Source organism: Motacilla alba, chromosome 26 (genome assembly GCF_015832195.1).
Source record: "Motacilla alba alba isolate MOTALB_02 chromosome 26, Motacilla_alba_V1.0_pri, whole genome shotgun sequence".
Lineage (NCBI taxonomy): Eukaryota > Metazoa > Chordata > Aves > Passeriformes > Motacillidae > Motacilla > Motacilla alba.
The window spans coordinates 4,297,848-4,404,020 of record NC_052041.1 but is presented as its reverse complement, the minus strand read 5'-3'; the positions used below and the strand labels follow the sequence as shown (position 1 = coordinate 4,404,020).

General features: G+C 57.4%; 6 protein-coding genes across 7 annotated transcripts; 5 read left to right on the top strand and 1 right to left on the bottom strand.

Moving 5' to 3' along the window:
- Positions 1-903: 903 nt before the first annotated feature.
- On the top strand, positions 904-4,505 carry LOC119711946 (promotilin-like). Its single transcript, XM_038162689.1, has 4 exons — positions 904-1,020; positions 2,261-2,383; positions 3,525-3,627; positions 4,372-4,505. Exons 1-4 carry the CDS (start codon positions 904-906, stop codon positions 4,377-4,379), a joined length of 351 nt encoding a protein of 116 aa, XP_038018617.1. The 3' UTR covers positions 4,380-4,505.
- Positions 4,506-9,195: 4,690 nt separating this feature from the next.
- On the top strand, positions 9,196-21,333 carry LEMD2 (LEM domain nuclear envelope protein 2). Its single transcript, XM_038162548.1, is given in 10 exon segments — positions 9,196-9,480; positions 9,482-10,662; positions 11,794-11,834; positions 12,910-12,985; positions 14,207-14,283; positions 14,929-15,008; positions 16,853-16,998; positions 18,032-18,133; positions 18,215-18,317; positions 19,377-21,333. Coding segments are annotated over 10 exon segments (2,190 nt in total). The 5' UTR covers positions 9,196-9,247; the 3' UTR covers positions 19,528-21,333.
- A 1,495-nt stretch (positions 21,334-22,828) lies between these two features.
- On the top strand, positions 22,829-36,671 carry IP6K3 (inositol hexakisphosphate kinase 3). Its single transcript, XM_038162444.1, has 6 exons — positions 22,829-23,281; positions 26,746-27,105; positions 30,823-31,003; positions 32,098-32,270; positions 32,874-33,049; positions 34,716-36,671. Exons 1-6 carry the CDS (start codon positions 23,185-23,187, stop codon positions 35,166-35,168), a joined length of 1,440 nt encoding a protein of 479 aa, XP_038018372.1. The 5' UTR covers positions 22,829-23,184; the 3' UTR covers positions 35,169-36,671.
- Positions 36,672-37,588: 917 nt separating this feature from the next.
- LOC119711840 (ubiquinol-cytochrome-c reductase complex assembly factor 2) lies at positions 37,589-41,243 on the top strand. Of its 2 annotated transcripts, XM_038162445.1 has the most exons (4): positions 37,629-37,801; positions 39,943-40,017; positions 40,311-40,380; positions 41,061-41,243. In XM_038162445.1, the coding sequence occupies exons 1-4, from the start codon at positions 37,664-37,666 to the stop codon at positions 41,153-41,155; spliced, it is 378 nt and encodes a 125-aa protein (XP_038018373.1). In that variant the 5' UTR covers positions 37,629-37,663; the 3' UTR covers positions 41,156-41,243. The 2 variants fall into 2 exon arrangements, 1 of the variants encoding a protein (XP_038018373.1); XR_005259761.1 differs by having other exon boundaries at positions 37,589-37,801; positions 39,943-40,380.
- A 130-nt stretch (positions 41,244-41,373) lies between these two features.
- On the bottom strand, positions 41,374-79,069 carry ITPR3 (inositol 1,4,5-trisphosphate receptor type 3). The gene is made up of 58 exons (XM_038162443.1): positions 78,981-79,069; positions 73,188-73,258; positions 70,140-70,261; positions 67,360-67,446; positions 66,652-66,810; positions 66,450-66,548; positions 66,278-66,361; positions 65,087-65,233; positions 64,906-65,001; positions 63,846-63,896; positions 63,249-63,391; positions 63,013-63,112; positions 62,577-62,737; positions 61,774-61,915; positions 61,405-61,566; positions 61,148-61,320; positions 60,942-61,061; positions 60,375-60,557; positions 60,039-60,290; positions 59,648-59,792; positions 59,371-59,518; positions 58,877-59,073; positions 58,619-58,748; positions 58,309-58,366; positions 57,971-58,136; positions 57,665-57,829; positions 57,413-57,481; positions 56,938-57,063; positions 56,686-56,808; positions 56,323-56,523; positions 55,684-55,935; positions 55,472-55,597; positions 55,057-55,182; positions 54,838-54,958; positions 54,000-54,184; positions 53,745-53,893; positions 53,458-53,566; positions 53,224-53,314; positions 52,846-53,015; positions 52,227-52,401; positions 51,955-52,139; positions 51,467-51,667; positions 51,006-51,116; positions 50,602-50,697; positions 50,331-50,432; positions 49,965-50,051; positions 49,262-49,372; positions 48,655-48,847; positions 47,781-47,906; positions 47,177-47,349; positions 46,920-47,084; positions 46,240-46,432; positions 45,811-45,906; positions 45,343-45,467; positions 44,972-45,137; positions 43,977-44,137; positions 43,372-43,533; positions 41,374-43,087 (listed from the first exon to the last, which is right to left on the bottom strand). The coding sequence occupies exons 1-58, from the start codon at positions 79,067-79,069 to the stop codon at positions 43,019-43,021; spliced, it is 7,995 nt and encodes a 2,664-aa protein (XP_038018371.1). The 3' UTR covers positions 41,374-43,018.
- Positions 79,070-91,715: 12,646 nt separating this feature from the next.
- On the top strand, positions 91,716-100,819 carry BAK1 (BCL2 antagonist/killer 1). The gene is made up of 6 exons (XM_038162775.1): positions 91,716-91,871; positions 95,363-95,459; positions 97,684-97,819; positions 97,897-98,040; positions 99,596-99,776; positions 100,504-100,819. The coding sequence occupies exons 2-6, from the start codon at positions 95,393-95,395 to the stop codon at positions 100,606-100,608; spliced, it is 633 nt and encodes a 210-aa protein (XP_038018703.1). The 5' UTR covers positions 91,716-91,871; positions 95,363-95,392; the 3' UTR covers positions 100,609-100,819.
- The last annotated feature ends 5,354 nt before the right edge of the window (positions 100,820-106,173 follow it).

The window sequence follows — 106,173 nt, the reverse complement described above, 5'->3', positions numbered from 1 at the left end:
AAGGGAGAGGAGAGGATGTGAGTGACAGGTGCTATGGAAAGGGAATATTTATTAACTTCCACTGGCCTTTGGTTCAATACCAGCTGATATTTATGGGAAATCTAATTCAGGAGTCAAATCTAACTTAACAATGTCTTCTCAATAATGTCCAAACCAAGAGGTTGCTGAAACTAATTAAGGATCAGGCTCCAATCAGGTGGAGAAGTTAAGCTGTAGGACCAGACTTCATTAAGTCTGTCCAGAGAGAATATTTTAATATTTAAAGAGAACATTCAGTGTTTACATAAGTCCTTTCCTGACGTGAAGTCCCAGTTAGATCACTTCAGAGGTGGTTTTTAAAGCCCTTTATTCCAGGCTCAGACAGCTAGGCTGGAAAACGCCTTTCCCATTTCCCTTGGACTCAATGAGACTTCTTAAGAGATCCAGTCCACCCAGGAAGGTTTCCAGTGGTGAGGAAAATCAAAACAAAAATTTAAAAACCAGCTGTTGGAAGGATTTTCTCTTTGCAGCATCTCTGTTTGCCGTGCTGATGCTGGGATTGATGGGTTTGCTCTGGATGTGTTCAGGTCTTAAACCAACACAGCTGCAGGGCTGAGGCTCGAGAACTCGGGGAGGCTCGAGCAGTCCTGAAGGGCTGGGCTTGAAATCCCTGGAGACGTCGCTCAAGAACAAATCTGTTTACACAAACAGCTTTGAGAAGAGAATTGTCAGTCAAGGCACTTCTATTCTCAGTCAAGGCACTTCCAGTTGCTCCTGAGCTGAGAATAGAAGAGTAAACATCCCTCAGGTGGGCTGGGGCTGAGCTGGGCTGCAGCTGGTGCAGAGCCAAAGGCGTTTCTTGTCACACGTCCCTCTCCACTCCTGCCCTGGTGTCTCCTTTCCTGTGTTGTCCAGGCTCTCAGGATGGTTTCGAGGAAGGTGGTGGCCAGTTTGCTGCTGGTGTCCCTGCTGTCCGTGCTGGCTGAGCAGACCCAAGGCTTCATGCCCTTTTTCACCCAGAGTGACTTCCAGAAAATGCAGGTAACCCCTCTGGAAGGAATAAACCAGGAAAGGTTTCTCCCACCCTCATCCCCCACACCATCAACAGGAGACACTGATATCCTCCTCCCAAAACCCACGGCGCTGGGGGGAGGCAGAGGGAATTTTTACGGTGTAAGATAGAAAGGAAGAGCCTGGACCCCCCTGCCAAAGGTGTGCCACACCTGTGGGGGTGTCACCTGCAGTCCCTGCGGGTCCTTTCCCTTTCCTGGTGCTGGAATTCTTCCAGAGCAGCAGCAGCCTCCCATCAGCTCAGTGATGGCTCTTTTGTTGTAACAAATAATTAACCATCCCCCGGCTGGTTGTCACCTCTGGGACGTGCCGAGAGAACGTTTTTCCTTTTGAAGTGAAACAAATACCGTTGAAAGGTGTCAGGCAGGCTCAGAGACGGCAGCTTCTGAAACACAGCCCCAGCGAGCTTCCCCCGCACTGCCGAGCCCAGGGACACCGGGAGAAATCCCGTTCCCAACACCTACCCCTGGATAACAACTGCATTTTGTGGGGAGCAGAGGCGTTCTTCCAAGTTCTTGAGGAGGTGGGGACCCACATGGGCTGTCTGTACCCCACAGCCATCGTAGCTCCGTGTCTGCCAGGGATTGGGGGTTTTCTGGATGAACATAGGGGAAATCTGTCCCCCAAAGGCCGTCCCTGCTCCTCACATGCTGGACACTAAGCACGGCCTGTGCCACGTTTGATGTGTCCCGCTGTGTCTGTCATATTCCAACGCACCTCTGGATTTTTCCTGAAGGCAATTGAATAAATGGGGATGGGCTGACATTACAAACCTGCAGAAAGGCTGGGAAAACACGACCTCTGCACACGCAGGACCCTGCACACGCAGGGCTGGCTTCAATTTCCTTGCAGTGCTCCAGCACAGACCCAGGCCAGGTTCCGTGGGACAGCTGGGGAAGGTCCCAGTGCTGTCAGCTCCCAATGCTGTCACCTCCCGTGTCCTGCTGACAGGGTTCCCCCACCACACGTGGCTCCTGTTTACTGCAGACCTTCACACCCTGCCCCGTAACCTGACCTCGCCCCCAGCGCTGCTGGATTTCAGTCCCCAAAGGTCACTCAGGCCACAGCTGATGGGCCCTTCCCAGGAGGGTTCCACCATCCCGCTGGTTCTGTGCCCAGCACGTGCATTCCTGGCTGTTGGGACAGCACAGAGTGGGTTTGTTGCTGATCCCAGCATCACCACCTGCCCCCTCTGCTCTCTGCCCCGAAGCTGCAGGAAAAGGAGAGGAACAAGGCAGGGCAGAAGAAATCCCTGAGCTCGCTGCAGCAGCTGGAGGAGGAAGGTTTCTCTGAGCAATCTGGTGTGGATGTCAACGCAGCCAAGGGCCTCCAGGTATGTGGAGCCATTTGACTCTGAGAAGCCCATGAGGACACGCAGGGGACAAGGAGTCCAAGAGATGTCCTCTGCCAGCCTGCCTGCTTACATAAGGGAGCACTTTTAGCTCCACCCCAAATTATCTTGGTCGTTCAGCAGCCAGGTCACCCCTGAGACCCAAGAGCTTCTCCCTGAGGAAGATGGAACAGCTCGAGGTCTCTTTGCCAGGCGGTGAAGCCCAGCCAGGTGCAAGGCAGGAACTCCCAGTTCTGCTTCAGCTCCTGCTCGGTGTCACCTCTGACCCCACAGTTCTCTGCACTGGAGAGGCCTTACTTAAAAACTTGGGCTCAAAGTCTGTACCCAGAGCAGAAAATGGGCAATTTTAGGGATTGAAGTGCCAGGCTAAGCCCTCAAAGGCAGACTTACCTGGTGAGCCAAGTCTGCAAATTGTACTTTGCCATTTGAGCACAGGGAACTTTTTTTCCTGTGTGGGCAGCCACTCCTGCAGGGAGCTCGGCCATGCTCTGCCAGCAAAAAGAGGGTGCAGGTCCCTCCAAACAGGGACAGACCCAGTGGGACAGACAGCAGGACCAACCAGGCTGGAATTTGGCCAAGGCACAGCTTCATGTGCAACTCCTCCCGCACTGGCGATGCACCAGCAGTCAGTAACAGGATTTAAACAGCAAAATGCCCAGTTCAAAGTGTGAAATCCCCAGCACATCCTCACGGCTGGCCAGCACCAGAACAGAGCTCTTTGCTTCAGGCACAGCTGGCTCCAAGTCCAGCAGGCTGGAGCAGGACCACAGCTCGTCCTCAGCTGTTGCTAGGGGCAGGAGCTCTGCAGGCTCAGGCTGCAAGGGTCGATGTGCCACACAGTGGAGGATTAGAAGGTTCAGAAATTATTTTCTTTGCATCCCTGCTGCCAGGAGGTGCCTTTATCTGGATTTCTGAGCCAGCCCACGGGTTATGCAACAGCACTCTGAACAACTCGAGAGTGTGCTGCCTTCAAAATGTTGCTTTTCCCCATATGAGGCTCATCCTCTTCCCTCCAAATCCTAAACCCTCGACTAACTCGGTCCAAGTGGGGTCAAAGCACCCCAACCTCCCTCCCTCTGCTCCCCTCACCTTTTTGTTCTGACTTCTCTGGTTTCCTCCACAGCAAGCCCTTCCTGTCAGAGCTTGGCTCACCCCAAGGCAGCTGGAAAAATACCAAGATGTCCTGGAGAAACTGCTGGCAGAGCTGTTACAGGACACCCCAGATGGTACTGTCAGAGGGTTGATTTCTGCCTTGGGAATTCTGCCTTTCCTTCTTCTCACCAGCTCATCAGCACGGAGATATTTATATTCCCCAGAAGGGTTTTTGTGTCATGTTTGCTCACTTTGTGGAGCCCTCAGATCCCAACCGCTCCCGTGTGCACCCTTCTGGGAAGGTTATTCGCTCGTAAGGTGCTGCCCAGAGCTGATATTGACTGGAAGCAGCAGCACAACCCTTCCCAGCAGCCCCGTTTGCCACTTCCCTGCTCCTCCTCCTCCCAAAAAGTCCTCAGTCTCCAGGGAACAATTTCCAGCAGAGCTTATAACAGCAACTGTACCTGCGAGGCAGCTCAGCATGTGCAGCCGGCTTGGAACACCTCGCTGCCTGCACGGGGGCTTAACACTGACACTTAATTACACTGCAATTTGCTGCAAATCCTCCTTTTCCTTTGGGAAATCGTGTGTGGGAATTGCAGCAGCAAACATCCAGGGGCAGGCTGTTGTGCAGCTCTTCCTGCCTGCAGGTTGAGGGGTGGTGGGATGGGGCTGTCCCTGAGCCTTTGCCTTTTCTGGGGTGTTTAAGCCCAGGAAAGGGGGTCTGGCTCTCCCTGTGGGATTGCTCTGCTCTGTCTGTGCTGATCCCAGTTTGCCTTTGAGCTTTCAGCTGAGGAGGAGGAAACAACACATAAAGCTGTGGAAAGACCGAATGCCAGATTTAAGGACACTTGTGCTTTTCTCTCTTTTCTATTTAGCTGACTGATATCTGCAGGATCAGAAGAGAAAGCGCTGGAGCTGCTCAAGCTGAAAGACTCCACTTATGTAAACGAAATTTGTGAGAGAGATTAACAAAATCTGAGGTGAGATAATAAATGTGCAGCATAATTAAAAGGAGGATTTGTGTCTTCTGTCCTGCAAGCCTTTCAGACAGATGGGGAGTGCCCAGTGTGGGAAAGAAGAGAGAGGAAAGGCTGCAGGTTCTGGAGAACATCCCTGTTTTCCTGAGCACTGCTCTGAGAGTCCTGTGAGGAGCTGAGGGAGCTGGGAAAGGGGCTCAGTCTGGAGAAAAGGGGGGATTTCTGGCTCTGCACAACTCCCTGCCAGGAGGGGCAGCCAGGGGAGATTTGGGATCTTATCCCAGGGAATAGGGACAGGAGGAGAGGGAACGGCCTCAGGCTGGGCTGGGGAGGCTCAGGTTGGCGATCAGCAGGAATTTCCTCATGGAAAGGGCTGGAAGGGGCTGCCCAGGGGGGTTTGGAGTGCTCATCCCTGGAGGTGTCACCTGGATGTGGCACTCAGTACCCAGAGTGGGCACAGGTTGGACTCGATGATCCCAGAGGAATTTTCCAACCTCAAGGATTCTGGGATTCTGTGAAAGTGTGTGTCAGAGCCCGAGGAATCAATCTTTGAGGAGTATTAAGTCTTAGCCCTCCCTTCTGGCAATGAGGGAAACCGAGGCAAACCTTTACCGGATCTCCTGGCCAAACTGGTGACACAAGAGGGAGACCTGGGTGTCCCTAACTCGGTTCCCTGCTCCGGGAGGGTGCTCTGGCACATTCCCACACTGCTGGGGAATGCAGGAGCCCTGATGGGCAGCCCCTCCCTGGACCTAACCCCTGCGATCAGCCTGGTGCTGTACATCCAGCAGCACAGTGAGGAGCAGCTGTGCCAGCTGTGTGAGGGACCTGCACTCTGCCCTTTCTCTTGCCTCTGAAACACACCCCAAGGTGAAATCCTAATTCCACTTGAACATCCTGCTCTCCATTTCCATACCTTTGGCTTATCTGAGAGCTACTCCTCTCTGCTGGCAGCAGGAAATCCAACATATGTAAAGTACGGATGGATGAGATCAATGGTATGTACGTGAATATATCCAATTCCAATCCAATTTTATCCTCCCAGCCTAACAGGAGTTCTGTTCTCGTTGAGCTCATTCCAAGAGCTCTGTTTGTGCTGGAACAACACCCCTCGGAGCACTCTGCCACAAGCAGCCCTGGGGAGAGGAGAGAGCTCCCAATGGGTAATGGAACAGGCAGCGTGCAGTGGATTACAGCTCTAATGTTTGATCCAAAGGCACGCTCCTTGTCCAGGGACTGATCAGCTCCCAGTGACGCTGAGGCAGTGGGAGCTGTGGAAGCTCTGTAATGACTCTGAGTGGGAGGGAGATGGGAAATAACACATTCCATTAGGCTGGGAGCGAGAGCAGTCTGGGCTGCAGGAGCTCCATCTGCAGAGGGGTGATATCCATGGAGGAGCTGGCATGGGGCTCGCAGGAGGAGCTGTGCCACATTTACACCAGCGTGCAGCAAGGTCAGAGTCTTGTCACTTCAGAGGGCACCTCTTGCCTTTTTACTTCAGAGACACCCAAACCTTTACTCCGGGTTTGGTTTTGCCACATGGAAACAAAGGAGAAACCCCCTTGAAGGGTAAACTGCCCCCAAACCCCCTCCATAAGCTCCGCTGTGGGTCAGAGCTGTCCCTCCAGGGTGCCCTTTTCCCAGCTCCTTCACTCCCATCATTTTTCAGGCTAACGCCTCCCCTGTGCCATCCAGGAAGGAAAGTTTTCCAGCGATGGAAAGAAAGAAAGTGAACATGAGCCTCTTGGATTTGCTTCCTGGACCATTTCCCACTGGGGTGATGGTGGGGCTGACGCTGTGGAAAATTCCAGAGGGAGATCCTCCAGGAGGGCTCTGTTCTTACCCTCAGACCCAGACAAGCTGCATCAGCAAGGGCGAGCTTTGACCCTGGCCATGGATTCTGCCAGTGGCTTGTCCCAGTTGTCCCAGTTACAAATGAGCTCAGGATGTAATGGCTGGTTGTGACAGAGACCACAGGAACCCCTGTCCTGTCCTGCAGCACCAACTGTGGTGTCCAAACAGGCACCAAAGTACACCTTCAGCTTTTGGGAGTAAATTCCATCCACCCTCAGGGGCCTGAGCAGGAGAAGCAGAAAGGTTTCCACTGGAAAGAGATGGAGGGACCCCAACCAGCCCCCTCCAGGCTGTCAGGGCTCTGGCTCTGGGTAAGAAGGAAGTGTTCTCCAGGTTTCAGGACAGATCTCCATTTTCCCCTGCCCTGGAAGGTGCTTTGGCAGCCAGCAGCACCCAGGTCACACCTGCAGACAGGCAGGAAGAATCTGCTGCCCCCGGAAACCAAACAAGAATTTCATGGTGGGATGAGCAGCCCAACAGTTGGGGGAAAGAGGAGGGATGGGAATGGAGTCACCTCTGACTTCATAAGGAACTGAGCAGGCCCAGGACAAGCAGGCAGATGAGGGCTCTTGGGTCACACCTGTGCTGTGGCTGTGAGTGACAGGGTGACAAAAGGGCACAGTCAGCTCCCGAGAAAGCCCTGACACTTCCCTGGGTGCCGTGTGCAGGGCTGTCACCCAAAAGCCACGGATAAGGAGGTGGGTGGGGACGCGGGGTTTCAGCAGCCCATCAGTCAGCGGTGGAAGGGTTCGGCTGCGGGGTTTGGGGTGCAGCCGTTCCCTTTTCCAGCACGGATCCATTCCCAGGGCTCTGCTCACACCAGCCCTGTCCCCGGGCTGCCAGAACCGGAGCAGCCGGCACGGCGCGTCTGCTCCTCTGGCATCGGAGCCGCTGCCAGCAGCTCTGAGGCAGCTTCTGGGCTCGCAGGGAAGGTGGAGGCTGTCCCTCCGTGCTGTCCCAGCTTCCCACAGCCAGCTCCGGCTGCTTCCAGCCAAGAAACGCTTTTTGCCGAGCCCATCTGCAGCCTCGGCACTGCTTGGTGCTCCCAGAGCTACGAGGATGATAAAGGGGCTGCAAAAATAGAAAATCCACTGTCAAATTCAGCATTGGTGCTGTGGGCAGGGGATGCGAACAAAGACTGCCCGTGGGGATATAGGGTCTGACACGTCTGTTCCTGCTGCCTTCTCTGTGGGGGCCAAATGCCTTCCAGGCATTCCCTCCAGGGAGGAAGGGAAAGGGGTCGTGGATTTCTCTCCACGAAGAACAGGCACCTGAATCCTGCTGAGCTTTGGTGCTGCCAACCTCCTTCTGAGGAGAAATCACAGCTTTTCCCCCACCCTCCAGTTGTCCAACACCAATCTTCCCCTCCAAAGATTGTGCAGTGAGGCTGCTGGGCCTGGGGTAATTCCCATGATGGGCAGAATCACAAGTTGAAAGGATAAGTTTGGGCTTTTGTTGCTGTTTTCTCCAGAAAAAGGTGAGTTCATGTAATTCCCAGGTTTGCACCAGCTCAGCCAGCGCGCAGCTGCATGCCCAGGCAGAGCTTCTGCAAAGTGAGAGCTGTGAGCAAACAGGATCCGTGTGATAGGAGCAAATTGGAATTTTTTATTTACATTAGACCCCTCTCCACATCATGAGCTGGCAGATGAGCACTGAGGAAGCTCAGCTTAGCACGTTCACACTTCCCAGCACAGCTGAGTTTGCTCTTTTAATGGGCTCCCTGGCCTCTGCTGAGGATGGATTTGCTGTTGCCAAACCTGACGAACAAATCTCAGCATCTTGTTGCCGCTTTCTTGGATAAATTGGGAAGGGTGAGGTGGGCTTTGGGGACCAGCTAAGGAAGAGAGTTCCTGAAAGAAGGATTAGGGACAGGACAAGATGCTCATGGCAGCGCCAGGGGAGGGTCAGGTTGGACATTAGGAGGAATTTCTCCATGGAAAGGGTTGTTAGCATTGCAAGGGGCTGCTCGGAGAGGTTTGGAGGTGTCCGAGGAAGTCTGAACATGGCACTCAGGTGAGGATTGGTTGCAGCTTGGACTCGATGGTGTTGCAGGGATTTCCCAGCCTCACCGACTCTGGGATCCTGGGATTTCTGTCGGGAAGGCACAGCTCAGCTCTTTCAGCTTCGTGCTCCTCTGGAGCCTCCCTCTCCCCACAGGTGCCATTCCGGAGGGACCACGGCGTGTCCCCCACCCCAGTGTCACATATCCATCACCAAACCCATGGCACGCAGCACCTTCAGCACCGCTGCTCCATTACCTTTAATTAAATTCCGACATGACGCCACCGTATTTCAGCCGCTTTCATCGCTTTCTTTAGCGGCGGCAGCAGGAAAAAGCAATTACTGTTCATCACAGCTGTGCCAAAATAAATTTACAAGTCAACGCTTGAGTTTGCTGGTTTAGGTGTGGAGGGACCCCCCCTTCCCAGGAAATATTTCATGGATCTGGATCCTGATCCTGCCTGAGGTTCTGGCAGAGCTCAGCAACTGGGCAGTGATGATGGAAACGCGTGTGGGGGTGGCAGGTGGCTGGAAAGGGACATTTTTTGGGAGAATGGCCCTAAAAATGTCAGAACATCAGGGTGAGTGACGCGGGAGCTGCTCCAGGAGCAGCCCCACACAGGGATGGGGAACAACCCATCATCGACACCGCCTCGTGGCACAGATGAGGCAGCTTTCGCCTTTTGCTTTCCCCATTTCTCCCGCTCTTCCCCGGTGCTGAGGGATCAGCGCGGAGCGGGACCTGCTCCCTCAGGACACGGAGCCCGCACCCCGTTGACCTTCTCAACATGGCGCCCGCCCCGCGCCCTTTCCCCACACGCCCCGCGCCCTTCCCAACATGGCGGCTCCAGGGGCCCCTCCCAAGATGGCGGCGTCGCTTCCCGCCCGCGGGGCGCTTCCGGCGGGGCCTGGCGCGGCCATGGCGGAGCTGACGGACGCGGAGCTCCGCAAGGAGCTGCTGGCGCTCGGCTACCGCCCGGGGCCCATCACCGCCACCACCCGCAAGGTCTACATCAAGAAGCTGGGCTGCCTGCGGGCCGAGGTGGCGGCGGCCCGGCGCAGCGGCCGCACCGCGCCGCCCAGCCCGGGCCGCTCCTCCGCAGGGCGGCCGCAGGCCTCGCCCTCGCGCAGCGCTCCGGCTTCACCGACGGGGCCGCCGTGAGAGTGAGGAGGAGGACGAGGAGGAGGAGGAAGAGGAGGAGGAAGTGGGGCGCCCGCCCGCGTCCCGCTGGGGGACGTCGGGGGAGAGCGGCGGGCAGGCCTGGGGGGACCCCCGGGGGTCCCCGCCGGGCCGGGCCGGAGGGATCAGGGTTGAGAGCGGCCCCTCCCGGGACAGCCTCGGGAGGCTGAGCCCTTCGGAGCAGTGGGGGACGACTGTGGAGAGAGGTGGCGGTGGGCTGGGGGCATCCCTGGCCGGGCACGGGGGGTTCAGCTCCCCCTCGCAGTGGGACACGTCCATAGAGAGGAGCGGGGGCCTTGGGGGCCTCGGGGCGGACAGGGCCGGGGCGCTGAGCTCTGCGGCCCATTGGGAAACATCCAGAGATGTCGCAGAGCACGGCGGGGGGCTCAGCCAGGGCCTGGGGACCAGCCTGGATGGGTTTCGGGGCTCCTCACTGCAGTGGGGCGCCTCAGAGAGGAGTGGGGGGCTCAGCAGTGGCCTGAGACCCACCCTGGACAGGTTCCGGGGCTCAAACTCCGCATCCCAGTGGAGCCCCTCGGCAGAGAGGAGCGGGGGGCTCGGCAGCCGGGCGGGCTCGGGCTTGGATGGGGTTGGGGGGCTGAGCTCCACACCCTACTGGGGCTCCTCGGCAGGCTCCAAACCCCTTCCCAGCGAGGAGAAATCCAGGAGCCATTGGGGGACAGCGGGAGGGGGAATTGGGGCGCAGAGCTCCCGGGCTGCCTGGGACACGGCTGGGGAGAGGAGGGGGCTCTCCTCCAACAGCTGGTGGAGACGGGAGAGCGAGGTGACCCCCAGCACCCAGTGGGGCTCCTCGGCAGCCCCCGGGAGGTTCAGCAGCCTGTTCAGGAGAGGGAAGGAGGACCTGGCTTCCAGCGTTGGGAAGGAGGCAGAGCGGGATGCGGGCAGCAGGGCTGGGGGGCTGATCCGGCGCTTCCCGTGGCGGGCAGCCAGCGATGGGGGGCACGGAGTGACCCCACGCACCGCCCTGCTGCGCTCAGCGCCGAGGCAGCAGCCGGAGGGGAAGGGGAAAGGCCTGGAGTATTACCTGTCCCAGTTCCTCTGCCTCGCCAGCTTGGTGCTGCTGCTGATTTTTCTGGGCATCCTCGTGGTGAAGATGGCTGGGTCAGGCTGGCTGGACGGGAGAGAGGAGAGCTGTACGTGCACTGGTTTAATTCTCGTTTAGACTTTATTCCTCACCTGTCTTCCTGCTTTCCCTTTATTGCTTCCATCCCCATCGCATTTATCATTCTCATTGCCATAACCTGACATCTCTGTTTCTGTCCCTTTTCCCATCTCCCCTTTCCTGTGGGGAACCTTGTTAGTCATGGGAAGCAAATCAAGAGTTTGCTTTTTTCCAACGAGTTTGGCCTTCAGTCCCTCAGAGCCTTGGGGTTTATGTGGAGTGCCATTCCTGCTGGGCCAAGGATGGATTTTATGGTGTGACACGAGGTCTGAGTAGTACCTGGGGTGTGTTTTTGATGTTCCCTCTGCCAGCACGGCCCTTCCCAGCCTTTATTCTGTCCAAGGGGGAAGTGCAGCAGACCAGTGCAGCGCTTCAGGTGTGGCAGAGTTTGTCTGTCCTGTGAGAAATGAAAAGGGGTTTCACCAGCAACTGTTTTTTAAAGCAGAGTTCGCCAGTTGGAAATGGGGATATTTCAGGCTTTGAGCTGAACAAAGGAGGGTTTGGGGGCTGTTTTGGGAGGGTGCTGGTCCTGACCCTGGGCATGCTGTGCCCTTGGTGTGGGCTGGGAAAGCGGCTGCAGTCCCACAGCCAGGGTAAAGCTGCCCATTGCCACTGGATTGTCCTGGTCCAGCTGTGGCAGGAGCTCTGGAGGCAGGAATGTTGTCCAGGCTTGAGCAGTGCCACAGGTGCCAGGAGCTGTTCAAGCCCTGCAGAGCCCCGAGCTGCAATCAGCCCTCCAGGGGGGTTCATTTCCCTCCCTGGCCGTGCTGGGATATTTCAGGTGACCCTGGTGGGCAGCAAGAGGCAGCACTGGAGTGTAAAGATCAGCGTGAAGCTTCTCAAACAGGAGCTGTTGAAACATCCAGCCCCAGTTTTCACTGCCCAGCTGAACACATTCGTCAGCTCCATCACTGGTGTGTTTTTCCTCAGGGCTGCTCCCAGAGCAGCTCCTGGAGAGGCTCTTTGCATCTCCAGCTGCTGCCAGGGGGAGATGAACAATAGCAGAACCAGGCTTTAAGTTGAGCCTGCTTTTAAAATATAATTATTTCCATGATCAAAGCTCTTTTTGCAGCCAGCTAACTCACCCTCTTCTCTCTCCTAGTTAATCTCTTGCCTGTGGTTTGTGACAAAAGAACGGATGATGTAAGCATTTATTTATTTATTCTCAATCTTGTGAGCTCGCACAGAGCAGTGATTATTCCAGGTAGTCTGTTCCACCCATAGCAGTATCACTGTAAAATGATTCGTTCTGTCGTTTTTCAGAAAAATTGGGACTTGATGAGTTGAAATTAATGGGCCAGATGAAATTAGGAGCGTGTACGAGACGCTGAAAGATAAAAATTTAAATTCCCAATTATGTGAATCAATTTCTTTTTTACCAGTTGTACCAGCAGTGGTATTGGTTTGCAATAAAGCTGTGCAAGATTTAATCCAGCTAATTCCCTGAGCTCCCCTCTGAAGTGCCTGCACAGCCCTGCTCCCTCTGCCAGGATGGATTTTGGGAAAGCTGGGGCTGTCCCATCCCTGGAGGTGCCAAGGCCAGGCTGGAGAGTGGATCAAGTGGCAGCCTGGGATAGTGGCAGGTGTCCCTGCCCATGGGATTGGATCATCCTTTCCAACCCAAACCATTCCAGGATTCCATGTGCTGCTTTGGATGGGATATTGGGAATAAATCCTTCCCTGGGAGGGTGGGCAGGGGCTGGGATGGAATTCCCAGAGCAGCTGTGGCTGCCCCATCCCTGGAGGTGCCCAAGGCCAGGCTGGACAGGGCTTGGAGCAACCTGGGATCGGGGAATGTGTCAGGGGTGGAACTGGGTGGGCTTTAAAGGTCCCTTCCAACCCAAACATTCCATGATTAGGAGGGTGAAGGTTTTGTGTTGGATTCTGGGTTCTGGTGTGCTGGGAAGTTCTGGAGGTGATGGATCCATCTGTGGTGGGACTGACGTTGGTGCTGCAGGCTGGGCTGTGGGTGGGTGGCACTTCACAGAACCTCAGAATCCCAGACTGGTTTGGGCTGGAAAGGACCTTAAAACTCACCCAGTTCCTCTGAGCAGGGGCTTCCAGAAGATGCTCAGGGTCACTTGTGCCTGGAACATTCCCCTGCTGGTGGTGCAGGACTGAGCCAGGCTCCAGTGCTGTGGTTCTGTCTGGTGGCTGGAGCTGCGCTCCCACTGTCCCCACGCCGCTGCTGATGTGTGTCCCTGTGTGTGCCCTGCAGTTCTGCCAGACCAAGCACAAGGATGTGATCATGGCCATGCTGCACGAGCTCTACAATTACCTGGCCGTGCAGGCAGGTGAGTGCCAGCACACCCCAGCCCTGCTCAGCTGCCTCTCCCAGCTCCTGCTCGCTCCTGTCCCTCTCTGGAGGGGTTTATGGAACAGGCAGCTCCCTTGGAGGACTTCTGAAGCAGGCAGGGAACAGGAAAGCAGGGGAAGGAGGGTTTATTTTTGTTCTGAGTGGTGCTTGGCTGATGCACTCCTGTCACTCTGCCTGCGTGAGTGGGCCTTGTTTGTACTTGAGGTGTTGGGAGTTTCAGGTAGGATTGGTTGGGTTTGTTATTCTTTTCTACCAACAGCTTGAAACTGTCTTCAGGATAGAGACAGGAGTGTAAACTGGTGTGTTCTTACACATGAAGTGTCCTAAGAAATTGTCATTTCTGCTGAAATGTGGCGGCAGACGTGTGAGTGCCTCTCCTTTTCCTCACCACAGAGTGGGACAGGCTCTCCGAGGCGAGGAGCTGACCCAGCACAGTCCCTACTCCAGGAGTAAATCCAAACCCATCACGGGTATTTTGGGATGGAGTAGGCTGCTAGAAATCCACTGTATGAGCAGGGACTTGTTCAGGAAGATTCACTGCAGTGGTAATCAGTAAAAGGGTTTCAGTTCCACTTTGTGTGTTTCAGACCTCAAGGCTGAAACCTTTGGATACTGAAGCTGCACAGAATTCCTAAATCTTTTCAAATCTGACTTCGGATTTCCACCAGATTTACTTAGCACATTTGTTTAGTCAACTTGGTGAGGCAAGATTTAGAGGATTTAGTGCCTTGCCAGCATTTCTGTGCCTGGGTTGGAAGCAGAGCTGTGGTTTCAGCTCCTTGGAGGCATTTTGAACACTGATCATTAGCTCCACACCTGATACCTGGTGGCAGCTGTGGTTCTGTGCTCTGCGAGGGGCAGGAGCAATGCTTTCCCCCTCATTGCGTGCTCAGCAGCTCTGAAGTGTCAGCTTTGATTGCCCTTATCCAGCAGCAGCTCTGAAGTGAGAGGTTTGATTGCCCTTATCCAACCTCCGTGCAGTGGCTGAGCATTTTATTAATAGTCATCTGATCTGCCTGCAATATAAATCTCACCCTGGAATCATTTTGCTCAGGGCTGGGGCTGATTGGAAAGGAGAGCATTTCTTGGTGTGCATTCAGAGCTTGGTTCTGAGCTCTTCAAAGGCTTTTTTTACAAACATGATTTTTCTATTTGATTTTCTTACAAACATGATTTTTCTATTTGACTTTTCTTACAGGTAATTTTGAATGTGGAAACCCTGAGAACCTAAAAAGCAAGTGCATTTGGGTTAGTGAGGTGAAGGATCACGTGCTGGTGAGTGAGCTCTGAGCAGCTTTTTTACAACCCAGTGCTTAGTCTCTTATAAAGCAATAAATAATAGACACTAAAACAATCCACCATCCATTTTGCTTCCTCATCCTGCTTTGATTTTCTCCCATATCTCTCACTTCCCTTTTGGCCAGTCCTGTTCTCAGCAGTTCTTTTGAAAATCATTTTCTCCTCCATCTCTGATTTCACCCCCTGTAAATCTTAATGGTTTGTTGTTTCACTGGAGCCATCAGTCTTGTGCAACCAGAAATTTCCCTGGATCGAGGGCTGGGCAGAAGAAGGATTTTTCTCTTCTGCAGAGTGTCAGGAGACAGACTGCTCTGATCCAGCATTCCATTTCTTTCCTGGTAACCTGTCAGTAAGATTATGTTGTATTTAGTGGTTAGCCCTAACAGTCTGGGATGGTGTTATTTCACTGAGTGCTTCATGCATCATCTCCCCAGTCAGAAGACTTTAGACCAGGCAGATCTTCAGGCTTAGCTCTCCTCCCTCCAGTTTGCAGAATCCTGATAAGAATTAACCCGGGGACAGCCCCTGTGGAATGAATTCTCCCACTGCTGTAAAGAAATCATGTTGGTCAGTATTTTAAATGAATGGAGGGCTAATCTTCTCATGGCTTCCTTTGCACAGAATGTAACTGGCAGTTCCCCACAGAAGTTTGAAGCTGCCCTGCACTGGATCCTGAACAGCAACAAGGATTTGGGGATTTGGTGAGCAGAAACCCCCTGGGTCAAAGTTGGGGATGTGCTGATAGTGAACAGCAGCAGGGCTTTGGGAATTGGGTGAGCAGAAACCCCCTGTGTCAAAGTTGGGGATGTGCTGATAGTGAACAGCAGCAGGGCTTTGGGAATTGGGTGGGCAGGAGCTCACTGTGTCAAAGTTGGGGATCTGGGTGTTGGCTGGGGTGGAATTTGACAGGGTCAGTGCTGCCCTGCAGCTCCCAGAGCTCATTGGGCTGGGATTGGCTGTGGCTGAGCTTGCTGGGCAGACTTCCAAAGGAAAAGTACAGCCCTGCAGCAGGGTGGGAACTGAGCTCCCTCCAGGAGTCTCATTCCCAGCCCAGGCTGTGGGACACTGTGCCCAGGGATGTGTTGCAGGTGAGATGGAGGTGGGAGGTCAGGGCTGCTTGTGGCCATCAGTGCTTGTGGAGTGGTCCTGGTGTCCTTGCCAAGGTCCTGTGCCTACAGCTCTTCCTTAACTTGCCCACGAGGTCACTTTTCCCAGAGTCAGCAGCCATCATCACCTTCCTCTGGGAAGCGTGGGCTGCCTCCAGTCTGCTCCAGCTCTAAAGCCTTAACAGTTGTTTGCATTTTCACGTTGCTAAATGTGTCTCTGATTAAGTGAATTGCAGCAGTTGTGGTGTTGAGGTTGGTGGGCCAGCTTGTTGGAATTCCCACTGCTCCATTTGCTCTTAAATATTCCTGCAGCTGCTGCTGTGATCCAGGGATCAGACGGCATCTGCTGCTTTGATTCCCGGGCTGTGCAAATTCCCAGGACGGGGCTCGGCTTCCTTAGGGGCAGGGCTGGATTTGTAGGTGGGCTGGGATGCAGAGTTTTCAAATTTTGTATTTTTATACTCCAGCACATTTCCAGTCAGAGGCTGTGGGATACAATATCCGCCCACTTTTTATTTTGTTAATTAGCAGCTCTGCTGGCTGGTCCCCAAACAGCTCTGCTTCCCCGGAGCCGGTGTGGCAGCATCCCCAAAACCCTGCCCCTGGCATTTTTAGCTACATGAGATTATTTTTTTAGTTGCTAGTCTGAGAGGTAGGACTGAAAATGAGCTTTGCACTGGCTGACTCTGCTGCATGTTTTAAATATTTCCGTGGAATTTGGGTTGTAAATAAGACCAGGGGGTGGGAAACAGCCGTGTGTGTGCAGCTCCTGCAGAACCCAGAAGCAGCCAAGCTCTGCAGTTCATGAGCTGAGCACCTGTAAATTGAGCAAACCTTTTTGTCTAATGGGCTGTTCATGATTAGGAGCTAACAAAACGCAGTGCCCTTCCTTGCAGTTCCCCTGGATCTGCTGGCTGTCCCTCGGACCCCTCCTGTGTGCCCTGGGGATGGCTCGGTGTGCAGCGAGCCTGGGCTCGGCAGCAGCAGCGCTGCAGGGAGGGGAGCTCAGGGCTCTGCAGGGCTCTGTGCTGGTGCTCTGCCACTCTTTGAGCCGCTCCTGCTCCCAGCCTGGCTCCCCCAGCTCCCACTGCTGGGGCTGAGCAGTGGCTCTGGCTCAGGGAACGTTTCCATCTCCGTGCTGGGAGGTGGGAAGCCAATTCCGAGTTCAATCTTGTGCACGCTGAGAGGGGCTGTCAGAGAGGCAGTGCAGGGATACTCGGCGTGCCAGTGGGAGCTGCAGCCCCGCTGCCTTCCTGGAGCCACATCCATCCCTGGCTGAGCAGCCAGTCCCCAAATGTTCTGGCAGGAGGCTCTGCCTGGGTGTGGGGGCATTTCCTGCGAGCAGCTGCATCCGCAGTCTGGTTGTTCTCCTTGATTAAAGACTGCAGTTGCAGCCTGCTCTGCTCTCTTTGGTGAGATTTTCTTCCTCTTCCCATCAGGTTGAAAGGCAGGGACCTGTCAGAGCCAGTTTCCAGCGTGGAGGAAGTGTTCTGCCTGGAATCTGCCCACCCCCAGATGGGGCTGGGCTGCCGCTTCCGCCGGGCCGTGGTCACGGCCATCATGAACCTGTTCCTGTTCTTCTGGTGTAAGTGGCTCATGGGGCTCAGCTGCAGGCAAGAAGCTCTGTGATCACACATTGCTCAGCCACAGGAAACACCTAACAGAAGTGGAATAAATCTGCTGATGAGTTAATGTCTAATTAACCTTTGTTCTGGCAGCACAGGAGACCCAGAGCCCTCCTCTTGTGCTGGGAGTGCTTAAAAGTTGCTTTAAATCAGGCAGCTGATGAGCTCTCTGGGTATTCCTCAAGTGCCCATTATGATGGGCTGCAGAGTAAGTGTGTTAACTTACCTTAAGGAGTCAGTTTTTCTTTTTTTCTTGCTCTAAGCTCCCAAGTCCTCCAGCCTCTTTAATAATGACTTGTAGCATTTCAGGGTTGGAGGTTTTATTGGAATAGTCTGTCACGCCTCAGCTGAGACAGGGGTTTTACCCAGCGAGGTGATAACGAGAGCTGTGTGACTGCAGGAGTTTCTAATCCAACCTGACAGGGAGGGGGTGACAAGGGACAGTTCTGTTTATTGCAGACACCGAAGTCCTACTGGGGGCATTGTGAGTGCTAAACCTTCCATACACATCTCCTGCATCTCCTGCATTTTGGGCTGCCACTGGAGCCCCAGGCTTTCTTTCCCGATCCAGCAGCTCTCCATGGAGCAGTGAAACCTGACAGTCTTCCAGAGTGATCCTTGTAGGGGATTTGCAGACCTGGGGCCCTGTGGTTGTGCTGAGGTTTCTTTCCTGAGGGCAGCTCGGTGCTGAGGCTTTGCCACCGCCTCATCCCACATCCACAGGTGCTCCTGTGCTGCAGGGAGGCAGCACCAAGGGGGTTTTTGGGGTGCAGCTGCTCTGGGGAGCAAAAGGAATCGCTGGGATTTGCAGTTCCAGTGATTCAGTTCCAGTGATTCAGTTCTGAATCACTGGGATTCAGTTCCAATCACTGGGATTCAGTTCCAAGCACTGGGATTCCACTGTTCCGAGGTCACAGTGTGAGAGCAAAAACTGCATCCAGCAGGCACACACAGCTGCCAGTTCCTGAATCCCCTTTGGCTTTACTCTCCTAGGTCTGATAACCCTTTGGGGCATCCTGCTCTACCTCCGGTACCGCTGGCGGAAGATGGAGGAGGAGGAACAAGCCATGTATGAGATGGTGAAGAAGATCATAGGTAGGAGCTGTGGGAGCACAGGGAGCCCTGCTCTGCTCCTGCAGGGTCGAGCCCTCACTGCTGTGTCCTCCTGTCCTCCAGCTGTTGTCCAGGACCACTACAAGGAATGGGAGCGGAATTTGGAGCGTTACCCCTACGTCGGCATCTTCCACGTCCGGGACAGCCTGATCCCTCCTCAGAGCAGGTGAGCTGCTCTGGGCGCTCGGGAGGGCTGGAAGCAGCAGGATGGGATTCAGCCCAGCTCCAAAATGCATCCCTGGAGCTGCTCTGCAGGACGAGGCTGGAGCCTTTGGGTTGGGAAAGGCTTGGGCACAGCTCAGGCAGATCAGTGTGCCAGCCCCAGGGTGCAGCACTTGGTGCAGTGCCACAGGTGTTTTGTCACTCCTGCAGTGCCACAGGTGTGTTGTCCTTGTTCTGTCCAGCAGTTCGTGGGTTTGGTTTGCTCGCTCCTGCAGCATCAGGTGTCCTTGCTTCATCTGCTGGGTGTCTGGTGCCCTTTCCCAGCCATCCTGCCTGGCTCTCCAGACCAGAACAATTCCCGTGGGCTGAACAGGACATTGGGGCTCCACTGCAGTGACTGTGTGCCTGGAAAGGGGCCAGTTTGAGGTGTGCAGCTGGGAGGGGAGCTGGAGTGAGATGATTTGCTTTGGTGTTTCCTCAGGTTGGGTTTGGTGCTTTCTCAGACAGGAATTGTGGTCGAGGTCATTGCTTTCTGGGTGGTGGGGCTGCAGAGCTGCATCCTCCTGCTCTGCTCCATTTCTGCAGGGTTATTTCTTGTGTTCTGCTTAAGTGGAGCTGCTTTGCCCTCCTGTGAAGTGTTAAACATCCTCCCTCTGTGCCAGAAACGGTTCCTTTTCCTACAAGGGATGACTGCAGCTGTTTGAGCCATCCCTGGGTGTGAGAGGCTCAGGACAGCTGGATCCAAAGCTGGGGTGAACATCAGGGTGTCCCCCTGGCTGAGATCTCTGTGTGCAGGCCAGGGGAGGGTGATTTGCTCATCGAGTCCCTTTGCAGCACAAATTGAGGCAGAAATTCAGGGCACTGACAGAGCCTCTCATCTTCCCCCCAGGCAGGATTTGTGTGGCCGTGCCCTGGTCTGAAATCTCTAAACCAGGCTTTGTTTGATGCCCTTTTCTGCCTGCCCAGGGAACAGCAGGCCGCCAAATCCACAGTCCCAGTTGCTGCAGGCAAGGAAGCACAACCAGCTCGGGGTTCTCATTTATTTTCTTGCTGTTCCTTGCAGAAAAAAGATGAAGCGAGTGTGGGAGAGAGCCGTGGATTTCCTGGCCTCCAACGAGTCCCGGATCCAGACAGAATCCCACAGGGTGGCAGGGGAGGACATGCTGGTGTGGAGGTGGACTCAGCCCTCGTACCTGTCGGACTCGGAGCACTGAGGGCAGCAGGAGGAGCAGCAGGGTGGGACGTGGACCCTGTGCAGGCCTCAGGGCCCTGGTGGTGGTGGGAGGAGCAGGGCCCGGCCCAGGGTTGGGGGTTGCACGGCTCTGTTCGCTCTCACTGCTGAAACTCTCCAAACACACACGTTCAGGGCAATACTGGCTTGGGAAGAAGATGGGCTCGAGCTGGTGGGAAGCTGGGATTGCACCAAAGTGAGCCTTCCACAGAGACCTGGCTCCCGTGGCAAGCCAACAACAACCTACAAAGAATAACTGCACCCCCCTCTCGAGGGCTGGGGGGCTCTGCCAGAGCCTGGGGGTGCAAAATTTGACCTCAGTTCTGCAAAGGCCAACTGGTGGCAGAGTCCATCAGGGAATGTGCCGAAAGATAACATTTCCCATGGAAACTTTAGGGTGGCAGTTGCAGGCGTGTCTTTGCGTTTTGTTTTTATCAGTGTAAAGACAGTGAGGAAGCACTTGCTGCTTCCCGGCAAGGAAAATGTTTTGTGTTGGCTTCATCCATCCAAAACTGGGATGGGAGAGGGGGAATTGGGTACAGGTGGGCCTGGAGAGAGGGGGGAGCCTGACGTGCCTTGGTGGTTTGGGCTGGGCTGGGGGTGGTGGAGGAGAGTTTGTGACCCTGTTACACTTTTAAGTCTGCAGTCTGTGTGCTTTATGATTTTCTGGGGGGCTGGGGGGGGGAATTTGGGTGGAAAATAAAGGATATAGGAAGCTTCTAAAGGCGCTTTCCTGTGGCTGCAGCCCAGGGCTGCTCCGTGGCTGTTGCAGAGCAGCTGTGGCAGGGCTCTGAGGGCTCAGTGCTCGCGTTGGAGCTGGGCAGCTGCAGTGTCTGTGTTTGTGTCAGAGCAGGGAGGTGCCAGCTCTGGGGCTGTCGCTGTTCCTGCAGCCCCCCGTGGGTCCCAGGAGCAGCCTGGCTCTGTCCCAGCCCTGCTGCATCGTATCGTGTCTGTAATCACTTGGTTACTTCAGCTTCTCTTTCTGTCCAGTGAAGGAACGTTTGTTTCCCAGGAAATGGCACCAGTGTGTGGCAGTTCAGGCTCAGCAGAGGAGCTGCTGCTCTGCTCTTCCCCGGGCTCTGCAGCAGCTCCTGAGGCTGCAGGACCCAAATCCTTTGCTGGCCTCGGGCAGGAGGAGTCGCAGAGTGAAGCCAGCAGTGATTTGAGCCCTGTAGCCCCTGGATGTTGCTCTCCTTGAGGACATCCTGGGGCTGGCTGCTCCTGTCCCGGGCTCTGGGCTGGCTGAGGGCACAGCCCTGGGCAGGTGATGCCACTCCAGGCGTGTCCCTTGTGCCTGCTCACCTGGCACAGCCTGCGCCTCTCCCCGCATGGGCGGAGCAGAGTTCTGCAGGAGCAAAACCAGGAGATATTGCCCATTAAATGGGGAGTGTCCTGCATGGAGGGGGCTCTTACCCCAAAGTTTTGGGTGTGGGTGTTTGGGCAGGAGACTCGACAGCTCTTCTAGGCAAGGACCAGCCCCTTGCACTGCAATAAATTGGGAATAAAGGCAACCTTGATTCTTGCCACATGTATCAAGATCATCACTGCTGCCAGAGAAATTCTCTCAAACACCGGTGCCTCTGTTCTTAAACCTTTTTAAACTCTTGGTGGGGTTTGGGTGAGCTTTTTTAACCGTCCAGAAGCGCAGAGTCAGGCATTGCTGTCATCCTTTTGTATTAAACCTGGTTTTGTAGAACAAACTTCAATGGCTTGGTGCTGTTTCTATGTTCCATTTAGCTCTGTAAAAAAATCAATATCAAAAATAAATTTATTACCAAATAATTCACTACTTTTATTTGTGCTGAGACATCACGGACTGTCCCAAGTGCTTTTGCTTGGATCAGGTCGAGTTGCAGCTTCTCCCAAGCTCTGGGGTGTGGCAGGAGTGGTTCCCCACCACTGTGTGACTTCTGTGGAAGCTTCTGTGACTCACGTTTGTGTGAATTCATCTCATCCTGTGGCTCTGGGTGACACAGGGGATTTCCAGCGGCGCAGGAAGGGGGTGGCTGCAGGAGCTGCCTCCTCTCTGCCTGCAGCTGCTGAGATTTGGGAACAAAAGGGAGGGAACCCGTGCGAGGCTGATTCTCCTCAGGCCCCACATTCCTGGTGGGATGCTCCCACCCAGGTGAGGTTGCTAAGTTACAGCTGGGATCTGTTCCAGGTTAGGAGATGGTGCTGTTGGAGCCGTTCGTGTGCCAGGGGCTGGTGCTGAGGGTGGCTGTGACTCTCACCCCCACCGTGTCCCCTCTTCCATCTCCTCTCTCCAGGCTGGAGCAGCGCCATTCCATGCCAGGCTGGACTGGGAATTCTGGCAGTTTTCCTGGCAAAAGAAGGTTCTGCCCCCCGCCAAGCAGAGCTGCTGAGGGCCCTTCCCCACTTTCTTGCAAAGTAAATTTCTGTAACAAACCACATTTCTATAAATAACTCATCCACTGGAGCTGCTGCATCCCCTCCCTGGCAGGGAGGCAAACGTGGCCCAACGAGGGCTCTGAAATGAGCCCAGCTCTTCATCTTTTCCTTTCCTGCTTCCATTTAAAGCCCTTCCCACGGGATGTTTTTCCTACTGCTGACACGACAGCTGATTCTGCACCTTATTGATGGGCACGGAGTCAGGGCACGGGGCCAGTTCTCCTGGAAAGATCCAGGGGAGCTGGGAAACCAGGCCTGGGGAATCTGGGTCTTTCTTTCATCCTTGTCTTTCATCTCAGCCTCTGCCCTCACCATCAGTTCGATCCCTCTGCTCCTCCCGAGCCTGGTTTCTCCCCTCCAGTTGGGTGGAATTTCCACATCCACCAATCCTCGTCCCAGCTGTGAGGTTTTTCCTCCCCAGCATTCCCCCCCTGAGGGCCCCAGGCCTGGGCATGGCTGTGCTGAAGTCCCCAAGTTCCTGCTGGGGACTGGGGGTGAGAGTGGGCACTGTCCCCTCCTTGTCCTGGGTGCTGCCCAGGCTGGCTGCTCCTTGTGATTCCCTAAAAAACACATGGATCCCGTTTCTTCGGGGTGCAGGGGCTGGCAGGAGCCCTTGGCACTCTCTGTACAGCACAGTAAGGCCTGGGGGGACGCGCTGTCCTTGAGGAGTGGCTGAGGGGACAGTGTGGCCCTGGCAGGAAGCTCCCTGGGACTTTTCCATTCCCATCCCAGCTCCCAGCTCTGACGTGTCTCTTTTCCCGTTGGCAGGGCTGGAGCTCTGGATCCGCTCATCTCCTGCCCAGCTTTGGGCAAGCCCCGGCCTTCCCCCCCTTTCCCCACACCCTTCCTTTGCCACAAAGGGGACTTGGTGTCCCCCAGCCCCTGTCACCCCCTGTGCCTCTCCCGCATCTCCCTGGGCTGTTCTTCCCGGTGGCTTGGGAGCTCTGGGAAGCTCCATCCCTCTCCCAGCGTCAGCCCACTCTGCAGGGAGGTGACAAACCCGAGCTGAGGGGGGAGTTCCGTGGAAAACAGATGAGCAAATGCCCAGTTGTTTTCCTGGAGAGCCGATTTCCCAAGGCAGCCGGGGCACACGGCCGGCTCCTCTCGTCCTGTTCCCAGCCCTCGCACGCGGCTGTTTCCCCATCCCACCCAGGCCGTCCCTCCCTAGCACAGCCCCCTGGAATGTCAGCTGGACATTCCGGGCTCCTGCCAGCGCCGACGCACTCGGGCCATGCCCAAACGTTCCCTCATTCCTCCCTCTGGAGCTGCAGCGAGAAGCAGCGAGAAGCCCGGCCCAGGCAGCCCCCGGCGGACACCTGCAGCCCCAGGTGAGCTCCGGGTGGATCCCCGGGCAGGAGGGATGGGGCAGGATGGGCACGGCTTTGGAGCTGCCCGGGATGGCGTCAGGACGGGAGCAGCAAGGACGGGCGGCGCTTGGGGCTGGTGGGAATCTCTGCAGTGACCCTGGAGCTGGTTCTCCATCGTGCTCGTGGAGTGGCTGGGAAGCGCTGGGCTGGAGGAGGGGAGGGAGGTGCTGTGGGAGGCAGAAAGTGGGCAGGGGGGTGAGGGAGCCTGTGCCCTTTTCTGCAGAGTGTGGTGGCACCAGATCCTGTGGTGGCACCGGGTTCTGTGGTGGCACTGTGTCCTCTGGTGTTACTGTGTCTGTGGTGGCACTGGGTCCCTGGTGGCACTGTGTCTCTGGTGGCACCAGGTCCCAGCTCTGGGGCTCCATGCAGGGCTGGCTGGGCTCAGGTGAGCTCCAGCGCTGGCTTTGTGCACACACAGCTCTCAGCCCGGTGCTTTTCTCACCTTTTAATGAAGCAAAGAATCTGCAGTGCTTGGAATCCGACTCTGGAGCTCTGGGATGCTCCGGGAGCAGGGAGGTGGCCGTGAGGGGTGACACTGAGAGCACAGGCCTGGGCACGGAGCTCTTGGTTTTAGAGGGATTTTGCATTTTAATATCCCTGGGTGGTTCTGCCACAAGGACCCAGCTCGGCCTGGCTGTGCAGGGGGCACACAGTCCGGGATGGGATGGGATGGGATGGGATGGGATGGAGTAGGATGGAGCAGAATGGAGTAGGATGGAGCAGGATGGAGCAGGATGGAGCAGGATGGAGCAGGATGGAGTAGGATGGAGCAGGATGGAGCAGGATGGAGCAGGATGGAGTAGGATGGAGCAGGATGGAGTAGGATGGAATAGGATGGAGTAGGTGCCACTCAATGGTTAGAGAGCTGAACCTGCCCAGTTCCTTTTGGCTCAGTTTGGAGTTGGGATAAACAACCTGTTTCGCTGAGACTCCTTTGATATTTGGCCCTGCCTGGGAGCAGGGCGGGAGGTGACAGTGCCAGGGGAGCAGCGCTGTCCCCAACACTGGGACAGAACTCATCCAGCTCCAGCCCTCCCAGGAGCAGGGACACCTTCCGTGGTTTCTCCAAAGCCCCAGCCCTTTCCTGGAGAATGGAATTTTTCTCCTCAGTGTTCTCCATATCCTCCTTCCCTGGTATTTCCTGGCTCACCTCCACCTGCAGCACCTGAGCTGCTTTTCCTTTCGCTGGGGGAAAAACGCTGACGGATTCTGGTTTTTCTTGGAGGGTCTGGATTTATCTGTAATTCTGTGTATTTTTAGTGACGTAAATATCTCCTGGCATTTGCGATACCTTGAGCCAGTGGAAGTGATTTATTTCCAGTGTCTTGTTTCAGGGGAGCTCAGTGTTCACAGGAACATTTATCTGCTCCGAATGGATGAGCTGCTTCCCAGCAGACACTCCCAGAAAAGAACACTTCTCCTGCTGCAAATCCTGCTCCGAGTTTTGCTTGGGAGAAAACATTCGGGAGCTTTATCAAATTGTGGATGTTTTTTCCCCAACTCCCTTCTCAATGCTAAGGTTGCCAGAGCTGTCAGGGGGTTGTGGCAGCTGAGTCTGAGCCTTGGACTGTCTCGGAAGCAAGGAAGGATTTAAGTCGTGTTGTTCCCTGCTCCAAAGAGGTGTTATGACAAATCCGCTTGCTTTTGGCTTTTCTCCTTCTTTTTAAGGATGGGAGAAGGGGGGGCAAAGCCACACAAAACAAACCGCAACAAACCTGCGGCTCCCGAGGCAGAAAATCCTCTTTAAAAATTGCCACAACTTAACAAAATGCTTTTATTAACGCCCAGGAAAGCTCCGAGGAGCCGCTTTCTTCCCTGCTGGAAAGCGCTCGGCTCGGGGGCCTGGCTTTGTTCCTCTGGGAAAGGTAATTGTAGAGCAGGAATTCCTCTGCAAGGAGGAAGAATTGGAGGGGAAAAACTCCACCCTGGGGGAGATAAAGGAGCGTTCGGAGGCGGGAGTGGCTCTTCCCTGCCTTCAGCCCACTCCATCCCACCGCTGCAGGTGGGGAACAAAGCAGGCACCTCTTTTCCAGGTGCTTTTCCCTTGGGGGTTAATCCCAGCAGGGGAGATTTGAGCATCACAGAATATCCCGAGCTGGAAGGGATCCAGAGGGATCCAACTCAGCTCTGGATCGTTCCTGCAGGATGGGGAATATGGGAATCAGCTCCGGGTCAGTGCTGGCTGCAGGGAAAGCCCTTCCCGCAGAGCTGTGCCCACCATGGGAAGCTCCAGGTGCCTCCAGGAGGTGCCACCACCCCTCTGCTGCTCCCTGGCTGCTGCACAAGGAGGGGTGGCAGCGCTGCCCGGGTCACATCTGTCCAGTGGGCTGGCAGGGGTGGAGCTGCTCACCTGGCAGCACATCCTGGAGGCTTTCCTGGCAGAGCTGCGTCTCGCAAAGGCATCGTTGTCCCCTGCACTGGGGTTCTGCTGGCAAAAATGGGGTGCAAGGCTCCCCAGGTTGGGCTGAAGCTGGAGCAATCAGGAGAAAGGGCCTGTGCTGCCATGGACCCATCCTCAAATGATGATCTTAATGATTTTTTTTCCCATCCCTGTGAGTCTGGGATGTGGAGCGTCCGTCTCTGGTGTGGAGCCAACACCAACATCAGCTTCTTTTCGTCATCCTTGGTGCCTGTGGGATTCAATTCCTGATGTCCAAGAGCTGCCCGTGGGTTTCCTGTGAGGAATGGAGAAGGAGCAAGTGTTGGTGGGTTTCCTGTGAGGAATGGAGAAGGAGCAGGTGTTGGTGGGTTTCCTGTGAGGAATGGACAAGGAGCAGGTGTTGGTGGGTGCTGCTGCTGGGGATGCACCCCGGATGTGCTCCGTGCTTTTCCTACGCTGCTGCTTTAGAGCTGAGACTTGTTGCTGTCAGAATCAAGGAGGAATTCCTGGAATCATGGATTCCATGCTGGGTGCAGGGTGGAAAGCTGGGTGTGAGCCCCGTGGGTGCTGCTGTGGCACATCCACATCCCCCTGGGTGCGTGTCAGCCTGGCAAGGAACCGCTGCTGCTGCTGCTCAGGTGCTCAGGGACAGGGAATGTCCCAACCTGAGGTTTCCTGGGAAGGTGCAGGAATTGCTGCTCAGCCCTCCTGCAGTGTTGCAGAGCAAGGGAGCGCCTTGGGCACTTGCAGGGGCTTTGCAGCAAGGCTGCTGTGCAGGGAATGTCCAAGGGAAGCACTGGGGGGACAAACTGGGGCTGTTCCAGAGCATCAATGTGTGTGTTAATCCCTGATCCTGCTGCCTCAATGTGCTCACTGTTCTTCTGACTGCTCTCTCTTGTCCCCAACAGATCAAAACCGGGGCTTTCCTGGACTCTGTGTGTCAGGCTGGGGCTCCCTGCCAGCCCCTGGCCACCGGCAGATCTCATCCCACCCAGCTGCTGGGCGACCCTTCTCCTCTAATTCCTTCGTTCCCTCTGTTTTGCAGATTCCATTAGTGAAAGGCCAGCGTGGAGGAAAACCCAGCGTGGGGGGAACACCAGAGCGGGTGAAAAGCGGCCCAGCCCTGCCCGTGCCAGCCCGTGTTTCCCAGCTCCGTGTGCTGCTGCTGCTGAAGGGTTTGGAGCCCCCCGGGCTGTGCCTGGCACCATGGTGGGTCAGAGCCCTCTGGGCCCTGCCGAGCCCAGGGCCGCTGTGCTCCTGCAGCCCTTCGTGCACCAGGTTGGTGGCCACACCAGCATGCTGACCTACGACGAGCACACCGTCTGCAAGCCCCTGGTGTCGCAGGAGCTGAGCTTCTACGAGTCCCTGCCGCTGGCCATGAGGCAGTTCACGCCTCAGTACAAAGGTAAGGGGACTACAGAGCTCTCACCTTCCTAAAAAGCATCCCCGGCTGCTGCAGGTGAGGCCTTTCAGGACACAGAGGGTTTTCCTGCCTGTCCCTCTGCTTGCTGCCCCATCCCTGACCCCCCTTCCCAGCTGAATCTCTCAGCCCCTGGAAAGCAGCACTGGAGAGCAGCACCAGCATTTTTTAAAGACATCCTCCCTCCCTTCTCTTTCTTTTTCCTTCAGTATTTTCTGCTTTTACTGCCGGGCTTGTGCTGCTCATAAAGCTCCTGACCCTGGCTTTTGGGGGAGGCGAGAAGCTGGGCTGTCACGTAAAAACTTAAAATATCTCTTGGTCCTTCGGCGTTACAGCAAAGAGCTCAGCCAGCCACGGCTCCAATGTGCTTCCAGCCCAATCTCTCCCTTTCCCAGGAAGTCAGGGGCCTCTGCAGATTTATGGGACAATATTAAAAAGATGCTTAAGGGAGAGAAGTTTCCTCTGAGTGGTTTCCTCAGGAGCTGGGGTTGGGTGCTGCAGCACCGGGCCCTCGCTGATTAAGCTGTTAAACAGTTCCAGTTTAACCAGTCCAGGGGTGCCCTGGTCATTCAAACCTTTGTGTCTTTTCTTCTCCTATTTCAAATCCCAGAGAATTTTACGATGAGGGGTAATTAAAAGCCATTCTCCAATCTGGCTTTGGGCTCAGAGGTTTATTCCTCTCCTGGCTGTCCCAGCCCTGCTGCCAGGCAATTAAAGAGGTGGAACACTTTCCTGTGAGGATGATGAGGGGGATGATCCCGGTGGCTCCATCCCCCATCCACATGAATCCGTGCACCTCATCTCTATTTCTGGGCTGTGGGAACAGCCCTGGGACCATTATGTAATGGTGACATTCTGTGGAATGATGACATTCTGCACAATGGGGATCAAATATCATTCAAGCCTCACCCCGAGCCCGTGGCTTTTCCTGCTCATCTCACCCATATCAGGCACTTTGGTGACCTTGGGACCGACTTTTACCCCCTTTGAAGGCTCTGCCTTGTCCCAGTTGAGCTCGCAGGGGGATGCTGAGCTTGTTTTCCAGCCCAGTTCTGCTCAGGTTCCCAGCGCCCTCGGCCGTAGATGAATGCGCTTGTAAACACAAAAATAAACCCACGAGGGCAGAGTTACAGAGTGAAACCTCCTGAGAGCCTCTGGGATGCCACCAGCGTGGTGACAGCACCCAGAAATACCCTCTGGCTCCTGGCTGGTGCCGGCAGGAGGGGCACTGGGGTGTCAGTGACACCAAAGGCCAGCACAGACAGGCACCCAAAGGCTTTGCAGAGATGTTTGCCTGCTGCAGCAAAGGAGCAGCTCTGGGGGTTGTCTGCCACACACAGGTCATGGCAGGACACCTGCAAACCCCCGTGGAATCCCCCCAGGAGACAAAAAGCACTTTCCAGGCTAAGCTGTAGGTTTTTTGAGGACTGAATTTCCAGCTGGGAGGAGGGAGAGGATCACGTTCCCTTCCAATTTAACGCTCGGTTCTCGCCTTTGAAAATCTCCCCATTAATTTTCATATTAATGGCTGATATTTAACAACTCTTACTTTCACGCTATATATAAGTTTTTTTGGGGCCAGCCCGTCAGCACTATGCAAATGAGCACAGCCCTGCTGACTGCAGGCAGGAACTGGGACAGTTTTTAAGGTTATGGTGTTTGCAATCGAGGGCTCTGGTTGCCTCCCCGTGACTTTTTTAAATGAAAAAGGCTTTGATTTAGGCAAAAGACACGCTGGCTTTTTCCTTTTTTTTTTTTTTTTTTTTTCTCCATGCCTACATCCCCTGAAAATGTGAAGCAGTCATCCAGGCTCAGAGGAGATTTGTTTGCTCTCAGAAATATGGATTTTTTTAAAGAATAGGACTCAGAGAAAAGGTAATGCTGGAGCCTGAGCAAGATGGAACTCCCTGAGCTCACCACGGAGGGCTGGGAGGGCTAAAAATATTCCTTTTTCCCCTAGTGAAGGTTTGCAGCCCCTCAGCTCCCTTGGCAGAGCAGCCTGGGTAGGTTTCCCCCCCATTTCTGTGTAAAGTCAGCCCATTTAACCCAGCCTGTTCCCAAGAATGCTGATTGTAGAGCAGAAGGGCCCAGCAATGGCTGTGGGGAGGGAAAAGCATCCAAAGCCAAGGTTTTGGGGTGCAGGACCCGGGGAGGGATGGGCACCCCAGTCCAGCGGGGTGGCTGCAGGGACAGTTCAGGTGGGGACAGCCCTGAGGCAGCAGAGCCCTGCAGGCACAGGAGGCAAAGCCTCTGCTCGGTGTTTGCTCGCTGGAATCGCACTCGGGACGGACAGAAGGGGCTTTGCACCTTCCTTTGCTTTGGCACCTTTGCTTGCGAGAGCAGAACTGTTTGTTAGGCTGCTGAGATCATCCCCCCACAGGCCCAGCAGACCCGGTGAGGATGCCCTGGGCACAGCTGGATCCAGCCCAGCTCTGCCTGTCCCCAGCTGGGCTCTTTCCAGCGCTGCTTTCGCTGCTCCCACTGCCCTGCCCCTGGTCCCTGTCCTCTCTGGGAGCTGCCAGCTCCCCGAGCCCCAAATCACAGAATGAACCGGGTTGGAAAAGACCTTTGAGATCACCAAGTCCAACCCCTGACCTAACCTAAAACCTCCTCATCAAAGAACAGCCTTTTTAAACACATCCAGGCACGGTGACTCCACCACCTCCCTGGGGAGACGATTGCAGTGCCCAATCACTCTTTCAGTGAAAAATTATTATTATTTTTTAATATTTAACCTAAATTTCGCGTGCTGCAGCTTAAGGCCGTGCTCTAAGAGCTCCCCCGGAGCGTGGGGAGGCTCAGGGAGCCGTGGCGGAGCTGCGGGAGCGGGCTGGCGTTATCAGCCTCGCCCAGAAAGGTCAGAGCCGGCGGCAGCGCGGTCCATGGCCATTCCTGCGCTGTCACTTGAGACGCGCAGACAGCCGGCCCCGTGCCAGGGATGGGCTCGTGTTGGGCTAAATCCGTGCTGGACTGGCTGGCATTTGAGCCCTGTGATTCCTGTCAGAGGCAGGGAAAATTGCAATGTTCAAATGCAGAATGGTGTTTTAAGCACTCGGGGTGGAAAAAAATAACCTCCGGTCACAGTCTTGGTCCCTCGTAGGGCACAAACACAGGACGCGTGACGCTCCAGCCCCCCGTGGGATGTCTGGGTGCTGGTCCTTGGTGCTGGGGGAAGGACACAGCCATGACAATGTGTGGGCAGCACTGCCAGCCCATGGCCACATCCCTGCCCTGTTCCCGGGGCTCTCCAACTAAAAGAAGCCGTTGGCACGCTGGGTGTCCTTGGAAAACGCCTCGTCCCCATCCCTCCCTTTGCTTCCTGCCAGTGAAAAGTGTTCCCAGCCTTGTGCTGTCTTCAAACAGCTCCTCAATCCCTTGTGATAAATAAGCTGGGAACTCCTGTTCTGGAGTGGGGGGCTTTTCTGGGTCACCTGGGGCACAGCAGAGCTCGGAGGGGTGGGGGACAAAGGAATGTGGGGTTCAGAGGAAGAAGAGTTTCAAGCTGAGCCTTGAGAAGGGGAACACTTGAAAATCCTGATGGTATTTTCCAGGGTCTCAGCCTAATGATGCTTTATTGGGCTCGAAATCAGAGTGGGATCAGTAAAAGGCCACCAAAACATGATGTGGTGGCCCTGTGGCGGCCAGGCCTCTGTGATACCCCACGGGCTCATCTCTGTCTCCTTTGTTTTTCCCTCTGTCCAGGCATTGTGTCCGTGCACCTCAAGAAGGACAGCCTGGGCAACCTGACCCTGATTGCGAGCCCTGGCCTGGGCCAGCCGGACAGCTGCAGCCGCCTGGACAGCGCCGGCGGGGACCCCGCCGTCACCTTGTGGCACAAATGCAAGTGGAGCCACTCCCAGGTCACCAAGACCTTCAAAGACAGGTGAGGCTCTGTCACTCCTTGCAGTCCTCCCAGCTGGCACTTGCCACTTGGGTGGGGCTGGGATGGATTGGGATGGTTTGGGATGGGTTTGGGACGGGTTTGGGATGGGTTTGGGATAGGTTTAGGATGGGTTTGGGATGGGTTTGGGATAGGTTTAGGATGGGTTTGGTGGTCCAGCTGTGGGTTTAGGGCAAAAGCAGGACCCAGCCAAGGTGAAGAACAGCAGAGCCATGCCCTGTGTGTGTGGTTCTGCTCTTGCCTTGTGTGGGGTCAGAGTGAGGAGGATCTGGGATGTTGTTGCTCGAATATCTGCCTCAAATTCTGCTCTAAACCCCATTCCTTGGAGCACAGCAGGCTCCAGGAGAGGAGAGGCCACGAGAGAACAGTCACCAAGAACGGAATGTGCCTTTGCTGGCAGCAGAAGGGCTTCAGTGCCATCCCATCCCATCCCATCCCATCCCAGGGGAGGGCTCTCCCAGGGAGGCACCCAGTGCTCCCAGCACCTCTGCCTCACAGAGGTTTTCTGCAGGACATCCTTCATCCCAAAGTGGTTCAGAGCAGCCCTGAGCCACCCAGGACTGAAGGTGGATTATCCCTGCTGCCTTTGGAGTGATGGGAGTGGTGGAGTTGGGGTGAGCAAGACCAAGAAATGACCCCCCCCCCCCCCACAAAGGAGAACAGATCTTCTCATCACTCTTTCCCTCCCTCCCCTCCTTGAAGCCTGCCCTTCCAAACTGGGAATCATTGCCATTGTTGGACCATTTGCCTGTGCTGTGCCCATTAGGTGGATAAATAGAGATCCCTGGCAGCTGGGGCTGTGAATGGCTTTTCAAGGGAGCCAGCACACTTTAAATTATAATGAAAAAAAAAAAGTATTGGCAGGCAGCAATAGCTGGCTTTCTGAAAATTACTGTTATGGAGTAACAAAGGATCTCTGCAGGTTGGACATGATCAATATGGTTCCTTTGAGAGTTCCTGAAAATCCACCTTATCAAGTTTGAGGCTCTACAGGAAAAGAAAGAAAAAAGCAGGGAAGAGAATATTCTCCTCCGGAGCTCACAAACCTGACGTGTCCCTTTGTGTGCTTTGTCTAGCTGCCCTGGCAAGATGCTTTTGAGGACAGACCTTCAGTACCACACAGATTCCCTTCTGGAGGATGCAAATGGGAAGCAGCCAGAAAGGAAGAGCTACAACCCCTGGGGACTGCACTGTCACCGGCAGCACCTGAACCGCATGTCCTCCAAGCACAACGAGAACAAACTTCATCGTATCCTTTCTTCTGTCTCCCTCCAGCACAGACAGCTGGGAATCAGTGTAGGGTTTATTGCAGCGGGATGCATCCCCTCCTCTGCACAGACTCTGGGAGAATAAGGAATATTCTCTGTTATCTTCTAAAAAAAAAAAAGAGAAAGAAAAAAAAAACCATTTCCCATAAAGAGTTCTCAGCAGAAGTCAAAGATCCCCTTGGCATACATTTAAAAACACAACTATACAGGAATTAGCAGCTGCCTCGCCTTTTATTTTCCTATTACACTTCATTACCCAGCAGTCATGTGAGTAATAGAGTTTAACAACTTCCCCCACCCACCGGAGCGAGCTCAGCACCTAGGGAAGGTGGCAGAGTGACAGCCCAGGGCTACGGTGTCACTGGAGAATGGAGCTGTTGGGGCTTTAATTGGTAGGGCTGTAGTACAGTAAATTAACTGGAATTGGCAGCGAGAGGCCCATAGCAATGACACGTCAGAGAAATTGGCTGAGAAAGTCTCATTACAGTTGTGAGCTGTTATGGAGAGTGTCAGCAGTTGCTTTGATTTAAGGCCTCTTTCAATTAGAATTTTAAAGTATTGGGTTTCCCTTAACTGACGCTCAGAGTTTCTCCTGCTGGAAAACGTGGTGTCCAAGTACAGCTACCCCTGCATCCTGGACCTGAAGATGGGCACTCGGCAGCACGGGGACGACGCCTCGGAGGAGAAGAAAGCCCGGCACATCAAGAAGTGTGAGCAGAGCACCTCGGCGTCGCTGGGCGTGCGCATCTGTGGGATGCAGGTAAAGCCTCCATCCCCTCGGGGTGGTGGTTCCCTATTGCCACGTCTGGGGTCACCATTTATTACCATGGGTCTTCTGGGCAGTCAGGACTTGGTGAAAGGAAGGAGAGATCTTGACTCCATTTCAGAAGGCTGGTTTATTATATTATGATATATATTATATTAAAAAGACCACACTATAACTGTACTACAAAGAACAGAGAGAAGAGAATCATCAGAAGGCGAGACAGGAGTAGAAAGGAATGAATAACAAAGTTCTGTGACTCCCAGAGAGTCTGAGAGCTGCTGCCCCCTGGATTGGCCACCAAGCAGAAACATCCCACACTGAGCAATGGAGGAAGCACCTGCTGCATCCCACAGCAGCAGATCACAAATTGGTTACACTTGAAGCTGAGACCCTTCAGCTTCTCAGGAGAAGAAAATCCTAGCAAAGGGATCTTCACAAAATATCACAACCACAGTTGCCCCCCTTGGTTCCTCACTTGGAACCAAGCTGGAATCTCCAGGGGTTCTTGGCTGGTGGGAATTGAAGTAGTTTTATTCTCTTTTCCCCCTCAAACACGGGCTGTAAAAAGAGGGAATCCTTAAAATCAGAGGGTTTTGGGAAAGCTGCAAAAGGCAGGCCTCAGAAACAGCAGAACTGTGTTAGAGCTAAGCCTTAAGATTTGTCAGCAGGAAAGTTATATGAGAAGTAGAAAGTAAGGACAAATAGAACAATGGTCTGTGTATTAATGCTTGGATGGAATAACTCCCTAAGCTACAGAAAAGTACATCTAGCAAGATATTAGGAAGAAACCCTCTGATTTTAAGGATTCCCACGGGCACCAGGCTCTGTGTCCTCTCAGAGAGGGTGTCAAATATGGCACATTTAGGGCGACCCTTCCTCTGTGCCACTGCCAGCAGTGTGAGCAGCTGGAACCCTTCACCCCATCTGCTTTTACACACAGACTCCTGCTCAGCTCTTGGCTGCTGCACGAAAAAACCCCAAAAGCACCACATTGCCCCACTTGTGCTTCCACTGAGCTGTGAGAGCCAGGGGTTCATTTGGAACTAAATTTCTCCTGCTGGAAATCCCCATCCTTCCTCCTGGAAACCCAAACCACACATTTCCCTCACTCACTCTTCTCAAGAAGGTTTCAAAACCCTGCCTGAAGGATAATGAGAATAGAATATAAAGCAAAATACATAAAGTCAAAACCCATGTCCTTTTCTGATCTCTGAACAGAGTTAAGAGAATAAAGTGGGTATTTATTAAAATTAATAGATATACTTTGGGCAGTCAAAAGCCTCCCAGAGGCTACACCAAAGATGGAAGATGGTCACAAGCTTTTCAGACAGATAGAAGTTTGGGGGTTAATTCTCCAGTTAGAGTTTCAGGTAATGAAGTCAGATATCCCCAGTTTGCTCCTCCCCAACTCACTTTTGTTTATACTTTCCAGGGCCTGAGGCTGTAGGGTGTCCTTGGGCTCCAGGCCCAGAGGAATTGTTTTGTCTGACCAAAGTGTGTCAGTGTCAAGCGTTAACTACCAAAGTAATGATATGAAGTTTAGAGTTAGACACTAACGCAGCACGGGATTTAAGGCGAAAACTTTTATCTCTAAAGCATCATTCGTGAATCCCTCACAACTCAGGATGATTTAATGGATTATTCCTCTGCTCCCCTCCAGGTTTACCAGGCAGACACCGGCCATTTCTTGTGCAAAGACAAATACTACGGGAGGAAGCTCTCCCCGGAGGGATTCCGGCAGACCCTGCGGCAGTTCCTGTGCAACGGGAACCAGCTGAGGACCGACCTGCTGGAGCCCATCATCCTGCGGCTCAAGGCCCTGCTGGCGGTGATCAGGAAGCAAAGCTCCTACAGGTTCTACTCCAGCTCCCTCCTCATCATTTACGACGGGCAGGAGCACAAGGAGAGTGCGGATCAACACCTCCCCTTCCCAAAAACTCACGGCACGAACCCCTGCAGGGTGGATGTGAGGATGATAGACTTTGCCCACACCACCTTCAAAGGCTCCAAGAGCAACCCCAACCCCACCCCGTACGATGGGCCGGACCACGGCTACATTTTTGGCTTGGAGAACCTAATCAAAATCCTTCAGAGCCTGTTGGAAGGGAAGTGAGAATTTCTGTGAAACGGCCTGGATTTCCTAATGACTGATAGCCCTGAAAATCCCGCCTGGGGTCGGCTGCGTGGGACCCTCCGGCCGCTGGACGTGGCACGGAACGAGCGCAGATCAGTCGGGAAGTGCTGGAAATTTTCCGTGCGCCGTCACTGAACTGAAGCGTGGAAAGCAGAGAGCTGGAAGAATCTGCTCTCTCTGCCATCCGTCAGAAGATTTATTTTCCTTTCTGGTTTGACTGCTGTCCTTGATTTATTTGTGAGCCAAAGAAAGTGTTACTTGGGAAGAGTCTTAATGATGAACCAGGAGATGCTCGCCCCGCAGCCGAGCGGGAGGAGGGGGTTTGAGGCAGGGATGAACAGATGGAGCTTCCATTTGGAGCTTCCCTTCCTGCTCCTGCTCAGGTGGGAGGGAAAAACACCCTCCAACATTGCCAGTGCCCCTGGTCGGGATTCTCACAAGTTCAGACCAAGAGCTGCACCTCACCGAGCTTTAACATCCCAGGGAATTTTCCCCGGATTTTCTAGGAAAGAGGCTCCACTGGGGCTGGAGGTGTGGGAATGCGATGACTCTGTCAGGTATCAGCCACCAAAAACATTCACTCACACCAAGGGATTTTTGCTTAAAAAAAAAAAAACCAAGAAGAAGAGAAAAATACAGTGTGAGATTGAGTCAGGGACTGGACGTCAAAGGTCACCCAGAAATTCTTTGATACAAATACTGTCTGTGTGTGTGTGTGTGTATGTGTGCGTGTGTGTTTGAAGGAGACAGTAACAAAAGACTCTAAAAAGAATGTTTACAGCTTTTGTGGACAGATTTTATTCTTATGATGGAACAAACACAATTCCTTCCTGCATGGTGTGGGAAATCTGAAGGAGAAGTCCTTGCACAAGGAACAGAGCTACAGAACTCCACTACTGGGGAGAGGGGATACAAATAAAATTGTAGAAGTAACTCCCACTGTTGTCCATCTCTTTTTCCCCTCCTGCAGCATCCTTGAGGTACGTTATCCTTTGTTTAAGCCCACCATTTTTTAAGAGAGCTGTTCTTGCCACGGGTTTAAACACCAGATCCCAAGGGAGAGGCTTCACTTGGATTTACAGCAGAAGGCTGGGGAGCTGCTGAAATTTATAGCTGGAAAATTTAAGACGTCTGGCCCAGCTGTGTGTTTTGCTTGGCCTGGAGTCCACCTGGGAAGACTCTTGTTCACAGCGTTGGGTTATTGCTTGACCACAAACTGTAAAAAAAAAAAAATCCACAAGCACTCAATTTCCCCTAGGGGTTGAGCCACAGATTGTCCTGGCTCACAGCAGAAGTCTGTGATAAGACTTTGTGGCTTTGTGGCCGAGTTTGTACAGAGCCACCTGAGCAGTCTCAGGGTGCACAGCAGGATGGATGAGAAGAGTCTGGGTGTGACACCACAGCCAGAGCACCTCGCTGGGCAGCCCCTCACTCTTCATCGCTCCACAGAAAACAACCTGTTGGCTAAATAATTAGAAAATCTCCACGTGTCCTCCCTTTTCACCCTTCATACACCTGCGCAGCGTGGCTGCCCCATCCCTGGCAGTGTCCAAGGCCAGGCTGGACGGGGCTTGGAGCAACTGGGATAGTGGAAGGTGTCCCTGCTGTAGCAGGGGGTGGGATGAGGTGGGATTTAAGGTCCCTTTGAACCACTGTAAATCCTGTGAGGAGACGCTGAGGGAGCTGGGAAGGGTCTGGAGCACCAGGAGAGGCTGAGGGAACCGGGAAAGGTCTGGAGCATCAGGAGAGGCTGAGGGAACCGGGAAGGGTCTGGAGCATCAGGAGAGGCTGAGGGAGCCAGGAAAGGTCTGGAGCATCAGGAGAGGCTGAGGGAGCCGGGAAAGGTCTGGAGCATCAGGAGAGGCTGAGGGAGCCAGGAAAGGTCTGGAGCATCAGGAGAGGCTGAGGGAGCCGGGAAAGGTCTGGAGCATCAGGAGAGGCTGAGGGAGCCAGGAAAGGTCTGGAGCATCAGGAGAGGCTGAGGGAGCCAGGAAAGGTCTGGAGCATCAGGAGAGGCTGAGGGAGCTGGGAAAGGGGCTCAGCCTGGAGAAAAGGGGGATCAAGGGGGAACCTTCTGTCTCTGCACAACTCCCTGACAGGAAAGGGCAGCCGGAGGGGGTTTTACTCTGCTCCCAAGGGACATGACAAGGGAAATCGCCCTCAAGCCGAGCCAGAGGAGTTCAGGTTGGAATTTCCTCACGGAAAGGGCGGTCAGGCTTCGGAAGGGGCTGCGCGGGGCGGTGTGGGAGCCCCTATGGCCGGAGGCGCGGGGCTCACCGCTCTGGGCAGCCCCCAAGGCGGGCACTGGGCGCAGTTCGGGACCCGCTACCCCCGGCAGGGCCTTCCCCCCTCAGGCGTTCCCCCCTCAGGCGTTCCCCATATCCCCAGCAGGATTTTTCCCCCTCAGGCGTTCGCCGCGCCCGCACGTGACCCGGCGGCGGCGCCACGTGAGCGGCGCCACGTGACCCGGCGCCATGGCCGCCAGCCGCTACCGGCGCTTCCTGCGGCTCTGCGAGGAATGGCCGGTGGAGGAGACCCGGCAGCAGCGCGACCTGGGCTCGTTCCTGCGGCAGCGGGTGGCGCAGGCCTTCCGCGAGGGCGAGAACACGCCGGTGAGGGGCGGCAGGGCGGCACCCCCGCGGCGCCGGCCTGGGAGGGCGCGGGGAGCGGCTCTGAGGGCTCTGAGGGGGCTCTGAGGGTTCGGGGCGCACACGCGGTTCTGCCCCGGGGCTCGCTGGGCTGCATGCCGGCAGGAGGCTGCGCTCGGGGCTTCGTGGAGTATTAGGACATCCTGAGCTGGGAGGGAACGGGAACTACCGGGGTGATGGAGTCCTGCTGCTCCCAGCTGCTCCCTGGCCGCGCTCGGCAGCCTTTGGAACATCCCGGGAAGGGTTTGGAATACCGGCCACGGGCTTGTGCCTTCACAGGGCAAACTGTGCCCGGGACACCTGGGCTGTACCTGGCACTAATGACTGGTAGCCAGGACGCTGGGTTTGTACCCGGGACCACCTGGTTTGTACCCAGGAGAAATGGTTTGTGCCCAGGCCACCTGGTTGGTGCCCAGGACAATTCGTGCCCAGGACAATTTGTGACCAGGACAATTTGTGCCCAGGACATCTGGTTGGTGCCCAGGACAAATGGTTTGTACCCAGTACCCAGGACAGCTGTTTCATCCTCAGGATAACTGGTTTATACCCAGCTCTTGCACCCTTTACACCACGTTCTTTGGAGAACCCCGTTCCCGTGGCTGTGGGAGTGGGATGCAGAGCTTTGGGAATTTATCAGCTGTGCTGGAATCCAGTTCATTCCTGTGGTGTCCTCACCTCGAGGGTGGGATGATGGGATGCTGCAGCACTGCCTGACACTGATGGAATGCAGCGGCTGTACAATTGAATTCCGCCTCCAGCTGTAATGCTGTTGGAGTTTAGGCTTTGCTGCTGAAATAAATTAGGGAATCTGCTGCCTGGCTTGGCTGCAGACCTTCCCGGGCGCGGAGGTGTTGCTGCAGAATGCAAATGTGCCCTTTCTTAGCATAAAAACATTGTTCCAGAGATGCGTTTTCCACCTCAAGGGGCCATTAGAGGCTCCTAATCCAGTACTGGTGACCAGAATAGTCTGCAGCAGGCATTTTGGGAAAGGTTTTATTGCTTTTCCATATGCTTAGGACAGCTTAATGTGTTGCACCAGTTGGCTCCAAGATCCCAAAGCTGCCACTGATCCTGGAAATCTGAATTGATGCCTGCAGCAGTGGTGGCCATTTGTGTGTAGAGAGGCTGAATGTGCTGGCAGGAGGAGCTTCTGAGAGGGGAACTAGAGTCACAGGGCTTCCTCAGCCATCTAATGGAATGAGATTCGCTGGGTTTCCAGGGGAGGGATGCTGTTTGTGCCACCCTTTTCATGGCTGGATCTGCTGGAGCCTTGGCAGGGGGTGTTTGGGCTGCAGGGCACAGGTGGGGATCACCTGCAGGGGGACGTGGCTGTCCCTGTGTCCTCTCTCCTGCAGAGGCCTTTTCCTTGCTCTTCCTGCTTCATCCTGACACCTTTCTCTTGCTGTTATTTTTACTCTTGACCTTTTTTAACCATTCGTGGGCCAGCATTGAGTTCTGGGGTGTTGTACCACAATAAAAACCAACAGGGGAAATGTCGTAGGCTGGAAAAGCAGCTGAGCAGGGGCTGTGCCGGGCAGAGACACCGGGCTGAGCCGGATCTCCCAGCTGAAATACAAATCCAGTTACCCTTCAAGCTGTTCCAATCATTTGTGCTGATTTCCCTAATCAATTACAGGTTATTTTTAGCCCCCTACAGGGAGTCCTGGCACCTTGTCCCGGGTGATTCCCTACAAGGAGGCAGGTGACAGAAGTGGCCTCGCAGCAGGAAGGGCCACAGATTTCACAGCACCAGCCAGTGATGTTCTCCAGGGCCGTGCATTCACTGTCAGATCTTGTTGGTGCAGAGTTCCAGATCCATTCTGGAAATCCCAGGTGGTGTTATTCCTGCAGGCTGAGTTGGTGGGAGATGGAGGGGGAAAGCCTGGAGCAGGACAGCAGATGGACAGGATCCAGCAGTGCACTGGGAATTCTGAGCTGCTCCTTCATGGCCATTGTCCCTCGGAACGAGGAGGGTTTTTGCTGTGGAGGTGTAAAACCACACTTGTGTGCCACTTGTGTGCCACTTGTGTGCCACTTGTGTGCCACTTGCGTGCCACTTGTGTGCCACTTGCGTGCCACTTGTGTGCCACTTGTGTCCCCTGCAGATCCCTGACCCCGAGGCCTGTGACCAAATGTACGAGAGCTTGGTCAGGATCCACACCAACTTCTACAAAAACAAGGTGAGAGCTGAGGCACTGCCTCTGTCCCTCTCTTTTGGGGGGGAGCCACCACCTGCTGCAGCATTCCCGGGAGTGGCAGCATGCCTGGGGATGCCTGAGGGACAGCTGAGGGGTGGATGCAGCCGTGCCTGTGGTCACCCAGGGCAGCTGCTGGCCTGGTTCTTGGTGTGGGTGAACAGAATCCCAGCTGGAAACGCTCTCAGACTGTCCCAGCTGGTGACACTTGTCCCTTTCTCATGCACTACAAGTGACTTCTTTGTCTCTCTCCCTCCTTTTCCTGCTCTCCTGGGAAGTACCCACGCCTGAGAGAAACCACCTTCACCGGGGTGACAGTGGAGGATTGCAGGACGATCCTGGCCACAGGTACTGCTGCTGGGCTTGGTCTGAGAGGGCAGGGGAAAGGGACATTCTGGTTTTTGGGGTGCTCCCCTGCATCCCTCCTCAGCCCCTGGCCCTGGAGGGCACCGAGGGGCTGCCTGCAGTTCTGTGGAGGTGTTGGGTAGGAGTTGAATAATTCAGTTGAGGAGTGACTCAGTATTTTGGAGTGAAGAATCAATTGGAGTTTGCACTGCCAGGAGCCACAGAGGGTTTGCAGAGGCTCTGTGGGGTCAGACAGCAGGACCTGTGTGGAAGGAACACTTTTGCTACATCAGCCCAGCACTGAGCTCAGCTTCCCTTTCACCATCTTCCAATTCCCTTGGTATTCCTTCTGTGGCAGGCCTTGGGAAGGAGCGGGTGCCCCACACAGACACGTCCCTTATGAAGGGCAGAGCTGGGAGCCAGAGCAGTTTTGTTCTGCTCCAGTTCCTAACTTTGATTGCGGTGCGTGGAAACTGAGTATCAGTCCTTGGTGATAAGAGACTCCCTGCATTGATTGGAAGGGAAACCAACCTCGCCTCGGGCCTGGAATGAAAATTCATTAAGAAGAAAAGGCAGGAAAGGAAATTAGATGGAAGGCAGAGCTGTTTTAAGAGGGTTTCATTCCTCTGCTTGCCTGCTTATCTTCCTCTGGCCCCATCTCTGTCTCCCTTCTCCTTTTGCAGACATTCTGAAACAGATGGAAGACAGGAAAAAAGGGACGTGGAAAAGACTGCGGGAAAAGTTCTCTGCCAAGAAACCCGAGGATGACTTGAAGTGAGGGCCCAGCTCTCAGCTTCTCCACTGTACATATCCCTGAAGCTCTGTGTGTTGCCATGATGAATAAAACCACTTATTCCTCTTAGCAACAGCGTTTTTGTTCAGCCCTACCCTTTACATTCTTCATATTTAGTGCCTCCTTTTTTTTTTCTGCTGAGAATCTGGGACAGAGCTTAACACATCCATCCATGCTGGAGCAACGTAGGGAAGGGAACTTTGTGGTGTCAAAGCTGGCCCTTTGTATCTCAGAAAATGGAACAAGCAGGAGCTGCCCAGAGGGAGGAGGTGCAGCTTTAAATGTTCTTGTGAAGAGAACAGAGAGGATGTGAAAACCTCTCTGTGCTCGTGTTTGTGTGTTAGCCCAGGGAGCAGGGCAGTGCAGGGAGGGAGAACTTTAATCACCACATTTATTTTCCTTCGGAGAAGACAGAGAGGACGGAGGGTGACTTTGCCATGGTGACAGTGGAGCACTGCACAAGTTTAATTGAGATTTTAATCAGCTGCTGCTGCTGCTGCTGGAGGAGCCAGCTCTGTGCAGATTCCCCCAGCCTGAGGACAGGGATGTGTGGGTTAGTGCAGAGCTGAGGGTGAAGGCAGGATTAAATGACACGCTGCTAGATGGAGCCATAAACACATTTCAAGTGTTCTGCAACTTCACTGTTATGGGCTTTTTTATTCCTTTTTAGAGCTTTACTGCTTTCATCAGTGTCTGTTCTTGGGCTTGGAGCTGGGGCTGGCTTGGGAAGGATGAGTGTCTGGAGCAGAGCTGTGCCAGGGCTCCACAGCACCAACAGCTGCTCCTTTTTATGGGTTTCAGCACTGATTTCCTGGCAGGCAGTGAAAGAATTTGAAACTGCAGCAGGCTCTGGTCCAGAGCTCCAGGAACCAAGGCTGGTGCTGGTGGTGGCTCTTCATGGCAGCGTTTGGCAGGGGATGTGCGACACCTGGAGCTGGGAGCAGCGGGCTGGGGAGCACCCTGGGTGCCAGCCCTGCTTTGGGTTCTGTCCCAAAGCCCCATCACACAGCAGAGGGCACAGGGAGGGGACTTTCTTTACCACGTTGAAGTTTTTATTGTAACATGATTCTGTATTTAATTTAGTTAAGGCAATTTACACTTCAGTTCTTAAGTAACAATGATAACAACTAAAAAAAAACCAAAACAACAACAACAACAAAAAAAAAAGGTAAAATATGACACCAGAGATGAAACTAAAACACAGGACACCCCTTCACAGTGAACTCCTGTAAACCTGCAGGCTCCTACTACTGCTGCCCAAAGATCCTTGGTCCACAGAAGGCAAAAGACTTTTAGCTCCCACTAGGACAAGCTCAGCTCCTCATCTGGCAAGTTAATTAAGTTAAATCCACCTCCTTGAGTTCAGCTGCTCTTTACTGCAGCACAGGATGGAGAGAATTCTGTAAATGGAGAGGGGGCAGCGTGGAGCAGGCACAGCAGATAACGAGGGCTGCTCGGCAAATATCCACAGGGACGAGTGGCACTCGGAATAAGTTAAATAGTGCGGCCCTACAGCTACTTACCCCACAGCCGAGGGGCTGGAGCACATGGAGATAAAGATACAACCCTCCACAGTTGCAAAATAAAAGAGTTATTGCAATGAGGAATGAGAGTCCTGTATGGTTTATCTTCCTACGAGGGTGTTAGAAAAACACCTGGGCCCAGGTGTGGGGTGGACTGCGGCCCGTCCCTGCTCCTGGGATTGCTTACAAGCTCTAAGGGAGATGCTGCCTGGGAAGCCCTGTCCGTGTGGTCCATTGTCCCCAGGCAGTGACGATCCACGCCTGGAGCCCAGGGAGGAGCAGCCTCAGCTGCCGCAGGTGCAGTCCCTCGGTGGCTGGAGCTGTCTCAGTGGTTCATGGTGTTCTGGACATCCACAAACCCCATCCTCTGCCTGCGCTTCCGCTGCTCCGTCATCTGCAATCCCAACAAGGACACGCTGAGGCAATTCCAGGCCCTCCTGCTCTTGGATGTGCTTCCCAAGTGTCTGACTGTGCTGCTTTGAGTCTCTGCCAGCAAACTCTGAGCTGGTGAGGCACTTCCCAAACCCACGTGTCCCCAATTCCCCCAAAAAAGAGCTGCAGGAGCCCTGTGCTTGTCTTTGTGCTGCCTTGGGCAGGTCCTTTCTACCAATCCCTGCATTCAGTGGCTATTTTGGGAAGGGCAGAGGGTTCCTACAGGGGATTTCCCATTTCCCATACCTGTTCCTTCAGCTCGTTCAGCTGGGAGGTGAGGTGGGACACGAGCTTCATGGTGGTGTTGAGTTTGTCCTGCAGATTGCGGATCTCGTTCTGCTCCCCTTCCCCTTCATTGCTGACCAGAGACATGGCTCGCATCCGGGGGAACCAGTCCAGGTTCTTGTTCTGGGAATGTGACCGTGGACAAGGGCAGTTGGGGTGAGAGGTCAGGGAGGAGGAGGGAAGATAGGGTTTAACAGGCAGCCACCCTGTTCTTAAAGATTAAAGAAACTCTTTGCAAAAATCTGCCATTTTTCCATGCATGGTCCATTCCTAGGTTGGTTCATGGGCTCAAGTGCAGAAGTTTTTCTTTCCTTGCTTTCCTTTCCCTCCCTTGCCTAGAAACCCCATTGAAGCCCCACTCCCTGCTTGCTTCAACCCTTCAGCTCACGGGACAAACCCTCAAACAGACCACGCGGAAAAAACCAGCAAAGAGCGAACTCAGGCACCGCACCATTAGCCAGTATTTTCCAAAAGGACTTCCCAGAGCTGTTTTTCCTTGGCCAGCCCCTTGTTCCCGGGGCAGACAGGTTGGGATAGCCTAGGAGCTGCCCCGAGGGCACGTGTACCTTGATCATCTGTGCCACGTAGCTCTCGGGCCCGGTGTAGTCGGTCTTGTTCTTCACCCGCACCAGCACGATGAAGTACAGGTAGTTCCACATGTTGTGCTCGTATTTGATGTGCTCCTCAAAGGACACGGTCTTGTTGTCAAACTTGTCCCTCTCCAGCCCTGGGAAAGGCAGGGAAAGGTGGAGAAGGACAGGGAGAGTGAGCAGCAAACCCGTGGAAGGAAATTCAGCCCAGTGCATCCCCTCCCAAAGGTGACATTTAAGTGCTTTTAATAATTAGTTGGCATTTAGCACATAAACATCCAAACCAGGGGGCAACAACCCAGCTGGGGGTTCAGGAGACTTCTGTTTACAATCACAGAATCAGAGAATCGCAGAATGGTTTGGGTTGGAATGGATCTTCCACCCTCTTACAGTATCCCAGGCTGCTCCAAGCCCTGTCCAACCTGGCCTTCAACAATTCCAGGGACGGGGCAGCCACAGCTTCCCTGTGCCAGGGCCCCACCACCCTCCCAGGGAACAATTTCAGCCCATGTCCTGCTGGCTTTGCCTCTGCCCAGTAAAATAAACCCAGAGGATCTTTAGAGGAAAAAAGCAGAGAGATTTACTGAGGTTTTCTTTCTTTTTTTTTTTTTTATGCCTACTGCTGACTGAAAGGATTCCAGAGCATTTTCTCTATTATATTTCTCCAGTGATATGCTGCTTTTTTTTTCCCTCCACTGGCCAAGGGAAGGTCTCAGCAGTGAGATGCACAGCAACAAGAATCCCACGATGTGGTTTTAGTTTAACACCTCATTAGCAGGGTGAGGAACAACTCTGAGAATTTCCCTCCAGCTGTGTCCTTGTTTAAACCCCTCCCAGTGCAGTGACCCCTCGATGTACAGATTCAAGTTTTGCAGTGATGAATAAAAACCAGAATCCAGCTGAAATTCTCTTCCCCCAAGCTGGGAGGGGAGGAAGAGCTTTGGGGCAATTCCTGTATTCCCAGTGCTCACCACAAATAAAACAAGTGGTCTTCAGGATCTCTTCCTTCTTCTGTTTCTCGCTCCTCAGATCAGCAAAGGTGTCAATAATGACCCCAAAGATGAGGTTGAGGACAATGATGATGACAATGAAGAAGAAGAGGAGGTCGTAGACAACTCGAGCAGGGAACAGCGACTCCTGGAATGGATGAGAGGGAGAATTGGGTGTCTTGCACAGCTCTGCTCCAGCCAGCCCCGTGACACAGCTGCGGCTGAGGCACCGGGGGAGGAGGAGAACGTGAGAGATGGAGCTGGATGTGTTGCAGCTCCCAGGAAGAGGGGCCAGCAGTGATTGCAGCAGGGTTTGGCAGAAGAAAGAAGTCCCAGGCGCTGTCCCCACTCACATCCTTGGAGGGTTTCCTCAGGATGTCCCCCACGCCGCCGCCGTTGCGCAGGCCGTGGTTGAGGACGGTGACAATGCACATGAGCAGCGTGTCACAGGCACGTTCCCACTGCTCCGGGTCGGCTTCTGGGGAGGAGAGCAGGGCAAGGGCTCAGAGCACAGGCAGAGCAGCAGACCCTGGCAGTGGCGTGGCTCCAGCTGCAGTGGCAGTGACACAGGAGCAGCTGCCTGTTGTGATGTCCCAGCCAGCAGCTCCTCCAGCAGCCAAACGCTCCTGCAGCTCCCACCTCCTTTCTGATTAAATCAATCCACCCCAACATTTTTTATGCCAGGGTCAGTGCAAAATTCACAGGCCTCTTGCCCAATACGTCCCAGGAAGCAGATTGAGTTTCTACCTTGGAAAAGTCCTCAGCTGGCTGGCAAATCCCTGCTGCCACGCACAGCTGGCATTTCCACGGGGCTCTCTTACCTTCCAAGGCAGTGGGTGCAGCAGAGCAGCTGATTTTGTCACTGCTGCACGACTCCATGAAGGTCTCCACGTTCCTTTGCACCCCCAAGGGATCATCTGCAAGGAAGAGACCCCAGCGCTGTGAGAGCAGCACCTCTCCCCAGCAAACCACTGCCACGGGCTCCCAGGAAGATGCCAACCTTCCTGGGGAGAGCTTGCCACTTATTCTCCTACTTTTTCTAGGCCCTGAAGCTTTCTCTCAGAGTTGAAACCCCTTCATTGGTAGCTCTGCCACCTCTAACCCCAAACCCTGCTCTGTGCAGCACGAGCACAAAGCTGTCCTCCCTGTGACCCCAAAACCAGTGCTCCCAGTGTAAAAACCCACACAGCACACCCCGAGATGTGTGCGGAGGGTCCCACAGTGTCCCACCACCCCCAGCACTGCCCGACCTTTGGCTTTGCTGTCCGGCAGCCGGTCCACCTCGAGGATGAAGTCATCCTTGAGGAACAGGAAGCCCACGATGGAGAAGAGGTAGACGAGGATGAGGGCCAGCAGGGCTGTCAGCAGGATGGAGCGCCCGTTCCGCGTCACGCTTTTGATGACATTAAACAAGGTCTCCTCACGGTAGATCAAGTCAAACAGCTGAAAGGACCCAGGAGCAAAGAAATGCTGTGGGGTGCTTCTCTTGATAATACCTGGCCTATCTATATCCCCTTTTATCCTGAGATCTTGGATCGCTCAGCAGACCTTGACTAACTTTTCTCACAAAGCCTTGAAGTTTCCCAGCTTACTGAAGGGAAGCAGAGAAGAATGGAGTGACTTACACACAGCAGGAGAGCCAAGAATAGGCCACATGTACCCTGCCTCTGCCCTCGCCAGCTCACGTTGCCTCCCAGCTGACCCAGAAAAAGCACACAGCAGATTAGAAGGAGAGATAGAGCCCAGGAACAGGAGAGAGACGGCAATAGATACTGTCAGGAGGCAGAGAGCTCAGCCCATGCAAAGATTAGAGCACAGGGAATTGTTCTCTCTGCTATCAATCAGCCCCTGGGAGGTGTCACAAGAACCTTCCAGCTCCTAAAGCAGCAGCCAGGCTGCCTGTGCCCCCAGGCACCTGACTATATCATACCAGGATGCTGTAGAAGAGCTCGTGCACGAAGAGCCCCAGGACACTGGTCACGATGTAGCCGACATGGTACAGGAATTCCACATCCATGATCATGGCCTTGTAGCCACGGATGAAGGTGCCTCGGTTGCCCACGAAGCTCACCACGAACACGATCTTGTTGGTCAGCTGGGGACAGCCAGAAACGGGAGGGAGTGGGGTTTGCTGTGCTCGGGGAATGCGGGACAGCTTCCTGCTCCCCCAGCAGGTGCAGAACTCACATTGAGAGCGCCCAGGATGTTGAGGGTGAGCCCGATGCCCAGGTAGTAGATGGAGCGCAGGATCAGGGCCACCAGCAGCGGCCTCACCCCGTAGCGCTTGGTGAACAGGGCCATGATGGAGAAGCAGATCAGGATCCAGAAGAGCAGGGAGATCAGTGGGGAATCCAGCACTCCTGGCAGGAGGAACACACGGATGCTAAACACACTGCTGCTGCCAGGCTGTCCAGCCACACTAATGAGCTCTTTATCAGAAATGATGGTGCTGCACTGCAGGATTTGTGTGGGTTCAGATGGTTTTTGCAGATACATTTTCTAACATCTTTTATCCGAGAGCTCAGAACCTCTGTAGGTGATGGAGGCTTTGCCTGACAACAGGAATGTATCCCATCACTGCTCCCCACATTCCCCAACCAGGGGAAGGGCAGCCCAGGAGCAGAGAGGTTTCCCTGGGAAGGAAGGGGTGGGAGGGCTGGAAACTGAAATTCTGATTAATCCTTTATCCAGCAGATAGGACCTGGGGTTGTAGGAGCCCAAGGATCTGCCTTTATCCAGCCCAAGGACCTGCTCCTTCCACCCCGAGGAGCAGCAGGTGCTGGGCACTTACCCATGGAAGTGGCTTCCACGTAGGGGTAGAAGAAAGCAATGATGATGTTGATGAAGACGGCCAGGTTGAAGGAAATGCTCCCCCAGAGCGTCATTCTGCGGGAGAACCAGTACATCAGCGGCATGCCTGGGGGGAGAGGAGGCAACACACAAACCTCAGCCAGCCTCGTGCCAACCGGGTCCTCCTGGAGCCCCTGTGCCCTCCTGGAGCCCCTGTGCCCTCCCTGCCCCTCTGTGCCACCCCAGACCCCTGTGGGCTCTGCAGCTGCTGCCCCCAGACCAACCCAGCCTCCCGCCTTCTTCAAACCATTCATGAAGTGTTTTGAAAACATTCCTGCTCGTCTGCTGGAAGAGGACTGCACCTTCTAAGTGGCTCTGCTCACATTCCTTGGTTTCCCAGCCCTCTGGAAGCCTGCTCTGAGACCCTGGAATCAGCTTGGCTCCGGCCTCCCTCACAGCTCCTACACTATTCCTCTCCTCAGCTCCTGGGATTTACAGCCAGGATTTCCACCCTGGAAGCCCCTGAGCAGGCCTGCAGGGAGCAGAGAAACAGGTCTTATTTCCCATGTGCAGCTACAAGACCCTGGCTTAGGAGAAGGCAACTGAAAGGGCTTTCCAGGGAAAACACCTCAGGGATCCCAGGGAACACGAGCAAGGTGCCCCTCGGGTTGTGGAGAAACTGCCCTGAGAGCACAGAGAGCTCCAAGGGTGGGATTTCAACCCTCACTCCCTGCACTGTGCCAGGTGCTTGGTGCTCTGCAGAGCTTGGGCAGCCCAGCCATGCCACTGCCAGGTGTGCAGCCCTTTCCCTGCAGGAATGTCCCCACGTTCCCACCGGGGCAGCCCAGGGGAGGGAGGCTCTGCCAGGCTCTTACTGCGCAGCTTCTTCTGCCACTCCATCTCGTTGTGCAGGAAGGAGGACTGGTCGAAGAAGTCGCTGACTTTGCTGCCCTGCTCGTCCTGCTCCGTGGTGGTGAAGAGCCTGTACTTGGTCTCCTTGGTGAGGAACTCGCAGATCCCGGGCACGGGGAAGATGATCTGCTCCATGCTCCGGTCCAGCCGCACGATCTGCGGGATGCAGAGCCCTCAGATCCTGCCCTGCTGTGGTTTTTCCTCCTTCCCACATCCAGCTGTGCCTTCCCCTCCTCCCTCCGGCTCCACAGAATCCAAATATTGTCAGTCCCTCAATTAAAAGCTTCCAAGGTGCCCTGAGCAGAGGCAGCCCTGCCTGGGGAAAGTGGGAGTGTGGGAATGGGGATCCAGGCCAAGGATGAGGCTGCTGCATCCCACTGCTGCTGGGAGAGAAGGGAAGGGTCCAGGGGGCTGCTCATCCCTCAGTTCCTGGAGCTAATGCTCCTGCCAGCATGGGGGTGGGAAGAGGGGGCAGCTCGTGGTGCAAAATAATCAGAATGAGGCATCTGGAGCCAGGTGGGATTCACGGGCCACGGGCAGACTGGAAAGCCAGCAGCCAGGAGGTCTTGCCTCGATTTGGGACGTGTGCTTCTCGTAATAAGCCAGTGGATCCTCCTCTTCCTCCTGCACCGGGGCCGTGGACTTCAGCATCTGCGACAGCTGCTTGTTGTTAAGGCTGAGCTGGATGGGGAGAGGGAAAGGGAGAGGATGAGGATCCAGCCAGAAGCTGGATCCGACTGTTCCCACAACGTGCCTCAACATCTCCCACGGCTGATGAGGTTTTCAGGGGAAAGCAAATGAATTCAAGCTTCCGTGAGGGGTGTGAGTGCTCCCCGCGGTGACAGACAATCGATTCCCTGCAATAATTACATCCAAGTGCTGCTAATCCACAAATTACAAACCAGTGCTCACAAAACCCCCGGGGAAATCACATTCCTGCTGAATCTTGTCGGGATCTGAGGTACCTGGGCAAGGAACGGCAGCAAAGGACTCGGCCCTGCCTTTCTGAAGGGAAGGGAGAAGTGGATAAGGGCAGGACCCCCCCAGGGCCACCTGCCTGTGTCACCCCACAGCAGGGCACACACACCTTTGGGCTTCTACCTCTGGCTAAAAGGGCATTTAGGTGTCTCTCCCTCTTTAATCCCCTGGGGAACACCAAAATCCATCAAATCCTGAACAACAAAGCCCAGGTGGGCTCTGCAAGGGCTTTTTACAGCCTCGGGTCGGGGCGGATTGTGGGGGCTGTGCCTCCCTCCCCAAGGCCTCTCCATACCATGGATGAGATTCCCTCCTCCTCCTCCTCCTGGATTCGCTTCACCGGCTTCAGGAGCTGCTGCAGAGACTTGTTGTGTCGGGAGAGCTGAGAGGGGGACAGGGGTGGTGACAGTGAGCACAGGATGGCAGGCAGCCACCAGCGCACACGGGAGGGGGACATGGGGCACAGGAGGGCCAGCAAGCCATGGCTGCTCCCCACAGCCAAAGGCACATTTGGCTCCCCAGGGAGGCCAATTTGCCTGGAGGAAATGTGCAAAATTATGGAGGGAAATGTGCAAAATTATGGAGGGAAATGTGCATAATTATGGAGGGAAAAGTGCAACGCGCGAGCACGGCCTGGCAGGATGCTTTTACAGCTCCCTACCTGCAGCGCCAGGATATAAATGTTGTGTCCAACTTCCCGGGGGGAAACCTCGGCGTTCTCACACTCCTCCTCCTGCAGATAGGCCTTCTTAATCACATCCACCTGCAAGGCAGCACAGGGACACTGAGCTCCTCCCCACTCCCTGCTTTCCCCTCCAGCCAGGATTTGAGCAGGAGGAGCAGCAGTGGGGCAGGGGAGGCAGAACTGCAGCAGGACCCAGGGCAGAGGATGTCCAGCTGGGGGCTCAGTGGGACATTCCCAGTTCCCTCACCAGCTCCTGGGGACGGAGGCTGATGAGGATCCGCTCGGCGTTTTCGCTGTCGTGCCTGCTCTCCATGAGGGCCAGGAGGAGCTTGGAGGCATTGTCCTGGTGAGGAGAAGCCCTTGGTGAGGGGAGCTGTGCCCTGCCACTGCCCAGGGCTTTGGGGTGGGCAGAATTATCCTGTGCCCCGCCAACTCCCTTGTGCCAGGGGCATCTGAGTGTGGTGGGGATGCCCCAGCCCTGCCCCGCCGAGCCCGAGGGTCTGACACAGGCAGGGTCCCCTCTACAGTGGCAACCCCACCCCACAGCACACCCCGTGACCCTGCCAGTGATTCCTTGTGGTGACACACACGGTGACACATGCAGTGACACGCAGACACGTCCCCACCACCCCAGCCCAGGCCTCTGTGCACCTTCAGCTGCAGGACCAGGTCCATTCGGTACTTGCAGAGGGGGCTGATGTCGTTTAGGATCAGGGCCGTGATGATGTCGATCCCGTTGGACTCGTGGGTCACGATGCAGCTCTGGGGGAGTCGGGCAGTGTGTTATCCCACAGATCCTGCCAGTCCTCCCAGCTCCACCCTCCAGCACAGCCTTGGTCTGAAACGCCGCCCTGCCTGCAGCCCTGGGCCCCCAGACCTCCCCTCTCCCTGCAAAGGGCTCTGTTCACACCACTGAATTATTTACCCCCCCTCTGCATCACCCCATTTTGCAGCCAAGCAACAGCTGGCGACCTGTGCAGGAACCCAGTGACCTCTGCTGCCCACGTCCTGCTCCTGCTCACACTCTGAACCCAAAACCTGTCCTTGCTTCCCCCACATCCCTCCCAAAAGCTCTCCTGGTCTGTGGCGAGGTTTGGGGAATGGCCCCGGACCTGGTTCTCGTGGCAGGGCCCCTGGCAGTACTCGGTCAGGGTCTCCAGGGTCTGGGTGATGAGAGCCACGTTGTACTCGTTGATGTAGAGGCCGAGCAGCCCCAGCCCGCCCGTGGTGCTGCCACACATGATGTCCAGGAACTGCAGCGTCTCACACACCAGGTTGTAGTTGGTTTTGTTGTTCTGGCACCGCAGGAAGTTCTGTGGAGCAGAGCCCAGCAATGGGGTCCAAATCCCTCTCTCCCCACACCCCTCCAGCTGCAGTTTGGGGGACATCCGGGCTGGGACTGCCCCTGTGACCTCCAGACCTCACTCCCACAGCCACTCCTGCCATGAACTCCTCCTGCAACCCCGAGCTGGATGGTGCACTGCACACGGGGAAACTGAGGCACGGAGCTGCTGAGTGCCACAGCATTTTGGGGCCAAAGTGGGGCAGATCCCAACCTTCCCCCAGCCCAAGCCCAGAACCCCCGAGCCCCAGCACCGACCTGCAGGTCGCGGTTGTGGTTCTCGCAGAGCAGCTGCAGGAAGCGCAGGATGGGCTCCATGATCAGCACCGTCACCCCCATCTCGTTGTTCTGGCCCTGCTCCCCGGGGTCGTGGCCCTTCCGGAACCCCGCGGCCATCGGGTACCGCGTGGGGGTGCCGGGCATCAGGAAGGTGTCTCCTCGTCCTGGAGGGAATTGTTCCCTCCTCAGCTCAGGCTGTCACCAAGCCAGCGCTGGCCTTCCTGAGGGGACAAGGGGACACAGCCCCGTACCTTTGGTGCCAGGGTCTGGCTCGTCCTTGTCCTCGCGGGGTTTGTTCCCGATGTCGCTCATGTTCACCGACACCGTGGACTTGGTCTCCTGCTGCGCCTTCTTCATCCGGTCGTGCAGAACCTTGAAGAACTTCTCGGACTTCTTGTCGCTCGTCATGAGGTTGTAAAAGGATTTCTGGTGAAAGGACACTCGTTCAGGTCCCCACCACGGGGTCCAAAGTGCTCCTGCCTGTCCCTCTGGGCAGCAGCCTCAGCACTGCAGGCATTGCCCGGGATAACCTGGGTTTTGCTGGAGCCCCACTGGGTTTTTCACCATTTTTCAGCTTCCCTGTGACAAAGGGTTTGGGATGACCCTGGAGATCCCCCACAAGCACTGCAGCCCTGAGCCATTTTAGGAATTCCCGGCAGAGGGCATCAGCACAACTCCAGAAAACAACCTGGAACCACTTGCTCTTCCCACAGCCTCCAGCCCTCCATCCAGCCACAGAGCTGGGAAACTCAAATCATCAGATTTCAGCACAAACAAGAGCTGTTTTGGCCAAACCCACCGCCCGGGGCTGAGCACTGGACCCTCACACTGCCCACACCAACCCCTGGCAGCCCAAACCCCCCTCAGCACCTGGATCTCAGTGTTGCCTCCATCCAGCAGGCGGATGGCCAGCAGGATGCTCTCCTGGAAGATCTTCTCGTTCTTGGTGTTCATGATGAGGTCAGCCACCAGCTTGGTAGCCCCTTCCCGGTCCAGCCGGCACTGGACAGCGGCGATGGCCGACCAGTCCTGGTCCTGGCCTGCGTGAGGGGACAGGAGGGATGAGATGCTGTGGCAGCACAGAGCCAGCACAGCTCCACCACTGCCAGGGCAGCTCAGTGCCACCCTTCACCTCCCCAAATCCTCTGCTCCCGTGGAGCTGGGACATGGCAACCAGCCCCAGACCTGGTCCCATCGCTGTCTGGGAGCTGGGAGATTGAGGGGAAGGGGCAGGAGAGGGGCACTCACCTCCCCCAGCAGCATCCCCCATCTCCCCCTTGGAGCTGGACCTCTTGTTCTGCAGGTAATTGTTCATCAGCATTTTCCGCAGCAGGTTGCCCTGCCAAGGCAAACAAACGTCACCAGTGTCCCCATGCCAAGGCTGGGGCCAGGGCAGAACCGGCTGAGCACCCCTGGGTGCTCCAAGGGTGGGCTCTGCCAGCCTGGGAGGGGGGCTGGATGGACACAGATCATGGTGCTCACCCTCTCTCCATACTTGTTCCTCTTCACCAGCATCTGCTGCAGCGTCCTCAGCACCTTGATGCAGAGCTTCTCCTCCGTCTCCATGAGGTCCTTGGTGTGCTGCACCAGCCTGGCACAGCAAAGCCATCGTCACACAGCTGGGAGGGACCCGAGGATCCCAGGGGGAACCATCCCCAGCGCCCCTCCAGGCTGCAGGCACACAGGGATGCACAGCCCACCCAGGATGAGGGTCCCAAACCCTTGCCAGCACCCCCAGCACCCCCAGGGCAGTCCCAAACCAGCCTCACTTGGACAGGAACCCCCCGCTCTCGCAGCGCTGGAACGCCTCTGTCCCCTCCATGAAGAGCAGCTCCGGCCGGTGCAGGACATCCACCAGCACGGACAGCTCGGCCTCCACCAGCGGCTTCAGGCGATCCTCCAGGGCGTTGATGATGTCCTGCAAGCCACAGCACCCCCTTCAGAGCCAGGGGACACACGGGAGAGGGACCCTGCGAGGCCAGCACCCTCCCGCCACCCGAGCCCCGCCACGCCCTGCCCCGCACCTGCAGCTTCTCGATGATGTTCTTGTAGTCCCACTGGTTGGGGGTGGTGGACACGCGCGGGAAGGTGCGTGTGGCTGCCTTGTAGCTCGAGGTGTTCCTCTGCACCGTGCTGGTGGAGCTGCTGTTGAGCAGGGAGCTCACGTGGGCATCCAGGTCCATGGGCAGAGCAATGGAGCGGCTCTTGGCTGCGGGACACAGGGATGGGGTTGGCACAGCCATCGCCCTGTCTGGGCACCCCTTCAGCAGCGTTCACCTCGTTTGCAGCAGAGATTTGGGGTAAATACACCAGTAAACTCCTCCAGGCCAGTACGGGCTGGGGTGTTCCCACACATCCCAACACCCACAGCCCCACACAGGGTGGAAATTGGCCCCAGCCCCAGTTTTTGGTTGGGAAAGCCCAGGTGGGGAGGCTGCAAGCACCCTGCCTGGAATTCCAAAGGGAAATCCCCACCCAGAGCCCAGCCACCAGCAATCCTTTCCACGGTGACTCAGTGCTAACAGCCCTCAGCCTGAGTCAGGCAGCTGCACACGAGGGCAAAGTCCTGGCCAGGGAAAACCACTGTCAATGTTGGCTTTGTGTCCGGGCAGGGACACACCAGGGAGCTCCCAGCCAAGCCCAGGCTCTGCTTATCCTCACATTATCCTGGGAATGCTGAGATGAAGCTCAAAAAAAAGCCCATCCCCGAGCTGAATGTCCCCATCCCCAGCTGGCAGCCCCTCACCGTGGTGTCCTGCCACCCCCACAGGAGGGACAGGGTGTCCTGCTTGCTGCTGGGCACAGACAGCCCAGGGTGGCCCTGTCCCCTGTCCCCTGGGCAGGGCAGCAGTGGCTCCTTACCGACCATGGCCAGCGTGCGGATGCAGGACTCCACCGAGCTCTTGTGCTGCTGCTGCAGCCACGGACACTCCAGCAGCCTCATGGTGGACTGGAGAAGCTGCACCACAATGGTCTGGTGGGTCTGGAGGAGACAGGAGTGTCAGCACACGCATCCAAAACGTGTCTTGGGGGCCTGGCTGAGCCGCTGTCCTCCCCCTGCCACCCTGCTACCCTTGTCACCTGCAGCGAGGTGCTGTTCTCCGAGAAGGGCGAGCTGAAGAACGCGTTGATGGTGTCCAGCACCACCGTCAGCACGTACTTCTCCAGCGTGGCGTCCGGCAGGCGCTTCTCCCTCTTCTTGCACATCTGTGAGGACAGGGAGGACACGGATGGCACCGGGGCGAGCTCGTGTCTGCCCAGAGGCTGCTGGGACCACACTGAGCTCAGGGACGTGGCCGGTGACACAGTTCCTGTGGTCGGCCGCTGTCTGCCCCCAGCTGTCTGTCACTCCCCAGCTCCAAGTGTGGCAGCTGTATGAGGTCCCACATGTGTATCCGTGCCCTGCAGGAGGCTTCAAGGGAGCCTTGGTGACACCACCCTGTCCCCATCCAAGCCACCACTGCTGTGTCCCTCCCACCCGACCTCCTCCACGCACTTGGGCCATGTCCAGGGTGAAGTTCTCAAAGAGGGTCCAGATGTGGTTGCTGGTGTAGATCTCCTTCATCTCCACCTCCGTGTCCACGTAGCAGTGGTTGACAAAGTTCACGTAGGCCATCTTCACCTGTCAGGGAGGGGGAAAGGGGCAGGGACACCGTCAGGGGACAACCATTGCAGAGCCCCAGTGTCCCCCTGGCTGCCACCCCGTACCTCCGTGATGCAGTCCTCGTGCGTCACCACCCGCACCACGTCCTCCAGGGGCAGCAGGGACGTGCACTTGATCTCGGTGTAGACGTTCTTGCCCTCGGCGCAGGCGGCCAGCAGGTCCACCAGGGAGATGTGGTACATCAGGGGGCTGTTCTCCTCCACCCCATCCCTGGCTGCTGTCATCATCTCCAGCAGGGTGGCCAGAGAAGCCTTGTCGTTGTAGAAAACCACCACGTCGTCCCCGGCGTTGGTGAGCTGCAGGGAAGGGTCAGTGCTCAGTGCTCAGTGGTCACCACTCTGAAAAAGGAAGGTCAGAAGCCTCCAAGGCCAATGGTGTCCCCTGTGCAGTGGGGATGAGCAGCAGTGGCTGGGAAGGGGACAGAGATTTGTATTTACAGGGAAAACCAGGCATTGGCGGTGCAATCAAAAATTGTGGGACTCCTAAAATGACTCTTGGGCCTTGCATTGAGCCCCTGGAGATGGTTGATGGCCACTCAAGATGACCACCAGCACTGGGGCTGGCCGGTTCCAGGGAGGATCCAGCATGGCTGAAGGCTCTTCTCAAGAAGAAGCCAACGGTGCAGGTTCCAAGAGCCTTGTCCTGCTCCCCCCCAACTCCTGCCCCGCAGGAGAGGTCCTCACCTCAGTCATGATCATGTCCTGGCACTTCTTGACGTACTTGCCCTCGGCCTTGATGATGGTGTGCAGGAAGTCGAGGTACTGGACGTGGCGGCCGTGCGTGGCCACGCAGTGGATGAAGTGCTGCGGCACCGTCTCGTTGATCTCCGAGCACAGCTGGTAGTTGTTGAGGAAGATGTGCTGCATCGTCTCCGCCTCCAGCAGCTGGGGACAAGGGGCAGAGTGAGGTCAGGGGGCTGCAGGAACTGTCCCCAACTCCTGCCCTGCCTGGTGTCTCCTCCTGGCTTTTCCATCCCGTGCTCTCAGCCCCAGGAGTGGTGCCAAATTCCCTCCCTGCGCTGCTGCCCCTCTGTGTCCTCTCCTTACCCCCGGGGTCAGGAACAGGTTGAGGTGTTTGTGCAGCAGGGCCTGGTTCTCCTGGTTGCCAGCACAAAACTTCTGCAGGAACTGGTGGGTGAACTTGAGGATCTCCATCATCTTGGCATCCCCCTAAGGAGGAGACAGAGGAGAAACACGTGGAGCTGAGAGGGATGGGAGTGGCAGGAGGCCACTCAGGGGGGTCCCCATGTGCCCCTTTTGCCCTGGGCGCTCAGGACCTGTTGGTTTCTGCCCACCCACCTTCTCATAGGGGATCTGCAGCAGGTCCAGCATCACTTTGTGGGCGTCCATGTTCTTCAGCAGGCGCTGCTGCTTCTTGCGCACCTGCTCCCCCACCCCGCACATCTTGTTGAGCCGCTCCAGGATCTGGGGACAGAGGGACCACGGCGGGCAGGGGCTGAGCCTGGAGCCACTCAGGATGGCCACCAGCACTGGGGCTGGTTTGCATTCCAGGTATTCCCTCCACAATCCTGGGTGTTCCCTGCTTTGCTCACAAATCTTGGCCCCCCCCTCAGCAGAGCCCTCATAGCTGTCACCCACCCAGTCTCCTCCAGTCCCCCCAGCGCAGGGTGTGACAGCTTTTCCCTGTGCTGAGCTGGCAGGAGCAAGCCAGGCCTGGGCTTGTTTCTACTGAGGCACGGCAGAACTTGGAAATCCCCCCCAGGATTTTGCCCCTTTCCTTCCTGCCGGTGCACCGGGGTTCGGTCTCACTCACCCCCTTCACTATCTGGTAGTTCTCACTGCTCTTCTCTCCTGGATCAATGACCTCCTCGTCGGCACCGTGCTGCAGAGGACACGACAGCACTTGGGGTCACACCGTGCCCCTCCAGCCACACCCCACAGGACCCTCTGGAGCCTCCTCACTGAGCCCATCAAGAGGCATCAGGTGTTGGATTAAGGTGAGCTACTCCCCTGCCTCCCACTCCTTCCCCACCCTGGACCCCAGGACCTTGCTCAGGGCTCTCACCTCCTTCTTCTCCTTCTTGTTCCCCTCCCCTGTGCTGTCCCCTTTGGTGCTGCCCTTCTTGTCCACCCAGAGCTCCGATTTCTCCACCATCATGCGGAGTTTGTCCAGCTCCGACTTGATCACCTTGTAGTTCTCCACATCCTGGGCTGAGATCAGGAGCTGGACCTGCAGCGACATTCCCAGGGGTTTCCAGTTTGGGGCACAAATCCCACACCCAGATTTCCCTCCCAAGGAAAGGGCCAGGATCCCCGCCACGTCCCCCACCCATAGCCAGGAGTGGGATGCTCCAGGTCCCCTCAGTGTCACCTGTTTGAAGGTGTGCAGGACCTCCTGCCTCTGGCTGAAGTGCTTGAAGAGGAGCTGCAGGGAGCCGGAGATGAGTGGGGGGTAGTCGTGCATGGTCAGGTGGATCAGCACCCTCAGGAACATTCTCCCTCCCTCGTCATCCACCTCCAACATGCTGCTCGACTTCCTGGAGCGGGATGGAAGCGCTGGGCATCAACACGGAGCTCAGGGGCTGGTGGGGACAGCTTTAGAGGCTTTAGAGCCTCATCCTGCTCATCACCTGCAGCTCCCAGCGTGGGTGGGATGGACAGAAGGAGAAGGGCCCTATGGCCAGGGGAGCTATGGGGGGAGGCACTCACCCCACACCAAACATGGCCTCAGCGTGCTCCCCAATCCGGTCCAGGTTCATGGCTGCGGCTGCAGGGAGAGGAAGGGAGTGACAAGGGTGGACAATGCCAGCCCTGTGTCTTGGCAGGAGCCCACAGCAACCAACCCAGCTCCCTGATCCTGTTCCCACCAAAACACAGACTCCATCCCTCCTGCCCCCTGCCAGCAGCAGCTGCTGGAGATGTCACTTCTGCTGGAGATGTCACCTCTGCCACCCGTGTCCTCCCAGCCCCTGGGGTTTGGTGAGCTGCAGGTGTACCAGGAGCAAAGTGGGAGAGTTACTTGTGGAGTCAAAGGCTGGAGCTGTCCCATCAGCCGCGCTGTCCTGCATGGGGTAAACCTCCACAAACTCCTTCTTGAAGACGGAGAGCAGGTAGGAGATCCTGTAGTCCAGCCGCACGTTCAGGATGAACTGGAAGCAGCAGAGAAGGAGAAACCAGAAGTGACCAAGTGCCCTCTTCATGCCAACTGTGCCCCTGCTTGAGAAAATCACATTACACACCCCCATCCCACAGGTCCCACCAGTCCTTTGGCTCCAACCTGCAAGATCTCCAGGATCTTCAGCTTGGTTTCCATCACCACAATGTTCTCGTTCTCAATGCTTCTCCCTCTGTCCACTTGCTCCGGGGCAGAGCCGGCGCTGAGGCTGGGGGGGCTGAAGATGGACTGTTTCCTGCTCAGCACCATGGTGGACATCATCTGCCCCACGCCCTGGATCGACCTCCGCACGTTCTTCCCTGCAGAGGCAGCCACAGTTAGTGTGGGTGGAGAGAGAGGTGGCAGAGGACCAAGAAAGGATCCGCTTGGACAGGAAAATGCTCTAGACTTAATCAGAGAATGAGCAGAAGGCACCAAATGTTTCTTTTGGCATAGCCAAGGGCTCACCGCCCCATGTCCTACCGCACACCCAGCCACAGCAGCAAGCCAGTGTCTGGTTTTCTTGCCACCAAAACTGGAAAGCACTGGGCAGACCACGGAAAACACTGGGCAGACCATGGAAAACACCTCCCTGGCCATGAACAGGGACTACTCACCTGTCACCTCGTCATTGTAGACTGCCTGCATCATCAGCTGAGGGTTCTGGACGCAGTCGATGATGCCCAGCAGGGTCCGTGTCAGGCGCAGCAGCTCGCTGAAGCTGTAGAAGCCGAAGTAGATGAGGTTGTGGGCGAGGCTGACGACCTGGGGAAGGACAAGGCAGCTCCAGACCTCGCCCTGCTCGGGGCTGAGCAGGAGAATCCATGGTGGGGGACAGGGACACGGCAGGGGCAGTGGCACCCAGACCGTGTCACACCCTGCAAGGCGCCGCACCTCGAAGGTGAGCTTGTTCTTCTCCTCGTTGGCGAAGGGCACGGCCTCGCTCACCACGTTGTTGAGATAGTCCTCCACAAACTCCATGGTGCTGGCAAACTTGTTCTTCTTGTCATCACGCGAGACGTTGAGGTTGGAGTCGTAGCTGCAAGGGGACACATCGGGGTGAGCTGGGCACAGCAGGTGTCCTCACACCCAGCTGGCAGGAGCGCTGTCCAGGTGGCTCCTGAGCCACTGTGACCAGCAGCGATGCTGTGACAGATGGAGCCCACTTCCTTCTGAGGGCTCAAACTCACACAGGTCACTCCACAAACACTCCTCTGCCACGGCATCTGCCACCCCCTGTCCTGCCCTGTCCCTCAGAGCCATCCCGAGCCCTGGCGTGTCTCACTCTTTGATGGTGATGGCTGTGGGGATCTCCGTCCAGAGCCGTGCAAACTTCACGGGCATCACCAGCTCCTGGGGGTCCCTGTCCACGTGCACGTGCAGCATGAGGTGGCAGAAGGAGGCGCGCAGGTCGAAGGGCAGCATCTCATCTGCCATGCACAGGAAGATCAGGTCCACCCCCAGCTGCTGGGAGATCTCCTTGATGGCCAGGTACTGGCGGTCCAGGCACATGCGGGCAAAGAGCTTCAGCTGGTACCTGCCCAGGGGTGAGGGGGAGAGGGAGTGAGGCCATGCAACCCTCACAGCCTCACCTGGAGAGGAGGTGCCACAGGAGCATCACCTGTAGTAGCTGAGGACGTTCTCGTCGTGGGCATTGCCAGCCCGGGCCTCCTGTGCCAGCTGCCGGATGCTTTTCTCGTGGTGGTCGTTGTTCTTGTCCGTCCAGGTGAGCCAGACCTCCTCCTCCGAGTACTCAATACTCAGGTACTCATGGGTCTGGGACATCTCCTTCACTGGCCTCAGCCTGGGACAGGAAAGGGGAAATCTGGAGAAGCTCCCATGGATGGAGGGGCTGCACCTCAAGAGGCGATGGAGCTGCAGTGGGACCAGGCCCACCCTGTGGTGGGTTTCTTGTAGGGTGGGGAGAAGGTGTAAGGGTTTTATTTAACTTCTCATTATCCTGCTCTGATTTAGTTAAGAATAAACTTAATTCATACCCCTAACCAGAGCCTGTTTTGCCTGTGATTGTATTTGATGAGTGATTTCTCCTGGTTCTTATCCCAACCAATGGGATAAGATAAATTTTCTCTCCTCTGTTCAGCTGCAGAGTGAGAGGCTTTGGTTGGGTGCCTGACAACCAACCCACGACACACCCCTGATGTGGAAAACCCCTCCCCCATCCACTCACTCAGTTTTGATGAGGATGTCGCTGTTCTTCGAGTCCAGCACGCACTTGCAGATCAGCTCCTGCGTGACGGGGATGGCGATGTGGTTGGACACGCAGAGGTCCGAGAGATAATCCAAAAACCTGCCGGGGAGAGGCAGCTCTGCCATGAGCGGGGGGTGTCCCCGTGGCTCCCGCTCCCCTCTCACCCCGCAGAGCCCCCCACGCACCGTGGCTCGCGGTTCTTGCGCACCAGGCTGACGAAGGTCTCCACCTCGGTCTTGGTGATGTGCTTCTCCAGCAGCTTGCGGTTGTTGTGCAGCAGGGCCGTGATGGTGTCCTCGGCCAGGATGTCGTAGCCGATCTGGGACTGCATCATTCCGAACTGCTTGGCAATGTGCTCCTGCAGCGGGCACGGAGGGGCTGTGAGCGATGTCCCCCTGCCCCCCCGAGGCTCCACGGGGACGGGGAGTCACCCCCCCGGCACCTGGTTCTTGCGGTAATCCTCCTGGGAGTGCCGGAGCACGCGGTAGCACAGGCGGAACATGTATTGGTAGGGAGCGTTCTTCTGGTCCGACAGCTCTTCCAGCCTCACCAGGGGCCCTTCCCCGCCCTTGTCCTTGAAAGGGGCCTTCAGGATCCCAAAGATCTGCCCAAAAGCAGAGATCAGGGCTGTGTCCTGCCCCACACCAGCCCCCCCGTGCATGGCTGGGCACCATGGCATGAGCTGGAGGCCAGACCCTCCCCCGTGGTGTTTTCCGTCCCTCTGGCCCCCAGAGTGGCCCTGAGCAGGACAGGACACATTCACAGGACATGTCCCAGCCTTGCTGGGATGCAGGGCCCCAGGGCCACCCACCTGCTTCAGGATGTTCTGCTCCCGCATCAGCTTCTGCCGCTCCCGGTTGGGCTTGGTCACCACGATGTCCAGCACGTTCTGGCCATTGTTGGGGACATCACTGACAAAGAACACCAAGTCCTCCAGCAGCTGGATCACAAACCTGCAAAGGGACAGGGGGTGAGTGGGCTTGGGGCTGCTCACCTGCCCAGACTCAGGTCCCTGCAGCGATGCTGGTGGGTTTTGGGGACCAAAGAGCCTCAGAAACCTGCCAGGGGAGCTGCTGGATGACCCTGCACTCCCTGATGGAGGTCAGTGGCTGGATCTGCAGCCCCTATGGTTCCTATAGGTGCCAGGGTGAATGTCTGGGGGGCTTTGCTTGTGGCTTAAACCAGGGATTCTGCATTTAACGCCTCTGCCCCTGTGGTCACCGCCGTGGTCACCCCCGTGGGCCAGGCTGGCAGGGCGGAAGCCGCTCGCTCTGTCCCACAGGGATCTGTGTTTGCTCAGGAAGCACCAAGAACCCACCCACCTAAAAATAATACAGTGACTAAGGCGGCTGCCCCTATCGTGGGGCCATCTCCCAGCCCCTCGGATATTTTTCTAGGATATTTTTCTGGGATATTTTTCTAGGATATTTTTCTAGGAGGGGCCAGAGCGGGGCTGTGCCGTTATCTGGTTTCCTCGCCAGGCTTCTGGGAGAAGCAGGCGTGGATTTGGGTTGTGGGCAGGGAAGCAAGGGCAGCGCTGGCACCAGCACCAGGCAGGGGCCCCGTCCTGCTGGGGAGCCCTTGAAAGAGCCCCATCTCCCAGGGGCCTTTTACCTGCGGTCGTTCTGGCTGAGGAAACCCTCGTTCATCTTCTCCACCACGTTGGCCAGCATGGAGCTGGCGTCGTTGGCAAAGTCCAGGTCCCGGATCTCGGACACGGGCACGGAGACGATGGCAAAAGCTTCTTTGTCCTCTTTGGTGGGGCATGTGCCCAGCTGGGAAGCAAGAGAGAAGGAACATCACACAGACAGGGCCATGCCAGGCATGTCCCCACCATCTGCCACCACCCCTGCTGACATCAGCGACACAGTTTGTCCCCATCAGAGGGGCTGGGGTGGGCTCTGGGTGACTGGGGTGGGCTGGTGTCCACCCACCCCTTTGGATCATCCAGGGTGTTTCAGTCCCTGGGTGCCGGGAGGGAAGGTGCAGCCTAAGAGCTCTCGGGGAGCAGTGAACAAGCCCAGGGAGGGAGGAGGGAGCAGGGCCGTACCATGAGGCGGATGGGCCTCTCCTCATCGATGTCGATGGGCACGTTGGTGCTCTGGATCCAGGTGTTGGTGCAGAGGTGGCGCAGCCTCACGTAGGAGTTCCTGCCAACAGCACAACTCAGTCCTGCTGAGTGACCCCCACAGAGTGTCCCGCCAAGTGACCCCCACGGGGACACGCCAGCACTGCCCTTCCCCCTGCACTCAGCCCCCTCCCCTCACCCCGACCCTGCTGCCCTACCGTGGGACGAAGGAATCCGTCTTCTGCAGCGTGGTGGGGTCCAGCTCGAAGAGGGAGGCGATGTCGTTGCCGTGGGGCACGGCCACCAGCCGGTACTTGATCTTCTCCCCGGTGTTCCTGCGGCTGGCACGGCTGCTGCCCCCCTGCTCGGTGGGGAGGGGGTCTCTGAGCCCGGCTCGGGGGTCCCCTGTGCCCACGGCATCGGGGGGATGCAGCAGAAGCTTTGCTGGGGCTGAGCCTCGCACGAGCGGAGCACAAGCGGCGTGGATGCACCTGAGCTACGAGGCCCCCCCCCGATCCAAACCTCACCAACAGCACAGAAAAACCCCCCTGAACATCCATCTCTCTCCTCTACCAAGCATTTCCCCGTGGCCTGGGGAGCCAACATGCACTGGGACCCCTCTGAGAGGTTTTGGCAGGGCCCTCTCACAGGCGGGACACTGCTCTAAGTGCAGGGCAGGGGATGCTGGGCTGGCACCGTGGGACACACTCGGCTGTAGTCCCCTCAGAGGGCTCTGTTTTGGGGCATTTCCCTGCTTTCAGGCCCTGGCTGAGAGCTGGCATGGTTGGGGCAGCGGCAGCAGCGGTTCTGCTCACCGTGGGCGCTGCTTTGGGCTCAGCCACGTCTCCTTTATAACTTGGGTTTTCCTGAAAAGTTAAAGAGGGAGATGAAAAGCAGCTGTCAGTCCTCCTGCTCGGTCCCTCCAAACCCCTGGGGTTGGTGTGCGGTCCCTGATCCTGCCTTCCCTGAACACAGCACAGAGAGGAAATCTGCCCAGGTGGGGCTGGGGGATGTGAGCTGCGCCCGGTGCATGGTGTCCCAGCCCTGGGAGGAGGATGAGGGAGCCCAGGGGAGCAGACCTGGGCTCCGTGTGGCAGCAAGAGCTCCCTGGAGGCTCCAGGCTGGGCTCCCAGTGAGCAGCACCAGCCCAGGATGGGCTCAGTCTGAGATCTTTTGTCTTCAAGTGTTAACAATGCCTTTGGGTTTAAAGCAGCGCCCCAGTGTTTGCTGTTTTCCATCCCGCAGTGATGGAAGGGTCCTGGGGGCTGCCCTTGGGTGTCCTCTCCAGCTGGGGAGCATCCCCAGGATGTCCCTGCTGCCCTGGCAGCACAGCACAGCCCTCGGTGCTGGCAGTGCCAGACACACCCCAGTATCCCAGTGCAACAATTCCTTCATGCCTCTATCAGGAGGCCTTGATCTGGCCTTAAAAGGGAGCAGAAAAACCTGGCAGATGGTGCCTCCAGACCCAGATTTTGCCCCCACCCTCTGCCAGGCAAGGACAGCAGGATGAGTCACGTCCCACTTCCAACGCGCTGGGCTGTGCCAGTCGGTCCCTTGGCAAAGGGGGAGCACAGAAACGCCCCAGCCACCCCCTCCTGTCCCCCTGGGCCAGAAAAGGAGCCAAACCCAGCCATCTGAACCCCTCCAATGGGGGATTTCAGGGGGAAAAGTTTGATCCTACACCAGGTAAATGATGATGGTGGTCAGGTGTCACCATCTCCTGCCAGCAACGAGGAGTCACAGGGGCTCCCAGAGCAAACTGGAGACGACCAGAGGAAACGCTGGGCATCACCCCCTGCCAGAGGCAGGCACTGCCTTTGCAAGGGGTGCCACAGCCCCAGGGCACGTTCCTGCAGCCCTCTGCCCCCCCCTTACCTCTGCTGCCAGGTAGTTGCCCGTGGCCAGGTGCTTGAAGCGGTACAAGCCGTTCCAGTGCCCGGCTCCCCCTCGGCACGGGTCGTGGTGAACCACCTGGGAGAGGCAGGAGAGAGCTCAGCCACGGCACAGCAGGGGCTGGGACAGCTCCAAACACCCCCTCCACACCCTCCCTGCTCACCTCCACCTCCCACAGGGCGTTGGAGCTGGTGGCCGAGGTGGCAGACTGGCGCAGGGTGGTGCGGAGGAAGACGTGCAGCTTGCCCTTGTACTCATCACAGGTGAGGAACTTCTCCTGCTCGGCGTGGAACAGCCTCACCACGTCCCCCTGCACCAGGACACGGGGGTGAGGGTCAGGGTCAAAGAATCCTGGATCTTTCAGGTTGGAAAAGACCTCCAAGATCATGAAATCAAATCTTTCACCACCATGCCCACCAAACCGTATCCTGAAGTGCTTGTCTGCTCATTTTGGAGCATTCCCAGGGATGGTGACTGTCCTGGGGAGCCTGTTCCCACGTTTAACCACTCAGTCAGAGGAGAAATTTCTCCATGACTCTCCTGCCATGCATCTCCTCTTGTGACCCCCTCATGCTGCAAAGGGGACAAGATTCCTCGTGGACACAGCTCCCATCTGCATGGCAGGATGGTGGGACCCTGGGGACCACAGGGCACTGTCACCTCTTCCCATCCAACCCCCTGGAGCTCTGCTCAAACCTGCCCCAGGCAGCTCAAATGCTCCTCTGAGCCCAGGGGACAGGGCACAGGCATTGCCATCACTCCCATTATCCATGCAGTGACCCTCTGCTTCCACCCCCAGGGGATAAATGGATGGGAATCCATCACGTTCCAGCCCTGGAGCAGGCAGAGGCTCCACTCCTGGACGTGTTTAAAGCATTAACACCCCGGGAAGGAGGATGTGGGAAGCTGGGATAAGCACAGTGCCTGGGGATGAAGGGCTGTAAGATCCTAACAATCCACATCCATCCAGCTGCTTCCTGGAGGACCTCAGCCCTGAACAATAGCTCAGCAGGGAAAGTTCCTTTCCCAGGCAACAGCCACCCTGCTGCATGGCTGAGCAGCTGGAATTGTCCCCGCACAAGAAGCCACTGCTGGCACTGCGTGGGGTTGTCCCCAAAAGTCACTTTAACACCCTGAGGTCGGTAATTTGTGCCCTCAGCTCCCTGCTGCCAAATATCCTAAAATACCCCACTCCGCCTCACTGTGCTGCTCTCCAGGTGATGAATTCAAGCAGGAATTACAGCCCTCAAGGCAGGAGCTCTTTTGTGCCCTTGTCACAGAGCCAGGTGGCTGCTCACACGTCCTGTCCCCCCCAGAGCCTGTCGGGTCCATGCAGCCAAACCTCCTTCCTTACCCCCTTCAGCACTTCCTCCATGTGGTCGCAGAACTGCATGAACAGGTTGATTTTCCAGCTGGTGTTACAATTGACCGAGTTCACCTACGGAGCGAGAGAGCGCGGTCACGACCCCGGGACAAAGGAAAAAAAAAAAGGAAAAAGAAGGGAAAAAACCCAGCCCCTCCTGTACCTCCTTGCAGCCAGCGTTGTCAGCCAGCTCGTAGTTGCTGGCGTGCAGCGGCTGCCCGGCGTTCACGGGGTTCAGGATGACTTTGTCTCCCACGACTACCTGGGGAGCAAAATGGGAAAAGGGCAGCAGGGATGAGACCTCGGTGTGGAGCTGACGGAGCTCTTTGCACACCCCTTCAGGGGCTGCTGGGCCCCACGCTCACGTTATCCCCGTTGCTCCTGAGCTTCCAGAAGGGCTGGATGAAGAGCCAGGAGCCCTCGTTGCCGGTGGCATCCAGGGTCACGCGCATGGCGTTCTTCTCCAGCAGCGCCGGCAGCCGCTTGTTCACCGTCAGGTACTTGTTGCTCTTCATGTGCAGCAGCTGCAGGAGCCGAGGGTGGGAGAGATGAGCAGGGCAGCCCCCAAGGCACCACCAGCCCCTTCCCAGATGTGCTGGACCCGTGCTGGATCCATGTTGGATCCGTGCTGGATCCGTGTGGGATCCACATGTTGGACCCATTCTGGATCCATGCTGGATCCATGTTGGATCCGTGCTGGATCCATGTGGCATCCATGTTGGATCTGTACTGGATCCATGCTGGATCCATGATGGATCTGTGTTGGATCCATGTTGGATCCGTGCTGGATCCATGCTGGATCTGTGTTGGATTTGTGTTGGATCCATGTGGGATCCACATGTTGGACCCGTTCTGGATCCATGTTGGATCCATGATGGATCTGTGTTGGATCCATGTTGGATCCTTGCTGGATCCATGCTGGATTCGTGTTGGACCCGTTCTGGATCCGTGCTGGATCTCTGTTGGATCCTTGCTGGATCCATGCTGGATTCGTGTTGGACCCGTTCTGGATCCGTGCTGGATCCATCCTGGATCCATGTTGGATACACATTGGACCCGTGCTGTCCCCGTACCTGGATGACGCTCCCGTACTTCACCACGTCCCCGTGCACCTTCTTGTTCTCCGTCTCGTTCTGCTTCTGCTCCATCTGGGCCGCGTGCTGCTCCAAAAGGAGAAGAGCTGAGGGTGGAGCAGCACCCTCCTCCCTCCCCAGGAGCAAATCCCAGCAGGGTCACTCCCAGCCTTGCTTTGGGAAGGATGGGACGGGCTGGGATCAGGGTCAGACCCCCTCTGTCCCCCAGGGCCACAGCAGGGAGCATCCAAAGCTCAGCCCAGGCCCAAAGCGTGGCCTTGGCCAGCCCTAGGAAGCCCATGAGGGCTTTAAAGTGAGGACTTAAAAAACTAGGACAAGGACAAAATGGCACCAAAATTCCCCCAGGACAGCAGGCTTTGGGGTGACACTGAACAAGGATGCTGGGCTCAGGCTGGGGATGGAGGTCAAACACCCAAATCAGGGGATGTGGGCACTGGGGGCTCTCGGCAGCACCAAAGCCAAGCAGCCAAAGGCGAGGTGCCAGCGGAGCCGTGCCCAGAGACGGAGCAGGCCTGGACCTGCTGCTGCAGGATGTGTCCCCAGGAGTGAAGGCTCAGCAGCCCCTCTCCAAAACCACAGAGATTTTCCACTGGCTGGCTCTGGCAGTCGGAGCAGTGACGGGATGTTGACACATGTGGAGCGAGGCAGGAACTTGCTCCCGCAGCAAATCTGGGAATGGCAAGGGAGCGCCGACAGCCCCGGCGCCAGGCTGGGCACGGCCCGGGCAGCTCCAGCCCAGGGCTCCCCCAAAACTGAGATGGGAAGATGGGAAATAGCGAGGGATGGAGCTGGGAGAGCCTCTGCCCTTTCCCATCCTTCTCTCACCCTTTTCTCCTGAGGGCAGAGGAATTGGGAAACATCTGGCGTCACAGCTTGGCACTGGGAGGGAGGATGGGGCTGCAGGTCCTGAGTGCCCAGGGAGGTGAGGGCTCTGAATGTGCCTGGTACCTGTCCCCACAGAGCTCTGGGTGCCACCTGGAGTCACCCTCCATCCCCACAGAGCTCTGGGTGCCACCCAGGGTGACCCATCCATGCCCGCAGAGCTCTGGGTGCCACTCAGGGTGACCCCTCCGTCCCCACAGAGCTCTGGGTCACCCTGGAGTCACCCTCACCGCCCTGCAGGGGTGGCTGCTGCCATCAGGAGAACAAATCTGCTCCAAGAAATCCCGCACTGATGCTGCTCTGGGAGTCTGACAACAACCCCAGGGAGCAGCACGGCTCTGATGGGAGATCCAGCACCTCAGATATCCTAAATCTCCCTCCAGATGTGAGCCAGCAGCCAGGGGGGCTGGCAGTGGCTGCCCCAAGCACTCGAGTTCCCGGGGCTGATGTTCCACACTGTCCCTTGCATGGGGAGGGTCTGTCCCCAGGCCCACAGAGGATCGGGGAGGACTGGGGGACATCAGCAGAGGGGCTGGAAAGCCCCCCCAGCCTGTCTGAGCTGTTTTGGGTGAAGAAAATACAGAGTTTAAACCCACTGAAGCACAGCAGTGAGGGGCACGGGCTCAGAAAGGCAACCACGGGCATCGCGGGCAGGGCTCCTCCACTCCAGACCTGGCTGCTCCTGCCTCAGGAATCATCTCCGTGGGCTGGGGGATGTTCTCAGCCTGTTTCTCAGCCTCCCTGCTGAGGGCAGGCTGCAGCCTGGTGCCTGCAGAGCTCGGCCGGGCTGGGCTGAGCTCCGGCCACGAAGGGAAACACCGGGAGCAGCAGAAAAGAGCCAGGAAATGGAAGAACATCTTTAAGACAAGCCCTAACCAAGGTGCAATCAATCAGGCTCAGAAATGAGCCTCTGGGGCCACTCGTGGCCAGGACAGCTGTGACATTACAAGCCTGGCTGAGGGAAGCAGGAAAATGGGGGTTCTGTGTGCCAGTGATGGCACAGGGCTGGCCACGGAGCAGGCACTGACCCTGCCCTGGCACCTCCAGGGCAGGACACCCTGTCCTGGCACTGCTCAGCCCCCCCTGCCCGAGGCAGAGCTGGGGACGGCGGGGCTGGGGCTGGGCTGGAGGCCCGATGAGATGATTTAGTGAAATCTCTCCCCAGCCTCGGTTTTATGAATAATCGGCGGGGCCTCGCCAGCTGCCTGAGGCCGTTGTGCAATGTTTGATGTGGGCCCTGGCCAAAGCTGGGGGAAGCCAACGGGAGCCTTTCCCTTCCACAGCCCTTTGGAGCATGTCCTGGAAGCAGGGCTCCCTCCTGCATGGTGTCCCGGGGTGCTGAGGCGTGCCCTGGGGTGCTGAGGGGTGTCCTAGAGTGCTGAGGGGTGTTTTGAGGTGCTGAGGGGTGTCCTGGGGTGCTGAGGGGTGCTTTGAGGTGCTGAGGGGTGCCCTGAGGTGCTGAGAGGTGTTTTGAGGTGCTGAGGGGTGTCCTGGGATGCTAAGGGGTGCCCTGGGGTGCTTAGGGGTGTTCTGGGGTGTTGAGGGGTGCCCCAGGGTGCCCTGGGTGTCCTGAAATGCTGAAGTGTGCTCTGGGATGTTGAGGACTGTCCTGGGGTGCTGAAGGGTGCCCTGGGGTGTCCTGGAGTGCCCTGGGGTGCCCTGGGGTGCAGGGCTGTGCTCACAGAGCTCCTCTGCCCCCAGCACCTCTGCACAAGAAGCATCAGGAGGGTGACACAGCAAAGGCTGGGCAGGGGACAAGGGGGAGAACACAGCTGGAAATCCCTTCTCGTCCCAAACCAGCGTCACCAGAGGTCCGGGTGCCATCAGCCAGCCAGCTGGTGGGCACTGCCAGCTCCGGGTTCCTCGCTCCTGCTCACCTGGAGCTTCTGCAGCAGCACCACGTCGGCGATCTTGTCCTTGTCCTGCTTGGTCTGCTTGGCCTTCCAGTACTGCTTCTGGGCAGAGTAGCGGTTCATGGGACACACTTTGAAGAGGCAATCTGGGAACAGAGCAGAGCCTGGTGAGGCTGCGGCAGCCACCAGGGTGTCCCCAGCAGGGCCAGTGTCACCGAGGGGCAGGGACACTCGTGGGATGGACGATGGTGCCCCCATCAGCGAGGGAGGCACGGCGGGGACCGGAGGAGGTCACGTCACCGCGTGCTGGCTGCTGGGTCGGCTTTAAATCAGGATAAATAACGAGTCCAGGAATTACTGCACTTCTTGGACTCATGATTAGAAGTGTTCCCATCGGAAATGGCTGTGCTGCTCGGGAAGGAAAGCTTCAGGGGGGAGAAGGAGCTCTGATGGAGCCCAGCTGCACCAAAGCAGGAGAGGATCCCGGCGGGAGGGAGGCTGGGACACCATCAGCCACCTCCACGTCCCTTGTCACCCACGGGACACCCTGAGCCCGCAGAAGCCGTGGAAGGAGCCTGTGGTGGCCGTGCCATCGGGACACACGCTCCCATCCCTCCGTGACCTGGATCACCAGCACTGGATGCTGCGAGCGCCCGCTCCCGAAACCTCGGTGTCAGCAGCTCTATTTCAAGATCCTGAAGGATGCACAAGATGCATCCCAGCTCCTCCAAAGCCTCCCTGCGCTGCAGATTGCCCCGATTCGCCTGTTTTCCCCCAGGATGGTGGGCGGGAAGTGCAAACATCCAGGGCCAGGCTCCGGGAGCTGAAGCAGGAGAGCAGATGTCTGGAGACAACGAGGCCCTCACATCTCCCAGCCCCCTTCCCGAGCTGGAAGCTGCGCAGGGCGAGGGCAGGAAGGGCTCTGCAGCCTGAATCGCCCTAATTATGCCCGAAATAGCAGCCCAGAAAGTTCAGACACAAAAAAGAAAATTTAAAAAACAACAAAAACAAAGTCCCTTCCCCGGCTGGCGGCGGGCCCGAGCGCGTATTTATTTACCTGGGAGTGCCGCTGGGGCAGCGCCGAGCGCGGTTCTCACCGGCCGGGGCCGCTGGGGCAGGGCCAGGTTTCACATCTCCTTTCCCAGCCCCGTTTGCCAGCGGCACGTCCCGTGCCAAGCAGCCAGAGCTGCCCGCGGAGGCCGTGAGCCCCCCCCGAGCACCTGCACGGGGCTCCGTGAACGGGGAATTCATGGGAGCTGCTGTGAAAGGTGCTGCTGGGAAGGAGAAGCCAAGGGGAGGTAAAAAAAAAAAAACCCAGCACAGCCACTCTGAAATGGCTGCAAATCCAAGGCCTGGCTCTGAGCGTGGCTCAGCGCTGAGCCCGGCTCTGTACGGAGGGAAACTGAGGCACGGCGGGGGTTGTGTGTAGAAAATCTCCAGCGCAGCTTGTGCTGGCAGCAGGAGGTTTTGGTAACTGGGCTAAAGCACCACCAGATTTCTGAAAATGGATTGGGGTGGAAAAGAGGGGACGTGAGGGAAGCTCCTGCACCAGCAGTGCCCAGAGTGAGCAGCTGAGAGGGGGATGTGGGGCTGACCTGCCAGGACCCAGAGAGGCCTGGGGGCAAAACTTCCACCCAGAGAGGCCTGGGGGGCAAAATTTCCCATCCAGAGAGGCCTGGGGGGCAAAACTTCAACCCAGAGTGGCTTTGGGGACAAAACCTCCTAATCAGAGAGGTCTTGGGGGCAAAACATCCCACCCAGAGAGACCTGGGGGCAAAACTTCCACCCAGAGAGGTCTGGGGGGCAAAAGCTCCAGGTGACTCCTTTGGGAACTCGGGCCAGCAGTGGCACAGCTGAAGGTCCCCCCTTGCCTGGGAGGGTGGAAGCTTTTCCTGACGTGCCTGAGCTGGGCTGGGAAGAGCCTCGGCGGGGGGAGAAAACCCAAGAAATAAAAAGCAAATAACTGCGAGGTGCGGAGCGTGTCTGGGAGGCAGAGCCGGGCAGGAACGGCTCCCAGGTGGGTTCTGGCATTTCCAAAGAACCTCTGGGAGCTGAGCTCGGCGGGAGGCTCCTGTTTTCCCAGCGGGAAGCCCCGGCACGACCCGTGTGCTGCTCAGGATAGGGCAGGGTCCGGCCACAGGATGTGGGGACGGCGACAGAGCACGAAAATCCCCTGCAGCCTCTGGGCCAGGGAGCAGCCCCAGCCCGTTGTTTCCACCTCGCTGCAGGCGATGGCTATCGAGCAGGGAGAGCTCTACCTTTCCGGCCATTAAAACAAACAGCTGGATATCCTGATAGGGAGTGCAGCGAGCAGGGCTGAGCCCAAAAACCTGCGCCTGGAAAAGAGATTCGACCCACGTGCACGGCCAGGCAGGGGGATGGGGTGGCTGCTGAGCGTCCAGCTCCGGGTGGAGTCCGGGCATGGAGGTGCTGGGGGATGCTGGAGGTGCTGGATGGGTTGTTATTTAGATTAGTGGATAATTTAATGGTAATAACTCCCGTGGAGAGGCAGGCCACTGCTTGGTGGGATCCTGAGGGAGTGGAAAAATTGATGTCTTGAGACATTTTGGGGTGTGGGGAAAGGAGGGTGGTCAGGGGGGTGGGTGCTGTTAAAGCCACCCTGAGAAAAAGGTGCAGGCACAAGGCAGAGTGGGGAACTGATATTTAAAAAGCCTCATTTAAAATAAGACACAAAATGACAACAGGGGGGATGAAAGGAGCAGCTGCCCTAAACCAACCAAACACAACACCGCAGTCACAGGCTTGGGGACATTTTCCATCTCTCTGCTCCCTGGCTGTGTGATCCAAGCACTCAAATCCTGCTGGGATAGGGCCCTTCCCTGAGTGTGCAGCACCCTGAGCACTTGGGGCAGTCAGCTGTGCCCCCATCCCATCCCATCCCATCCCATCCCATCCCATCCCATCCCATCCCATCCCATCCCATCCCATCCCATCCCATCCCATCCCATCCCATCCCATCCCATGGATCCCATCCCATCCCTGGTGTGGATGCTCAGGGCCAGGACTGGCCCCAGGGCTGCTCAAGGAGTGATGGAGCTGCCCCAGGCTCACCTCGGAATTTCTTGGGGGGGTTGTCCAGGTCTCCAGCCGCCGGCTCCACCACGCACCGATCGTCCACCAGCCTGAGGGGGACAAAAAGCAGGAGCAGGGTCAGGAGCAGCAGGGTGGCAGCGGGGCTGAGGGTGCAGAGTGGTTGCGCCACCATCACCTGGCCCAGAGTGACAAATCCAAAGCTGCACCTCCTGTTTCCCACCTGTTTCCCACCCATAAATATTCCTCAGGAGACAAACCCCCTTCCCTCGGTTCCCACTGCTTCCCCGGGTGTTTTCCCTCAGTTCCCACTGCTTCCCTGGGTGTTTTCCCTCAGTTCCCACTGCTTCCCTGGGTGTTTTCCCTCAGTTCCCACTGCTTCCCCGGGTGTTTTCCCTCAGTTCCCACTGCTTCCCCGGGTGCTTTCCCTCGGTTCCCACTGCTTCCCTGGGTGTTTTCCATGCCCTGCCTCGGGCACACGGGGCTGGTACAGCAGTGAGGGACCAAGGGATGTTCATGGCAGTCACTCCAGGCCCTTTGCAGGGTGAGCTGTGCCGGAGGGGACCCTGCCCTGCCCAGCTCTCCCCCCTGCACACAGAGCTCTGTTACTGCATCCTAAATCCAGCAAGAACGGGAGGAGTCCAGCTCCATTCACCGGTTCTCCTTCCCTGGCTGGGAACTCTTCCCACGGGGACACGGAGGGCGCAGCTGCTGTGCATGGAGGTGGCAGGGCCCCCCCAAACCCAGTTATTAATTATTATCAGATCAGAGCTGCATGCTCTGCCCATCAGATCAAGGCTCCCTGTCTCCTCCCTGCCCACCTCTGTTTTCCCAGCGTTGAGCAAAACCCCTCAGGCTTGGCCTTGGGTGCTGGGGGCTGATTTTGGGGTGGGTGGGACTTTGCTTTTCAGAGTTCGGGAGAACAGCAAAGCAGAGCCCGGCAGGGGGATCGGAGGGGCGAGCATCCCCCGAGGGGCTCCCTGTGCCGGGAGGGAAGCGGGAGCTCCGTGCGAGGCTCCCGAGGGAACTGGGAGCTCCAGCAGGACAGGCTGTACCCGCTCGCCCGCTTTCCCCAGCCCCGGGGAGCCGCAGCAGCAACTCTGCTCCATCTCCAACTCGTGTCCCCATCCGCGGGAGGACGCGACAATGGCCTGCGGTGCTCCCCAGGGGGACAATCCGTGGTGGGACAGCTCTGTCCCTGGGGCAGGAGGGCAGGGGCAGCCTGGAGCAGCGAGGGGCGGCAAAGGCAGAGCGGAGCCTGCGCTGTCCCCGCCGCCCCCAAGGGACTCTCGGCGTCCCCCAAAGAACCCGAAAATGGCTGGAGATGGAGGGCTGCTCTGGCGAGGGCTAAAACCCGAGCAGATCCATCCCACCCGCCCCTCCAGCCTCCTTCCCTCAGCCCAGCCGCTCTCTGGAGGAGGGGAGAATTCCTTTCACCGAGAGGAATTTGGCCTCGGTGCTGATGGATGGGGACCCCGGGGAGCCCGGAGCTGCCGTGTCCTTGGTGAGGAGGCGTGGGCTGGCACCGGGCTCTGACACCCCTGCGCTCCTCGCGGCTCCCTGGGGCTGGGGAGAACGGCCTCACACCTCACAGAAAGGCAGAAAAGCAATTTGCCTGGCGGCAGCAGAAGCCTCAAAACCATCTGCAAAGACCTGGAAGGTTGGAAAAACCCCAAACCCACGACTTGTGGCCAGACAGGGCTGCCCGGGCATCGCAAACCGGGGGGCTTGGGGCCGTCCAAACACCTTTTCCTTAGGTGACAGCAGGGAAGTAGCCAGGGACATTCCCAGATTGTTGCAGAGCCTTGGGAGGGCAGGGAAAGAGGGAAAGAGGAAAAACCAGAGCAGCTGCAGCACCACAGGGGACATGCAAAGCCCCAGCCCAGCCCTGGTGTCACTCGGGGGCAGTTTTGGTTTCTGTTCTGTTATTTAGAAGGGGGCCAGGGCAGAACAAACCCTTGGGATGTGCCTGGGAGCAAAAAACCACCGAGGGCTGAGGACACCAACCCACGGGTGGGGTTTAGGCAGCGAAGCCCTGACCCTCAGCACGTCCCCAGCTCCCCGCAGCGCCCATGGAGGCAGAAAGGCTCGATTCATCTGGGCACGTTAAACCCCCAAATCCTCCACTCTTATTGCCGGGGGTCTCTGAGGAAGTGCCTGACCTGCCGGGTTTATTTTCAGCACTGAAGAAAACAGCACGGGAGCTTCTCCCTCCACTCAGCCCTGCTCCCCCTGCCCGGCATCCCCACCCCACCGGGCAGGATTAGAGACAGCGACCTGCCAGCCTGGAAGTCTTAATTAGTTAACGATCTCAAGGCACTTCCAGCATCTTTAATCCCAGGATTACACTCTCGGCAGGGACGTGAAGTGTTCTTTTTATTAAACTGATACTCTGGGCGAACATTCCTCAGTTAAAAAATTGCTGAAAATAAAAAAAAAGGAAAAAAAAGGGATTCTGACAGAGTGGACATGAGTCACCTGGGAGGCTGCTGGGGCCGGGACACGCTCCCGCTAATAACCGGCATTCCCGCGGTGGGATGGGCCAGGGAAGCTCCCCAAAGAGCGGCCGGGATGTTCGAGGGCACCTTTTAATGGGAAAACGGTGTCCGAGCACGGGGAGGAGGATCCTGAGCGGGGCAGGAGGCGGGATGCGCCCATGGAAGGTCATTTTGCCATTCCAAATTCCCCCCCGGGATGGGATCCAGCGCTGATGGGCCCCTCAAGGTGTGGGCCAGCATCTGGCCGGCTCTTAGCCCCGGGCTTCCAGCGGGGCTTCCAAACGCCGAGCACGAAGCGATTCCCTGGCCCGGGGCCAGCGTTTGGCCTCGTGCGAGGCAGAGCCTTCCCCGAGGTCAGGGGAGAAGGAGCTCGACCCAAATCCGGGGCAGTCGGACCCTCCCGACCCCTCCCCGGGGTCAGCCCCCAGCTGGAGCCCGCTGGGCTGGGCAGGAACCTTGCCCAGGTGTGGCACAGATGATGCCAAGGGGAGCTCGGGCACGCCGGGGTCCAGGGAGCTCCGGGAGAAGGGAAACCCCAACAGAGGCAGGAGAACCCCAATAGAAAGCCCAGCAAACCCTGAGGTGAGGAAAAGGAAGAGGAGGAGGAAGAGGAGGGTGATGAGAGCTCGTTGTTGGCCGTGGAGCCGGGTCAGCCCCTCTGGCACCCGCAGGGTGGGCACTGCCCCAGGGAGGAGAGAGTAAAGTGAGTGGGGCAGCCACAAAAATGCAGCTTTTTGGTGCTGTCCCGGTGCCAGGAGGGCTCGGGTTCTTCCTCCTCCTCCTCCTCCTCCCCCCGGCAGGGACGGGATCATCCTGACCCGGCGGAGCTGGAGTTACCCTTTAACCAACTGCATCTCCCTGAGCTGCTCCACCCCGAAATCCACCTGCAACCACAGGTACAGGTGTTATTTCACCTGAAACAGCCGCCTGGCACCAGCTGGGTTTGTCACCGACCCTCCCCCTCTGCCAGCGCCCGTTCTGAGCCCCTGAAGGGTTCCAGGAGCCTGCCAGGGACGGGGCAGCACAAAATCCTCCTGAGCAAATCCCACATCCCCAGAACCTCTTCTGGCCACTCCAATCCGCCCATCCCCTGCCCCAGCCCCACAAGGTCACTGCGAGCAGCTCTGAGCCCGGTTCGGCCTCCCCAGGGCTCTGCTTTGGGCTGAGCCCAGCGTTCGGGCTGGTTTGGGGATCTTGGCATCCCCCCGAGCCCAGCCTGAGCTCCCCGCCCGGCCCGGGATGTTTTTCCTGCTCACAAGCAAACGCCCACGGCAGAGAGGGGGTGAAAGGGAGGGTTCTCCCCGCCACAGAGATTTGGGGAGCAGAGCAGCCTCAGGTGGGGGCTGCAGGGCTCCCCCCACCTCCACCCCACACCCCGGAGACCCCCGAGGCTGCTCCGCAGCGATGTCACAGCAGCCACCTTAATGTGACACTGGTGATCAACACCTGGGGACACTCCGTGTCACCCCATAAAGAGAGGATCCCACTGCAGACCCCAGGCGATCCCACAGCCCAGAGCCGGCCCCTCCACAAGGAAGGATGTCAGGAAGGCTTCCGCGTGGGCCGGCAGAGCTGTTTGCCTTGCAAATGAGCTGAGGAAGGTCCCCGTGGCAGGAGGAGCACTCTGGGTGAGTCACCTGGTCCCTTATCGCAGGAGTGATTTAAGGTGCGGTTGGGTCTCCCATGTCGCAGGGCACCAGGGAAAAGAAATTTAGGAGGGAGGAGGGAAAGAACCTGCAGGAAGCAGAAGCCTGGGAAAGTCGGGCTGCCCAGCAGAGGATGTGCTGGCCCGGGGAGACGAGGCTCCCCAAGCAAGCCCTGCTCTTCAGCTGCTTCTGAGGAAGTCTGGGAAAACACCTGGCAAAAAGGTGGATGTGAGGGCCAGACTGCAAAGGGATCAGAGCTCTGAAAGCACACACGTTTCTAATTGAGCCACTGGGATGTGTTTGGGGACAAACGCCAGCGCTGGTCCCTGCAGAGCCTCCTGCACACCCCGTGCCCAAGGGGCTGGAGGAGTGCTCGGCATCCCCTGCCTGGGGACAGCTCTGGCACTGGGACACCTCCAAGGAGAGCTCTCCAAAAGCACCCGTGGGGGTGCAGGAAGGGCTGGCACAGACAGGCTGCATCTGCACGACCTGCTGCCCGCCACTGTGGCTGCACACGCGGGGAGCCTGGGCGCTTCTGCACCCCATTTCTGCGCAGCCAGGTGGAGGGAGCCTCGGTGGGCAGCAGCCCGGTGCCACGTGTGCCCAGTGGTGGCTGAGGGAACACGTGTGGGCGCAGGTATGTGCGGCTCTGCTTCGGCACAGGCATGTGGGAGCAAGTGCATTCAGCGCAGATTATAGAGCCGGGCAGCTCCTGCCCCAGGAATCCCATCCAAGTCAGCATTCCTGCCTGAGCTCAGCCTCTCCTACACGCAGCAGCGTGGGGCAGGAGCTGGCACGGCCCCACATGCCCCCTGCCCGGGGCTGCTGGCACGCTTTGGGGTCCTGAGTCAGGGCAAGGACAAAGCCAGGTCGGAGCCCTCCCTGTCACCCACGCGGAGGTGCCACCGGGCAAACATTCCCGCAGGGAGCAGAGGGGCATCGCTGGCCTGGCTGTGCCCAGGGGCGGCTCCGGCCGCACCCTTGGCTTGCACGGACACAGGAGTGACACAGGACAGGTCCCCAGGTTGGGCAGAGATCTCCCGGCCCGTCCTGCCACATCCAGGGAGCTGCCTGAGCCCGGAGCTGGCACTGCCCTGTCCCCCAGCCCCCTGGCAGCACTTGCTGGCCATGAGCAGCCCGGCTTGGCGACCCTGCAGGATTCCCGCTGACCGGCGGCTGTGTGCGACACCGAGGGGACAGCGGGAGCCGCCACTGCCTGTCCAGGGCCGGCAGCCTCCGGCCCACCGGGCAGGGCTGGGGGACAGGGCAGTGCCAGCTCTCCCAGAATGACCCCGTGCCCAGGAGGGGACCCGGCTGGTCGAGCTGTCACCCCCACAATGTCCCCGTCCTCACCCCACCGACCCTCGCGCTGCTCAAACCCATCTCGTCCCCCCAGCCCCTGAATGGGGGGAAGCAGCTGCTGGCCAGGGGAAGGGGGGCCGAGGGTCCCTGCAGGGCCACATCCCGCCCCTGACAGCAGCTGGAGCCGGGGGCGAGCCCGGGGACGAGCCCGGGGACAGCGTGTCCCCCTGCCCGGCTCCTGTCCCCGTCCCTGCTGAGCGCCCGGAGCTCCCCGGCTCCTTCTCCCACCGCGCTCCGGCTCCGCTCGCCCGTCCCGTCCCGTCCATCCCGGAATCACCGTGGGGCGGCCCCGGGAGCCCCTCGCTCACCCCAAGGTGCTGATGAAGCCATTGACGGAGCCCTCGGCGTACAGGGAGACGATGTCCCCGATGTGCAGGAAACTCGACATCTCATTCATGGTTACCCTGACCCGGCGCGGCGCCGCTTCCTCCTGCAGTCACCTTCCCGGGCCGGAATCCAGCATGGGCGAGCGGAGCCGGGGGGTCTCCGCTCCGGGTGGGGGGCCGAGGGGTCTCTGCTCGGCGGGGGGACGATCCCAGCCCGGCTCCTGCCGCCAGCAGCACCGGGAGCGGGACGGGAGCGGAGCCCCACGCACAAGTTTTACATGTGCCGGGCAGGAAGGGAGCCGGGCAGGGAGGGAGGAGGAAGACGAGGAGGAGGAGGAGGAGGAGGGGGCGGGGGATGAAGCTCAGCTAAGGGTCCGCATGGGCTCTGTCCGTCTGTCCGTGCCCCGTCCCGCACAGCTGCGCTACCTGCGGCCAATGCGGCGGGATCAGGAAGTCCCGCCGGCAGCAGCGTGCGGGGAGGGGACCCGGGGCCGCCCGGGACGGGGGGGGCCACCAGAGGCCCCACCCCCGCACCCGCCTCCCGCCGGGGGGGGAACGGGGGCTGCGCGCCCCGGTGCCCGCGGGCAGCCCCGGCTCCGCCGCCCCGGCTCGGCTCCGCCAGCCCCGGCCCCCGGCACCAACCCCTGGGGCCGCTCAGAGGCAGCGCGGAGCCCCCAGGCCGGGGGGGGGTCTCTGCCCCGCTCGGGGGTCGCGGTCCGCGGCCGGCGGTAACAGCGAGCGGTCACTGCCGCCGCTCCCTCCGCGCCCCGCACGGCCCCTCCCGGGCCGCCCCCTTGGGGCAGCCCCTCCTCGGGGGCACCGCGGGAGCCGCAGGTCCCTGTCCTGGTCCCTGTCCCTGTCCCGGTCCCTGTCCCGGTCCCTGTCCCGGTCCCTTCAGCCGGCGCGTTCCGGGGTCCCGCAGCACGCAGAGCTCCAGGTGAGGCCGAGGCGGCTCCCGGTGGATTTTCCTGCCCCAAGCGAGCGCTTGCGGCTTCCTGAAGCCCAGGCGGCTCCTGACGCTCCCAGCAGGGCCAGCTCGCACCTGCTCTGCCTCTCAGCAGCGCTGTCCCCTCCTGTCCCCGCAGCGCTGCCAGACCCTGCCCGCCCCCTGCGTCCCCCGCCACGGTGACACCCCGGCTCTGAGAGTGGCACAGGGCTCAGCCAGCAGCCAAAAGGTGACATCCAACCCCTCCATCACCGCCAGGAGCTGCGGGCAGGAAGGAGAGACCCCCACGCCCTCCTCCAGAGCCCACCCTGCCCCTGCAGTCCTTTCAGGAGCCTTCCCAACACCTCCGGGCTGGGCCAGCTGCTCTGGGCTCCCAAATTAACTCTGGTGGGAAAGGAGCACGTCCTCAGAGCATCTTCTGGACAGCACAAGCGACCCAGTTCTTCACTTTAATTAAAATTTGCCTGCTGTAAAAACAATATCGGGAGAGGGAAAAAAAAAAAGAAAGCAGCATGATGCTTTTCTCATTTATTTCCCTCCTGTCCTCTTTTCTCGCAAACAAACACAGGTTTCGGGAATATAAACCTTGCCCTAAATAGTGATTTTTTTTTTTTTCTTTCCACTAGGAAACGGACAGGTCCCCTGGCAGAACAAAGGGAAAAAAATTAGTGCAATTCCTCTGGGGGGGAGATGCGAATTCAGGTCCATCAGGATTAGCTGCGTTTTCAGCACAGGACAAATTTAGAAGCCTTTATCTCAGGGCAACAGAGGGGGAAAAGAGAAGATCATGAGAAAAAAAAAAATAAACCCAACAAAAACTCACTGCTTTTAGAAGCAAATGAAGGTTTCACAACAGGAGCTGAAGGAAAGCCCCAAGGAGCCAAAGTCCCAAACTTCACACCTGGATCAGCTGCTCTGAGCACAGACACCAGCAGTGCCTCAGCTGAGGGGCACCGTGGCTGTGCCACGCCAGTGCCACCGGCCTCACCGGGCACGGCTGGGCAAGAAAAACCCTCTGGGAGTGCAAAAACCCCGTGGCACTGCACAAACAGGCACCAGGGCTGGTTTGTGCCACCCAGGAGGACCGGGAACAGCAGGACAGAGCCTCTGGAAGCCTCCGTCCCACCCATGGCACCATCAGGGAGGTGACAGTGCCCAGCCAGGCACTGAATGTCCCAGCTCAGCTGAGGAACCCAAAATATTCCAGGGGTGTCACCGTGCCCACTCTCAGCCCTGGGAATGGTGACACAGCATCCCCAAATGCTCCCTGGGTGGAGCTGGGATGGATAAAACCCTCCCCATCCTCCAGGACACGGCAGCTCTGTCCTTGTGGGGGCACAAAGAGGGACCCCCAGCACCCCAGGATTGGTGACAGCTCTGTCCTTGTGGGGGGCACAAAGAGGGACCCCCAGCAGCTGGGATTGGTGACAGCTCTGTTCTTGTGGGGGGCACAAAGAGGGACCCCCAGGAGGTCACCAAGGTTTGTCCCCACACAAACAGCAGCACGGGCAGGCGGCTTCAAGGGAAAAGAAATGAATTTTCCCTGGGGCTCAGTGGATCTCAGGAGCCCTCAGCGTGGCTGTGCCCACACCGAGCCATCCCCCTGCCCACCCTGGGTGTCCCCGCTCTGCTCAGGGTCCCTCGATGCTCCCAGCCTGCAGGGACACTCCGTGCACGGGCTCAGAGCCCGTGGGGAGCTGCCAACAGCCTGCAGTGCTCAAGTGAGGGGGAGCCCGGGCCACAGGGATGTTCCTGGTGGCCACGGGGATGCTCCTGGTGGCCACCTTGCCATGCCAGCGCTGGCCCAGGCCCTGGGGAGACAGAGCAGTTAAAAATAAGAACATTTCCTTCCTTCACCCCTACTTTAAGCCGTGTGATAAATAAAAACTGGGAGTTTCTGCCTCCCGGAGAGGAAGTGGCTGCGAGGAGGCCGCCAGTGAGTCAGGCCAGCAGAAATCATCCCTATTCCTGAGCACAGCCTCCATCCCATCCCTGGCAGGGCCGGGAGCCACATTCCTTTCTCATGCTGAAATTGCTCCTCTGAAGGAGCTGCAGGGTCCCCTCCCTGCCCCAGGCCCCCGCCCTGCCCGCGGGATGCTCCCTTGGCAAAGCTCCCCTTACCTGCCCACCCTTCCCGCGCTGGCAGGGAGCGCTCCCGGCACTGGGATGGGGCTGGATTCCCAGAACAGATCACCCGGGGTTCATCCTCACCCCCCAAAGCTCCACAGGAGCCTGCTTGGAGCTCAACTTTGTCCAGATGCCCCGGGAGCCAGTTGGAGGGCATGGAGCAGCTGGGGAGGGCAGCTGGGTGCTGGTGCCCAAACAGCTTCCCAGCACCCTGCCAGGGCCCCCTCTGGCTTCTGGTCCCCTCAGGAATCCCAAACCAAGGCTGGCAACTCAAGGGTGAAACCACTTGGAAGAAGAAGAAGGAGAAAAATAACTGTGGCTGCCTTTGTTTGAGGAGGAGGGAGGGAGACACTCGGTCCCTTGTGCCGGGCAGAGCAGGCAGGGAGAGGGCTCTGCTGAGGGTCAGGCAGAGGAGGGGGGTTCTTGGGCCAGGAGGGGAATTCGTCCCCTTGTCTGGTGGCTCTGAGGGCAGCAGCGGGGTCAGGGAGCACCCAGAGGCAGCACAAAGCCTGTGAGGAGCCTTTCAGCTGCTGCCCCGTGCTCCCACCCCAGAGAGAAGCGGCGTCAGGGCTGGGATGGATGAAACCAGGCCTGACCCCAGGCCAGAATAAAGAGCTGCTTCAACCCCATTTCTCCTTCTGAGCGAGCATTTCAGAGCACCGAGCAGCTACCACTGAACAAAACCGCTCCTTTGGCACGGAACCTCCACAGGGATGAGAGCGAGACCCCAAACCTGCTCCGGGCTGCAAACCCAGACCTCCCCCTGCCGCAGCGGCTTGAAAGGCACCCCAAGGTCTGCGGGGGAAGGGCTGAGCCCCCTGGGGTGATTTCATTAACGGAGGAGACGGGAGCAGCTCCCTCCTGCCCGTCCCACCCGTGCCCGGCCGGCTCCGGCGGCGGCTGTGCCAGGGCTCCCGCGGGAGCAGCGCGCTCCCCTGAAATAGCTCTCAGACTGGATGACTTTGGCCCACATCCTCAAAGGTGGTGAGGCTCCGGGTTACCTCGGGGCACCCCAACCTCCCCCACACACCCACAGCGGGGGCAGGAGGAGGCCGGGAAGGAGGAGATGCTCGGGGCGACCTCGCGGGTCTGGGAGAGGGAGAAGCAGAGGAACTGCCGGAGGAATATGGGGGTCAATTCCTCAAAGCCCACGCTTCTCCTTGCCCACCTTGCCGTCCATGCATCCAAACCCATCCGGCTCTGAGCAGGAGGTGAGGAAAAGGGAAGAACCCCCCCCATGCACTCCTTTCCTCCCCCTCTCCCTCCTGGGAAGGGTTAAACGGCGCTGGCGTGGAAGACACTTTGTACTTGGGTTTAAAAATACAGCCAAAGCCCCGGTGGCCCAGCGCCATGCAAGGCACAGGTATATTTCCACACTCGAGCCAATAACCTTCCCCGAGGGAAATTTAGGCTTTTTATGATTAAAAGGGGAAAAAATAATAGTGGGGAATTAAATATAGCGCAGAGCGCGAGAACAATTAGCAGTTGCCGTTAGCGACACCGGGCCAAGCTTGGGACAAACGGCGCGCTTGTGTGGGAGCAGCGGGGTTGGGGACAGCCAGCGGGTGACACCTCGGCAGGGAGGGATGCTCGGGCCTTGGCAGGTGGCCCTCGGGAGCCCCCAGACCCCTGGGAGGAGCCTGCGGGGTCCGGCCACACCTCACGGGCAGGGTTTTCTCCTCCCTTGGCTTTATCGAAAGCAAATGGAAGTGTTTGCACAGGCTTGTAACTCCCCTAATAAGCAAACACGGGTTAATTGGGGGGTGGAGCAGGGGCTGGGGCTGCCAGCTGTACCCTCAGCCCGGGCCGGGGTGGGTGAGGGAAGAGCCCTGTTCCTCGTTTCCCATCCCTTCCGTCAGCTGCCCGAGAGGTTCTGCACTGCCCACCGCTGCCCTGCGCCTCACGTGTCCCCTGTGTGCAGCCACCTCCAAAATCCTCCTCAGCTGTGCCCCAAATCCGCCGCTTTTTTGCCCACTTCAGCTGTGCTCGCGTGGGAGCAGCACTGCCAGCCTCGCTGGCTCAATTTACATCCCAGGAAAAGCCCCCTTTATTCACCCGAGGCCTTCTCCTGCACATCAGGGCAGGACCCAGACCTGACTGGTCCCACCAGGGCTTGGAGCAGCCTGGAAGAGTGGAAGGTGTCAATGGCAGGAGGGGGAACGGGGTGAGCTTTGAGGTCCTTCCCACCCCAAACCAGTCTGGGATTCTATGACAAACGAGCAGATTTCCCAAGCAGCTCCAGCAGCGCTGGGATCAGATCCCACAGCGTGCCCAGCCCCTGAGGAACCCCAAAGGGCTCCACCACGGCCAGGCACGGCTTCTCCTCCCAGCAGCTCCTTCAGAGGGGTTGCCAGGCCACGCCGTGTTTCCTCTGCTCCCAAGTGGGCCACGCCGAGCCTCTCATGTGGCCTGTGGTCAGCGCACAGCCGTGAATGAAGGCACAGCTTATCAGAGCTGGCAGGAAACGTGCTCCGGGCACGCAGCCCACGGTGCCCTGCCAGCCCCAGGGCACGCTCAGCTCCATCCCAGCCTGAGCTGGGCTTTGGGGATGCTGTGCCAGGCAGGTTTGGAGCGGAGGGGACAACGGTGAAGCTCATCTTGGGGGTGGTCTGCTCTCAAAGGGCTCATGGCAATGTCACAGGGAGGAGGGACGGAGCCAGCCCTGTGCTGGCTCCATCTCTCCCAGTAAAATCCCACATGAAATGGCTGAGCTGTGGTTTCTCCCCTCCTCCCCAGAGTTTTGAGGCAAGTTAGTGCCAATCAGCCTAATTACAGCCCTCGCTGAGCAAACCACAGCCTTGCCTTGCCTTCCTTCCTGCTGAGTGACGGGCTGAAGGCCGGTGGCCCGTGGCCTGTGCCTCCCTGTTAGCCAGGCCACCGCCCCTGTCACACTGGGCATGTCCCCAAGGGGCGGGGGACAGAGTGCACACAGCCTGCCTGGGCTCCTGCAGGTGACAATGTCAGGAACGGGGGTGCCAGCTTGGGGCACGGCTGTGTTCCTGCTTGGATGGCACTGGAGATGCTCAGGGCACAGCTGGAGGGGACCCCGTGCCCTCCAGGGACAGGATCGTGCATGGGCTGGGTTGGGAGGATCTTAAATCCCATCCCATTCCACCCCTGCCATGGCAGGGACACCTTCCACCATCCCAGGCTGCTCCAGCCTGGCCCTGGGCACTGCCAGGCATCCAGGGGCAGCCACAGCTGCTCCAGGCACCCTCAGAGGCAGGAATTCCTTCCACATCATCCCTTCTGTGCACATGTTCCATCGCCTCAAAGCGGGGACTGGCTGTGGGGTAACAAAGTCTCATCAGACACGTTTCACCCTCAGGGGGGTGGCTGTCCCTCCCAGGTGAGGGAAATCCTCACTCCCAAACCGTGGGAATCCTGACTCCCAAACCCAGGTGAGGGAAAATCTTCACTCCCAAATCCAGGTGAGGGAAATCCTCACTGTCATACCCAGGGAATCCTGACTCCCAAATTCAGGTGAGAGGAATTCTCACTCCCAAACCCAGGTGAGGGAAACCCTGACTCCCAAACCCAGGTGAGGGAAACCCTGACTCCCAAACCCAGGTGAGGGAAACCCTGACTCCCAAACTCAGGTGAGGGAAATCCTCACTCCCAAACCCGCGGAATCTTGACTCCCAAGCCCAGGTGAGGGAAAATCCTGACTCCCAAGCCCAGGTGAGGAAAAATCCTGACTCCCAAGCCCAGGTGAGGGAAAATCCTGACTCCCAAGCCCACCCCATCGTGCTGGAGGGTGAGGACAGGCTGGGTGCAAACCCCCGCAGGGTGGATAAACCCTCCAAACCCCGCCGGGGAGGAAACAACCCCGTGAGGATGGGCAATATCCAGCCTGGCACCTGATTTCAAGGCACCGGCTCCATCCCGTCCCCAGCACGGGGATGCGATGGGGGGAGCGCAGGAGGGGCTGCCCCGCTCCAGCCCCGCTCCAGCCCCGTTCCAGCCCCGTTCCAGCCCCGTTCCAGCCCCGCTCAGCCCCGTTCCAGCCCCGCTCAGCCGGCCGTCGCCTCCCCGGGATGAGTCAGGCTGTGCCAGGGCGGTTCTCCGGCGCTCCCGGCGCTGGGCGCTGAACGGAGCCGCGATCCCGGTTTGCCGGAGAGGGAAGAGTTAGTCATGATGGGCTGAGTCACTGCAGCCGGGACAGGGGACCGGGGGACAGCGCGGGGTGGGAGAGACTCTTCGCGGAGTCCGCATGTGAATCAATCGGGAGCTTGTGGCGGTGCCATAAACCAGGACGGGCACGGGTGGAGGGGGAAGAGCCGGAGCTGGGCAGAATTTACAGCTGGGAAAGGAGAAAGGGAGCCACGCAAGTGCTGCGTTTTGTGGGGCTTTAAGGATTATTGGTGACATTACAGCGTATTTCACATCCCACCAGCAGACCCCAAAGCTGCTTGCTGTGCTGAGCAGGGCTGGATGTGTGGACGGAGTAGCTGGGGATGGCCCATCCCTGGACAGGTTGGACAGACCATAAAGATCCCCCAGTTCCATCCTCTGCCAGGGGCTGGGACACTTTCCACCAGCCCAGCTCGCTCCAAGCCCTGTCCAACCTCCCCTGGGACGCTTCCAGAGATGAAATAGGTGCATCTGGAGTCTGCAAAGGGGTTCGAGTCATTCCCAAATGCAAAGCAGGAATGATATCCGCCTGGAAAAGCAGCCCCAGCTCTTGCTGCAGCCCCGGCAGAGCCCATGACAGGAGAATTTCCTACCCACGGCTCCTCGGCCGCCTGCGCCAGAGCTTGAATCATTTCTGTCTTCCAGGCAGAAACTCAGAGGATTTCCTTGAAAATAGAGCCTTTGTTTGGCAAATATTTCTCCCATCTGCTCCGGGGCTGTGAGTGCCCTTTGTTGGTTGGATGCTGGTCCCTTCCTCAGCCAGGGCAGTGCCAGTGGCACAGAGGGGACCCCAGGGCAGTGACAGCAGCACAGAGGGGACCCTGTGGGCCCAGGGCAGTGAGAGGGGACCCTGTGGCCCCAGGGCAGTGCCAGCAGCACAGAGGGGACCCCAGGGCAGTGCCAGTGGCACAGAGGGGACCCTGTGGACCCCAGGGCAGTGCCAGCAGCACAAAGGGGACCCTGTGGGCCCAGGGCAGTGCCAGCAGCACAGAGGGGACCCCGTGGCCTGTCTGAGCTGCCAGGGCAGGGCGGAACTGCAGCCTGTGTCAGAGCCCAGGTTTGGTGTGTCAGAAATACCAGGCTACATCCTTAGCGGTTTGGAATTTGGGGCACAGATCGTGGAGCTGTTCTGTGCTTTTAGAGCACCTGAAAAAAAAAAACAAACCAAAATGGGATCTGAAGCTGGAGGCGACCGCCTGGAGCCTCCCGGCCCCATCATCCTACAAATGGGTCATAATAAAAAATAAATTAGTGTGAGTCCACAGAAGGCAGCAGAGCTCTATCACTTTCGCAGGCTGAGGATCCCCATGAATATTTCATTTAAAATATTCTCCTCTGCTGGCTCGGATCACTGGAATATCCGAGCGGCTCACATTTGTAATGCAACTTTACAGCAGCTTCACGAGCCCCGTGAACCTCAGCCTGGACTCTATTCCGGGCCTTTCCTTTCTTTCCCTCCGTGTTGGAGCAGCACCCTGCACGGAGGAGGCCTTTGTGGAGGTGCAGCAGGAGCAGGACGAGCCCGTGGGGCTCAGGAGGAGCAGGGTGGTGGAAAGGGGATGGAGCCATCCCACCTGGGCCAGCTCTGCAGCGCCGGATCCCGGTTTTCCATCGGCGCAGAGGTCCGTGAGCGGCTCCCCCTTGCTGTTTGTAAACAACCGCCTTAAAATACCGCCGGCAGGATGCGGCGGCGTCCCTGCAGCTGCGCCAGGGTGACAAGTGACCTCCGAGGGCACAGCAGCTCCCCGGCGCAGCCCGGCCGAGGCGTCTCCCCTTCCCACGGGGACAAGGAGCACGGTGACACTGTGGAAAGGCTCCTCGCAGCAGATGACACCAGCTGCTTCCCTCGGGGATGCCCAGAACCCCGCCAGGAGCTGCCCTGCAGTGACTCAGCCGGGTCAAAGCCTTCCTCCCGACACCTCGGTGGTGTTTGACACTTGCCCCGGCGGAGGCTGAGCGCTAATAATAGCCCACCCCCACATCTCCCACAGCCTCGGGAAATCTCGGGCGGTTTTGCACAGCCTGGAGTCTATTTGGAGCTCAAGGCTTCTAAGGATGTGTCAAGGACGGGGAGTTTTGGTACCCGGGAAGGCATCATGGGAAGGGGTTGTTGCCAGGAGAGCTCTGCTGAACCACACCGGCAGGAAAACAACGATGGCCGCGTGAATTTGCCACTGTCAGGGTCCAGATTAAACACCCTGGGGGTGACCAGGGTGTGCATCTCTCTCCCAGCCCTGTTTTCAGCTGGCCAGGGTGTGCATCTCTCTCCCAGTCCTGTTTTCAGCTGGCCAGGGTGTGCATCTCTCTCCCAGCCCTGTTTTCAGGCTGGCCAGGGTGTGCATCTCTCTCCCAGTCCTGTTTTCAGCTGGCCAGGGTGTGCATCTCTCTCGAGCCCTGTTTTCAGGCTGGCCAGGCTGTGCATCTCTCTCCCAGCCCCGTTTTCAGGCTGGCCAGGGCGTGCATCTCTCTCCCAGCCCCGTTTTCAGGCTGGCCAGGCTGTGCATCTCTCTCCCAGTCCTGTTTTCAGGCTGGCCAGGGTGTGCATCTCTCTCCCAGCCCTGTTTTCAATCTGGCCAGGGTGTGCATCTCTCTCCCAGCCCTGTTTTCAATCTGGCCAGGGTGTGCATCTCTCTCCCAGTCCTGTTTTCAGCTGGCCAGGGTGTGCATCTCTCTCCCAGCCCTGTTTTCAGGCCGGCCAGGGCAGTTCGGGTGCTGCATCCCCGTTCTGTGACGTTCCCCAGGGACGGGCAGGAACACGAGGCGGCTGGGAAAGCATCCAGCAGCTCACACGGCGTCACCAAACTCCGTCCCCACACCTGGAGCAGGTGCCCAACCCCCGGGCAGGTGCGGGGAGGGAGCAGGCGAGGCCCGGGCCGGCTCCAAAGCAGCTCTGGGGCGCTCAGGGGGAAGCCCGGAGCGCTGGAGCGTGGAGCGCAGCCTTTGTCCCGGCTGGGTGTGCCCTTCCTGGCATACAATTCCCAGATTAGCCCGGCCTCGCTGCCAGCAGCTGCTCCGGCCCCTGACCCGCGCTGGGAATGCTCGGAGGGATGGGAATGTCTGAGGGCTGGGAATGCTCTAGGGGCTGGGAATGTTCTGGGGGCTGGGAATGCTCTGGGGAATGGGAATGTTCTGGTATTTGGGAATGCTCTGGGGAATGGGAATGCTCTGGGGAATGGGAATGTCTGAGGACCGGGAATGTTCTGGGGGCTGGGAATGCTCTGGGGTCTGGGAATGCTCTGAGGGCATGGAATGTTCTGGTATTTGGGAATGTTCTGGGATATGGGAATGCTCTGGGGAATGGGAATGTTCTGGGGTCTGGGAATGCTCTGGGGAATGGGAATATTCTGAGGGCTGGGAATGTTCTGAGGGATGGGAATGTTCTGGTATTTGGGAGTGTTCTGGGTTCTGGGAATGTTCTGGTATTTGGGAATGTTCTGGGTTCTGGGATCGCTCTGGGAATGCTCTGAGGAATGGGATCCAGCGGTGTCTGCCTCTCCCAGCCGGGTTAGCCCGGCTCAGCTCGGCTCGCTGGGAAGTCGGAGAGTGCCACCTGGTGCTCCGAGGAGATTCAGAACCACCGAACCCTCGGATGGGTTGGGATGGACCTTAAAGCCCATCCAGTGCCACCCCTGGGACACCTTCCGCTGTCCCAGGCTGCTCCAGCCTGGCCCTGGACACTGCCAGGGGCAGCCACAGCAGCTCTGGGCACCCTGTGCCAGGCCTGCCCGCCCTCACAGGGAGGAACTTCTGCTAAAATCCTGTCCAGCCCTGCCCCTGGCAGTTCATTTCTCTCCTGGCTCACCTCGTGAGCAGCAGCCCATCCCAGGGGCTGCAGGAGCCTCCTCGTCCCTTCCCATGGCCCTGCCCGGGGCAGGAGCCCTCAGTGGGAACAGAACCGGGCAGAGATGGTGTCAGCACTGACTGTCTGCGTCCAGCAGCTCCGTTCTGATGGAACTGACACCGGCAGCTGAGCTGGGAAAAAACCTTTCCCTCAGCTCCCACCCTTCCCCCTCCGCGGGCCGTTTCATCACCCGGAGCTCCCGGAACGCTCCGTGGCATGGGGCAGGTGTCCCTGGCACCAAGGGGCCAAGCAGTCCCAAAAGCCAAGGGCTGCCCCCTGCTGAGCAGCACATCCAAGGTTATTCCCTCCTCAACTGGGAAGGGCCATGGAGGGATGGAAGAACCTCCAGGGCAGCCCTGGGGGGCCATGGCAGAGCTGGGATCAGTTTTGCTCGTGGTTCTCCATCCTGACACCTCTTCCCACGCCTGGGGGCACTGGGACCCTCCCCAGCAGCATCCCAAGGTTATTCCCTCCACAGCTGGGAAGGGCCGTGGAGGGATGGAAGAACCTCCAGGACACCCCTGGAGGGGCACAGCCTCTGCCAGGGCAGAGCTGGGATCAGTTTTTCCCGTGGTTCTCCATCCTTACACCTTTTCCAAGGCCTGGGAGCCCTGGGACCCCCCTCAGCAGCATCCCCCCCTCATCCTCTCACCCACCTCATCTGAAGCCCCTCGCTGTCTGCTCGTGTTCCAGAGCTTCTCCCCGGGGACACCTCTGCTTTTGGGGGTTCTGCACCTTCGCCTGCTGACCAAAACAAGCCCAAAAAAGGGGACAGTGACTCCCCCGAGCTGTCACCTCCCCTCCCTCGCGGAGGAATTGAACTTCCCTCAGGAGTGGCTGAGAGGAGATCCTCATATTCCAGATCCAGACATTCCAAAGCCAAGGGACCCATTCCAGGCAGGAATCCCCGAATCCCTGGCTCCCGCGGGGCCCTCAGAGCGCTCCGGGCAGACAGACAGACAGACAGGCAGACAGGTGATGCGATAATCAGCGCTCGGGCTCTGCCCAGCCCCAAAGCTCGGCTGCTTATCTGGCATTTTCCAGCCCCAGCAGCGGCCCTGGCAGCGGCCCAAGGAGCGAGGAGAGGAAAAGCAGCTGGGGCAGATTGCTGAACCCTCCAGGGCTGAATCTCTCCTCGAGCTGCTGGGATTTCCCCAAAATCTCCGCGCGTTTCGAATTCCCTGAGGCGCTCGCTGGGAGCCGCCTCCGCCACCGGGGACTTGTGGTTTTTTTTCCTGCCGGATCGATACAAGTTCCCTCCGAGGAAAAATAAACCCTCAAATCGTTATTTAACCGGGCTCTCGTCCGGGGAACCGGGCAGAGGGCGAATTTAGGGTGCAGCCGTAAGGAAAAGCTCCTGGAGAAGCCAGGGAGGAGCCGAGCATCTCCGGGAGAGCGCGGCAGGGAGGGTGCGGGGGTGGCTCGGGGTGTGCGGTACCGACCCCGCACCCGGCACCCCCCGAGCCGCGCAGCGACCTGGAGACGCTTCAGCTTCCCCCGAGGAGCCCCCAGAACCCCCCAAAAAGCCCCCGGTGCTCGGCGCTGCCGGGCTTGGTGCCTCTAGAGGGAGCTGAATAAATCTGAATAAAGCGCGGCTCCGCGCCCGCCTCTATCTATGGTCAGTGGGGTTGGGTTTCTACTTGATTTTTTTTTTTTTTCTCTCTTCTTCTTTTCCCTCCTCCTCCCCGGCCCCGGGCGCTTCCTTTGCCCGCGGCGCGCTCGGGGCGGGAGGCAGGAAGGGAGCGGCCGCAGGGATGGAGCGGAGCCCGGCCGGGATGCGGTAGCTCCCGGGATATCCCGACCCGCTGCTCCCCTCCGGGACGCGGTGAGTGGCGAGGGCAGCCCCGCTTCCCCCTCCCCAGGCTCTCCTGGGATGGGTTATCCCTGCTCTCCGCGCCCGGCCGGGATGGGCAGGGATGGAGCGGCAGCTGCGGGCTGCGGGAGGGGTGACAAGGACAAAAGTGCGTGGTGGCTCCTCAGGGGACGCGCTGGGTACGAGAAACCCCCGGGCCGGGGCTGGAGGTCCCGCTCCGGGCGGGTCGCTGCCCCAGAGAGGGAATTTAGCTGCCCCAAAAAGGGAATTTCCCCTCGTTTATCCGTATTTTCTCCGGGCGGGTTTTTTTACGCCGCGGTGGTGGCAGTGCCCTCGGCATCATCGGGCGCGCAGGGCCCGAAGGCTTCAGGGGAGGGGACATCGGTGAGCAGAGCTGTCCCCGCTGGGGAACGGGTGACACCCGTCCCGCCACGCCCGGGCTGTCACCTGGACACGGGCACGGCGCTGTGGCTGTGCTGGGGGGGGACCCCGGCCACGGGCGCGGCTTGGGGGGCGACCTTGGCTGGGTGGATGCTGGGGGCCCACCCTGGGGCCGTGCTGGGTGGGCAAACCCCGAAATGGGCAACCCCTAAACTGCACGACCCCCAAACTCTTCAACCACAGAACTGGGCAGCCCCCAAACTGGGCAGCCCCTAAACTGTGCAGCCCTCAAACTGGGCAGCCCCCAAACTGGGCAATCCCCAAACTGGGCAGCCCCCAAACTGGGCAACCCCCAAACTGGGCAACCCCCAAAATGGGCAGCCCCCAAACTGGGCAATCCCCAAACTGGGCAGCCCCCAAACTGTGCAGCCCCCAAACTGGGCAGCCCCCAAACTGGCCAAACTCCCCATTTTGCTGCCCTGGGGCAGGGGAAGGGGCAGGGGCAGGGGAAGGGGCCCTGGCCCCGCTGGAGGGCGGGGATGGGGTCAGGAATCCTGTGGGATCTCTGGCCCAGGAGGGATCGCTGCCAAAGGCATCCCAGGGGATGCTCCATCGATTTCCTGGCATTCATAACACGTCGGGGGGTGATTCCAGAGCCCCGTGGCTGGGTTGGGATATGGGGATTGCAGCTGCTTTTAACCCCTTGCAGCCTCCTACAGGACCCTTGTGGGGTGGATGAGATCCTGCAGCTGCCCTGACACCCTCCCTTGAGCCCTGACTCAAATCTTGGAGAGTTTTCATTTCCTGCAGCCCCAGGCTGTCTCTGGGTGTTTGGGTGTCATCTCCTCCTTCCCACCCTTCCCTGTTCTCCCTGTTCCCATAACAAAGGCGGAACAGGGAAGCTGGGAAGCAGGAGGAGCACGGGCAGCAGCTCTGGAACCTGGGGAGGATGGTCTGAGGCACTCCGAGCCCTGCAGAGACGGGCAGTGAGCTCTTTTGGGAGCCCACGGGGTCATCTGGGGCTGGCAGAGGGTGGGGACAGCAGTGACAGGGCAGCGGCGTCATGTGTGACAGTGGAAACGGCGCTGCCAGGGCCCAGAAAGAAAACGAAACAGAAGTTCCTGCATGGCTTCGAAAACGAAATTCAAGTCGAAAATCATGAGTCATCAGCCTCTGGGTTCCTGTGCTGCACGGGCAGCCCGTGCTCCAGGAAGTCCTCGCTCCTCACTCCCTCGTCCCAGACAGGAAAAGCCCCTGTCACCCCTGGGCAGCCCTGGGTCGCTGTGGGCACGGCCCCCTGCCCCACAGGCCGAGCTGGAAAAGCTCCAGAGGCTCCTGAGCTCGCTGCTGGGTGCACCCACACCCTGCCCAGCATCCTGTGCCACCCGAGCGGCGGCACTATGGGGTACAGAGGAGATTCCCACCGTTCCCACAGCTCCAAGGAGCTGCTCCCAGCCTGGGGACAGCTCTGAGTGGTCCCCGTGCGGGTGGGCTCGGCCATGGCCTGGCACGGCAGAGGGCGAAGCATGGGAGGCTCCTGAGTGGAGATGGACACCATCCACAGGATCTGCACCATCCACAGGATCTGCACATCCAAAGGGATGGACACCATCCAAGGGTCTGCACATTCCAGGGGATGGACACCATCCAAGGGTCTGCACATCCCAAGGGATGGACACCATCCAAGGGTCTGCACATCCCAGGGGATGGACACCATCCAAGGGTCTGCACATCCCAGGGGATGGACATGATCCAAGGGATCTGCACCATCCAAGGGTTGGACACCATCCAAGGGATCTGCACCATCCCAAAGGATCTGCACCATCCACGGGATCTGCACCATCCCAGGGGATGGACACAATCCAAGGGATCTGCACCATCCAAGGGATCTGCCCCATCCCGGGGGATCTGCCCCATCCCAGGATAAGGAATTCTGCAATTGTGAGAGCCAGGAGAGGCAGCTCTGCAGCTGATCTGGGCCAGTGGGCAGCAGCTCTCCCCAGGGATTTAGCCCTGGTCCAGCTGATGATCCTCACTGCGTTCTCAGCTCTGCCTTGGATGGGGATGTTTGAGTCTGGGGAGGAAGGGGGAGTCCTGTCCTCCCATCCTCGGAGTGTAGGAAAAACCAGCCTTTCCATCCTGGTCACCAGGCTCATGGCCCTGGGCAGCTGTGCAGGACCTCGTGGTTTTTTGAGCTTTGCACTTCCAGGGCCCAGCCCACAGCAAATGGGCTGCTCTTCCTGTCTGACATTTCTGTTTCCTTCTGAACAATCTCCACTGTGATGCCATGAGCTTGAAGCACCTTGTGCTCTTCTCCCATCCCCATGGGTGGTTTTTTATCCCTACCCAGCACTTCCTTTATTTCTGTCCAGGATGCAATTTAAATTTTGGGGCGTCAGGAGCTGTGTTTTATCCATGAGTTCAGGCTTGGTGCGGATCAGGAAAGCCCCCAGCTCAGCCCTGTGGAAATGTGGGCTGGGAATGAGCTCTGGAATGTCAGCCAGCAGCAAGGAGCTGCCCTGATCCCTCTAATCCTGACAGGAACTTTGTGGCCTCGAGGAGCTCTGATGAGCCCTGAACTGCAGGTTTAGGACACCTGTGAACTTCAGGGGAAAGATGAGCTTTGTGTTTAGTTCTCATTGAATTTTCTTATTTTCTGAGAGGGGAAATGTAAAGAACAAGGGGAGTTAGAGGAAATTGGAGTCCTGGAGGAAATCAGGGCTCATCTCCTGGAGATGTTGTCACGGCAGCTCAGTGTGGTCACAGCCAGGGAGCCTCAGAGGTGCTGGAATTTTTTCTTCCAGCCTTTTATGAAGCTCTGTGGTCTGGGCTGAGGAGGAGCTGGTGCAGCCCACAGCTCTCTGGGACGCAGGAAGGAAGTCCGCTAGCATGTGTGTGAGGTGTCAGGTCTCTTTTTGTGCCGAAAAAAATGACCTCAATGATGTCATTCCCCCTCAAACAGGGGGAGCGCAGCGAGGTCAGAGTGGAGCCAGTACTCAGAAGTCTGAGTGAGCTGGAAGGGTGGAGCCAGCCCTGGCAGAGATAAAAGCAGAGGGCCCTGACCCTCGGGCTGTGAGGGACCACAGGGCTCCAGCCACTCACCATCTCCATCACCCTTCCAGGTGAAGCTGCCATTCCCAAACGCGTCTGCAATGGCCACAGGGAATGAGGGGGACCCACAGGGACACCGGGGGAGCCCCAGGCGCAGGCTCAGCTCAGGTAAGGGGTTCTGGGGTGCTCAGGGCAGCACCCAGAGCTCCCCTCCTCTTCAAACCTTTGTTTGTCTGTTCATTCCCCTGCTGTGCTCCTTTGGCAGGATGGGATCTCCTGTCTCCAGGGCTTTTTGCAAGGCTGGGGTAACAGATCAGCTCTGTAAGGAACGGGATTGAACTGGGAGGTGCTCAGGGATTTTGGGACATGCTGGTCTAGTGGGAGGTGTCCCTGGGGGGAACGGGGCAAGGTTGGAGGTTCTTTTCCATCCAAAATAACCAAGGATCGTGTGCTTGGCATTGGATGGTCGGGGGGGCAGCAAGGTGGGATTGGAGGCAGGGAGAGAGCAAAGTGCTGGGAGCTGCCTGGGGTGGTGTATTTCCTTCCCTGAGCATGAGAGAGCAGGAGGGGTTTGGGGCTTGAGTCACAGAGGAAAGCACAGATCTCAGGCAGTCTGGGTGGCCTTGGGGTCACATCAGGTCCCGTGTGCCCTGGCAGGGCAGTGGTGACAAGCTGGGAGCAGGGCCACTGTCCCCATGTGAGCCCAGCCCTGGTTAATGGGTGAAACTGGGAATGGGGCCGACAGAAAAACCCTCAGCTCATCCCAGCAGAGGAAAGGTGGGACACGGTGACTCCTGGTGCTGCTGGGCAGGTGAGGAGGGTAAACCAGCTGAGCAGACACGGAGCAGACACGGAGCAGACACGGAGCAGACACGGAGCAGTTCCTTCCTTCCAGACATCCCTGAGCAGCTCCAAGCCTCCCCTTGGCACTGCTGGCACTGGGAACCCACCAGGCAAACCCTGATCCAGATCCCTTGGGTGGGAGAGATCCCAAGACAATCCCAGTGGGGGTAGCACCTGTGGGAAGGGGGGATGTGTCCTCCTGTCCTGCCGTTACTAAGAATAGCTCCAGGGATTTTTTTTTTGGTGCAGAGATTTCCTCTTGTGTCAGGCTGAGCGTTTGCCCTCCTCTCCCTGAAACTCTGACTCAGTTGGTTTCATTTTCTGGCTCTCCCTGGAACGTCACCGACTCCAGTTCTCAGAAAGTGAAGGAGAGGGGAAATCTGGAGATTTGTTTGCCACCAAACCCGTGTCTGAAAACAGAAAACAACCCGTGGAAAGTGACAGGAGCTGTCCTTTCCCTTCAGCTCTGCTGGTGTAACCTGAGCTGGGCAGGTCCATCCCAGATGGGGAGGTGGGACCAGCTGGAAACGCCCGTGAGGAGGATTTGCTGTGATTTGGGGCGTGGGGATGGGGTTTGTGGGGCAGCACTGCCAGCACAGCTGTGCCCTCACTTCCCCGCCCTGGGCAGGAAGATCCCAGGAGGGAAATGCAGATTCTGGAGAGCTGAGTGGCCAGTCTGGATTTCTGGGATGGTGGGACAGGGTTTGGTGTTCCTGGTCCCTGTGGGGTCAGTCAGTGGGGCTGTGGGAGCCACTGTCCCTCTCCAGGTGCTTCTGGAGCAGCTCAAACCAAGCTCTAATCCAGGACATCCCGTGGGGACTTTCCCTGGAGCTGTGGAATGTGTGTGATGAGGGATCTGTCACCCTGGGGCTGAAACGCTCCCTGCTGCATTTGGGGGGCTGGTCCTGGCCGTGTCCCTGAGCAGTGTGGGGACAGGGACACCTGTGTGGGTCTGGAGAAGGTTCTGTGGGGACACGTGTGGGTCTGGAGAAGGTTCTGTGGGCCTGGAGATGCTCATGTGGGTACAGGGACATGTGTGGGTCTGGAGACTGTTCTGTGGGTCTAGGGACACCTGTGTGGGTCTGGAGAGGATTGTGTGGGTCTGGAGAGGGTTGTGAGGGTGCAGAGACACCTGTGTGGGTCTGGAGAAGGTTCTGTGCATGTAGGGACACCTGTGTGGGTCTGGAGAGGGTTGTGTGGGGACATGTGTGGGTCTGGAGAAGTTTATGAGGGCCTGGAGATGTTTATGTGGGGACAGGGACATGTGTGGGTCTGGAGATGGTTCTGTGGGGACATGTGTGGGTCTGGAGAAGGTTCTGTGGGTCTAGGGACACATGTGTGGGTCTGGAGAGGGTTGTGAGGGGGCAGAGACACATGTGTGGGTCTGGAGAGGGTTGTATGGAGACAAGGACAAATGTGTGGGTCTGGAGATGGTTCTGGGGGGACATGTGTGGGCCTGGGGATGGTTCTGTGGGAATGGCCTCTTCCAAACCTGAGAGTGGAGGGGGATGAGCGTGTGCCCTGAGCGTGGTCCCTGCTGGCCCTGCAGAAGGCCGCGTGGCGGAGGAGGCCGAGGAGGTGTTCCGCAGCTACGCCTTCTACCGCTACCAGCAGGAGCGCCAGGAGCGCGGCGCAGAGCTGCCGCCCGACCCCGAGATCGAGCAAATCCAGCAGGACCTGGAGAGGTAAATCCCTGCTCCTAGCCCTCCCTCCGAGCCAGGCCGTGCTCCGGAGCCTGGCCTGACTCCCGCTCGCCCCGCAGCACCGGCAGCCAGGTGGGGCAGCGCCTGGCCATCATCGGGGATGACATCTACAGGCGCTACGACGCCGAGTTCCGCACCATGCTGGAGAGCCTGCAGCCCACCCGCGACAACGCCTACGAGCACTTCACCAAAATTGCCTCCAGGTAAAGCCTCAGGAGCTCCTGGCGTGGGCCGGGGGCTTTCCACCAAAATCGCCTCCAGGTAAAGCCTCAGGAGCTCCTGGCATGGGCTGGGGGCTTTCCACCACAATCGCCTCCAGGTAAAGCCTCAGGAGCTCCTGGCGTGGGCTGGGGGCTTTCCCTGGGGGAGAAGGGAAGGGGGGTCGGGTGTGGTCAGTGCTGTTGGTTAAACCCACACTCTGCCCCTTTGAGCTTCGCCCTCCAGCCCTGGCTGAGCTCCCAGCGAGCTTCAGCGAGCTTCCCGGGGTGATTGCTGTGTCTTCTGCCTGTCTGCTCCTCCTCCTGTGCACTGCTCCGGTCAGGCAGCCCCGTGGCACAGGCAGGATGGGTCTCTGGGCTCCTGCCACTCCTCCAAACACCTCTGGCTGTGACAGCCCTGTCCCTGTGCCCTCTGCTCGGTATTTGTGTCTAATTCCTTCTTTTCTCCAGTGTTTAACTCCTTCCTTTCTGTCCTTTCCCTGCTCCCCTGTCCGGGCAGCCGCGCTGGCTGAGGCGGCAACGCACGCAGGTAAATTAACCCCTGTCCCTGTCCTTGTCACACTCAGGTAAATGAAATTAACCCCTGTCCCTGTCCTTGTCACACTCAAGTAAATGAAATTAACCCCTGTCCCTGTCACACTCAGGTAACTGAAATTAACCCCTGTCCCTGTCCTGGTCACACTCAGGTAAATTAACCCTTGTCACACTCAGGTAATTTAAATTAATTAACCCCTGTCCCTGTCCTGGTCACACTCAGGTAAATTAACCCTTGTCACCGTCAGGTAAATTTGCAAATTGCTGCGGAGCTGCATTTTTCCCAGGAATGTTTGGATTCCCGTGGAAAATTCGGAGCGCGGCCCCATTTCTGCGTCACTTTCCTCAACTCCCATGAGAAGATTTTCTATAATATCCAACCTCAGCTTTTCCTGGTACAATCTGGGGCCGTTTCCTCTTGTCCTGACCACCCTGCTCGAGATCTCCTGGGCTGGACAACTTTTGCAATGACTAGATTTTCCCAAATATGCAAACTAAAAGCTTCCTGTTACTACTTGGGGCTATTTCCTCAATCCTGATCATTTTGCTCAAGATCCTCCAGCTTGGGCAGCTCTTCCAATGCTGGCCAACCCTTCCAGAGAAAAAAATTGTCCATAATATCCACCCTAAACTGTTCCTGGGACAATCCGGGGCTGTTTCCTCAGTCTTGACTGCACTGCTCAAGATCCCCCAGCTTGGGCAGCTATTCTAAGGCTGGGAACCCTTCCAGAGGAAAAAATTTCCAATAATATCCAACCCAAGCTTTTCCTGGTACAATCTGGGGCCGTTTCCTCAATCTTGACTGCGCTGCTCAAGATCCCCCAGCTTGGGCAGCTATTCTAAGGCTGGGAACTCTTCCAGAGGAAAAAAATTCCAATAACATCCAACCCAAGCTGTTCCTGGTACAATCTGGGGCCGTTTCCTCAACCCTGACCCCGCAGCTCGCGCTCCCCTGGCCTGGGCGGCTCGGGGCCGGGATTCAGGGCTCGCCGGGGCTTTGTTGCAGCCTGTTCGAGAGCGGCATCAACTGGGGCCGGGTGATCGCCCTGCTGGCCTTCGGCTACCGCATGGCCATGCACGTGTGGCAGCGCGGCGTCAGCGGCTTCCTGCGCCGCATCGCGAGCTACGTCGGGGACTTCATGCTGCAGAACCGCATCGCGCGCTGGATCGCCCAGCAGGGAGGATGGGTGAGCCCGGGGGCGGCTCGGGGGCACCTCTGGGCAGGTTTGGGGGTAGGGGGTGGGTTTGGGGCAGTTTTGGGGGCAAGGGGCAGGTTTGGGGCAGGTTTGGGGCAGGGGGCAGCTTTGGGGCAGCTTTGGGGGCAGGTTTGGGGCAGGTTTGGGGGCAAGGGGCAGGTTTGGGGCAGGCAGCACAGTTTGGGGGCAGCTTTAGGGTAGTCTTGGGGCAGCTTTGGGGGCAGGGTTTGGAGGCAGATTTTGGGGGCAGCTTTGGGGGCCAAGGTTTAGGGCAGGGGGCACGGTTTGGAAGCAGGTGGCAGGGTTTGGGTGCAGATTTGGGGGCCAGGGTTTGAGGGCAGCTTTGGGGCAGCTTTGGGGGCAGCGGGCACAGTTTGGCAGCAGGGGGTGGGTTTGGGGCAAGGGGCAGGGTTTGGGGTTAAGGGGGTTCAGGGCAGCTGGGGGAGTCAGAGATTGGGGGTCAGGGGAATCAGGGCTTGGGGGCAAGGGGCAGGGTTTGGGGGCAGTTTTGGGGCCAGGGGGCAGTTTTGGGGGCAGGATTTGGGGTCAGGGGGTTATAGTTTGGGGGCAAGGAAGTCAGACGGTCAGGGTTTGGGGACAGGGGGTCAGGGTTTGGGGGCAGGGTAGCTGAAGGAGTCAGAGTTTGGGGCTTAGGGGCTCAGATTTGGGGGTCGAGGACATCGCCAGGACTGACCCCACCGTGTCCCCTCCCTGGCAGGAGGCCGTGCAGAACCTGGACAATGTTTACATTTGCAAGTACCTGCTGGTGGCAGCCGTGGTGGTGCTGGCGCACCTGGTGCTGCGGCGCTTCTTCACCCCCTGACGGGGCACAGGGCACGGGCACGGGGGGCACCGAGCACCCCCTGCTCTGCTCCACACCCCCGGGACAGGGGCACCCCAGGAACAGAGCGTGGCTTGGGGCTGGGACCCTTCTGCTGCAGGGCCTGGGGTCTCTGCACCCCCAGGAGAGGACTGGGGAGGGGGGTGGGGGGCTCTGCTTTGTTGTGTTTGATGCCTCAAAAAGCTGCTGAGGAGGAGGCATCTCTGGGAGGGGCCATCTCTGGGAGGGGACATCTCTGGGATAGGGTGTCTCTGGGATGGGGCATCTTTGGGATGGGGCATCTCTGGGATGGGGCATCTCTGGGATGGGGCATCTCTGGGATGGGACATTTCTGGGATGGGACATCTCTGGGAGGGGACATCCCTGGCCCCCCCTCCAGCTGCTCTAGAGGAGTAGAGGGGTGTGACAATGCCCCAGTGGCAGTGTGTGACAATGACGATGTGCCACACAGTGCCCCACTGGCAGGGGTGACAATGACAATGTGGCACACAGTGCCCCAGTGGCAGGGGTGACAATGCCTGTGTGTGCCCTTGGTGGGTCCTGTGCCCCGGGGCAGGAGCAGAGCCCCCTCCCCATGGCTGACAGCTCCAGCCCCGTGTCCGAGGGTGACCCCAGCCCTGGCTGCTCCAGCTGGTGGAAACCCCGGCAGGGACAAACCCAGCGGGGCTGCTCCTCCTCCTGCTGCTCCTGAGCCCAGCACCTGAGCCTTTCCCAGCTTCCCATGGACAATCCCGACCCTTTTCCATGAAAACCCTCCTGCAGCTCCTGGGGGCACAACTGGGAAGCACCAGCAGCTCCCCCAGCACTAAAACCTGCGGGTGCCAGGACTGGAGGTGGCCGTGTCCTCCTCCTGCTGGGGACAGGCAGTGGCCCTGTCCTCCTCCTGCCCCAGCTGGGCTCCCTGGCTCTTTCTGGGAGCCTCTGGAGCTGCAGCCCATCCCCGGAGCAGGCTGCTCTGGGCAGGGATTTGTCCTGGTTCTGTTCCTGACGGATGCTTGAGTGATTTTGGGGTGAGGAGGGCAGCAAGCTCCTCCCTCCCATCCCAAACCTTCCTGATTGCTGCCAGCCAGGCAGTTCCAGCTGGGTATTCCCTGTCCTGCCCAAGCTGCAGATGAAGGATCCCTCCCTTTCCCCCGCTTGCAGCTGCCCAGGCTTAGCAGGACCCGCTTGGATTTTTTAACCCATTTCTCCTGCCCCTGCATCTTTTTTAACCAACTTTTTCAGCCTGCTTCCACGTCTGAGCTTGGCATTTTGCTCCTGGCTGTTCCTGCAGGATCCCTTTTCCCTGAGGGGCTGTGCTGAAGAGAAAAGCATTAAAATATTTGCTGTATTATTCCTGCTCCTGCTCGGCTGTGCTGCCCTGTGCAGGTTTTTGTGGCCACAGCTCAGGTTTTGTGGCCCTCCCCCGGCTGCTTTGTCCCCTTGCAGGTGCATTTCTCCACACAAAATCCCCGTTCCCATCGTGCCGCCTCTTCTCCCAGCTCGGGAGAAGTTTAATCTCGAGTTTTGACTCGAATTTAAAGCCATTTCTGTGCTGTGAGCCAGTTTAGCCAGCACGATCCGTGCTTCCCCCTCCTCCCCAGCTCCTTTTTGGGTGCAAACACCACCAGATGGAGCCTTTTGGCCACGATGGGTACGAGCCACCGGTCGTTATTTCCCTTTTTTTCTCCTAATCAGCCCCTTGATTGACAAATCATCGTCGGTTCTCTGCTTGGGTTGTGTCCAGCAGGACTTGGAAAAAATAAAAATCATCTTTAATTCACTACTTCAGACACACTCCTGGAACTCCAGCGGATCAGGGAGAGCTTTTGCTGCTCATTTAATTCTCATTTCCCAGCTCAAGCTTCCCCTTGCAGCTGTGAGGCCATAAAGGATATTTTTTCAGATTTATGGGAAAGGATTGAGCCTCAGTGAAGCCCAGGACAGAAGGGAGAACTTTTCAATAGGTGCTGTACAAAGGAAAAATTCCATTTTCTCCATTTTTCTCAGGGGATTTGCAGAGGGAGGAGCCCCTCAGGATGTCAGTGCCTCTCCTCCCTCTGCTCTCAGCTCTCCCAACCTTCCTGGGTGGAAAAAAGCTTGAACTGGGGCTGGGAGGGCTGTGCCCTGCTGCCCCTGCCAGCCCAAACCAGGGAGGAGAAGGGGCCTGGGGGATTTCCTGGTGCTGCCCAAGAGGGGAACGAGACAGGGGATTCCTGGGATGGCAGGAGGAATTCATCCAGGAGGATTTCTCCAGCAGAATTCACCCAGGAGGATTTCTCCAGGAGGATCCATCCAGGAAGAATTCTTCCAGAAGGACCCATCCGGGAGGAATTCACCCAGGAGGAATTATCCAGGAAGAATTCATCCAGGAGGATTCATCCAGGAGGAGTTATCCAGGAAGAATTCATCCAGGAGGGTTCATTCAGGAGGAGTTATCCAGGAAGAATTCATCCAGGAGGAGTTATCCAGGAGAATTTCTTCAGGAGGATCCATCCAGGAGGATTTCTCCAGGAGGATTCATCCAGGAAGAATCCATCCAGGAGAATCCATCCAGGAGAATTCATCCAGGAGGGTCCATCCAGGAGGAATTATCCAAGAGGATTTCTCTAGGATAACCCATCCAGGATAACCCATCCAGGATAATCCATCCAGGAGGATCCATCCACGGGGATCCATCCCAGAGGTTAGGGTGGTGCATGGAAAAGGGCTGAGAACCCAAAGGAGCCCTATTTACTCCTCGAGTCTGTTTTTTTCTCCTCCTGGGCCTCTTTTTACACCTTTTCAGCCTCTCTTTACTCCAACTGAGCCGATTCGAGGGCGGTTTTTGATCCCCCCACCTCTCCCTCCTGGATGGAGGAGCCTGTCCCAGCTCTCTGAGGCTCAGAGCCACCCCTGAGCCACCCCTGGCCACCCCTGGGCCACCCCTGGCCACCTCTGGGCCACCCCTGAGCCACCCCTGGCCAGCCCAGGTGGCCCAGGGCTGGTGGCAGCCCTGAGTGAAGGGTCCATAGCTGAGCCAGGCTGCCACTGTCACCTCTGCTGCTTCACCTGTCCCCGGTGTCCCCTCCCAGCCCTCAGGAGGACCCGGCTGTCCCCCAGGGCAGTGAGGGACACGCTGTGGTGGCTCTGGGAGGGTGTGACAAGGACACGAACCTCGTTTTTCCAAGGGGGAGAAGAGGGGAGGAGGAAGGAGGGAGCTGCAGGTCGCCTTTGCACTGTGGGACACGCTGGGGTGGCTTTGACCTGCAAAAAACAAACGAAAAACCAAACCAAAAGCATGTGTTTTTACAAATAATCTGTTTTTAAATGATGTAATATATACAAATATCTATCTATGTCAAAATAAAAATGGTACACTGAGTGCAAACTCACCTGGCTGTGTGCAGGGTTTGCTTCCAGGAGCTTCCAGAAGCTTCCAGGAGCTTTGCTCCTCGCTCCACGAGCTCTCCAGCCTCAGCTGCCTCCCTAATTTCGGGATCCCAGGTCTCCTTTAGGTTTTTTTCCAGAGTGAGGAGCTAAAAGAGAGAAAAATCTGCTGCTGCTGAAGCCTCCTGTGCCATCCCTGAGCTGCAGAGCCTCCCCGGAGAGGATCTGGGGAGGGACAGGGGGGGTTTGGGGGCATGGAAAAGGGGAAATTGGGATGGGAGATGGGAGATTTTGGGGGTGGAAGAGGGGAATTTGTGGGGATGGAGAGGGAGAGATTTGTGGGATTATATATTACATTACATACATTACACTACATTATATATTATATATTACATTATATTATATATTACATCACATATTACATATTACATTACATTACATATATTACATTATATATTATATATTACACTACATTATATATTACACTGCTTTATACATTATATATTACATTACATATGACATTACATTATATATTATATATTACATTATATATTGCATTACATTACATATTATATATTGCATTACATTACATATTATATATTACACTACATTATATATTACATTACATTATATATTATATATTACATTATAAATTTCATTACATATTACATTACATTACATATATTACAATATATGTTATATATTGCATTACATATTATATATTACATTACATATTATATATTACATTACCATATACATTACATTACATTATATATTATATATTACAATATATATTACATTATATTATATTACATTACAATATATATTACATTACAACATATATTACATTACATTATATATTATATATCACACTACACTATATATTACACTGCATTATATATTATATATTACATTACATATTACATTACATTATATATTATATATTACATTACATATTACATTACATTATATATTATATATTACATTATATATTGCATTACATTACATTACATATATTACATTACATATTATATATTAGATTACATTGCATATTATGTATTATATTACATTACATATATTACATTACATTACATATATTACATATTACATTACACTGCATTATTTTAAACTCCACTGAAGAACACAGACAGGACACTTACAGAGGGCTAAAAGACCATGATGAAAACTCGAGACTCCCTCCAGAGTCCCCCACAGCTTGACCCTGCTCGGTCAATAAGTCAAACCAACTCCCCTTAAACGACTCAAACTGCACTTGTTGCTAAACTGTCACCCTGATTTTCTAAGACTTTGCTAAGCCTTCTGATGTTTGCATTCTTGTAACGAACTTTCTCACACACAGTTCTGTAAACAACTTATATTTTGCATTCTTTCATGGAGGAGGAGAGAATTGATGGACTCTTGGTCTGTCCAGTGTCATTGGAGAGGTGGCACTGTCACCCTCCAATCCACTGTCACCTTTGGAAAACTATAAATGTTGGAGTCAGAAAATAAAGGTCCCTTTTTTGTTCACCTGGAGAGCAGCAGTGTCCGTGTCGTCTTTTCGTGTCGTATTACGACAGCTAAACAAACACACTCCAAAGCAGCAAAACGCAGGGGAAGCAAATCGGATCATTCTTGTTTTCCTTTTTCCCTGAGGCTTCTCAGCCTCCCGGGACAAGAATCCCGGGCAAAGGGATTTTTCCAGAAAATGTGACAGCTGTCCCCTCCCGTGTCCCTCCCCAGGGCACTGCCAGCGCCCCAGGGGTCCCTGGGTCGGGTTTTGGGACGCCAGCAGGGCGGCACAGGATTCCTGCCAGGATTAATCCCTGGGAATGTGCTGGGAGCAGGGCAGAGAGGGAAGCTTGGGATAAAAACTGCTGCAGGACGAGCAGGGGGCTCAGGCTTTCCACAGAACCCGCCAGCAGCAGATTAAAGACTGGAATCCGAAGAAATATTTCCCCTCTGCAGCCCCCGGGGGTTATAAATAACCTGCCCCAGCTCTGCCCCCCTGGGACCTCAGAGGATTCCCAGAGCCCGGAGCTGCCTGTGGGACAGCAAAGGGTGAACTTCGAGGGAGGAGAAACGGCCCTGAATAAAGAGGCAGCTGCTCCCCTAATCCACTTTGTGCCCTGCCCCAAACCCAGATCCCGCTCCTAATTAAATCACACAAAAAAATAATAATTAAGGCCACGCTGTCAC

What these genes read in the sequence shown, in the direction of transcription:
- ITPR3 (XM_038162443.1), bottom strand. Translation starts at nt 79,069, where the DNA reads ATGAATGAGATGTCGAGTTTCCTGCACATCGGGGACATCGTCTCCCTG. An exon ending in CTACAATGACGAGGTGACAG is followed by an intron (nt 59,074 to 59,370) that starts GTGAGTAGTCCC and finishes CTGCCTCTGCAG; the next exon opens with GGAAGAACGTGCGGAGGTCG. An exon ending in TGAACGAGCTGAAGGAACAG is followed by an intron (nt 43,088 to 43,371) that starts GTATGGGAAATG and finishes TTGGGATTGCAG; the next exon opens with ATGACGGAGCAGCGGAAGCG.
- BAK1 (XM_038162775.1), top strand. Translation starts at nt 95,393, where the DNA reads ATGGCCACAGGGAATGAGGGGGACCCACAGGGACACCGGGGGAGCCCC. An exon ending in ATCCAGCAGGACCTGGAGAG is followed by an intron (nt 97,820 to 97,896) that starts GTAAATCCCTGC and finishes CTCGCCCCGCAG; the next exon opens with CACCGGCAGCCAGGTGGGGC. An exon ending in TCGCCCAGCAGGGAGGATGG is followed by an intron (nt 99,777 to 100,503) that starts GTGAGCCCGGGG and finishes CCTCCCTGGCAG; the next exon opens with GAGGCCGTGCAGAACCTGGA.
- IP6K3 (XM_038162444.1), top strand. Translation starts at nt 23,185, where the DNA reads ATGCCCAAACGTTCCCTCATTCCTCCCTCTGGAGCTGCAGCGAGAAGC. An exon ending in GCGGACACCTGCAGCCCCAG is followed by an intron (nt 23,282 to 26,745) that starts GTGAGCTCCGGG and finishes TCTGTTTTGCAG; the next exon opens with ATTCCATTAGTGAAAGGCCA. An exon ending in TGCGCATCTGTGGGATGCAG is followed by an intron (nt 33,050 to 34,715) that starts GTAAAGCCTCCA and finishes GCTCCCCTCCAG; the next exon opens with GTTTACCAGGCAGACACCGG.
- LOC119711946 (XM_038162689.1), top strand. Translation starts at nt 904, where the DNA reads ATGGTTTCGAGGAAGGTGGTGGCCAGTTTGCTGCTGGTGTCCCTGCTG. An exon ending in GTGACTTCCAGAAAATGCAG is followed by an intron (nt 1,021 to 2,260) that starts GTAACCCCTCTG and finishes TCTGCCCCGAAG; the next exon opens with CTGCAGGAAAAGGAGAGGAA. An exon ending in ACGCAGCCAAGGGCCTCCAG is followed by an intron (nt 2,384 to 3,524) that starts GTATGTGGAGCC and finishes TTTCCTCCACAG; the next exon opens with CAAGCCCTTCCTGTCAGAGC.
- LOC119711840 (XM_038162445.1), top strand. Translation starts at nt 37,664, where the DNA reads ATGGCCGCCAGCCGCTACCGGCGCTTCCTGCGGCTCTGCGAGGAATGG. An exon ending in CCAACTTCTACAAAAACAAG is followed by an intron (nt 40,018 to 40,310) that starts GTGAGAGCTGAG and finishes TCTCCTGGGAAG; the next exon opens with TACCCACGCCTGAGAGAAAC. An exon ending in CAGGACGATCCTGGCCACAG is followed by an intron (nt 40,381 to 41,060) that starts GTACTGCTGCTG and finishes CTCCTTTTGCAG; the next exon opens with ACATTCTGAAACAGATGGAA.